The sequence below is a fragment of the Anomaloglossus baeobatrachus genome, chromosome 9, assembly GCF_048569485.1.
Source record: "Anomaloglossus baeobatrachus isolate aAnoBae1 chromosome 9, aAnoBae1.hap1, whole genome shotgun sequence".
Classification (NCBI taxonomy): Eukaryota; Metazoa; Chordata; class Amphibia; order Anura; family Aromobatidae; genus Anomaloglossus; species Anomaloglossus baeobatrachus.
The window spans coordinates 231,563,188-231,679,167 of record NC_134361.1 but is presented as its reverse complement, the minus strand read 5'-3'; the positions used below and the strand labels follow the sequence as shown (position 1 = coordinate 231,679,167).

The 115,980-nt window shown below is 49.0% G+C and overlaps 2 protein-coding genes across 8 annotated transcripts; both read right to left on the bottom strand.

Annotated features, from left to right (window-relative positions):
• Positions 1-5,165: 5,165 nt before the first annotated feature.
• On the bottom strand, positions 5,166-66,788 carry LOC142251705 (uncharacterized). Of its 6 annotated transcripts, XM_075324750.1 has the most exons (4): positions 66,048-66,788; positions 54,807-55,280; positions 45,732-45,863; positions 44,671-45,425 (listed from the first exon to the last, which is right to left on the bottom strand). In XM_075324750.1, the coding sequence occupies exons 1-4, from the start codon at positions 66,688-66,690 to the stop codon at positions 44,803-44,805; spliced, it is 1,872 nt and encodes a 623-aa protein (XP_075180865.1). In that variant the 5' UTR covers positions 66,691-66,788; the 3' UTR covers positions 44,671-44,802. The 6 variants fall into 6 exon arrangements, with proteins under 6 accessions (XP_075180868.1, XP_075180870.1, XP_075180865.1 ...); XM_075324753.1 differs by lacking the exons at positions 44,671-45,425; positions 45,732-45,863 and adding an exon at positions 5,166-6,026 and having other exon boundaries at positions 66,048-66,784; XM_075324751.1 differs by lacking the exon at positions 45,732-45,863 and having other exon boundaries at positions 66,048-66,787.
• A 31,136-nt stretch (positions 66,789-97,924) lies between these two features.
• LOC142251704 (uncharacterized) lies at positions 97,925-115,482 on the bottom strand. Of its 2 annotated transcripts, XM_075324748.1 has the most exons (3): positions 114,767-115,482; positions 106,642-106,698; positions 105,459-106,564 (listed from the first exon to the last, which is right to left on the bottom strand). In XM_075324748.1, the coding sequence occupies exons 1-3, from the start codon at positions 115,413-115,415 to the stop codon at positions 105,972-105,974; spliced, it is 1,299 nt and encodes a 432-aa protein (XP_075180863.1). In that variant the 5' UTR covers positions 115,416-115,482; the 3' UTR covers positions 105,459-105,971. The 2 variants fall into 2 exon arrangements, with proteins under 2 accessions (XP_075180864.1, XP_075180863.1); XM_075324749.1 differs by lacking the exons at positions 105,459-106,564; positions 106,642-106,698 and adding an exon at positions 97,925-98,751.
• Positions 115,483-115,980: the final 498 nt, after the last annotated feature.

Genomic DNA, 115,980 nt, shown 5'->3' with positions numbered 1-115,980 from the left:
GCCTGGGAGTTGTATCGTGCAATGATAAGGGAGGCCAGTCCGTAGATTGAATTAAATAGTCCTTACTCACTGTGGACCCTCAGATGGCTGGTTCCAGTCCCTGTATTCCCAGTGCCAGTTGATGACCTAGGTGCTTTGCCCCCGACATGCTCAGTGTAGTTGAGTCCCTGAAGCCTGGAACTTTGGGGTTCCTTCAGCTGTGATACAGCGGTCTGTCCGTTCGGCTGGCAGTGCGGACCCTGTGGGGAGGTAAGTGTCCGAACCCCGATCCTAGTTTACTGCTGCTGTAAGATCAGTGAGGCCCCTGGAGAGCCTTCACCGTGCAGGTAATTGCCAGGCTGTATGAAACTGACGCCTGGTCTAGAGCACTGTGCCCCGTGCGTGCCCAGTTTCTAGTAGTGCTCCCTTGTACTATCCCTGGGGTCTTGACTCTGGCCCAGAGGTACTCATTTGCCCTCTGCTGCCAGCATGACTGCCATGCCTCCGGGTCACCGTTACACAGACCCAGCTTGAGGCACGTCTGCTTCCTTCACTACATTTCTGCAGACTCCTCATATCCCCTCACCAGGCTGCCTAGTTCCTGGTCAGGCTCTGCCCACTGGGTGCCCCCTGGTGTGGTGTGGGAACTGGGAATTTAGATGCGGTTGCTGTTGCTGGCACTGGTGTTACAGGACCGAGGGGGTAGGTCCTGCATCCCCAGGAGGATGCAGTTCCCTGTAGTGCCCTGAGTGGCTCAGAGGTGCTACATATGTATGTGTGTATGTCCACTAAAGGAATCCGCACTGTCGCATTTACAATCATGAAATTTTGCACAAACGCCTCATGTGACTCAGGGAACTTCATAGACTATGTTTTGAGAGGAGAATTTAACCCCGTGCTTTACAGTTATTCACCAAAAAACCTGCTCACATTAAAGTCAATGGAGCTGGGAGCTACAGGTCATTAATAGGAGCTATGATTGGTTGCTATTGGCAACAAAGTACATTATTAGTATAAGAACCTTATGTGCGAGGTAATACTATGTCGGTGGAGAAAGAGACAGACAGAGAGAGAGAGAAACAGACAGGGAGAGAGACAGAGAGATGGATAGAGACAGACAGAAAGACAGAGAGGCAGACAGAGACAGGCAGAGACAAAGAGAGAGACGGATATAGGATAGAGACACAGTGAGAGGATAGAGAGAAAGACAGAGAGAGAAAGAGACAGGGAGAGAGAGGCAGACACAGATAGGGACAGACAGAGCAGACAGGGAGAGAGACAGAAAGAAAAAGAGAGGGAGAGACAGAGAGAGAGAGAGAAACAGACAGGGAGAGAGAGACAGAGATGGATAGAGACAGGAAGAGACAAAGAGAGAGACGGATATAGGATAGAGACACAGTGAGATGATAGAGAGAAAGACAGAGAGAGAAAGAGACAGGGAGAGAGAGGCAGACACAGAGAGAGACAGACACAGATAGGGACAGACAGAGCAGACAGGGAGAGAGACAGAAAGAAAAAGAGAGGGAGAGACAGACAGAGAGACAGTTACTATCCCGGGCAACACCGGGTACTAAAGCGAATATATACAGTACAGAACAAAAGTTTGGACACACCTTCTCATCTCTAGAACAACTGTTAAGAGGAGACTTTGTGCAGCAGCCTTCATGGTAAAATAGCTGCTAGGAAACCTCTGCTAAGGACAGGCAACAAGCAGAAGAGACCACAAGGAATGGACATTAGACCAGTGGAAATCTGTGCTTTGCTCTGATGAGTCCAAATGTGAGATCTTTGGATCCAACCACCGTGTCTTTGCAGAAAAGGTGAACGGATGGACTGTACATGGCTGGTTCCCACCGTGAAGCATGGAGGAGGAGATGTGATGGTGTGGGGGGGCTTTGCTGGTCCCCACCGTGAAGCATGGTGGAGGAGGTGTGATGGTGTGGGGGGGCTTTGCTGGTTCCCATCGTGAAGCATGGAGGAGGAGATGTGATGGTGTGGGGGGGCTTTGCTGGTTCCCATCGTGAAGCATGGAGGAGGAGGTGTGATGGTGTGGGGGGGCTTTGCTGGTTCCCATCGTGAAGCATGGAGGAGGAGGTGTGATGGTGTGGGGGGGGCTTTGCTGGTTCCCATCGTGAAGCATGGAGGAGGAGGTGTGATGGTGTGGGGGGCTTTGCTGCTGAGACTGTTGGGGATTTATTCAAAATTGCAGGCATACTGAACGAGCATGGCTACCACAGCATCTTGCAGCGGCATGCTATTCCATCCGGTTTGTGTTTAGTTGGACCATCATTTATTTTTCAACAGGACAATGACCCCAAACACACCTCCAGGCTGTGTAAGGGCTATTTGACTAAGAAGGAGAGTGATGGGGTGCTACGCCAGATGACCTGGCCTCCACAGTCACCAGACCTGAACCCAATCGAGATGGAGATGGAGCTGGACCGCAGAGTGAAGGCAAAAGGGCCAACAAGTGCTAAGCATCTCTGGGAACTCCTTCAAGACTGTTGGAAAACCATTTCCGGTGACTACCTCTTGTGGCTCATCAAGAGAATGCCAAGAGTGTGCAAAGCAGTAATCAAAGCAAAAGGTGGCTACTTTGAAGAACCTAGAATATAAGACATATTTTCAATTGTTTCACACTTTTTTTTATTAAAGGCCCCATCACACACACAGAGAAATCTTTGGCAGATCTGTGGTTGTAGTGAAATCATGGACATATTGTTCCATTTGTACACGGCCACAAACCTGGCACTGATTGTCCACAATTTCACTGCAACCACAGATCTACCACAGATCTACCACAGATCTATCTATGTGTGTGACAGGGCCTTAACTATATTCATTCCACATGTGTTAATTCATATTTTTGATGCCTTCAATGTGAATCTACAATTTTTAGAGTCATGAAAATAAAGAAAACTCTTTGAATGAGAAGGTGTGTCCAAACTTTGTCAGTACTGTATGTATATATATATATATATATATATATATATATATATATATATATATACACACAAACAGCTCGGAGGAAGCAACAAATAGAGGTATAGCAGTTTAGCAGTTTACTCAATGTAAATTTCGGTTTCGATTAAACAATAGATTTGTATAGATAGGAAGACAAAATGTGACCAGTATTTAGGGTGGTCTTTACATGCACAATAGATATAGTCTGCAGCCGTGCAGGGCACGTACAGAACCTGTTCTCCCAAGTTATGAATGCCTGGACAAAACTATGTACATTTGTTGAGGAGAGCCATAAGATGAAATACTTAATTACCCTCTGGACGTAGAGCACTGTGAGAAGTGTGTTCAATTAAATCAATTCTCTATATATAAGCCAGTCAGTTTTCAGAGGAACTCAAAGATGGCCCCCGATAACATCACAGACCCTACCATCAGCATGGATCCACCAGATGACATCCCTCCCATCACCATCACCATGGATTCAGCCACTGAAGTCAGACCCGCCAATCAACAGCAACACAGATCTCCCCATTGGCTAGCCCATGAACTGTCCCACTAAATGGGCATATTTGAACTTGTGTATGCCCCTAGCCTATATCAAGAGGACACATGCTTGTACTCGCTCTGTTCGGTGCCACCAAGAAGAGATTTCACATCCGACTGTGTCTGGTGTGAATTCTTTACGCATGCACTTGGTCCATACCAATTAGGCCAGGCAGTAGGCAACTAGTGATCTCTGGTTAAGAGTTCACCCCAACATTAATGGTGCCCAACGTGGGGCCAATAGACGGAGACACCTGAAATCCTGATGAATCGGCAACTGGAATGGCATGACGTGCTGGACACCCCAGGAATTTGATCACCTCCTAACGAGAGCACGGTAGATCTGCTGATTTTTCATAATCTGTAGTCTTCCCGTGGTCTCGGGGGTGGGGGGGGTGTGGCACTGATTGCCTGACCATGTCCAACTTTTTGGGGTATCTGTTGATGGGCAGACGGGTCTCATGGCTATTGGCCATATTAATCTCGGAAGAACCGTCACATATTTAGTTGCCAATCACAAGAAAAGCGCTTGACCAAAAGGCACTCGCTCCAGAATTAGATTATAATACAATTTTTATTTGTGTATCAAAAAGTTTAAAAACACACATACAAAATACAACACAGTGCAGACATATTAAAAAACACCAAGGACAATAATAATGAGACCCAATCCAGAATAAGTCCTCTCAAAGATAAATATTGTACCAGAATCACCATAGATAGTTCAAAATGTATAACAATACAGATAATGAATCAGAGATATAACCATCTTATAAATAGGTATACATTGAGACAGACATTCTATCTTTCAAGCAGCATTGTGACCAAATAGTCAGAACAGCAACTGCAATGCCTCATAGGCAGAAAATCCCTATCATGGTGATTCCCTATCTGAAAATAGAGGTGGAGAACCTGGCCCAACGCATGTCGCTATGTTAGCTTCATCAGGCCCACCCAGAGTGTATCCATACTCATGGCCCACCCAGGGTGCATCCATACTCATGGCCCACACAGGGTGTATCCATACTCATGGCCCACCCAGGTGTATCCATACTCATGGCCCACCCAGAGTGTATCCATACTCATGGCCCACACAGGGTGTATCCATACTCATGGCCCACCCAGAGTGTATGCATACTCATGGCCCACCCAGAGTGTATGCATACTCATGGCCCACCCAGGGTGTATCCATACTCATGGCCCACCCAGGGTGTATCCATACTCATGGCCCACCCAGAGTGTATGCATACTCATGGCCCACCCAGAGTGTATCCATACTCATGGCCCACCCAGAGTGTATCCATACTCATGGCCCACCCAGGGTGTATGCATACTCATGGCCCACCCAGGGTGTATCCATACTCATGGCCCACCCAGGTGTATCCATACTCATGGCCCACCCAGAGTGTATCCATACTCATGGCCCACACAGGGTGCATCCATACTCATGGCCCACCTAGGGTGTATGCATACTCATGGCCCACCCAGGGTGTATCCATACTCATGGCCCACCCAGAGTGTATCCATACTTATGGCCCACCCTGTAGTAGAGCTCTCTTTCCAATTTTTATTTTTTAAGACTAATACTTTTTAAAAAAAACTAATTAAATTCACTGAATAACGAATCATATTACCGTACAGTACTAACATAATGCAGCCATACAAAGAAAACACAAAAGTGCCATAAAATAAAAACAAATTTTATTCAGTTTGAAAAGAAATTTGACAAACTAAAAAAAAAAAAAGCAATTGAATCAAAATGAACAATAATGAAAATTGGGAAATGAAGACCCATGAGATTTCGCTGGCCAATAGTCGTGGGGACTTTGGCTCGTCAGGGACAAACCAACCTTTCTTTGGATCCAGGGATTGTTAGCTGGACATCGACCATGAATGGTAGCCGAGACAGTCAACCTTGACTATTGGCTTCCATGGCTTGGTTAGGCATTAGGGTCTGCTTTGCCAACATTGAAGAGCTTTATTGATCCCATTCGTAATGCCGGTGCACCAGAGCCTATGACCCAATGAATTAAGACAAGAACCATCTTCCTCAAAGAGAAAAGCTTTTCTCGTCAGACTCTCATATTCAACCACCTCAACCCCGTGACTTGCTAGAGATGTTTGGACTTGTTTGTTCACTCTCTTGCAGGTAATGTTAAATAATTTTCGTTTCGTTCCCTCTGGACATATAGGTCTCCTCACGATGCCTGAAAATACAATAACTACTCCAAGAAAAAGAGATTTCAACTTCAAAATATCACTTCTTATCTTTTCAACCAGAACCAAACGACAAACACCGCTATAAAGATCATCCCCCCCGGCGTGTATAACCAGAATATCGGGGGGTTGGTCCGTACGTGAGTAACGAACAACTGTAGGAATAACAGAATCCCAAGTCAGATCTTTGAATCCCAGCCATCGAATGGTGGCCTCTGAAGGTGGAAAACCCAACTGGCGTCCATCTGGAACGAGCGATACTTTTTCCAAGGCAGAAGCAACAAAAGAATTTCCAAGAATCCACACCAAGTAAGGACGGCGACCTGCAGGAACAAGAGAAGACAAAAAAATGTAAGAAAACACTCCCGAATACACAGATATCACTTCTACCCACCTGAGGAACCTTTGTGCCCACATCAATGCTAAAGATGAAAACTGCATGAGGAGCAGAGATGACCAAATTCATCCGTAACAAATTGAATTCTGATGAAATCAAAATTTTCAGTGTTCGATAAGCACAAATCCAGAAATATGGTGGCCAACCAGCTGCCATTTTACAGGATTGTTTTGAGGGCTGAGAAGGGAAATAATACTAATGTGCTTTAGGCCCTCACTTGACTCCTTACGCCACCTCCTCAGATCCCCAATACACCATGGTGGTCTTAGGTTCTTCCAGAGAAGGTGGGGCGATGCGTGTCATTCATATCAATAACACATGGTGCCCTACTTTCCCATGTGACTTCATGAAGCTTAGCGGTGGAAGCACCAATGATCTTCATGGAGGACCAGTGAGATGCAGTGGTGTCGTCATTTAAGGGTTTAGGGCAAGTGAGTAATATGTGTCTGTTTTTAATTCTGACCCTCACCTCTAGATTTTTTTTCTTGGGGTCTGGAAGGCCCTCAGAGCGTAATAAATGTATGTTCTTAATCTGGGCAATTGCAATTCAGACCAAAGTTATTCGGACTGAATTGTAACTACCTAAAAAATGTAGGGATATTCACTGATGTGATGTAGTGGGAAGACTCAAACAATTCTTCTGGACCACTGGTAGAGCATGAGGCCAACAAATATCATCGTGAAGGTATTTAGACATTACGAAGGATGAAGAACTTAAAGAAGAACCCAATTTATTGGTAACATTCACTGAGGGTTTTGTTCTCTGTCAAAAGCCGCTTCATGAGACCCTCAGATGACGGGATCTTCACTGTAATCCTGTTAGGGTAATCTTTATGGGGCTTCTGAAGAAGACTACCCTTACATTTTTGAAAAAGGTTTTTTTGTTTTTTTTTTCATATAATGAGCTGTATGATAAGAAAAAATAATGCAGTTTTCACACTGGTCCCTGAGGTTATTCTGGACTCGTCATGCTTGAACTTTGGGGAAATCCACACGTACATTATCACCAATTTGTATTGAAGCACAGGTCATTGTGAAGGGAAGGGAAGGAGGTGAGCTGTGACATCACCTACTGTGATTGGTGGATCCTGTAGTATCAGTTGTGTATAGAAGTGTTATCAGTCATTGTGACCCAGTCTGTGATAATACTGAGGCTGCTGTAAAGTCTTTGGTAAAGAACAGGAAGTACGAGTCTAAAATGGCCCAAGAGGCCACTGTGCAATTGCAGAATTTCCATCTTCTTATAATTCAGAATATAATATAGGGGAAAATATTGGTGAATTAAAATATATACAGTACAGACCAAATGTTTGGACACGCCTTCTCATTCAAAGAGTTTTCTTTATTTCCATGACTGAAAATTGTAGATTCACATTGAAGGCATCAAAACCATGAATTACCACATGTGGAATGAAATATTTAAAAAAAAAAGTGTGAAACAACTGAAAATATGTCTTATATTCTAGGTTCTTCAAAGTAGCCACTTTTTGGTTTGATTACTGCTTTGCACACTCTTGGCTTTCTCTTGATGCTTCAAGAGGTAGTCACCGGAAATGGTCTTCCAACAATCTTGAAGGAGTTCCCAGAGATGCTTAGCACTTGTTGACCCTTTTGCCTTCCCTCTGTGGTCCAGCTCACTCCAAACCATCTTGATTGGGTTCAGGTCTGGTGACTGTGGAGGCCAGGTTATTTGGCGCAGCCCCCATCACTCTCCTTCTTAGTCAAATAGCCCATACATAACCTGGAGGTGTGTTTGGGGTCATTGTCCTGTTGAAAAAAAAAATGGTGGTCCAACTAAACGCAAACCGGATGGAATAGCACGCCACTGCAAGATGCTGTGGTAGCCATGCTGGTTCTGTATGCCTTCAATTTTGAATAAATCCCCAACAGTGTCACCAGCAAAGCCCCCCCAACATCACACCTCCTCCTCCATGCTTCACGGTGGGAACCAGCCATGTAGAGTCCATCCGTTCACCTTTTCTGCATCGCACAAAGACACGGTGGTTGGATCCAAAGATCTCAAATTTGGACTCATCAAAGCAAAGCACAGATTTCCACTGGTCTAATGTCCATTCCTTGTGTTCTTTAGCCCAAACAAGTCTCTTCTGCTTGTTGCCTCTCCTTAGCAGTGGTTTCCTAGCAGCTATTTTACCATGAAGGGCTGCTGCACAAAGTCTCCTCTTAAGGCCTAAGACACGTGGCGAGAAAAACGGTGCGAGTGGAGTGTGATTAAATATCGCATTCCACTCGGACCAATATTAGCCTGTGTGTCAGTGCACAAGTGCGATTATTTTCTCAGCCCTAATCGAACCGAGAAAACAATCACAGCATGCTGCAATTGTAATGCAAGACTCTTTTCTCTCGCACCCATTCAAGTCTATGGGGCAAGAGAAAAATCGCACTGCACTCGCGGTACACCGGTGTACCGCGAGTGCAGAGCGAGAATCGCAATAGCCAGCTACGGAGGAGAGAGGGAGAGAAATCCCTCCCTCCCCTCCTCAGTGCCGGCCCACCCCCCGCAGCTGAGGTCAGATCGCACAGTCAGACCTAAGTCAAATGGACACTAGCATGACACTCGGCTCTGCTGTACTGCCAGCGTGAGCCGAGTGTCATACGAGGGGATCTCAGTAGATGTGGCCCCAGCCTAACAGTTGTTCTAGAGATGTGTCTGCTGCGAGAACTCTGTGTGGCATTGTCCTGGTCTCTAATCTGAGCTGCTGTTAACCTGCGATTTCTGAGGCTGGTGACTCAGATAAACTTATCCTCTGCAGCAGAGGTGACTCTTGGTCTTCCTTTCCTGGGGTGGTCCTCATGTGAGCCAGTTTCTTTGTAGTGTTTGATTGTTTTTGCCACTGCACTTGGGGACACTTTCAAAGTTTCCCAATTTTTCGGACTGACTGACCTTCATTTCTTAAAGTAATGATGGCCACTCGTTTTTCTTTACTTAGCTGCTTTTTTCTTGCCAAAATACAAATTTTAACAGTCTATTCAGTAGGACTATCAGCTGTGTATCCACCAGACTTCTGCACAACACTACTGATGGTCCCCACCCCATTTATAAGGCAATAAATCCCACTTATTAAACCTGACAGGGCACACCTGTGAAGTAAAAACCATTTCTGTTGACTACCTCTTGAAGCTCATCAAGAGAATGCCAAGAGTGTGCAAAGCAGTAATCAAAGCAAAAGGTGGCTACTTTGAAGAACCTAGAATATAAGACATATTTTCAGTTGTTTCATAATTTTTTGTTAAGTATTTCATTCCACATGTGTTAATTTATAGTTTTGATGCCTTCAATGTGAATCTACAATTTTCAGAGTCATGAAAATAAAGAAAACTCTTTGAATGAGAAGGTGTTTCCAAACGTTTGGTCTGTACTGTATATACAGGTGCATCTCTATCTGTTGCTGCTGAATGAGAGGTCAGTTTTCCTTGCTAGCAGCTCCTGGTTGATTTCCTCAAGTGCAGCCGTTTTGTGACCACTCCCATCTCCTTCAAATAGTCACTTTACCCATTACCTGGTGCTGGAAATAGATTTTCATCTATACTGACCAACCAGGAGGCAGCCATCTCGAGGAGCTACTGGTTATCTGCTGCTAGCATACTTTAGCTGGAGCCTTATTGTTTGTAGTTTCCAAGTCTGTGTTTTTGTCGTCGTTCCTGTCACGACGCGGACTAGGAGGAAGTCCGGTGTGAGGCTAAACACCGAACTAACAGGGGTAACACCACAACAAACAAGGGATACACCGAGGACACATTAACAACGGTGGGCCCTAGTGCAAATGTGAGGGTAGATGGATACCTCCTTCACTTACCTGCCACTGTACCCTACACTCCTAGCCATATTCAGGTTCCTCATCTGTTACCAAGCAGAAGCCAGAAGCCCTGAGTGACCCTACAATAGTCCTGGCTAAGGAGTGGGCAGCTAAGGGATGCTAGCCCCACTGCTGCACTAAAACAACACATCAGGGAAGGAAGACAGACGGTGGACACACAAAGATAAATTGCTGCAGTCAGCATCTAGACTTCAGCCACCAGAGCAACTTCAACAGAGGGTCACGGCAGCTCCCTCCACCTCTTGGCCCAGTACCAAATGGCACAGAATAACTGGCACCCTCTGCTGATATCAGCGGGTATATAAAGGGACTGGGAGTGGTCGCGGAAACACCTGACCAGGATTCAGAAGCTCCTGGAAATAAAACTGACGTTAACTCTACGACTACCAAAGGCAAGGAAATCTGTTATGATCCGGAACCATGGAAGACCACCATAAATCATTGGTAAAAGGTGACAAGAGCATTGGCACCTATTCTGGCCGCCATCCCCTTACTAACCATCAACACTAGAAGTAGCCGAGGGGTGAACTAACATCCTGTGCACCGCGAACCCAGCCGGAGAACTAACTATCCTAAAGGAAGGAAAGGAGTTATTCAACTCTCTGCCTCAGAAAATAGATAAAGAATAGCAAGCCCCCCATATTCAAAGACTGCGGTGATATAGGAATACACAATACACAGATGGATGATAGGATTAGCAAAAGGTGAGGCCCTACTGACTAAATAGGACAGGACAGGAAAGGGTCTGATGGTGGCCAGAGAAAAAGCCTGCAAAAATCCAAAAACCCGATAGTACAAAAAGCCCTCCGATCGCATGATCTGAACTCCGTCCTATACCAGGCACTCTTGTCATACCAATGAACAGAAAACAAGAATCATTACAAATTCAAAAAGCCACAAACACATGGACTTAAAGGAGCTATACTCCAAACATAACTGCAGGGAGTTTCCCAGCTAAGCAACTGCGAGGGAAGATCCCTGCATGCCAATAAACTGAAAACAACCACAGCAAATGATAAACTCAGATAAAATAACCAAACAACAAATAAAGAGCCAAGCACTTATCTGGGGTAGATGTGGTGTGGAGCAGAATGAAGCATGCTGGTGAACAAAGAACAACTGACATCCGGCATAGCCTGCTATCAGACCAGGATTTAAATAAGCAGAGAGTTAGCAATGGAAACGCCCATTGCTCAACACACCTGGTCTATGTGAAAACCATTCCTGGCCACAAGAGGGAGCCTCCCAGCAGCCAAAGCATAACTGACATTCACAACAGTACCCCCCCCCTTGAGGAGGGGTCATCGAACCCTCACCAACGCCACCGGGTCGCTCGGAATGAGCATGATGGAAGGCGCGAACCAACCTGTCCTCATGAATGTCAGAAGCCACAACCCAAGAATTATCCTCCTGCCCATAACCCTTCCATTTCACAAGGTACTGAAGCTGACGCCTACTGCGACGGAAAACAAGAATTTTTTCAACCTCATACTCCAGATCCCCTTGTACCAAAACAGGGTCAGGAGGCGCTGCTACAGGAACTGTTGGCTTCACATGTTTCTTCAACAAGGACATATGGAAGACATTGTGAATCTTAAATGACACAGGCAGAGTCAAAGGGAAAGACACAGGGTTGATAATCTCCGAAATCTTATAAGGTCCAATAAATCTGGGCTTAAATTTAGGAGATGGAACTCTCATAGGAATATTTTTAGAGGACAACCACACCATGTCCCCCACTTTAAACCGGGGACCAACAGTCCGACGCCGGTTGGCAAACTTTTGGGCAGTTTCTTGGGACTGAAACAATTTATCCACTACCTGCCCCCAAATCTGCTGCATTCTGTTGACCAACGAATCCACCCCCGGACAGTCAGACGCCTCAAGCTGCCCCGAGAGGAACCTAGGGTGATACCCAAAATTGCAGAAAAAGGGGGACACCAATGTGGTAGAGCTAGCTCTATTGTTAAGGGCAAATTCAGCCAAAGGCAAAAACAAAACCCAGTCATCCTGATCCGCAGAAACAAAACACCGTAAATAGGTCTCCAGGGTCTGGTTAGCCCTTTCAGTCTGACCGTTGGTCTGAGGATGAAACGCCGAGGAGAAAGTCAGCTAAACACCCAATTTGGAGCAAAAAATCCTCCAAAACCTGGATACAAACTGCACCCCTCTGTCAGAAACAATGTTTTCGGGAATACCATGCAAACGAACAACATGTTGGAAAAACAAAGGCACCAACTCTGATGAAGACGGCAACTTAGATAGGGGAACTAAGTGGACCATCTTGGAGAATCTATCACAGATCACCCAAATCACAGTCATTTTCTGAGAGACGGGAAGCTCTGAAATAAAATCCATAGTGATGTGCGTCCAAGGTTTCTTAGGTACCGGCAATAATAGCCCACTAGAACGTGAACAACAGGGCTTGGACCTAGAACAAACTCCACACGACTGCACAAAACTATGGACATCCCGGGACAGGGAAGGCCACCAAAAAGAGCGGCTCACAAGATCCCGAGTACCAAAAATGCCAGGATGACCCGCCAAAACAGAGCAATGAACCTCAGAGACAACTCGGTCTCTCCATTGGTCTGGGACAAACAGTTTCCCTGTAGGACATCTCTCAGGTTCATCCCCCTGAAATTCCGCCAGTGCCAACCGCAGATCAGGCGAAATAGCCGAGAAAACTACACCATCATTCAGGATAGTAGACGGTTCGACAACCTCCAAAGAGTCAGTTCAGAAACTCCTGGAAAGGGCATCGGCCTTAACATTCTTGGTGCCCGGCAAAAAAAAGAGACCACAAAAGCAAATGCAGAAAAGGAAGACAATGAGCAAATCAATGTGACAGACAAAAGAAACTTTGGTTGCAAAGAACCCACAGTAACAGAAGTAGCCAATCTCCTTTCACGTTTAGGGCAGACAGAGATGTTATGAGAAGCGTCTCCACAATAGAAGCACAGTCTATTCTTCCATCTGAACCCCCGCCGACTAGCATTAGAAAGGACCCTATCACACTCCATAGGCTCCAAAGGCTGTTCCACAGGCACAAAACCAGCAGGTATCTTCCTACGCTCATGTAACCGCCTATCAATCTGAATGGCCAAGCTCATAGAGGCATCAAGACCAGAAAGGGACGGGGAATCCCACCATTACATCCTTCACAGTATCAGCAATACCCTTCCGAAAAAGAGCCGCAAGCGCATCATCATTCCATTTGGTAAGGACCGCCCACTTTCGAAATTTCTGACAAAACGTTTCTGCAGAATCCAAACCCTGAGTTAAGGACAACAAGACCTTTTCTGCTTGGTCCACAATATTGGGTTCGTCATATAATAAACCCAAGACCTGAAAAAAGGAGTCCACATCACTGAGAATCGGATCATCAGACGCTAAAGAGAAGGCCCAGTCCTGAGGGTCACCACGCAGCAAGGAGATGACAATCTTCACCCGCTGTACGGGATTCCCTGAGGACTTAGGGCGCAGGTCAAAAAATAATTTACAATTATTCCTGAAGCTCAAAAATCTCGACCTATCTCCCGAAAAAAAATTCAGGAACAGGAATCTTAGGCTCTGCAAGTGGAGTCTGTGCAAGATAAGACTCTATACGACAAACCTTAGCATCAAGATGAGCAACACGCTCACCCAATTCATCCATGCTAGACAAAAGGAATCTTCCACAGAACCCAAAGAAGAAGAGGAAAAACACCAAAAAAAAAAAAAATTTCAGCAGACTTTTTTTTTTCCCTTCTTAAGAGTACCCTTTAAATTTGTTGGCCGGATGTACTGTTATGATCCGGAACCATGGAGACCACCATAAATCATTGGTAAAAGGTGACAAGAGCATTGGCAACTAATCTGGCCGCCATCCCCTTACTAGCCATCACAACTAGAAGTAGCCGAGGGGTGAACTAACATCCTGTGCACCGCGAACCCAGCCGGAGAACTAACTATCCTAAAGGAAGGAAAGATGAATAACTCTCTGCCTGAGAAAATAGACAAGAATAGCAAGCCCACCACATTCAAAGACTGCGGTGATATAGGAAAAACACAATACACAGGTAGATGATAGGATTAGCAAAAGGTGAGGCCCCCACTGAATAAAATAGGAAAGGACAGGAAAGGGACTGATGGTGGCCAGAGAAAAACCCTGCAAAATTCCAAATTCCTGATAGTACAAAAAATCCCTCAGATCGCACGATCTGCACTCCGTCCTATACCAGGCGCTCTTGTCATACCAATGAACAGAAAACAAGAATCATTACAAATTCAAAAAGCCACAAACACATGGACTTATAGGAGCTATACTCCAAACATAACTGCAGCGAGTTTCCCAGCTAAGCAACTGAGAGGGAAGATCCCTGCATGCAAATAAACTGAAAACAACCACAGCAAATGACAAACTCAGATAAGAGTAAAAGAACCAAACAACAAATAAAGAGCAAAGCACTTATCTGGGGTAGATGTGGTCTGGAGCAGAATGGAGCAGGCTGGTGAACGAAGAACAACTGACATCCGGCATAGCCCGCTAGCAGACCAGGGTTTAAATAAGCAGAGAGTTAGCAATGGAAATGCCCATTGCTCAACACACCTGGTCTCTGTCCAAACCATTCCTGGCCACAAGAGGGAGCCTCCCAGCAGCCAAAGCATAACTGACATTCACAACACCTCTCCCTAGAATAGGGGTCGGGAGCCAGATGTGGCTCCATCTGGCACGCAGACAAATCTATATATATATATAATTGCCTTATTCTCTCTGTCTGTCTGTCTGTCTGTCATGCTCCGAAATTGTGTCCTTATGGTGACACAAAGCTGATTGGCCGCTGGGCTCGCCATGGCCCCGCCCCCCCACACGGATTGGCCTCTCGCCCCGGCTCTCTGCAGGCCCCGCCCCCCTCACGCAATGCACGCTCGCTCTGGCCCAACTGACACGGAGCTCCGATTCCCAGGTGAGTACACACACACATCAGATCACACTCACTCTCACACTCACCTCACACATCACAACATCCTGGGATATCGCTTGCTTCTACACCGGCTCCGTCAGGATCCCAGCAGCGCCAGACATAACCTTGCGATACTGGGATCTTGACGGACCCCGTGAAAGCTGGTAACCATTATACACATCGGGTAACTAAGGTCCCTTAGTTACCCGATGTGTATCATAGTTACCAGTGTACACCGGCTCCGTCAGGATCCCAGCAGCGCCAGACATAACCTTGCGATGCTGGGATCTTGACGGAGGCCGTGAAAGCTGGTAACCATTATACACATCGGGTAACTAAGGTCCCTTAGTTACCCGATGTGTATCATAGTTACCAGTGTACACCGGCTCACACTCACTCTCATACACACCTCACACACACATCACATCGCATCCACACATCAAGGTCCTGCAGCGGCGGAAAATACACACACGCACACACATAACAGCACACACAGACACACACACAAATCAGATCACACTCACTCTCACACACACACATCACATCGCATCCACATACTCACAACATCCTGGGATATCGCTTGCTTCTCGGCGGCGATACTGTGCTGTGAGCTTCCAGGACCTGCCGGAGGATCACATGGCCAGAAGCATGTGGTATCTCCGGATGTTGTGAGTATGAGCGCGTATGTGCAATATCGTCAGTGTGTGTGTGTGTGAGTGTATGCGATCGGGTGTGTGTGAGTGTATGCGATCGGATCTGTGAGTGTCGGCAGAGGAGCATGGCGTGCTGGAGGAGGCTGGGAGGAGAGAGGCTGATCCTGGGGAAGGCTGGGATGGGGAGGCTGATGCTGGGGACAGAGAGGCTGATGCTGGGGACAGAGAGGCTGATGCTGGGGACAGAGAGGCTGATGCTGGGGACAGAGAGGCTGATGCTGGGGACAGAGAGGCTGATGCTGGGGACAGAGAGGCTGATGCTGGGGACAGAGAGGCTGATGCTGGAGACAGAGAGGCTGATGCTGGAGACAGAGAGGCTGATGCTGGAGACAGAGAGGCTGATGCTGGAGACAGAGAGGCTGATGCTGGAGACAGAGAGGCTGATGCTGGGGACAGAGAGGCTGATGCTGGGGACAGAGAGGCTGATGCTGGGGACAGAGAGGCTGATGCTGGGGACAGAGAGGCTGATGCTGGGGACAGTGAGGCTGATGCTGGCGCAGCATGGCGGATGGAGCACGTTTGGGAGTGCGCAGCATGGGGGATGCAGCACGATGGGGAGTGCGGAGTATGGCGGATGGAGCACGTTTGGGAGTGCGCAGCATGGCGGATGGACCACGTTTGGGAGTGCGCAGCATGGCGGATGGACCACGTTTGGGAGTGCGCAGCATGGCGGATGGAGCACGTTTGGGAATGCGCAGCATGGCGGATGGAGCACGTTTGGGAGTGCGCAGCATGGGGGATGCAGCACGATGGGGAGTGCGGAGTATGGCGGATGGAGCACGTTTGGGAGTGCGCAGCATGGGAGATGGAGCACGATGGGCGGTGCGCAGCATAGGGGATGGAGCACGATGGGGAGTGCGCAGCATAGGGGATGGAGCACGATGGGGAGTGCGCTGCATGGGGGATGGAGCACGATGGGGAGTGCGGAGTATGGCGGATGGAGCACGTTTGGGAGTGCGCAGCATGGCGGATGGAGCACGTTTGGGAGTGCGCAGCATGGCGGATGGAGCACGTTTGGGAGTGTGCAGCATGGCGGATGGAGCACGATGGGGAGTGCGCAGCATGGCGGATGGAGCACGTTTGGGAGTGCGCAGCATGGGGGATGGAGCACGATAGGGAGTGCGCAGCATGGCGGATGGAGCACGTTTGGGAGTGCGCAGCATGGCGGATGGAGCACGTTTGGGAGTGCGCAGCATGGGGGATGCAGCACGATGGGGAGTGCGGAGTATGGTGGATGGAGCACGTTTGGGAGTGCGCAGCATGGAGGATGGACCACGTTTGGGAGTGCGCAGCATGGCGGATGGAGCACGTTTGGGAGTGCGCAGCATGGGAGATGGAGCACGATGGGGGGTGCGCAGCATAGGGGATGGAGCACGATGGGGAGTGCGCTGCATGGGGGATGGAGCACGATGGGGAGTGCGGAGTATGGCGGATGGAGCACGTTTGGGAGTGCGCAGCATGGCGGATGGAGCACGTTTGGGAGTGCGCAGCATGGGAGATGGAGCACGATGGGGAGTGCGCAGCATGGCGGATGGAGCACGTTTGGGAGTGCGCAGCATGGGGGATGGAGCACGATAGGGAGTGCGCAGCATGGCAGATGGAGCACGTTTGGGAGTGCGCAGCATGGCGGATGGAGCACGTTTGGGAGTGCGCAGCATGGCGGATGGAGCACGTTTGGGAGTGCGCAGCATGGCGGATGGAGCACGTTTGGGAGTGCGCAGCATGGCGGATGGAGCACGTTTGGGAGTGCGCAGCATGGCGGATGGAGCACGTTTGGGAGTGCGCAGCATGGCGGATGGAGCACGTTTGGGAGTGCGCAGGATGGGAGATGGAGCACGATGGGAGGTGCGCAGCATGGGGGATGGAGCACGATGGGGAGTGCGCTGCATGGGGGATGGAGTACGATGGGAAGTGCACACCTCCCCCCAACACACACACACACACGCGCGCGCGCGCACTGCACAACACACCACACACACACACTGGGAACCACAAACAACTGCCCTACACAGACACCCACACACACAGACAACGCTGCACACACAAATATACGCACATACCGCACAACACACACATTGCACAAAACATACCTCCCCCCAAAACACACACACACACACACAAACCGCGCAACACACACACACAACGCTACAGACACACAGCGCTCCACAAACAACGCAACACACAAACAACACCGCTCTCACCCCCCGCCATACCCAGACAACACCCAGAACATGTACAGCGCCTACACAAACACTTGGTAACTACACACAACATCTATATATCTATATATATATATATATATATATATATATATATATATATATATATATATATATATATATCTATATCTATATCTATATCTATATATATATATATAACAAAAATCATACATGAACTACATAATACGTAAATTCTAGAATACCCGATGCGTAGAATCCGGCCACCTTCTAGTCTTTAATAAAAATATACTATATTTTCCGGTTTGTAAGATGCACTTTTTTCCCCCAAAGCTGGGGGAAAAAAAGGGGGTGCATTTTAAAAACCGCACACGGCTTAGGGTACTTTCATACTTGTGTTAATTACCTTCAGTCACAATCCGCCCTTTTGGAAAACAGCGGAATCCGTTAACGGATTCCGCTGTTTCCCATAGACTTGTATGGATGACGGATTGTGCCAAAAGTACCTGCGTTGATTCCGCTGGCCGACGCTGCGTTGCTTCCGCCAGGCAGAAGGAACGCAGCATGTAACGTTTGAGCAGCGGAATCCTTAGGATCCACTGTGCATGCTCTCTCTGGTTCCATGCACACGTAACCAGGGTACACATCTGGTTACTAAGCAAAACGCTTTGCTTAATAACCCGATATTTACCCTGGCTACATGTGCAAGGAGCCAGCGCTAAGCGGTGTATGCTGATAACTAAGGTAAATATCGGGTAACCAAGCAAAGTGATTTGCTTAGTTACCCGATATTTACCCTGGCTACGTGTGCAAGGAGCCCGACACTTCCCCGCTCGGCTCCGTCCCCTCCCGCACTCCACTCCGCATGTACACACACACTCACACTCACACTCACACTCACCTGTCCCCAGCCATGCAGTCCCCGCGGCACTGACGTCTTCAGGGCAATGGCCCCGCTCAGCTCCACCCACCCCGCACTCCGCCCCCCGCACACATTCTCGATGGCCGAACGATCAGCTTTTCACCTGGTGACCGGCTGCTGTGAGCGATCAGCTGATCACCTGGCGACCGGCTGCTGTGAGGGATCAGCTGATCACCTGGCAACCGGCTACTGTGAGCTCTCAGCTGATCACCCGGCGGCCGGCTCCTGTGAGCGATCAGCTGATCACCCGGCTGCTGTGAGCGATCAGCTGATCACCCGGCGACCGGCTGCTGTGAGCGATCAGCTGATCACCCGACTCCTGTGAGCGATCAGCTGATCACCCTGCGACCGGCTGCTGTGAGCGATCAGCTGATCACCCTGCGACCGGCTGCTGTGAGCGATCAGCTGATCACCCTGCGACCGGCTGCTGTGAGCGATCAGCTGATCACCCTGCGACCGGCTGCTGTGAGCGATCAGCTGATCACCCTGCGACCGGCTGCTGTGAGCGATCAGCTGATCACCCGGCGACCGGCTGCTGTGAGCGATCAGCTGATCACCCGGCGACCGGCTGCTGTGAGCGATCAGCTGATCACCCGGCGACCGGCTGCTGTGAGCGATCAGCTGATCACCCGGCGACCGGCTGCTGTGAGCGATCAGCTGATCACCCGGCGACCGGCTGCTGTGAGCGATCAGCTGAACACGCGGCGACCGGCTGCTGTGAGCGATCAGCTGATCACCCTGCGACCGGCTGCTGTGAGCGATCAGCTGATCACCCGGCGACCGGCTGCTGTGAGCGATCAGCTGATCACCCGGCGACCGGCTGCTGTGAGCGATCAGCTGAACACGCGGCGACCGGCTGCTGTGAGCGATCAGCTGAACACGCGGCGACCGGCTGCTGTGAGCGATCAGCTGATCACCCTGCGACCGGCTGCTGTGAGCGATCAGCTGATTGTTCACAATAGTCTGCCGCCGGTAAAACTGTAAAAAAAAAAAACAAAAAAAAAAAAAACAAAAGCAGATTCCGTTGTTTTGTACGATCCGTTGTGCCACTATATGCAACACATCCGTTGCATCCGTCACACAATGCAATGCAACGGATGCCGTTCAACGCAAGTGTGAAACTAGCCTTATCGGGGCAGCAGTGGTGGCACAGGGTCGGTGATACTGTGGGCTCATGGGGTGTCGCAGCGTACTGCGAGCTGCTTTGAATCTACCGCAGTTGATGAGATCGACTTCAAGAAAACAGCTGTGGAGGCGGTGCATGGGCAGATAGGACTCTACGGCCATTTTTTTGAAGTCCATTGCGTCAACCTGTGCACGCTCCGCGGCCATTTTGTTGAAGTCAATCTCGTCAACTGCGGGATATTCAAAGCAGCACGTCAGCAGATCAATGGTGCCTGCCGCCATGACACCCCACGAGCCTGCAGCAGTATCACCGACCCTTCGCACACTGACCCTCTTGAGCCGCAACACCCCATCGCCTATCCGGCCTCCTGGGACCTTCTGAGCCGCTTCGCCCCCCCCCCCCACCCCCGGTGAGTATGGCTCTCTCAGCATTACATTTTAGAATATGTTGTGTTCATGGCTCTCTCAGCCAAAAAGGTTCCCGACCCCTGCCCTAAAGCTAGGGCCCACTGTTGTACCCTGTATGTGTTGTTGCTCATTGGGGCTTATATGCCGTTATATACTGAAGTCTAGGTTGGGTTGGAGAGGACACCCCGTGACGACTTCAGGATTCCAGATGCGCGAAGGTTGATTGTCAATTTCAAACCCTTACCTTGAACAGAAGTGATCTGCGGCAGCGTTGGTTTTGAGGGTTCATCTTCCTCCTGTTGTACCTCTATTGCGGCTGAACAGCTTTGGCGTGATCTATCTATACGTAATTCAATGGCCTTCTCCGTGTTGCTGGAATGGGTTGTATCGGGACCTTTGCCATTTCTAGTATTGTCGCATGTTTCAGCCTTGCGCGTGCACTGGTTTGGTGACGGATTAGACTGCTGCTGCCCGCTGTCATCACTGGGCTTCTGGTTCTCCGCAGCACAAGGCCCCTCTGAAGCCGGGCACGGACCACCGGACACTCCTGGAGGGTCCTTGCTGCTGAGTTTGGGTCGATTTCTGGGCACCGGGGATGGACTCCTGCGCTCCAAAGCTCTTCCCCTCTTAGCACATGGAGGGGGATCTTGTGATCCTTTTCCTTCATCTGGAAGGATTTCTGCCACTTTCTCTCGCAGCCAGGCTTCTCCTCTCACCAGAGCTGCTGCACGCATCTTGCCAAGCAATTCCTCCAGGGCTGCAGACATGGCCGACCCTCTGCAGCCCAGCAATCTGCACACACGTCCTCAGCACAGGCCACACTCCTCCTCATCCTCTCTGATCTCCCAGCATGCCCCAGGAAACCAGTAACACAATACACACTGGGAGGAGGGAATCAGCAATGCAGAAACTAATACTGAGGGGGGACTGATCGCAGCGGCCTATGTATAGCAAATAAGGAATAACGTTGGGAACACCATTCTAAGTCTGAACTGGGTGCAAAAACCTAAAAAACACCACTATGGGGAGATAAGTTATGCACACCAGTGACTATGGAAGGGGAATACATGGAATAGCAGAAACTGCTGTGTGAATACTGACATGAAAAATTCAATAGCTATATGTAAGAGTGAAAATGTGAAAAATGGAATCTGCATTACTGCATATAGCTATTGGATTCTTCAAGTCAGTATTCACACAGCAGTTTCTGCTATTCCATGTATTCCCCTTACATAGTCACTGGTGTGCATACCTTATCTCCCCATAGTGATGTTTTTTAGGTTTTTGCACCCAGTTCAGACATAGAATGGAGTTCCAAACGTTATTCCTTAATGTTAGTATTTTTTCGTTTGTGAACCCTCCCCATACACACCTATTGCCAATCCATATCATACGCATATATAGCCGGGGTCTCAGCTTCCCATACACGGTAAGTTTTTTAACTGCATGAGAGGACACACACAAGCTAGGGACCCCAACGTAGAGAAATACTTTGGCGTAGTGTTGGGGTCTATTGCATTGATCAATTCAGTAGCTAAATTTCTCTGGATTCATATATTCATGGCAGTAATGCAGGTTCCATTTTTCACATTTCATTCTTGCAGATAGCTATTGGATTTTTCATGTCAGTATTCACACAGCAGTTTCTGCTATTTCATGTATTCCCCTTAGGCTAAGTTCACATTTCCGTTGTTTTGTATCAGTCACATGCGTCGCTTGAAGCATGTGACTGATGCGCTGTTCAACGCTGTACAACGGATGACAAAGAACAGAATTCTTTGTCGGATTCCGTTGTGTGCGGGGGGCGGAGTTCGGGGGGGGGAGGGGAGCCGAGCGGGGCCGTGGCACTGAGGACGTCAGTGCCGCAGGGACTGCAGGACAGGTGAGTGTGTGTGTGTATACACATGCTGAATGCGGGAGGGGGCGGAGCTGAGCGGGGGGCGGGGCCAGACGCTGAGGATGTCAGTGGCAGTGCTGCGGTCTGCATGGCTGGGGACAGGTGAGTGTATGTGTGAGTGAGTGAGTGTGTATATGTGCATGTATGTATGTATGTGTGTGCACATGCGGAGTGCGGGAGGGGGCGGAGCCGAGCGGGGGGCGGGGCCAGACGAGGGTGTCAGTGGCAGTGCTTGTCTGCATGGCTGGGGACAGGTGTGTGTGTGTGTGTGTGTGTGTACATACATGTGCGGAGTGAGGGAGGGGGCGGGGCCGAGCGGGGAAGTGTCGGCCTCCCTGCACACGTAACCAGCCTAATATCGGGTAACAGCAAAGCACCCGATGTTTACCTTGGTTACCCGATATTTACCTTGGTTACGGGCCTACACCGCTTAGCGCTGGCTCCTTGCACCGTAACCAGGGTAAATATCGGGTAACCAACCAAAGCTGGTGACGTGTGCAGGGAGCCAGAGAGCATGCGCAGCTTAATCCGACGGATCTCGCTGCTCAAAAAACGTTACATGCTACGTTCCTCCCGCCCGGCGGTCAGTCGTTCCACGACTGATCAGTCGGGCAGAGGGTGCAACGCAGCATCATCAGTCACAATCCGCTGCTCATACAAGTCTATGGGAGCAGCGGAATCCGCTAAACGGATTCCGTTGTTTACAAGAGCAGCGGATTGTGACTGATACATTTTAGCGGAAATGTGAACTTAGCCTTACATAGTCACTGGTGTGCATACCTTCTCTCCATGTATTATGGCAAATGTCCCCCGTGCCCACCCCGGCCGCTGCCCACAGCTATGATCTGCTGCACACAGGATTCTCTGCACCGATGCGATGATATGAAGAGGTTAATATATACGCATACCTCCCAACTTTTGAAGAAAGGAAAGAGGGACAAAGTCTGCGGTGCGCCGTCAAATTTTAACCACGTCCCTAGCCACACCCATTTGGCAGTAAGGGTCATTCAGCAGATGCCCCAGACAGTTCATTCATAGTCGCATAACAAGAGGACAAAAGGGTAACGTAGCCATGGTCCTATGAGTGACCAGATATATCAAAAACAAGTCAAAGAGAGACAGACTTCTTGCAAGAATATAAAAAGTGTGTATTACATAACGTGACTACAAGAAATGACAACAAAAAGATCAAAATATCAAATAACAGTTATCAGGGGTTTTTTTTAGGAGTATCACTGATGACGAATCACATAGGGCCAACAAACCACATATGACAAAGGTTTACATGCAGCGCTGGGGTCCTGGGATCTAGTCCCACCAAGGACACCATCTGCAAGGAGTTTGTATGTTCTCCCCGTGTTTACGTGGGTTTCCTCCGGGTTCTCCGGTTTCCTCCCACACTCCAAAGACATACAGATAGGGACCTTAGATTGTGAGTCCCAATGGGGACAGTGTTGCCAATGTATGTAAAGCACTGTGGAATTAATAGCGCTATATAAGTGAATAAAATTATTATTATTATTACTCAATAGTTGTGTAAAGAGACACAATATAAGTATAATTAGGTTACTAAAGTATAAAGAGGTAAAGAACCATACAATCATCTTTACCATATATTGAGGTATAACCGTAGGCCAGATCAGGGCTCCATGAGGAAGCTCCCATATAATGTTCCCTCCAGGTTATCACAATGCTAGTTTACTAAGGCCGGCGTCACAGGGTACGATCTATCGTGCGATTGCACAAGCGATCGCACCCGCCCCCGTCGTTTGTGCATCACGGGAAAATAGTTGCCCATAGCGCACAAAGTCGTTTACCCCCGTCACACGTACTTACCTCCCGGGCGACGTCGTTGAGGGCAGCGAACATCCTCTTCCTGAAGGGGGAGGGACGTTCAGCGTCACAGCGACGTCACACGGCGGCCGGCCAATAGAAGCGGAGGGGCGGAGATGAGCGGGACGAAACATCCCGCCCACCTCCTTCCTTCCACATTGCCGGGGGCCGCAGGTAAGCTGTGTTCAGCGTTCCTGGGGTTTCACACGGAGCGTCGTGTGCTGCCTTGGGAACGATGAACAATCAGCGCCCAGAAGGAGGACCGTCATTTTAAAAATGAACGACGTGTCAACAAGCAACGATAAGGTGAGTATTTTTGCTCATTCACAGTCGCTCGTAGCTGTCACACGGTACAATATGTCAAACGATGCGCGTCACTAACGACGTGACCCTGACGACATATCACCAGATATATCGTACAGTGTGACGCCGGCAGAAGCCTATGAGACAAACCAGCGCAATCATTCACTCACCCATAGTGGTTTGTGGTGCCCAAAAAAATACGTGCCCCGACGCGCACGTTTTGACTTGTTTTTTTTATATATCTGGTCACTCATAGCACGATGACTACGTTACCCTTTAGTCCTCTTGTTATGCAATTTTCATCCTAGGGTGTAGTCTAATATAATTATCTGATATGGTGTCACATTTTGCCTTAACTCATGTAATTTAATGTTCATTCATAGTCATTGCAGCCAGAATTTTCTTATATTTCTGTGTCACTATATGACATGTTGCTTATTTGTGCCTATAAAGCCGTGTTCACACGCTGCATGAATTCTGTGTCTTTTGTTTCTCCCGCTGTCTGCACCGAATGACAGAATAACAATCTTCTCTGATTTTTCCATTTTTGCTGCATTTTTTATGCCTTTTCTCCATTTATTTAATGCGTTTTTGGTTCAGATGTGAATCTGCATTGTTAAGTGTTTTTATTGTACAGAGAAGCTTTTTCTTGCGTTTTTTTAAGCTCTACATAAAAAACCCCAGAGAAAAAAAATAATCACCAAAAGCGCAGAGTTCAGCGGCGTCTTCTCATGGAATCACATCCACTTTGCTTGGACAATTAAACAAAGTAGAATAAATGTGCAAAAGAAAGCAGCAGAAAAAAAATGCAGCATTTACACTACATGTGAACATGGACTAATTATCAAAGCAAAGTGGATGAGAAGTTGTGAAATCTCCGCCCCTTTTATGTCTGAAGACGCCGCTGAACTCTGCGGTTTTGGTGTTTTTTTCTTTATAAGCTTCAGGATTCACATCTGCACCAAACATGTATCAAATAAGGGGGACAATGTATAAAAAATACCGCAAACATGCAATAATCAGAGAAGAATGTTACTACGCTCGTGGTGCGGACACCTGCAAAAAAAACAGCATTTACGCTACGTCTCAGCAATACATTTTTTTTCCATTTTTTATGGGGTTTATTAAATAAAAATAATAAATTGCGCCATTTTTTTACGTTATTTACCGATCCCCATAGGTAATCTGATCGCTGTGTTGTTCGGGTCGTTACGATTACAGGGACACCAAATATGTCCATGTTATTTGCTGATTAGTGATGTTTATTAATTTATAAAAAGTGTAATAAAATGACATTATTCTAATTTTTTTTAAATTATTTTTAGTAATTTAATTACAAGAAAAAAAAACTCTTTTCCTCTCCCTCTAGAATACAGGAGATAGAGACACTGCTGTGTACAATGGAGCTCTGTGTCCTGTGTAATCTGCTGTGTAATTAGAGGCTTCATTGTAGGTTCTTCTACATAAATCCTCCCTCTGACTTCATCATTCCTAGTGGCTCAACAGCTAGAACAGCTAGAGCAGCTAGAACAGCTAGAACAGCTAGGAGGCTGCTGGACACGTGTGAAAATTGCTGATTTGAATCCAAGGTGGTGAAAATAAAGAAAATGTTTTATAATACATTTGTATTTTTTTTCTCATTTCTTTATAGTAGTTTAGTGGGAACAAATGAATCTGACTCTTTCCTTTACCAACAAAGCGATGCAGTATTTGTCTATCTATCATGTATCTATCTATCCGTCTATCCACGTATCTATCTATCCATTATATATCTATGCCTTTGTCTATTATCTATCTATCATGTATGTATTTATCCATGTATCTATCCATCCATGTATCCATTCATCCATCCATGTATCCATTCATCCATCCATGTATCCATCCATCCATGTATCCATCCATCCATCCGTGTATCCATCCATCCATCCGTGTATCCATCCATCCATGTATCCATCCATCCATCCATGTATCCATCCATCCACCCATCTTTGTATCTGAATAATCTGCTTCTGGTTTCTCTACTGCAATACAGAGGTCAAGATTACTAAATCTTCCTATGTTTTTCATTATAGACAGTAGCTCATTGGTAGAGCTCCTGCCTATGGACAATAAGTTCACGCGTTTCGGCCGTCCGGAAACCCAGAGCAGATGAGAGCGGGACTGCTGGAGAGAGCCCTCAAATCGGGACAGTCCCGCAGAATCCGGGACGGTTGGGAGGTATGTATACGGTGTCTCGCATCATAGGCACTTATATAGATTAGTCCATTTTATGCACCCAAACAAAAATAGTGCCCCTAAAGAAGCCCCTTAGTGTTTTCACACAGTTTATTAACCCTTGTTATGACCCCATATATGATCCACTAAAGTTACCCCCAGAAACACTGATGCACCCAGTGTCTTCGCCCCCTCCACATGGTATAATGCCCCATTCACATATTATGATGCCCCATAGACCCCCGCTGCAGAAAAATGTCCCAGAGTTCTCTTCGCATAGTATTATGCCACCACAGACCCCCCCCCCCCCAAAACAGCATAGTGACCCCTAGTGTACACTGTGAGCCCTCACAGGCCGGGTTCCCTCTCCTCCTGTACCAAACTGTGCCTTGTATTGTACTACTTGTTTTTATTATGCATAAACCTTTTCACATGTAAAGCGTCATAGAATAAATGGTGCTATAATAATAAATAATAATAATAGTGGTCCACACACATAGTATGATGGCCCCATAGAAAGCCTTTAAACAATATGATGAGACATTCACAGAATGATGTCTCCACACAGTATGCTGCTCACCAGTGTCCCCCACATGGTATAATGCCGCCACAGACCCCCCTAAACAGAATGATGTCTCCACACAGTATGCTGCTCACTAGTGTCCCCCACATGGTATAATGCCGCCACAGACCCCCCTAAACAGAATGATGTCTCCACACAGTATGCTGCTCACTAGTGTCCTCCACATGGTATAATGCCGCCACAGACCCCCCTAAACAGAATGATGTCTCCACACAGTATGCTGCTCACCAGTGTCCCCCACATGGTATAATGCCGCCACAGACCCCCCTAAACAGAATGATGTCTCCACACAGTATGCTGCTCACCAGTGTCCCCCACATGGTATAATGCCGCCACAGACCCCCCTAAACAGAATGATGTCTCCACACAGTATGCTGCTCACTAGTGTCCCCCACATGGTATAATGCCGCCACAGACCCCCCTAAACAGAATGATTCCCTAGTGTCCTAGTAACGAATGTTACATCACATGAAAGCCTTATGTGTCTAATATATGTTCTAAATATTTTGTGTTTGTTGCTTACGGCAACAGTGATCTACGCACGCGGGAAAACAAAATGGCGGAGTCTAATGTGATATTCACACAACTGAGCGCAGAGGATGATAAAATTCTTATTTCTTCAAGTAAGTCCAGGAAGGATATTCCTGGTGATATGTCGCAGACATTGAGAGATCAATGCCCTTCATATTCCACAGTTAAGAACTGGGTTGCCAAATTTATAACGGGCCACTTCAGCCCCAATGATGAGGAATGTCCTGGACACCAGAGAGCTGTGCAAAACCTCATACTGGAGAATCCACGAATTTCAGCTAAAGCAATAGCAGACGACATGGGGATTTCCCGTGAACATGTTTGTGTCATTATCCATGAACATTTGGACATGAGGAAGCTTCTGCAAAGTGGATCCCCAAATGTCTGACCACAGATCAGAGAAGCAGCGCGTGACAACTTCCCGCTCCATTTGTCAGCGTTTCCAGACTGATAAGAACTTCCTGGATCAACTGGTCACTATGGTTGAGACCTGGATTTATTTGTATGACCCTGAAAACAAGAAGCAGTCAAAAGAGTGGAGGCACAGTGGTTCTCCTCGTCCAAAGAAGTTCAGGGGTCAAAAATCAGCCACTAAAGGTGATGGCGTCTATGTTCTGGGATAAGGAGGGCATGCTGCTAGTGGACTACCTTCAAAAGGGTTCCACCATCAATGCAAGGTATTACATTGAACTTTTGGACCAACTGAAGGCAGCTCTGAAGGCCAAAGGAATCTTGTACCTGCAAGACAACGCCTCCGCTCACACTGCACAAGTGACCACGGCAAAAGTGGCAGAGCTGGTCTTCCAGCTGGTTGACCACCCACCTTATTCACCAGATCTAGCTTCCTCCGACTATTATCTGTTTCCAAACCTGAAGAAACACCTCAAGGGTAAAAAATTTCACACCATTTCTGATGCCATGACTTCTACGGATGCCTGGTTTGAGGTACAACCGAAATCCTTCTTTTTGCTAGGCTTGGAATACCAATGTAAGAGGTGTGTTGTCATCAGTGGAGACAATGTGGAATAAATGGAAAGTTTCATCGTCCTATCACGTTTCTTTCTGGGTAACGCCAAAGACTTATCAGCAGCCCCTCGTACTACCATACTGATCATTAAATTCTTCACAACCAAGGGCTTAATTGTACTTTAATGCGGGCTCGCATGGCAAACCCATATTATTCCCTGCACATGTCTGCTGATTCGATCACATGTGGAGCTAACTACAGGTACAGGTAGATCTCCATTCGAGAAAAAAATATCTAATTATCTCCAGTATCCACCGTTTCCTTTTGAGCAGTGAGATTTTGGCAGAGGCGGACAAACAAGTGGAGCTCACTTTCCAATTTTTATATAGAGTAATACTGTTCAAAAAAAAACTGGTGCTAAAATAAAAAAAAATTAACTTAGTACCAAATATTACCATATAATATTAACATACAGTAATACTGCCATACACAGAATGCACAAAAGTGCCATAAAATATAACAAATTTTATTCAGTTTGAAAAGAAATTTCACAAACTAGAAAAACGCAATCAAGTCAAAATGAACATTAATAAAAATTAGGATATGAAGACCCATGATATTACGTTGCAAAACAGCCGTGGGAACTTTGGCTCGTCAGGGACCAACAAACCTTTCCTTGGATCCAGGGATTATTAGCTGGATATTGACCACGAATGGTAGAGGAGACGGTCAACCTTGAGAGTTGGCTTCCATGGCATGGTTATGCCAACGTTGAAGTGCTTCTTTGATCCCTCTCTTAAAGGGGTGGTTCACCCATATTTTTTATTGTCTAGATCGATATTATATTGAGAAACAATGTTTCTCTCAAATACCTTGTGTTGTCAATAGTGCCTGTGAGAGGCGCTATTGCAGACCGCTGCTCCCCGTCCAGTGACGTACCCGTCCAATGCTGCCTCGTCACATCCGTGCAGCCGGCTACAGTCTTCCAGACTCTGAGCTAGCGGTGTTTAACTGCTGTCACAGCCCATCTGCTCCCCGCTCCTCCTCCTCCCTCCTAGCACAGCACCGCGCGTCTCCTGCTCCCCCCTCCCTCCTCGTAGAACGCTGCAAGCAAGAGACGTGCTGTGAGGGAGGAGGGAGGAGGAGCAGGGAGCAGATGGGCTCAGAATGTAGCCGGCTGCACGGATGTGACGAGGCAGCATTAGACGGGTACGTCACTGGACGGGGAGCGGCGGTCTGCAATAGCCCCTCTCACAGGCACTATTGACAACACAAGGTATTTGAGAGAAACATTGTTTCTCAATATAATATCGATCTAGACAATAAAAAATATGGGTGAACCACCCCTTTAATGCCAAAGCACCAGATGTTATTACCTGCTAAAATAAGGAGACCATCTTTCTCAAACAAGTGAAAAACATCACCTTCCAGACCCTTATGGTGAACCTGTTACATCCTAGATGACTTTGGAGTGTATAACCAGAATATCCGGAGGCCGGTCCGAATGTGAGTAACGAACAACTGTAGGAATCACAGACTCCCAAGTCAGATCCATTAATCCTAGCCATCGAATAGTGGCCTCTGAATACGGAAAACCCAACTGGCGTCCATCTGGAACGAGTGATACTTTTTCTAAGGCAGAAGTTATAAAAGAATTTCCAAGAATCCACACCAAGCAAGGATGGAGACCTACAGGAACAAGAGAAGACAAAAAAATTCTTGCGCACACACATACTGTAGATCTGTAATTGGTGACCCAGCCCACCTCTCCATAGTTCTGTATCACTGTTACCCACCTGAGGAACCCTTGTGCCCACATCAAAGCTAAAGCTGACAACTGCGTGGGGAGAAGAGATGACCAAATTCATCCATAACAAACTGAATTCTGGTGAAAGCAAAATTTTCAGTGTTCGATCAGCACAAATCCAGAAATATGGTGGCCAACCAGCTGCCATTTTACAGGACTGTTTTGAGGGCTGAGAAGGGAAATAATACTAATGTGTTTTAGGCCCTCACCTGACTCCTTACGCCACCTCCTCAGATCCCCAATACACCAGGTGGTTTTAGGTTCTTCCAGAGTTGGTGGGGCGATGATTGTTACTGATTTCAATAACACATGGTGCCCTACTTTTCCATGTGGCTGCATGGGGCTTAGCGATAGAAGAACCAGTGACCTTCATGGAGGACCTGTAAGATACAGCGGCGGCATCATTTAAGGGTTTAGGAGAAGTGAGTAATGTGTCTTTTTGAATTCTGTCCCTCACCTCTAGATTTTTTTTCTTGGGGTCTGGAAGGCCCTCAGAGCGTAATTAATGTATTTTCTTAATCTGAACAATTCCAATTCGGACCAAATTTATTCAGATTAAATCGTAACTGCTCAAAAAGAATTTAGGGTGAGTCACTGATGGCATGATGTGGAAAAACCCAAACAATTGTTCTGGAGCACTGGTAGAGTATATCACAGATGCTGATACAATTGAAATCAATGATGATAGAGGGAGCGGAGTACTCCCTGTATTATCATTCTCCCACTGTGTCTGTCTGCGCTCCGACGTCTCAGCACAGCGGAGCGTGATGACGTCACTATTACGCCCTCTGCTGAGATGTGCAGAGCGGCAGAACAGTTTACACACGCTGATGACACCATTGCACCAGAGGAACGAGGAGAAGTATGTATTTAATTACGGTGGCCAGAGGACTATGTGGATGCATTAAACAATATGGGGGCTGTATGCTACTACAGGAGGGTGCATCATACTATATGGGGGCTGTATGCTTCTATATGAAGGTGCATCATTTTAAATGGGGGCTGTATTCTACTACATGAGGGTGCATAATACTATATGGAGGAATATGAGGCTGCATTATATTATGTGGAACAATATGGAGTGCATTCTAATATATGGAGGAATATAGGGGCTGCATAACACTATATGGAGGTATATGGGAGTGCATTATATGCAGTAATATGAGGCTGCATTATATTATGTGGAGCAATATGGGTGCATTAAATTATATGGAGGAATATGGGGGCTGGATACTAGTATATCCCCAGAGCTGTATGTCCCTTACACCCCAGTGCTGTATACCCCTCAGAGGTGTATGTCCCCTTCACAACAGTGCTGTATAACCCCCCAAGTACTGTATGCCTTTCCCACCCCAGTGCTGTATATCCCCAGGTGTATGCCCACACCCCCAGAGCTGTATGGTCCCCCACCCTAGAGCCTAATGTCCTCCTCTAGAGCTGTATGCCTCCCTCCTCAGTAATGTGTATGCGCAGTGGTGCAACTAGAGCTTGATGGGCCCTGGTGCAATGTTTGGACCTGGGCCCCCCCGACTGTACACCGACATTTGGGATATGAGATAACACCGACACTCGGGATACAGGATAGTGTCGCTGACACCTGGTTCCTTCCCTCAGCACTCGTGTTTCCCAGGATCTAAAATCCCTCTATGGCTATGTGCGCACTTTGAGGTTTTTTTCTTGCGTTTCCACAGCGTTTTGAACTGCAGCGTTTTAATGCAAAAATTGTTTTTGCCATTTTGGCAGCGTTTTGCTAACATTGGAGTCAATGAGAACTTTCAAAACACACACACACAATCAAAATCCTAGCGTTTTACATGCTATTTTGGTGCAGAATGCATGCTTTTATTGACGTAATGATGTGTCCCTTTACACACACATATAGTCAGACAATTAAATTAATGAAAAACAATATTTAAAAGTAATTTTAGCCATAAATATAAGATCACAATTATCATTTTAATAAAATTAGCTATTTTGTGTATGAATTTAATCATGATATTTTTATTCTTTTTTTAACATTTTTTTTATTAGTGTTTGAATGTTAAAACTTTATTTAGTCGTGTATTTGCAATGAAAACGCATCTGACTTTAAGCAAAGAAAAAGCATGTAAAATGCGGTCAAAACGCGGTAAAAACACGTGAATTTTCAGCGTTTCTGTGCTCCAAACCAAATTTGACAAAGACAATTTCTGCCAGAGGATGCGTTTACAACTGTAAGTACCTCGACGCAAAGTGCGCACATGCCCTATCAGCACCCAGCTTTCCTATGTTCTGATATCCATCTTGTCCTCAGCATACACCTTTCCCATGATATCAGAGCATAGGAAAGCTGGGTGTGGAGGGAAAGAGCCTCTTTCCCTCAGCAGAAAACTTTCCCATCCCATGCTTTTATCTTTGTCCCCCCTCATAAATAGCTCTACAAATGTAATAATGGCCCCCACATAGCCTTCCATATAGTATAATGGGTCCCACATAACCCTTAGTATATTATAATGCAGCCCCTATAGTCCTTCATATTGTATTATGCAGCCCATATACTGTTTAATGCAGACCCATAGGCTTCCATATACTATAATGCAGCCTCATATTCCTTCATATTTTATTATGCAGCCCCCATACCATATTAATGCACCCCATAGGTCTCTGGCCACAGTGTTCCCACTGATAAAAAAAACCCCAAACAAACAAGTCCTCACCTCTCCTCGTTCCCCCGCGCTGTACAGTCTCTGCTCAGCAGCGCGCAGTAGTGACGTCACCGCGCTCTGCTGCACTGAGACATCGAGCGCAGGCAAAGGGGGAAAATGATGAAGGATGGAGCTGTTGTCCTGAGCTGTTGTCCGGTCTCCCCTACATACAGACCCCCAGTAGGACGTTTGGTGCATATACCATATTATTCGTTTTATAAGACGCACTGGATTATAAGACACACCCCAAATTTAGAGAAAAAAAAGGTAACAAAAAATGGGGGTCCGTCTTATACTCCGGTGTTGTCTTTCCGGAGGGGGGGGAGCAGCAGTGTTGGAGTGGAGTCACAGGAGGCTGGGGTGGTGCTGGTGGGGTCTGTGCTGGCAGCGGAAGCTGCGGTGGCTGTGTGGAGTAGGCGGGTGCCCCAAATTATCTGTCGGCGGTTCGGGCTTCAAAGAAATGGCACCCAGAGCAGCGTGTGCGCAGATGGAGCTCTCAGCAGAGAGCTGGATCTGCGCATGCGCTGATTCCGCGTGCCATCATTTGAAGCCGAAGCATCTGGGACACCCGTCGCACAGCCACCGCAGCCCGCACAGCCAGCCGGCCGCCCGCACAGAGAGGCACCTAGCTGACTCTCGCCTGCACAGAGAGGCAGCCAGTCAGCCAGCCGCCCGTACAGCGAGGCAGCCAGTCGGCCAGCTGCCCGCACAGTGAGGCAGCCGGTCGCTCGGACAGAAAGATAGCCGGCCACCTGCACAGAGAGGCAACTAGCCACCCGCACAGGCAGTCCCCCGCGCCAATTCTCTACCTCCCGGTAAGCTGTATTTGGATTTTAAGACGTACCCCTCATTTTCCTCCTATATTTTTGGGATGAAAAGTGCATCTTATAATCCGAAAAATACGGTAATTAAGTACACCCCATTAGTTGTGGTGCAGCCGAAGGTACCTGGGATCTGGTAGTCCTGATGTGATCTGGGGATCTTTATCTTGTCCGTTGTCAGTATAAATGGACAGGTCTTACATGTTTTCTGGTTCCAGGGAAATGTTCCTGTTGTTGTTGATGCTTCTTATATTTGGGGGCTATTTAAAACACAGACGTGGGGGGTCTGGGAACAATAGATTTTAACCGGGCATCTTTTTGCAGTAATGGTTGTAGTTTCCGTGCAGCTCCTCTAAACACCTCCAGATGTGGATTGTGGGTGATCACAAGAGGGACCCGGTGGTTTTCATCTTTAGTTTTATAATGTAGGAGATGGTTTCTTGATATTCTGGTGGCTCTTGTCATCTGGTTTCCAATCGTTCTTGGGTGGTAGCCTTGATTCAGAAAGGTCTTTCTGAGGCCCTCAAGGTGATTGTCTCTATCTGTAGTGTTGGAACATATCTGATTGTATCTGATGGCCTAACTGTACACTACTCCACTCCACTGGAAAATATATGTATAAAAAAACCGACACACTTCTACGCAATATGATAATGCTGCTACATCCTAGTGACCCCCCATAGTTTGATGCCCCACAGTCCCCCTACATAGTATGAGGCACCCACAAACCCCTCTAACTATGATGCACCCTAGTGTCTCCTGCACACACAGAATGATGCCCCCATAGTCCTACTTACATGTTATGATGCCCCACAGTCCCTCGCACATCTAACCAATATAATGATGCTGCTGCACCCTAGTATTCCACATAGTATGATGCCCTACAGTCCCCCCATATAGTATGATGCACCCAGAAACCTCCCTAACTAGTGTCAGGCACCCTCATGCTTCCTACACACACAGTCCCCATAGTCTTACCTACATGTTATGATGCACCCACAGTCCTACCTAAACAGAATGATGCCCACTTGTGTCACCCCACACAGTGTGATACTCCACAGTGACACACTCCACTAAAAATTATATGTATAATAAAACCCCCACAAAAAAAACGACACACGTCACTTCGCCCTGTCCCCATGATGATCAGATCTCCGCTCTGTGCCTCCTGTACTGAACCTAAGATGGTGCAGGTGAATGGCGGAGCTCCACCATTACATTAAACTGGATCTATGCCCAAAACCACATATGAAAATAGAAGCAAGACGTGCTGCTGCCCACCTGAGAGAAAAGCCCCCCAAATCCAGGACTGTGCCACATGATATGGGACGATTAAGAGTCATATATAATATATTACAATACATATAGAAAAATTATACTGTACATAGATATCTCTCAAGTTTAGATAATGAATCATGAGGGGAAAAAAAATGGGTCAGATTTATCAAAACATAAAACAGGCCTCGTTGCCTATAGCAACCAATCACAGCTTTCATTTCAGAACCTGCTCTGCAGAAATAAAAGCTGAGCTCTGATTGGTTGCTATAGGCAACAAGGCCTGTTTTATGTTTAGACAGTTTGATAAGTCTCCATCCTACAGTATTTTATTCAGTGAAGCTCCAGTCCACTAGTTAATACGTTATAGATAGTGGTCCAGTGCAGTGAAGGGGTTAATGTGGATGGTCATTTGTTTTATATACTGAATAACCACGATCAGGGACGGACTGGGATTGAAATTTAGCCCTGGCAGCTGAAAGCAGATAGGCCCATGCTACCGCCGCCCCCCCGAGCCCCAGATGGGGGTCTCTACTACAAATTTCCCAGCCTGGAGAAAATCAAGATATACTACAAGACCAATATTAATAATACCTCTATACAAGACTGAATAATAATCTCTGAATGCTGGTCACGCACCGCCAATGCTTCGGGCGTTGTGACGGCCTCCGACAATGCTTCCGGCGTTGTGACGGCCTCCGACAATGCTTACGGCGTTGTGATGGCCTCCGACAATGCTTCGGGCGTTGTGACGGCCTCCGACAATGCTTCCGGCGTTGTGACGGCCTCCGACAATGCTTCCGGCGTTGTGACGGCCTCCGACAATGCTTCCGGCGTTGCCATGGCCTCCGCCAATGCTTCGGGCGTTGTCATGGCCTCCGACAATGCTTCGGGCGTTGTGAAGGCCTCCGACAATGCTTCGGGCTTTGTGACAGCCTCCGATAATGCTTCCGGCGTTGTGACAGCCTCCGACAATGCTTCAGGCGTTGTGATGGCCTCCGCCAATGCTTCGGGCGTTGTGACGGCCTCCGCCAATGTTTCAGGTGATGTGGGTAACGGCGTCCGGCAGGCCATGAACAAGTTAGAAGCCCGCAGCCTGCCTGAGTAAGTGACAGAACAGGAGCTTTTTTGCTACATCTCAACTGTTAAGAACACCGATACTGTTAACAGCGCAGCAGACCATGAGACGGGCCATCTGCCAGAATTGCCAGTCTGGCCCTGGCCTCATGGACCCTGGATTTTTGTCCAGAAAAGCATAGACCATAAACACTGCATCAACTTGAACACCTAAAAATGATAGTACTTGTTCGGGCCCTAGGGTTTTTTCATCAGAAAACAAGACACCAAAGCAATTGGCCAGGTACTGAAAGGATGATCAAATTGTGAATCTGATGGACCTATAAAGAAAGTCATCTAAAGCCGGCCATCCACATTATACAGCTGGCCACCAAACAGACATGCCACCATCATATCAATGGACAGAAAGGGGCACTGTGATCTCCATTAGAATAGAGTGTCAGTGCACATGCCCGACCACTGCTCCATTTATTCTCTATTGGACTGCTGTAAAAAGCCGAAAGCAAAGCTCAGCAGTCACATAGGGAATGAATGGAGCAGCAGCTACACCGCTTCATTCTAACTGTAATGAAAGTACCCCGCTCTGCCGATCGGTGCAAGTCCCAGAGTTCAGATCTCTAAATCCAATCTATCAATGTATAACCAATCTAATATATAAAGCTCAGTGTATATATATGTGTGTGTGTGTGTGTGTGTGTATGTCCACTAAAGGAATCCGCACCGTCGCATTTACAATCACGAAATTTTGCACAGACGCTCCATGTGACCCAGGGAACCTCATAGACTATGTTTGGCCGGCAAAATTTAATTCCGCGCTTTACAATTACTCTCCTAAAATCCTGCCGTCATTAAACTAAATGGAGGTGGCAGCTATAGTTCTTAATAGCAACTGTCAGTGGTTGCTATAGGAACAAAAAAGAGAATTTTGTTTACTTACCGTAAATTCTTTTTCTTATAGTTCCGACATGGGAGACCCAAACCATGGGTGTATAGCTTCTGCCTCCGGAGGACACACAAAGTACTACACTCAAACGTGTAGCTCCTCCCTCCGAGCATATACACCCCCTGGATGACAATCTAACCAGTTCAGTGCAAAAGCTGAAGGAGGACATCCACCCATAAGTAGAGATAGAGTAAAACTCGGAAAGACCAGAACTCTGTCTACTAACAACAGCCGGTGAAACACACGTAACAAAAAACTGCCAACAGGCAACAGGGAGGGTGCTGGGTCTCCCATGTCGGAACTATAAGAAAAAGAATTTACGGTAAGTAACAAAATTCTCTTTTTCTTCATCGTTCCTTATGGGAGAACCAAACCATGGGACGTTCCAAAGCAGTCCATGGGTGGGAAATAAACCAAACTGAGAAGTAGGCAAAACCTAACTTCACAAATGGGCGACAGCCGCCTGAAGAATGCGTCTGCCCAAGCTCGCATCTGCCGAAGCATGAGCATGTACTTGGTAGTGCTTCGAAAAAGTGTGCAGACTGGACCACGTGGCAGCCTGACAAACCTGCTGAGCCGTAGCCTGGTGCCTGAAAGCCCAGGAGGCACCGACAGCTCTGGTCGAGTGTGCCTTAATCCCTGGCGGAGGAGGCACCTGAGAACACTGGTAGGCATCGGAGATAGCCGACCTGATCCAACGAGCTAGGGTCGGTTTAGAAGCAGCGAGACCCTTGCGCTGACCAGTGGTTAGCACAAAAAGTGAGGTGCACCGCCTAAAAACGGCGGTGCGTGACACATAGATTCGGAGCGCCCGCACCAAATCTAAGGAATGCAACGCCTTCTCAAAGCGATGCACAGGGGCCGGACAAAGAGAAGGCAATGAAATGTCCTGGTTAAGGTGGAAAGGAGACACCACCTTAGGGAGAAAGTCCGGAGTCGGACGAAGAACCACCTTGTCTTGGTGAAACACCAAAAAGGGGGATTCCGAAGAGAGCGCAGCCAAATCAGAAACTCTCCTGAGAGAAGTTATGGCTACTAGAAAAACAACTTTCTGTGAAAGTCTAAACAAGGGAACCTCCCTGAGAGGCTCAAAGGGGGGTTTCTGTAAGGCCGTGAGGACCAGATTAAGGTCCCAGGGATCCAAGGGCCGCCGGTAAGGAGGAATGATGTGAGATGCGCCCTGCATGAAGGTGCGCACCTGAGCCAGTCGGGCGATACGCCGCTGGAACAATACCGACAGAGCCGACACCTGTCCCTTGAGGGAATTGAGGGACAGTCCTAGCTGTAGACCGGACTGTAGAAAAGACAGGATGGTCGGCAAGGAGAACGGCTAAGGAGCATGGTCGGAAGAGCGACACCAGGACAGGAAAATCCTCCAAGTCCTGTGGTAAATCTTGGCCGAGGAAGACTTCCGAGCCTGAGTCATGGTGGAGATGACCTCAGAGGGAATGCCTGAAGCCGTCAGGATCCAGGACTCAAGAGCCACGCCGTCAATCTGAGAGCCGCAGAATTCTGGCGGAAGAACGGACCTTGAGAGAGAAGGTCTGGGCGGTCCGGGAGATGCCACGGCACCTCTACGGACAGACGGAGCAGGTCTGGGTACCAAGCTCGCCTGGGCCAGTCCGGAGCAATGATTATGACTCGACGGCCCTCCATTCTGATCTTGCGCAGAACCCTGGGCAAGAGCGCTAGAGGGGGAAACACATAGGCCAGACGGAACTGAGACCAATCTTGAACCAGTGCGTCTGCTGCGAAGGCTTGAGGATCGTGGGAGCGAGCCACGTAAACCGGAACCTTGTTGTTGTGCCGGGATGCCATTAGATCCACTTCCGGAGTGCCCCACTTGCGGCAGATTGATCTGAGCACTGACGGATGCAGGGCCCACTCGCCGCTGTCCACGGTTTGACGGCTGAGATAATCGGCCTCCCAGTTTTCCACGCCTGGGATGTGGACTGCAGATATGGTGGACTTGGAGTCCTCCGTCCACTGGAGGATTCGTTGAACCTCCAACATCGCCAGACGGCTGTGAGTCCCGCCCTGGTGATTGATGTAGGCAACCGCTGTCGCGTTGTCCGACTGAACTCGAATGTGCCTGCCCGCCAACAGGTGGTGGAAGGCTAGGAGAGCTAGAAACACAGCTCTGATCTCCAGCACATTGATCGAGAGGGCTGATTCGGACTGAGTCCAAGTGCCCTGTGCTCGGTGATGGAGAAATACTGCTCCCCAACCGGAGAGGCTGGCATCCGTGGTGAGGATCACCCAGGACGGAGTCAGGAAGGAGCGTCCCTGTGACAGAGAGAGGGGCCGAAGCCACATTGAAGGGAGCTCCTGGTCTGTGACGACAGGGCTACCAGCCTGTGCAAGGAAGAGATCCGCTTGTCCCAACAGCGGAGAATGTCCAGCTGCAGGGGACGCAGATGGAACTGGGCAAAGGGAACCGCTTCCATTGACGCCACCATCTGACCCAGCACCTGCATGAGGTGTCTGATGGAATGACGGCGGTGCCTCAGCAGAGAGCGCACCGCCAGACGAAGGGACTGCTGTTTGACTAAGGGCAACTTGACAAGTGCCGGCAGAGTCTCGAATTGCATCCCTAGGTACATAAGCACCTGGGTCGGGGCCAGAGTGGACTTGGGCAGGTTGACAAGCCACCCGAACTGAACGAGCGTGGCGAGAGTGAGCGAGACACTCCGCTGGCAGTCTGCACTGGATGAGGCCTTGACTAGAAGGTCGTCCAGGTAAGGAATCACTGCCAACCCCTGGAGGTGCAGGAACGCAACCACTGCTGCCATGACCTTGGTGAATACTCAAGGGGCCGTGGCTAAGCCGAAGGGGAGAGCCACGAATTGGAAATGTTCCTCTCCGATTGCAAAGCATAGCCAACGCTGGTGTGAAACCGCAATAGGCACATGCAGATAGGCATCTCTGATGTCGATGGATGCCAGAAAATCTCCTTGGGTCATTGAGGCAATGACCGATCTCAGAGATTCCATGCGAAAGTGCCGCACCTGAACATGCTTGTTGAGAAGCTTGAGATCCAGGATGGGCCGGAAGGAACCGTCCTTCTTGGGGACTAGAAAGAGGTTTGAGTAGAAACCGCTGAACCGTTCCCGGGCGGGAACCGGAACAATTACACCGTTGGCTTGTAAGGATGCCACGGCCTGAGAGAAGGCGGTGGCTTTGGAGCAGGGGGGGGTGGACAGAAAAAATCTGTTTGGCGGGCTGGAAGAAAATTCTATCCTGTAGCCGTGGGAGATGATATCCCGCACCCACTGATCGGAGACGTGTTGAAACCACACGTCGCCAAAGTGGGAGAGCCTGCCACCGACCAAGGACGTTGCTGGCGCAGCCAGATAGTCAAGAGGAGGCTGCCTTAGTGGCAGCGGCTCCTCCGGTCTTTTGAGGACGCGGCTTTGCGCGCCAGTTGGATTTACGATCCTTGGCTGCGGTAGTGGACGAGGTCGAGGGCTTAGAGGATGACCAGTTAGAGGAACGAAAGGAACGAAACCTCGATTGGTTCCTGCCCTGGACAGGTTTCCTGGTTTTAGTTTGTGGCAAGGAAGTACTCTTCCCGCCAGTAGCTTCCTTAATTATGTCATCCAGCTGTTCCCCAAACAGCCAGGACCCAGCAAAGGGGAGACTCGCAAGGTACTTCTTAGAGGAAGCGTCTGCTTTCCACTCTCGAAGCCACAAGATCCTGCGGATCGCGAGGGAGTTAGCGGAGGCCACCGCTGTGCGGTGAGAAGCCTCCAGGATGGCAGACATGGCGTAGGATGCAAAAGCCGAAGCTTGAGAAGTTAAGGCATCCATCTCAGGAATAGAGTCCCTGGTGAGGGAATGGATCTCCGCCAGAGAGGCAGAGACTGCCTTAAGAGCCCACACTGCCGCAAAAGACGGGGAGAACGAGGCTCCTGCCGCCTCATATACAGACTTGGCCAGAAGGTCAACCTGGCGGTCAGTGGGATCCTTAAGAGAAGTGCCATCAGCCACAGCTACGACTGTGCGGGCTGAGATTCTGGACACCGGAGGGTCTACCTTTGGGGACTGGGCCCATTCCTTAACCACCTCTGGTGGAAAAGGAAAACGGTCATCCGAACTACGCTTCGGAAAACGTTTGTCAGGACAGGCCCTGGGCTTGGTAACAGTGGTCTGAAAGCTGGAGTGGTTAAAAAACATACTCCTAGCTCTCTTAGGTGAGGTAAACTGGTGTATCTCTACCAGAGAGGCTTGTTCCTCTGACTCTGGTGGGTTGAGGTTCAGTACGGAGTTAATGGACGCAATCAAGTCACTAACATCCGCATCACCCTCAGACAAGTCAATGGGGTACATAGAGGTAGCGTCTGAGCCCACAGTAAACGAATCCTCCTCGCCCTGCACCTCGGCACGAGAATCAGAGCCGTGGGAAGAGGAAGGAGAAGGGTCCCTGCGTCTCCGTTTAGGGGGACGGGGTCCTAGGACATGCTCTGAGAGCTCTGCAGAGCTCAGAGCAGCAGGGGCACCCTGAGAAGGGGGCTGATGCATGGTCAGCAGTGTCCGGGACAGCTGCCCCATGGAGTCGGCAAAAGACTGGGAAATAGCTTGTGAAAAGGATGCTACCCAAGCCGGGGGTTCAGCCACCGGGGTCGGAGCAGCCGGAGGGACCCCTGAGGAGGCTCCAGGCTGAGACACAACCATATTAGCACAGGCATCACAATGTGGGTATGTGCTTGGCTCTGGCAGAATGAGCTTACATGCAGTGCATATAGCGTACATGTTTGCAGCCTTGCTTCGGGTGACAGACATGCTGCTGAGGTGGCAGCTTCTGCAGCAAAGATACACTCCTGTAGAATGCCCTGAGAGTGTATATAAAAAGCCCACAACCAGAGGTTGTGGCTTACCAGACCGCTCTCTGTGTGCCCTCCGGATTCCACAGCTCAAAGCCCAAGTGAAGCGTCAGCCCTCCTAAACAGCAGCAGCTGCAGTATCCAGCGCCGTCCAGTGTAAGAACGCTGAGAAAATGGCGCTGGAAGGAGGAGGGGGGCGGGTATTAGGCCAAGAGCGGGAAAACGGAGGGCCAGGGAGAGATACAGGGGAGGGAACATCTCCCCAGAGAGGAGTGCCCTCCCCTCTGCTGGCCGGGCGGTGGGCGTCGCCACGCTATGCATCCTGTTTGCATGACATGCAGAGAAGCCGAAACCGAAACTAGGCCCAAACTGAAGCCGGGGCCTAGATTTTAACATGCGGCCGACGAGCAGGCACCTTCGGCGCGGTTCTCAGGGGAAACCCCCAGAACCGGCCGGAATTTACAGTAAAGATAAAACACATACTGTCCCCCTAATAAAAGTACCCGGGACCCCTGAAAAACGTCTCAATACTTAGCTTTTGAGACGCAGGGCCAGTCCCTGAGGGGGGGTTGAACGCTCCTTCCAGCAGGAACCAGACAGGGCTGCGGATGGAGACCGGTCTCCTGCAAGCAGAGAGGACCGTGACGGCTCCCACTTCAAACCAGAGCCTCTCAGAGGATGTGAAGGAGCGCGGCATGTGAAGACTCCAGCCTTGTAAAGTCAACCTTAACAGCACCGCCGACTGAGTGGGGTGAGAAGGGACATGCCGGGAGTCCAGACTGGACCCGCTTTTCTTCCAAATCTTTAAAATCAAAATAAAAATGAAAAAAAATATCAGCGAATGCAAGTGTGTGTATCCTCCTGAAACACAAAGCATTGAACTGGGTAGATTGTCATCCAGGGGGTGTATATAGCCTGGAGGGAGGAGCTACACGTTTGAGTGTAGTACTTTGTGTGTCCTCCGGAGGCAGAAGCTATACACCCATGGTTTGGGTCTCCCATAAGGAACGATAAAAAGTAAACTGTTAGTATAGAAAGCTTATGTGTGGGAGAGAGACAGACCGGGGAGAGAGACAGACAGACTGATACAAATACAGAGAGATAGAAACTGACAGACAGAGAGACAGACAGACACCGACACACATACAGAGACTTGGAGAGAGACAGTTACAATCCCGGGCAACGCCGGGTACTACAGCTAGTCTAATTATATAAAGTGGAGTGTGTGTGTGTGTGTGTGTGTCTGGTACAGGAATCCGCACCGTCACATTTACAATCACAAAATTTTGCACAGACGCCTCATGTGACTCAGGGAACGTCATAGCGAAGATTTAACCCTACGCTTTACAGTTATTCACCAAAAAAATCTGCTTACATTAAAGACAATGGAGCTGGGAGCTACAGGTCATTAATAGGATCTGTGATTGGTTGCTGTAGGCAACGAAGGACAGTCTTAGTATAAGAAGCTTATGTGTGAGGTAATATGATGTCGGTGGAGAAAGAGACAGAGACAGACAGGCAGGGAAAGAGACAGACAGACAGGCAGGGAAAGAGACAGAAAGACAGACAGACAGAAAGGGAAAGAGAGACAAACAGAGGAAGACAGGGAAAGAGACAGACAGATTGAGACAGACAGGGAAAGAAACAGACAGACAGGCAGGGAAAGAGACAGACAGACAGGCAGGGAAAGAGACAGAAAGACAGACAGAAAGACAGACAGAAAGAAAGACAGACAGACAGAAAGGGAAAGAGAGACAAACAGAGGCAGACAGGGAAAGAAACAGACAGATTGAGACAGACAGAGTGGGAGAGACACAAAGACACTTATTTACTATCCCAGGCAACGCCGGGTACTACAGCTAGTCCCATATGTCCTATGAAGACAGGGTAACCCCTTCAAAGACACCACCTGTCAAATGATACATAGGAGAGAGCATCCATTTCCTTATTTATGCCGACAATATGCATTATAGTCTAATGTCTCACACCCCAGAACTTCATAAACGTAGGGTAAAAGAAAATAAATATGTTATATTAACCCAGTCCTCACCTATCGTGCCGCACAGCTCCTCACTGGTTGTCTCCTTTGGAACCTCCATCATTGACTAGGCCCTGCAACATCATGATGTCGCAGGGCCTAGTAGTCAACACCGGAGCCAAAGGAGACACCGATAACCGGACTAGAACGGAACCGCGCATCAGGACAGATAAAGACTTATTGAGTGTGTATGCGTAATATATTTATATATATTATATATATATTATATATATATACATATTATTATAATATATATATATATATATATATATATATACACATGCATACATATACATACACACACACGGAAAAGTGATGCATAAGATGTAATCTGCCCATTTCAGTCTTTTTGGGGATAAACCCCAAGAAGAAGATCTAATTAAGAAAAAAGCAGAGCATCGAATGGACCAGTCATGAGAGGACTAGATATATTATAGACCCTTGAGGTCCCTTCCAGCTCTACCGTTCTATTAAACATATAGCTGGGATGATTTAGGAAAGCCTGCACTCGCAGGGGGTTGGACCCGATGGCCCATAAAGTCTCTTCCAACTCAACCATTCTTTGATTCTATGATATACTAAAAGGTATAACAAACAAAATGCCTCATTAGCAGAAATAAAGACAAGCGAAACTTGTATTTGATGGGTTCAAATCGGTCACCGCTTTATTTAAAAATATAGTTAGAACAAAGAAACATATCAATCTACGCTCGGAGGCTAGAAGGGATACACCAACACCGATCCCGGTTTGCAATTCCGCTCTCTAGCCAGATTTTCCATTATGAATGCCAAGGAAGAGCCCAAGGTCTACACTGGTCCTCAACCCCACCCAACAAAGACAGCGCCTGTTCAATGCCCTCTTGTAAGCCTGATAGGAAAATGTCCAAGCCTGCATCAGTAAGGTGGACACCATCCTGCATTATCAAGTGCCTGTTGTCACCCTCAAGCTGGCGGTGTCTAATAACAACCCCCGAGTGAAAGCGTACATATCGGGCCATACGAGTATTTAACGTTTTACGTGTACGTTCTATGGAATCTGCATTAAAGGCGACTTGCCAAGTAACCCGAGAAATTATCTCTGACCAAACTACCCTAAGTTCAGAGAAAAAGCCTGGGAAGCGGTTAAGATCAGTACGCATCAATGTAAGGAGATCTGCCAACTTTACACGACATAGGTCGTTCCCACCGACGTGTAGGACCAGAATGGTGGGACCAGCTGATTGTCTACTTATGTTTACTACTTCCCCGAAGACCTGAGTCCATTTCAGGCCCCTGATAGCCCTCCATGAGACCTCTAAACCATTAAAACCCAAATTCTTGCCTCCGGGTCGTTCTTTAGACCGCTGTGCAGCACAAAAGACATAGTAATGGCCCAGGATCCATATGTTGGGTCTGTGGAAACCTAAGAAACAGAAATTATGTTAAGTTAACAATGCAATAGATCTGGGCAGATATATCTAAAAAAAACAAACAAAAAAACCCAAGCTGAATGCCAGCAACCTATGCGTTGGATGTTGGAATCCAGAATGCCCGCCCTAGCTGCCTCTAAATGAAGGAGTCCCGAAAAACGAGTGAGAAATGAGTGCGATTGTGCGGTTGCCAGTGCAAACACATTCTCAAAGCCAGCCATTATTAATAAAAAAAAAAACACAACTTAGTAACATTGACCCACTACCTATAAATTTTCTCCCATTATTTTAGGCCTTACCATGTAATGGTCTTGCAGGAGACTCAGAAGATCTTACAAGTGCCATTAGCTGGTTCTCAATAGGTCCCACATAACTTGTGGGCACGGACAGCCTGCATGACTGATGGACTAGTGAATTGCGCTCCTGGTAACCTAATAAATAAGACACCACACACTGCGTGACATGGATTAAAATTTTGGCCACAGCAGCCCTTTATTTTTAATAAGAAAAAACATCAACAAGAAAAAACAAGATTATCGGCCCAGAGATGTGGTTGTTATAAATCCCAGCCCCATATCCCCCTCCGCCGTGTACACCTAGCTCAAGGGGGAATCTGGGTATACCCCTTGATCATTTTCCTTGTGTCCGCTGAGCTCCTCCCCAGGGACCCATCTATTCCACTGTCCACTGAGCTCCTCCCCAGGGACCCATATTCCACTGTCCGCTGAGCTCTGGCCCAGGGACCCCATTAAAAACATAATTCTCCAACCAACAAAGAGGGGGTTTAAACAACCACATCCCGCCGCCAAATGCTGCTGTAACATACAATATTAAAATTTTAATACAATATTAATATGTTGATATGACATTGTCAATTTGGATACATTACTGATAACAATTGATACAATACGATACAATACTAATAATGTTGATAAAATACCGATGATGTTGAATACCAATAACATTGTTAGAATATTGACAGTGTTGCAAAAGTCCTGATATTGATACATTTCCCTTTATTATAGGGAGGGTGGGTGGGACAACTGCTGGTTCAGTCTTTGAGTCCAGGACAAAGGAATGACACCTTAACATGGGACCTATTTCTTATATGGCCCCTGCCCCCCGTCTCTCCTCCTGCTCGCTGACCACCACCACATTCCTTAGGTAAAAACCCCATCCCTTACTCCTTAACCCTTTCCTGGATCTATCACTGCCTCAGTCATGTACGTTACGGCTATCTGCCTTCACTCTGCTTGACTGATGGACTAGTGAATTGCGCTCCTGGTAACCTAATAAATAAGACACCACACACTGCGTGACATGGATTAAAATTTTGGCCACAGCAGCCCTTTATTTTTAATAAGAAAAAACATCAACAAGAAAAAACAAGATTATCGGCCCAGAGATGTGGTTGTTATAAATCCCAGCCCCATATCCCCCTCCGCCGTGTACACCTAGCTCAAGGGGGAATCTGGGTATACCCCTTGATCATTTTCCTTGTGTCCGCTGAGCTCCTCCCCAGGGACCCATCTATTCCACTGTCCACTGAGCTCCTCCCCAGGGACCCATATTCCACTGTCCGCTGAGCTCTGGCCCAGGGACCCCATTAAAAACATAATTCTCCAACCAACAAAGAGGGGGTTTAAACAACCACATCCCGCCAAGACTCGCTCTTGTGACACCTTACAAGAGTGAGTTCCTCCACAACTTAATGGCTCGTTCTACTCCTTCTTGTATTCCCAACATCCATATATCAAGGCCAATGTCATTAAGATGTACCTTATCATCTCTCCAAAATTGTTCCTTTGTATTTTCCAGCATCTGGTGACGTATGGCCACCCCTCCGTTTTCCAACACAAATTTTGTTATTTTTTTATTAACCTTTATCCTTGTATTATTGATGCGAGCCACTGATCGCGCTGTTCTCCACATTTGTCTAGCTACTATATCCGACCAGACCACCACTGTTTCTGGGTAAGACCTCCATAAATTCAACATATCAAGCTTTATGTTCCTAACTAAATGTCTTGATGTTCTTATTGCTAAATCATTACCACCTAAATGGATAAGTAAGACGTCCGGGGGGCGGTAGAACTCCACATGATACTGGATTTCTTTTAACAGCTGATGCCACTGCATTCCCCTCTTTCCTATCCATGTCACCCGTGCCAAGGAACTGGGCAATCCCAACTGTTTGCCATTAGGCCTGACTGCTGCACGTAAGGCCCCCCAAAAAACAAATGAATGTCCCATGATCCAAACCAGGCATTGCTGTTCAGCTAAAACAAAAACAAAAACACAATTATCACACAATTGTCTAAATGAAGACACAACTACTATAAGATTACCACAATGTACACATATATATACATGTACGCCATTTATAATAAATGTAATCGAATGTAACTCTTAAATCTGCTCGATTCCCATCTCCCGATTTTTTTAACTATGTCAGGCTCTAAGCCCCATCTAGCAGCTTCTGTGGCTGCTCCTATCCTAAATGAGTGTGAAGTGAATGCATTTGGAGACTCTCCCAATATTGTCAGGCATTTTTTAAGAACTGCTGTGAATTGAAATTGTGACAATGACTTACAATCCTCATGAATTAGTAATGAACCTTGGATATTTGGCCTTCTTGAGACATAGTTTCTAAAACAGATGACCGGGCAGGCCCTGGACCCGCTTAAAGGAAACAATGTGATCCATTTTCCTCTACCCTGTTGATCAGTTTTTGACTTTGCCAGAAAACATTCCAATCTGTCTGTGTACTGATGCACGTCCTCGGCTTGTAGACCCCCACTTCTGGTGGAGCTACTCGCCACCAACTCGCTGATTCTAAAAGCGCCAAAAAAGGCCAGTGTGAATGCACAACTAAAGAGAAACACTTCAAAGGGACTGCTCCAGACTCGGCCTCGTACACTCAGCATCTGCTGCAATAACTGGAAAGAAATCGGACGCCGTTTATCTCTGGTCTTCTTACAACTTTTCCTGTAACCCTTTAGGGCCTGCTTAACTAAAAAATGCTTTGTGTAATCAGTGAAGTCGTGCAACTTAAACCAAAAAGCTAATCCAGACATTTTACTATCAATACTGGACAATGAAGTACCGTCCACAAAGGCCCTGCTAATGTAAAATAACAACAAGGAAACATTGTCATGTAACCTGGCATCATGTCCCACTAGAGCACACAAGTCTTCCCATTCCCTCCATGCTGACTGGTACCTCTGCCATGTGCTTACACCCACAGCCCGTTCTATCAGAGCGTATGCGGTGTCACTGGCAGTGACCACAGAAAATCCGGACACTTCTTGCCTTGTACCTCTGCCATGTGCTTACACCCACAGACCGTTCTATCAGAGCGTATGCAGTGTCACTGGCAGTGACCACAGAAAATCCGGACACTTCTTGCCTTGTACCTCTGCCATCGGGGCTAACGAACGGAATCTGTCCCACTGAAAACGAGACAGAGCATCAGCCACAGAATTGCAAACACCGGGGACATGCACAGCTGTAATCTGACAATGTGACTTTACACAGCGCAGCACTAGATGACGCAGCAACGTAACAACAGGCAGGGAAGACGCTGATTGTTTGTTGATGACTTCTACAACTCCCAAGTTATCACAATGAAATCTCACTTTTCGGTTTTGGAAAATATTGTACCAAATTTCACAAGCAACCACTATGGGGAACAATTCAAGGAGTACTAAGTTTCGTGTTAACCCATTGTTTCTCCAACTCTCTGGCCACCTATCTGCACACCACTGTCCCGAACAATATGCACCAAAACCAGTTGACCCCGCTGCATCAGTGTGGATGTCTAGATCAAAATTTGAAACCGGTGGTCTGATCCACAATGACCTCCCATTAAACTCTATTAAGAACTGTTCCCATACCGCCAGATCGTCCTTTAATGTTCTAGCCAGCCGCACAAAGTGATGTGGAAAGGTTATGCCTGAGGTAGCTGCAGCTAGGCGCCTACAAAAAACTCTACCCATTGGAATAATGCGACACGCAAAGTTCATTTTTCCTAACAGCGATTGTAGATCCTTTAATCTGATCTTACGGTGAGATCTAGCTTCTCTGACTGCCTCCAGCAGATCACTGACCTTGTCATCCGGTAATCTGCACTCCATTGCTTCACTGTCAATCAAAATTCCTAAAAACTTGATAAGTGTAGACGGGCCTTCTGTTTTATCTGATGCTAACGGTACTCCGAAACACTTAAAAACCGACTGAATCGCTGCCAATAATGAAGCACAAACAAATGACTTTGGTGGACCAATACATAGGAAATCATCTAGATAATGCAGGACAGAACGCACGCCGGCTTCCTTCTTTACTACCCACTCCAAAAATGTGCTAAATGATTCAAACAAGGAGCATGAGATGGAGCAGCCCATGGGTAAACACAAGTCTACATAAAACCTTCCCTGCCACTGACAACCCAAGAGATGGAAGCTTTCTGGATGGACTGGTAGAGTCTAAAGGCAGCTTCAATGTCTGTTTTTGCCATTAAAGCTCCTCTGCCGTACTTCTGAACCCATGCAATCGCTGTATCAAATGAAGTATACGAGACTGTGCAAAGTTCCTGATCGATTCCATCATTAACTGAGCTTCCATGAGGGAAGGACAGATGATGGATCAGCCTAAACTTATTGGGTTCCTTCTTTGGGACCACCCCCAATGGAGAGACCCTTAAGTTTTCTATTGGCATTTTGGGGAATGGACCTGCCATGCGGCCCAGGTCAATTTCTTTGTTTAGTTTTGTGGAGACAATGTGAGAATATGTATAAGCTGAAGCAAGGTTACGAGAACAGGTTAATGGGCCTGAAGTAGATGGGATCTTAAAACCTTCTGAGAAACCCTCCCCCAGCAATTGTGCTGCTTTTCTATCTGGGTACCTGCTTAGATAGCCCACCATCTCCCCGAGTCTAATTGGGGTTTCCCCCTTTTTGGTTAATCTCTGCTGTTGGGGTGTTATTTCGTTTAAAGCATTTTGATAGGCTATGGTTTCCACTACAGAAGCTGCATTCATGTTTGTACCTGCATGTGTTTCCGAATCTGCACTGGCTATCATTGAACTGCCAGCAGCAACCTTTTCTGTTTGCTGCCGACAATCCGATTGCTGATGATCTGCCGACATAGCCCTGAAAGGGCTGATTAACCCCACGTGGCGCTGTCATGAGACGCATCCATAAACTAATATCTTTGTGATCCCAACGAATCCCTTGGCGACCAGCCTTTCGTTGGCGAAACTGCTCATCATAGCGCAGCCATGCTAAACCTCCATACACACGGTGCGCCTCCCCGATAGAATTCATGTAACAAAATAAGGCAGAGCAATGTTCAGGAGTTTTTTGGCCTATTACACTTGCTAATATGGCAAAGGCATGGAACCAATTGCTAAATGTTTGGGGGATGAGACAATACCGTCTTTCTTGTTCCTCTCTTTTCCTCTCATCAAACCTTACTCTATCCAAGTTATATTTTTCTAAGGGCAATAATGAAAATATTTCCACATATTCGTCGGCCCAAATCTTCTCCCTAACCTCCTGTTTCAAATGAATTCCTAGAGGACCCTCAAAACATACATATAATTCTCCTTTTGCTGCATCAGATAATGGAACCCCTTGTGAAATTACTGCGTCCTCCTGTGTCTCTGGATCAGCACACGACTGACTTACCACCTCCGATGTCCGGCGACCATTCCCGCACCATGCAGCAATAGGAGACGAAGTTATGGGTAAGCTAGACTGACTCAAAGCCTCCTTAACCCCTGACACTAATTGCTGTACTACTGAATTAAGATCCCATCCTACATTGCCGGGACCTGTACCCCAAACTGCGCCCACTGGATTCATTACAGGTGTTGTTACACTAGATATAGGACAAGAAAAAGTGTTCTCACCAATACCTGGCTGCGTCCTAGGTTGACCAGCCGTCCGTGACGTATTAGTTATAGTCTCTACAGCCCCTCCATTATTGAAGTGCTGCGTGCTGCTGCCCTCTAGTGGGCAGTCGTTATCTGTGTCATAGTCATTGTCTGGAATCTCTTCTGAGTCTTGTAGCTGTAGATTTCTTGCCGGACTCACATCCTGAGCCGGCCGAAGAAGTCTTCGTCTGGTTAAAGTACTTTTGCGCAGTTGTCTTTTTGGATTCCTACCACTCCTCGTGTAATGAGAACCCGGATCCGGAAATGTTGTGTGTCCTAAGCCCATCCCCCCGTGTTGGTTTATTTCCTGGGGTGAGGCCGTATGATGTCCTCTGTAATGATGCAAAGTTTGTTGAGGAAGTTCTATGGATTCATGGTGGGCTGTCGTCACGTCAGTTGTAGCTTGTGTGGCTGCTTCTCTGGCTGGCACATCAGTAGAGCCGGACTTTCTCCTTGCACTTCTTGGAGTCTCTCTGGTTAGATGGTCGGGCTCTTTTCTCTGTCCCTTGTTATTCTTGTACTGTAGTTTCCTTCCTGGTTTGTAAGAAGGATCAGAGGCCGTGCTGCGCTTTGCTCTTTTCCTAGAAGTAACGGAAGGACTTATGATCCTATTGTGAGTCCTATTGGCCATTTCAGAAGTTAGTCTCTCAGGAGGTCTTGATCTTCTTAGAGTTTGATGTTCAGAAAGTTCAGAAGGGACAGATGCTGTATCCCGGGCACTCTTTAGCAATTCGTCTAGCTGGGCCTGAATCCATTCGGGCCTACATGTCAAAGCCGCGGCCTGAACGCTCTTCAGCAAGGCATCCATACTGCTGGTTCAGTCTTTGAGTCCAGGACAAAGGAATGACACCTTAACATGGGACCTATTTCTTATATGGCCCCTGCCCCCCGTCTCTCCTCCTGCTCGCTCGCCCACCACCACATTCCTTAGGTAAAAACCCCCATCCCTTACTCTTTAACCCTTTCCTGGATCTATCACTGCCTCAGTCATGTACGTTACGGCTATCTGCCTTCACTCTGCTGGATTGGGCAAGGGTAAAAGCGCTCTGAAATTCTGAAACAGGAGTGAGAGAGAGCATCAGCAATGACGTTAGGGACATGTGCAGAAATAGGACAGAAGACGTGTTCACTCCGTGCTGCTGCTGAAGACTTTCCAAAGCAAGATCCAGGACACACCGGTGGAAATAAATGGTTTTCATGTTTCAAAGCAATTACAAGCTTCTTCAGGAAACCACACTCCTGAAGAAGAATCTTGTAATGCATTGAATAAAAACCACTTCTCTCTACCGGTGTGTCCTGGATCTTCCTTTGGAAAGTCTTTAGCAGCAGCACGGCGTGAAGACGTCTTCTGTCCTTTTTCCGCACTGTCTCGTACACTTGTATACCTGCACCACCTCCCATGTCCCACAACTTGAAAAGGTGACCGTACCTTCTCTTTTATCATGTTTATACCAGATAAGACCCTAATTTTGTGCCTTTGTTCCTTGTTATCGACACGTGGCACATGATACGCCCTAAACGACATTTTATTTTCCAGTCAACGAAGGACTAAGTAGCTCAACAGACCTAGAACTTGGGTTGATGAAGAGGACAAGCAATTGATTTCATGAACCACAATTACATTATGACCAAAAACATTGAGAATTCTTTATAGAGGGGCTCGACTTAAGCCACATTAGAAAATAACACAAAAAAAGACCTTTTATTATACTCATCTATGAGGCAGTCTGGTCTGATGGGGGTCTCTGGTCTTGATCCGGGGCCTCTCCTCTTATAATCGCCATCCTCCTTCATATGGCTGTGACGTGCTATGTACTCAACACATTGTCCTCCATCCCTTTCCTGCGCAGGCACACTTCTCTCTGCCCTGCCAAGGGCGGACCAAAGCATTGTAGTGCGCATGCGTTTGAGCTCATTGACCTTTCACCAAAGAGAAACGTGCCTGCACAGGACCGCGATGGAGAAGACTGTATGGATAATTAAACCCCTTAACGACCTATTACGTCCTAGCGGTTATAGTGTTAATCCCCATGGGCTGCTGCAAGCAGCCTGCAGCGATCAGCGCACATGCCAGCTAATTTGTACAGCTGACATGTGTGCCTGCCAGGCACAAGTGGAATCGCGTTCCGCCTGTGCCTTTTAACCCCTTAAATATGTGACAGCGCCATTATAATCGCTAAAAACATTTCTTACAGGCCTCTACCATAAGTCACATGACGTGATCACGTGGATCCGGTGGTGGTCATCGTAGCACAGGGTCATGTGATGACTCCTGTAGCTCACATGACTAAGGTCCTGGAAGCAGCAGCCAAGTACTGCGTATTTCGAGAGATGAGCTTTTCTCCCGATCTGAGCGATGCTGCTCTGAGCAATCAGACTGCTGATCCTTATTGCTCCCTAGGGGGACTAGTAAAATAAAATTAAAAAAAAAAAAAAGTTTGAAAAATTGAAAAGAAAAAAAAGAAAAACCTAAAAGTTCAAATCACCCCCTTTTGCCCCATTGAAAAGTAAAACAAAATACACACATTTGGTATTGCCGCGTTCAGAAATACCCGATCAAAATGTAAAATCAATTAATCTGATCGGTAAACGGCATAGCAGCAAAAAATATTCTAAACTCCAAAATTATGTTTTTTGATTGCCACAAATTTTGCGCAAAGTGCAATAACAGGCGATCAAAACGTAAAATCTGCGCAAAAATGGTACCGTTAAAAACGTTTGCTCAAGGTGCAGAAAATAAGCCGTAACTGAGGCATAGATCCCGAAAAATGAGAATGTTACAGGTCGCAGAAAATGGCGCAAAACGTACGCCACTTTTTGTGGACAAACGTCTGATTTTTTTTAACCCCTTAGATAAAAGTAAACCTGTACATGTTTGGTGTCTATGAACTTCTACCTACCTCAGGCATCACAGGGACACATCACTTTTACCATATAGTGAACACAGTGAATCAAATATATCAAAAACAATTGTGCAATCGCACTTTTTTTGCTATTTTTCCGCATTTGGAATTTTTTGCCGTTTTCCAGTACACTATATGGTAAAACTCATGATTTCATTTAAAAGTACAACTCGTCCTGCTAAAAACGAGCCCTCACATGGCTATATTGATGGAAAAATGAAAAAAAGTTACGGCTCTCGGAAGAAAGGTGGCGAAACCCCACCCCCCAGAAAGTGCAAAATCAGCCGATCGTGAAGGGGTTAATAGGTATCATCCATAAGAAGCAAGAAGGGCTTTGGCAATTATAAAAAGAGGAGGCGCTGGATCAAGACCAGAGACTTCGATTAGACCGGATCGTCCCATAGGCAAGTATAATAAAGGGTCTTTCTTCGGTTATGCAGAGCCTTGCACGGTCAGATGATCTGCTAAATCCTTAAGGATTGGAATTAAAAATGAACCCACTCCCGCCACCCATTCCCTAGTGTGTTGACACTCACCCACTGGAGAAGAAGGCAACACGGAAGGAAGAGGCACCGGAACACCACCGCTAGCCGCGTGGGAAGGGCCCTGACTTGCATCCCTAGAACGATGACGACGACGCTCCCGCCTCTCAGCATGTCGTCTTGACCGACTATCAGAAGACGAACTTTCTGATGAAGTAGAGGGTCGGCGCCGTCTAGAAGACCTAGAATGGCGTCTACAACGAGAAGAGTGTGAGCATCTTTTTTTTGTGGACGCTGATGCCTTTGAAGAACGCCTAGAACACCTGTGTCTAACTCTATGACGACGGCTACGCCGCGTCGAATGGGAGGACACAGAGGGTGAAGGAGACCGTGCTCCTTGGACAACGCAAGCCGGGCTTCTAGGATCCTCAATAATACTGGAACTTGCAGGATGCTGAGGTGTCCTAGTAATATCTGGGACTGTTGGTTTCAGGTCAGGAGACCCCAGGCCGGTCTGAGCATCACCTTCTGTAGAGGAAACAAAGTTTGAGTAATATACCGCTCTCAAAGGCTACAAAGAGAAGAAGTTTACAGTCCCCTACCTGCCAAGGGCATAGAGGCTTAATGGGCAGAAAGAAGCTGACAAGCTTCCTTCAACATACAAGTCTAAGAATAAGTCTTAGGAAATCGCATTTCATGCAATTCCATAATGAAGGGAATTTTGTTTACTTACCGTAAATTCCTTTTCTTCTAGCTCCAATTGGGAGACCCAGCCAATTGGGTGTATAGCTATTGCCTCCGGAGGCCACACAAAGTATTACACTTAAAAGTGTAAGGCCCCTCCCCTTCTGGCTATACACCCCCAGTGGGATCACTGGCTCACCAGTTTTAGTGCCAAAGCAAGAAGGAGGAAAGCCAATAACTGGTTTAAAGACCAATTCAATCCGAGGAAACATCGGAGAACTGAACCATACCACATGAACAACATGTGTGAAAAAACAGAAAAACCCCGAGAAAACAGGGCGGGTGCTGGGTCTCCCAATTGGAGCTAGAAGAAAAGGAATTTACGGTAAGTAAACAAAATTCCCTTCTTCTTTTTCGCTCCTAATTGGGAGACCCAGACAATTGGGACGTCCAAAAGCAGTCCCTGGGTGGGTAAAACAATACCTCGTGATAGGGCCGTCAAACAGCCCTTTCCTACAGGTGGGCAATCGCCGCCTGAAGGACTTATCTACCTAGGCTGGCGTCTGCCGAAGCGTAGGTATGCACCTGAAAATGCTTGGTACAAGTATGCAGACTCAATCAGGTAGGTGCCTGACACACCTGCTGAGCCGTAGCCTGGTGCCGTAATGCCCAGGACGCACCCACGGCTCTGGTAGAATGGGCCTTCAGCCTTGAGAGAACCAGAAGCCCAGTAGAACTGTAGGTTTCAAGAATTGGTTCCTCGATCCCCCGAGCCAGGGTGGATTCAGAAGCTTGCGACTGTTTACGCCGACCAGCTACAAGGACAAAGAGTGCATCCGGGTGGCGCAGGAGCGCCATGCGGGAAGTAGAACCTGAGTGCTCTCACCAGAACCAACAGATGCAAATCCTTCTGAAATTGATGGACTGGACGAGGACACAAAGAAGGTGAGGTGATATCCTGATTGATATGAAAGTGGGATACCACCTTAGGGAGAAATTCCGGAATCGGACGCAGAACTACCCTGTCCTGGTGAAGGACCAGGAAGGGAGATTTGTAAGAGAGCGTTGCTAGCTCGGAAACTCTCCTAAGAGACGAGACCGTTACTAGAAGGCCACTTCCCGAGAAAAGCGGGAAGGGAGACCTCTTTCAAAGGCTCGAAAGGCGGCATCTGGAGAGCAATTAGAACCTTGTTCAGATCCCAGGGCTCTAACGGCCGCCTGTACGGAGTGCTGAGAAGACAAACTCCCCGTAGGAACGTGCGTACCTGAGGAAGTCGTTTCTGAAAAAATACAGATAGCGCTGAGACTTGTCCCTAAAGGGAACTGAGCGACAACCCTTTTTCCAACCTAGATTGCAGGAAGGAAGGAAACATAGACGATGCAACCGGCCAGGGAGAAACACCCTGCGCCGAGCACCGAGATAAGAATATCTTCCACGACCTGTGGTCAATCTTGGCGGACGTTGGTATGCTAGCCTGTCTCATGGTGGCAACCACGTCCTGAGGTAATCCTGACGACACTAGGTTCCAGGACTCAATGCCACACCATCAGGTTGAGGGCCGTAGAATTCAAATGGAAGGATGGCCCTTGAGACAGCCAGTCTGATTGGTCTGGTAGTGCCCCCGGTTAGCCTACGGTGAGGCACCACAGAACCGGGAACCACAACATTCTCGGCCAATCTGTAGCGACGAGGATGGCGCGGCCGCAGTCGGTCCTGATCTAACGCAGCACTCTGGGCAACAATGCCAGAGGTGGCACATAAGGTAGCTGGAACTGCGACCAATGCTGAACTAAGGCGTCTGCCGCCAGAGCTCGATGATTGTGAAACCGTGCCATGAAGCTGGCACATTGTTGTTGTGCCGTGACGCCATTAGATCGACGTCCGGCCTCTGTCAGCGGCGCCAGATCTCCTGAAACCCGTCCGGGTGAAGAGACCATACCCTGTCGGCCACACCCCGGCGACTTAGGAAGTCAGCTTCCTAGTTTTCCACGCCTGGGATGTGAACTGTGGATATGGTGGATGCCGTGTCTTCCACCCACATCAGAACCTGCCGGACTTCCTGGAAGGCTTGCCGGTTGCGCGTTCTTCCTTGGTGGTTGATGTATGGCACCGCTGTGGAGTTGTCCGACTGAAGTCGGATTTGCTTGCTTTCCAGCTGCTGTTGGAAGGTTTGTAGGGCAAGATACACTGCTCTGTGTTCAAGAACATTGATCTGAAGGGTGGACTCTTGCTGAGTCCACGTACCCTGAGCGCTGTGGTGGAGAAAAACTGCTCCCCACCCTGATAGACTCGCGTCTGTCGTAACTATCGCCCAGGATGGGGATAGGAAGGACCTTCTTTTTGACCATGAGGTGGGAAGAAGCCACCACCGTAGAGATTCCTTGGCCGCCTGAGAAAGAAAGACGACTCTGTTGAGGGAGGTCGACTCCCCGTCCCATTGGCGGAGAATGTCACATTGTAGTGGACGCAGATGAAAACTGCGCGAAAAGAACTGCCTCCATTGCTACCATCTTACGTAGGAAGTGCATGAGGCGTCTCAATGTGTGCGACTGGTTCTTAAAGAAGAGATTGCAGCCCGTAGTGACTGCTGTTTGTCTAGCGGAAGCTTCACTATCGCTGAGAGAGTATGAAACTCCATGCCTAGATATGTTAGCGATAGGGTCGGGGTCGGATCTGACTTTAAAAAGTTGATGATCCACCCAAAACTCTAGAGAGTCTCCAGCGCAACGTTCGGGCAGTGTCGGCATGTTTCCTAAGAGAGTGCCTTGACAAGTAGATCGTCTAAATATGGGATCACAGAGTGACCCTGAGGGTGCAGGACTGTGACTACTGCTGCCCTGACCTTGGCGAAGACCAGTGGGACTGTCGCTAGCCGGAAGGTAGAGCTACGAACAGAAGGTGTTCGACTCCTATAACGAAGCGTAGAAACGCTAGTGCTCTGGATCAATCGGCACGTGTGGATAAGCATCCTTGATGCGTAATGATGCTAGGAAATCTCCTTGGGACATTGAGGCGATGACATGGCGGAGGGATTCCATCCGGAACCGCCTGGTGTCCACGAGCTTGCTGAGCAGTTTTAGATCCAGAACGGGACGGAACGGCCCGTTCTTATAGGCACCGCAAATAATTTGGGGTAAAAACCGTGACCTTGTTCCTGAAGAGGAACGGGGGTCATCACTCTTTCTGCCTATAGAGTGCACCCTGTTTGCAGAAGAGCAGCGGCTCGGCCGGGAGGTGGAGACGTTCTGAAGAATCGAGTTGGAGGACGAGAAGTGAGCTCTATCCTGAACCCGTGAGACAGAATGTCTCACACCCAACGGTCATTGACCTATGGCAGCTAAATATCGCCAAGGCGGGAGAGCCTGCTACCGACCGAGGATGCGGAGAGAGGAGGCCGCAAGTCATGAGGAAGCCGCCTTGGAAGCGGGTTTTCAGACTGTCTCTTTTTTGGGCGTGACTGAGCCCGCCAAGAATCTGAGCTCCTCTGATCCTTTTGAGTCCACATTGGACGAGGAAAAATGGGACCTGCCCGAGCCTCGAAAAGACCGAAACCCCGACTGCCTCCTGCTCTGTTGGGGTTTGATGTGTCCGGGCTGAGGAAAGGATGAATCCTTACCCCTGGACTGTTTAAAGGTTACCTCCAAACGCTCACCAAACAGTCGGTCAGCAGAAAAAAGCAACTGGTTAAGCACCCTTTTTTGGAAGCAGAATCTGCCTTCCATTCACTTAACGAGCAGACCAGGCTCTGCTTAAAAACACGGAGTAGCGGAGGCTACTGCCGCACGGTTCGCAGAGTCTAGGGCAACCTGAATCGCGTAAGAAACAAATGCAGACATTTGAGAGGTTAAGGATGCCACCTGCGGCACAGATGTACGTGTAACCGTGTCAATCTGTGTAAGACAAGCTGAAATAGCTTGGAGTGCCCCAAGGGTGAGAATGCTGGAGCCAACGGTGCGCCGACAGCCTCATAGATGGATTTAGACCAGAGATCCATCTGTCTGTCAGTGGCATCTTTAAGTGCAGCTCCATCTCCCACTGCAACTATGGATCTAGCTACAAGCCTGGAGATTGGAGGATGCCGCTTGGGACACTGGGTCCAGTCCTTGACCACGTCAGGGGGCAGGGATAACGTGTATCCTAAGCCGTTTGGAGAAGCGCATATCTGGATAAGTGTGGTGTTCCTGGACTGCCTCTCTGAAGGCAGAGTGGTCCAGAAAAATACGTGAAGCTGACTCCTCCACTGGAGGAGCTGTGAGAAATAACCAACATTCTATTGATGGACGCTATAAGATTATTTACTATGGCGTCACCATCAGGTGTATCCAGATTGAGAGCGGTCTCAGGATCAGAATCCTGAGCCGCTACTTCCGCCTCATTACACAGAGAGTCTTTCTGAGTAGGACCCTGATGAAACCGAGGGCCGCTCATAGTGAGCCCGCTTAGGCTGTCTGGGACTGACGTCTGTGCAGAGCCGTGACTCTGGGATGCGTGTGACATTCCCGGAGCTGTTAGTTGTTCACACTGAGGGGGGCCATGGATCAATGATTCAACAGTGCCCATGTTGTGAGAGACATGTCCGGACTGCTAGGCTTCTAGTATCATAGCCATAGTCTCAGAAAATCTGTCAGTAAATACTGCAGACACCGTCCTCATCCTCTGGCCATTAGCAGAGACTCCGGCTACAATGGGGGTCTATGTAACCTGCCGGCCGTATAGCCGTACATGCTGTACCGGCTGCATAGAAAAACATGTGGTTCTGCACCTTTGTTTTACACAGAGAATATGCTGATAACTCCTCCGCACAATCCAGGAGGGTATATACAACGTGCGACCAAACAGTGCAATGTATATAGTACAAGCATATCTATAAGTGCACTTCTGCACTAGTGGGGTTAGCACCACAGGTGCTGCTTAACGCCTGTTGCAGCGATTGTGTGACTATCAGAATGCCAGGGTCTTCCACACTTGTCTCTGTTCGTACAGAAACTGACACTAATGGCTGCCGGCGTCCTGTGTAGAGAAGGAAGCCGTGGGCGTGCCTGAGAAAGTGCGGGAATCCGGATTCACAGTGCACACAGTGAGAGGGGTGGAGTATGCAAAACATACTCCAGCTCTCAGCGCTGCTGTGCTATGCAGCGTCACGCCCCTACCCTGACTGTCAGGCCTGTGGGCGGTAACGAAGGGAGACTAGGCCCAGAAGCCGGGGACTCGAGTTAATAAGCGCGGCCGGCATATCAGTGCTGGCCGGCGCGGAAGTCCCCGGCGCACCACAAATCCCAGCGGCGCCTTAAATAAAAATGGCAGCGGCGGTTAGCGCGGTAGTCACCCAATACACTAACACACCCAGCAACGCTGTGGTGTGCGATGGCACTAGTGCGGACAGCGCCGCTGTCCCTGGCGCACTAACACACCCAGCAGTGCTGCCGTGTGTCTGCGCGGTCCCCACAGGGACACAGAGTACCTCCATGTAGCAGGGCCATGTCCCTGAAGATACTCAGCTCCATGTCCAGCAGATACCAGGGGCTGTGGATGGAGCACGGCCTCAGTGCCTGGAGACCGATAGAATCCCACTTCACCCAGAGCCCTGTAAAAAGGGATGGGGAAGGAAGCAGCATGTGGGCTCCAGCCTCCGTACCCGCAATGGGTACCTCAACCTTAACAAACACCTCCGACATGAAGTGGGGTGAGAAGGGAGCATGCTGGGGGCCCTCGTATGGGCCCTCTTTTCTTCCATCCGACATAGTCAGCAGCTGCTGCTGACTAAACAGTGGAGCTATGCGTGGATGTGTTGCCTCCTTCGCACAAAGCACAAAACTGGTGAGCCAGTGATCCCACTGGGGGTGTATAGCCAGAAGGGGAGGGGCCTTACACTTTTAAGTGTAATACTTTGTGTGGCCTCCGGAGGCAATAGCTATACACCCAATTGGCTGGGTCTCCCAATTAGGAGCGAAAAAGAAATCTTAATTAAGGTAACGAGCCAATACAAATATGGAGCTGGATGGAAAAAAGGAACAGAAATTACCCACAGTTGCCCTATACGCAACTCAAAATACCTCCTGGAAGCTTGGACCCTGATTAGCGGCACTGGGAGGCCCCTGTGTGGCCGTGGTATAAAAGCCAGAAATCCGTGAAATACGGTCCAAGTAAAGACCATCATGTCCAAACCAGACATTGGTCTCCTGACCAAAACTCAACAGCTTCATATATACCTACAGTACAGACCAAAAGTTTGGACACACGTTCTCATTCAAAGAGTGACTTTATTTTCATGACTCTGAAAATTGTAGATTCACATTGAAGACAAATTAGCGATATACCACTAACTGAACAAAATACGCCTAAAATATACCTTTTAATAAGAAATGTTTAAAAACGTGATAGTGCATAGTAAAATCCAAACAACTAGCACATGCCACCGTATGGTAAGACGGGAGGATAGTACAAGGAAAAAATCCAAGGTTCTCCCTCACTCAATGTACCATACACACAGCTGTTTTTTAGATATACCATCCGTGTGCAATGCACAACATCTCACTACAGGGAAACTGATGAATCAGGATACATCAACACACCCCTAAATCACAGTTTTGCCCCTTCTATGTATATCCACAGCCTACACAAAAAACAATGACTCATATAGTATACAGCAATGATCAATCACTGTCAACCACCCACCGTCAGGGATGCCCAGATATGGAAAAAGGAACAATCTCACCACGGTGTTGGTGTTGTTATCATGGAGTCAAAACATCCTCCTACTATGGTCACTGTTTGAACATCAGGTAAGTGGGTCATTCCTGGGTCCCCCGGTTTTGTCCAGGTACTTTATAGGATCCAGTTTTCAACCACCTCTGACTCATAAAGCGCTCCACTCTCAACGCGTTTCCCTTCTCATCAGGAGAGCGGCGTATATGGATACAGATACAGATACTTTCTGTATCCATATACGCCGCTCTCCTGATGAGAAGGGAAACGCGTTGAGAGTGGAGCGCTTTATGAGTCAGAGGTGGTTGAAAACTGGATCCTATAAAGTACCTGGACAAAACCGGGGGACCCAGGAATGACCCACTTACCTGATGTTCAAACAGTGACCATAGTAGGAGGATGTTTTGACTCCATGATAACAACACCAACACCGTGGTGAGATTGTTCCTTTTTCCATATCTGGGCATCCCTGACGGTGGGTGGTTGACAGTGATTGATCATTGCTGTATACTATATGAGTCATTGTTTTTTGTGTAGGCTGTGGATATACATAGAAGGGGCAAAACTGTGATTTAGGGGTGTGTTGATGTATCCTGATTCATCAGTTTCCCTGTAGTGAGATGTTGTGCATTGCACACGGATGGTATATCTAAAAAACAGCTGTGTGTATGGTACATTGAGTGAGGGAGAACCTTGGATTTTTTCCTTGTACTATCCTCCCGTCTTACCATACGGTGGCATGTGCTAGTTGTTTGGATTTTACTATGCACTATCACGTTTTTAAACATTTCTTATTAAAAGGTATATTTTAGGCGTATTTTGTTCAGTTAGTGGTATATCGCTAATTTGTCTAATATCTCCAATACCACGTCCAGCTTGCTATTCATTTTTCACATTGAAGACATCAAAACTATGAATAAACACACGTAGAATGAAATACTCAACAAAAAAGTGTGAAACAACTGAAAATATGTCTTCTAGGTTCTTCAAAGTAGCCTCCTTTTGCTTTGATTACTGCTTTGCACACTCTTGGCATTCTCTTGATGAGCTTCAAGAGGTAGTCACCGGGAATGGTTTTCCAACAGTCTTGAAGGAGTTCCCAGGGATGCTTAGCACTTGTTGGCCCTTTTGCCTTCCCTCTGCGGTCCAGCTCACCCCCAAACCATCTCGATTGGGTTCAGGTCTGGTGACTGTGGAGGCCAGGTCATCTGGAGTAGCTCGCCATCACTCTCCTTCTTAGTCACATAGGCCTTACACAGCCTGGAAGTGTGTTTGGGGTCATTGTCCTGAAAAATAAATGATGATCCAGCTAAACGCAAACCGCATGGAATAGCACGCCGCTGCAAGATGCTGTGGTAGCCATGCTGGTTCAGTATGCCTTCAATTTTGAATAAATCCCCAACAGTGTCACCAGCAAAGCACCCCCACACCATCACACCTCCTCCTCCATGCTTCACGGTGGGAACCAGGAATGTAGAGTCCATCCATTCACCTTTTCTGCAAAGACACGGTGGTTGGATCCAAAGATCTCAAATTTTGACTCATCACCAAAGCACAGATTTCCACTGGTCTAATGTCCATTCCTTGTGTTCTCGTCTGCTTGTTGCCTGTCCTTAGCAGTGGTTTCCTAGCAGGTATTTTACCATGAAGGCTGCTGCACAAAGTCTCCTCTTAACTGTTGTTCTAGAGATGTGTTTGCTGCTAGAACTCTGTGTGGCATTGACCTGGTCTCTAATCTGAGCTGCTGTTAACCTGTGATTTCTGAGGCTGGTGACTCGGATAAACTTATCCTCCGCAGCAGAGGTGACTCTTGGTCTTCCTTTCCTGGGGCGGTCCTCATGCGAGACAGTTTCTTTGTAGCCTTTGATGGTTTTTGCCACTGCACTTGGGGACACTTTCAAAGTTTTCCCAATTTTTCGGACTGACTGACCTTCATTTCTTAAAGTAATGATGGCCACTCGTTTTTCTTTACTTAGCTGCTTTTTTCTTGCCATTATACAAATTCTAACAGTCTATTAAGTAGGACTATCAGCTGTATCCACCAGACTTCTGCACAACACAACTGATGGTCCCAACCCCATTTATAAGGCAAGAAATCCCACTTATTAAACCTGACAGGGCGCACCTGTGAAGTGAAGACCATTTCCGGTGACTACCTCTTGAAGATCATCAAGACAATGCCAAGAGTGTGCAAAGCAGTAATCAAAGCAAAAGGTGGCTGCTCTGAAGAACCTAGAATATAAGACATATTTTCAGTTGTTTCACACTTTTTTGTTAAGTATTTCACTCCACGTGTTAATTTATAGTTTTTATGCCTTCAATGTGAATCTACAATTTTCAGAGTCATGAAAATAAAGAAAACTCTTTGAATGAGAAGGTGTGTCCAAACTTTTGGTCTGTACTGTATGTGGCTGCTGATTTTGGGTCAGGACACCTGCAACCGGTCTGGACATCACAACCGGTCCGGACATCAGGCCGCTTGGTATAACGTAAAAAAGACCTTATAATACTCACCTGCGGGGCTGACTGGTCCGATGGGTGTAGCTGCTCTCGGTCCGGTGCCTCCTCCATCTTCTGAAAACGCCGTCCTCCTTCTTCTGAGGCTCCAGTGGATAATGCGTCCTACGTCATCCACACAGGCCGGCATTGCACTCCTGCGTAGGCTCTCTTTGATCTGCCCTGTTGAGGGCAGAGCAAGGTACTGTAATGCGCAGGTGCAAGTCAAGGTCAAATTCCACCCGCGCATGCGCACTACAATACTTTATCTGCCTTCAGAGGGCAGATCAAAATGCGTATGCACAGGTGTGCAATGCCGGCCTGCGTGGATGACGTAGAACTCGTTATCCACAGGGGCTTTGAAGAAGGAGGATGGTGTTCGCACAAGATGGAGGAGATGCCAGACCGGGAGCAGTAATTTCCATCGAACCGGACCACCCCCCTAGGGAAATATAATAAAGGTGCTTTTTACGTTATACAGATCGGCCTGGGCTCTTATATACAGTATTCTAGAATGTTGTATATAAGAGCTCACTTGTGGTGGGTGCAGCTTATAAGGGAAAATCCTGGTGCAGACTGGTCGGATGGGTGTCTCCGTTCTCCGGTACCTCCTCCATCTTTGTCCTCCTTCTGAAGCCTGCGTGCACGACACGTCCTACGTCATCCACACTAGCAAGCATTGAGGTCCTGCGCAGGTCAAAGTATTGTAGTGCACCTATACAGGACCTCAATGCCGGCTAGTGTGGATGACGTAGGACGTGTCATGCACCCGGGTTTCAGAAGGAGGACGAAGATGGCTGAAAGAGGAGGCGCTGGTACCGGAGACACCCATCCGACCAGTCTGCACCGCACCACCTCTTAGGTGAGTATTATAAAGTGATTTTTAGGTTCTATACAGCGGCCTGGGCTCTTATATACAGTACAGGCTCTTATAGACAGGTTCCCTTTAAATACCATTTTGACACCGCACAGTGGCCGCACTGAAAGCCCCACTGGTGGGTGAAAATCAACTGTATTCCTTATGGAACCCTTGGTCTTTCAGTCACAGGGGTGGCGCCGACACAGTTTCAGTCACCGCTCTGTGCGTAGAAAGTGGCAGCTGTAACTACGCACCCGGCAATGACTGACAGCCAGTCCTAATAATGAAGTGGCTGTCAGTCAGTGCCAGGGACACTGTTACAGCCGCCACTCACTATGCAAAGAGCGGTGACTGAAACGGTACCACCCCTGTGACTGAAAGAGCGATGCTGCCTATAGGAATAACGTAGATTTCCTCCCGGCAGTGCGGCCGCCTCACAGTGTTAGCAATTACAGGTTCCCTCTGAATACAGCAATCTGAATTCGGCCATATCAGACACCTCACACTGGCTCCATGTGCACAAAGGTGATTGTCAATTGCAAACCCTTACCTGGAGCAGAGCTGACCGGCGCCGGCGTTGGTTCAGAGGGATCGTCTTCCTCCTGTTGTAGCTCGATTGCGGCTGAACAGCTTCGGAGTAACCTTTCTATACGGAATTCAATGGACTCCTCCGTGTTGCTGGATTGGGTCGTACCGGGAACGTTCTTGGTGTAACTATTGTCGCAGGTTTCAATGTTGACCGTGCGCAGGTTTGGTGACGGGCTTGAGTCCTGCTGCCCGATCTTGGCGTCACTGGGCTTCTGGTTCTCCGCAGATACAATACCAGCGACCTCAGAAGATGGTCCGCTGTGTGATCCACACCGGGAAGCCGCATTAACCGGAATCTGAAAATATTCATCACCATCTTGTAAATTAGAGTCTAAAATTAATGGGTTTTTCGCAGAACAAGGCCCCTCTGAAGTCGGGCACGGCCCACCGGACACTTCTAGAGGGTCCTTGCGTCGATTTCTGGGCACCGGGGATGGACTCCTGTGCTCATAAGCTCTTCCCCTCTTAGCACATGGAGGGGGATCTTGTGATCCTTTTCCTTCATCTGGGAGGATTTCTGCCACTTTCTCTCGCAGCCAGGCTTCTCCTCTCACCAGAGCTGCTGCACGCATCTTGCCAAACAATTCCTCCAGAGCTGCAGACATGGCCGACCCTCTGCAGCCCAGCAATGTGCACACACGTCCTCAGCACAGGCCACACTCCTCCTCATCCTCTCTGATCTCCCAGCATGCTCTAGGAAACCAGTAACACAATACACACTGGGAGGAGGGAATCAGCAATGCAGAAACCTGCAGGAGACAGGACTGAGGAGACTGATCACAGCGGTCTATGTATGGCAAATGTCCCCGCGTGTCCCCCGTGCCCACCCCGGCGCTGCCCCCGCTATGATCCGCTGCACACAGGATTCTCAGCACCGATGAGAAATTCTATATAGAGTGAAGATTGGTAAAGTTTTTTGTTAGGTGTCTATATATACAGTATATATATATATATATTGTGTATATACTGTATATACTCCGGCCGCTGCTATTAGTGACGAATACCGGCTATGAAACAGCCTCTGCCACATGTGGAGACGGCTCCGCTCCAAACCATGCAAGGTTACATAGTGTTGGGGGAATGGTGGATCACCTCAGACCGCCACCTGAGGCAAAATGCTCATCATGCCTCATAGCAGAAGCAGGCCTAATTTTTAGGGGCACCATAGATTGTGGAGGGGCAGCGTGGGGTATCATTCTATGTGGGGGGCCAAGATGGAGGTGTGTATGTTTACAGACTTGAGGTACTTGGAAATTACTTTACATTAATACCGGCATAATATATACATACACTGTATATATAGTGTCGGTATATCTCTCTCTCGTCCTGAATGGGTTCATATAGGTTTTAATTGGAAAATAACCTTTGCCATAAAAAAATAATGGTACGGGGGGCGTGGCTGACCATGATGGAGTGAGGCTGCAATTTCTTGGAGCTCCTGCTGCACTATAAGAAAATCCACCGGCATCCTTCCAAACTATGGGTAAATCCACCAGAAAACCCAGAGCCCGTGCCTCCTCACAACCCCCGACCACCAAGGGGGACATAGCTGCACTCCTCACCCGCTCACAACCTCCCCAACGAGAGAACCAGGCCTCCCTGCCAGCAGAGCCATCATCGGAGCCGCCTCGAGGCCTGCAGACCGGCAAATCCTCGCCTCCCAGGTCCAACCACCAGACATCCCGACAACAACAGGGGATAATGAAGCAGCAGACCTCCCCTGATAAAAAGAGCACACCGCAGCGGCCCACAACACCGGAGGTCAGAGGAGACACTGCGGCGCAAGATGGCGGCACTCCTCGTGGCAGCGGTGCCCTGGACAATCCACTACCTGCGTCCCCGCTGAATGGTTCCGTCAGCGGAGGTACGAGGGGGATCCCCGGGACGCCAGGTGACACGCAGCCGAACCCAACACAGGCGCACACACTGCAGAGCATGGAGGAACTGCAGGACGCGGCGGCGCTGAGGAAGGTGAGACAGGGAGAGGGGAGGGAGGGCAGCGGTTCACCTATCCACAGTGCAGAGGACTGCGGGAGAACACCGGAGGATCTGAGATCAAAACAGGCACGGGGAACCACTCCTATGACCCCACTCAAAGAGAATCAGGTGCCCAAGACCCCCCAGAAGGGAAAGGAAAGTGCTCCTATAATTACAGGGAACTCTCCCAGGCCCAGTGTTCATTCAAAGGAGATCCAGGCAAAGGAGGGGGTGGGAGGGGGGACGCTGCTCCACTCTGACATGCACCCAGCAACAAAGCAACCTGCATTAACCCAGCATATGTCAAACAAAATAATTACTACTGCTGAGATGGCACCACAAGATTCAGAGGTGCAGGAGCTGTGGTGCGACCCCTCTCTTCCACGTCTCGCCGATCCCCCAGCCCGGTGGTCATTGGGATCATCATGGCTCTCAACCCCCCCCAGAGATGGAGGTGAGGATGAGACTGAGACACAAGTAGCTACACCCAGGAGGGAGACGCTCAGAATGACAATGGCTTCAAACCAAAGGAATGTCACTACGACTATGATAGACAGTTCCTCAACCCCAGACGGCCAGGACACACAATATCCTGAAGATAAGGAGCAATCCAAACATGCAACCATGGGAGAAAATAGACCGGCCACTCTAGCTGACCTGCGTATACTTTTACAGTCAATGCCTACCAAACAAGATATAACTAATCTAACATCTCAGATTGTCTCTGAATGCAAACAAGAATTTGCACAATTCCGTGTTGAGCTAACAGATCTTTCTTCAAAAGTGGACTCTCTAAACCAGTCTCGAGACGACTCGGCTAAAACTATACAATTACTAACAGAAACGGTCGACCGCCACTCTGCCCAATTACAGAACCTCCAATCTAACCTAGATGATCTGGAAAACAGAAATAGGAGAAATAACTTGCGGATTAGAGGTTTACCAGAATCCATCCCCAACACAGACATTCCTTCCACTCTGATGTCCATTTTTAATGGTCTGTTACGCCGCCCGCCTGGAACCTTCATTGAATTAGATAGGGCCCATAGAGCACTACGGCCTCAAGACCTAAACAACCCTCAACCAAGAGACATAATATGCCGGATCCATTTCTTCCAGCTTAAAGAATCAATTCTGCAAGCAGCGCGTAAAAAACAACCACTCTCCTACCAGGGCCAACCTATCCGAATTATGCCGGACTTGTCCCGATATACTTTGGCCCAGAGAGCGGCCCTCAAACCGCTACTCTCTCTTCTACAAGAAAAAGAGATTCCTTTCAGATGGGGGTTTCCTTTCTCCCTATCGGTTCGGAAGGGCCCCCAAACCTACACATTACGAACACCCGGAGACCTACCGGGCTTTTTGTCCAATCTGGGGCTCCCCCATATACAACTACCTGACTGGGTGGCGGTTACCGAAAACGGAGTGGGCCTGACTGGGAGACCCCCCAGATCCCTGGACCGTCCCCCAGCGGGTCTCCCCCCCAGAGACAGGCAAAAGGGAGGAGAAAAAAGAGGCCCAACCGCGGGTCGTAGAATCACGTCTTAAGGACTCAGCCGAAATGAATGCCTACACCACTTCCGTAGAACCGGACTTTGACCCCATTTGCATACCTGCTTAAATTGAACGGAAGGTTTGAAAGAAAAGAGGGAGTAGAGAATAATACTGAGCTTGACGTACGATAGTGGATGACGAGGTGGCTGGGTCTCGGTTGGACACAACAGAGTCTTTACGAGACAGTGGCAATTCTGGGTTGGTCACACACACTCATCCCCCAAGTCTAAGGGTTGAGCTGTGTGTACCTAAAGCTATAATTCTATGTTGCCCACAAACTATATTTCACCTCATTTAGCCGGTGGATGCTAAGTTATGTTTTGTTATAAATATGATTCACTTACAGTGTTGTGCAGGCTCCTGTGCGGCCTTGTTAGCTGCTTGACCAGACTTCGCCCCACATAGGGTGTGAGCCTCTGTCCTGCCGTGCAAGGTGGTACAAGCTCCTGTTAAACGCTAGTATCTTTCTAGGGTTTTTTTGCACAGAGGCTATACCTCTGATTCTAAACGTACTGTTTCTTGATTAACGCTACATACTTTAATCTTTCTGTCTTTGTTTCCCCTCACGGCATTGCACGAACCACTCCAGTTACCATATCCTAAACTCCTCCCAGTCTGAATGACAGAATTAAGAATAGCCTCTTTCAACGCCAAAGGCTTGAACACTCCGGAGAAACGGGCGCAAATCCTACAACACTTCCATCGGCAGAAGGTACAGATAATTTGTTTTCAAGAAACCCATTTTAAAGAAAATCATGCCCCCAACATCAAACATAAACACTACACTAGTTGGCACTTTGCCAATAACCCTAGTAACAAATCTAAAGGCGTGGCCATTGCTATCCACAAATCCCTACCCCACCAAATTGTCAGCTGTACGAAGGATAGAGAGGCCAGATATATTATTCTATCTTTGATAATCGAAGGCCAAGCAATAACCTTACTAAATGTATATGCCCCTAACCAAGACCAGGCCACTTTAATATCAAACTTGGTGGACATTTCATCCCCTTTGATACAGGGCACAATGATTCTGTGTACAGACCTCAACCTTACCCTGGATCCGGTTCTAGACAATTCAAAGAAAAAATCACACATTTCATATAGAGCCATTAAACACATTAAAAAGGCCCTCTTCGGGTTGCAATTACAGGATGTCTGGAGACTACAGCACCCCACGGTCAGAGATTACACCTTTTATTCCACGCCGCACAACTCATATAGTCGGATTGACTATATAATGGTCCAACATGCTGCTCTCCCATGGGTGTGCTCTACATCCATCGGTAACATTTTGTGGTCTGACCATGCCCCAATTTACTGTTCACTACAGATTCCTTCCCTTTCCAAAATGACACGCCCTTGGCGCCTAAATGAAAGTCTACTCTCTGACCCTGTGTGTTTGTCGGATATCCATGACTCCATAAAACACTTCCTTTCTGATCACTCATCCGACACGACTGCCCCTATCTTTAAATGGGAGGCCCTCAAATGTGTTCTGAGGGGGGTCCTTATTAAACATGGCTCACGACTAAAAAAGGCCAAAGCCCAAGTCCTTAGTTCCGCACTTCAAACCGTTACCAATCTGGAGCTAGCCCATAAAAATGTGCTCTCGACGGAAACGCTGAGAGATTTACTTAAAGCTAGGTTGGAAGTTAAAAAATTACTAGATGAGTCTTACAAGCGTTACCTCCAAGTAGGACGTAGTCGTTTCTATGAATTTGGTAACAAACCCGGTAGGATGTTGGTCAGAGCCCTGCGCTCACAATGCCTCCAGAGTTTCATTCCCAGTATCAAAGGGCCCAATGATGTCATGGTCCATACAACGGCGGAGATATCGAATTCTTTCCGATCATATTACTCAAAATTATACAACCTACCCACCCCGGAGGGAACAACACACAACATCACATCCCCTTTTAGCTCTTTGAGACCAGAGTTGATAACCGAACTAGAAACCCCTTTTGAACACTCAGAACTGCTGGAGGTAATAAAAAATGTACCTGGCAACAAAAGTCCAGGCCCAGACGGATTTACAGGGAAATTCTACAAAACATTAGCGGACCTTCTATCCCCATTGATGCTGATAGCATTCAATTCCATCTCTGACTCCTCCCCATTCCCCCCCAATCCACAGCTGCGAATGTCACCGTACTCCCTAAACCGGGGAAAGACCCACATGTTTGTAAGAGCTACCGCCCAATTTCTCTATTGAATATCGATTTAAAAATCTTTGCAAAGCTGATAGCAAACAGGCTAAACCCATTGTTTCCCTCTCTGATCCACCCTGACCAGGTGGGCTTTGTTCCGGGCAGGGAGGCGCGGGACAATACCCTGAAATCTATAGACATTATACATCACGCAAAGACCCATAAAATTCCAATGATGATCCTATCCCTTGATGCAGAGAAGGCCTTCGATAGAATCTCATGGTCATCTCTATCTCAAACTCTCGCACATGTTGGTATCGGCCTCACACTCCTTGCTAAAATTCTCTCATTGTACAAATCCCCAGAAGCTACTCTAAAAATTAATGGTTCACTGTCAGACCCGTTCACCATCCACAATGGTACGCGGCAAGGCTGCCCACTCTCCCCGTTACTATACATACTAATTATGGAACATCTCCTAGAACCCATCCGTAATAATCCAGAAATTCGGGGAATTAAAGTAGCCGGAAAGGAATACAAACGTTCTGCATTCGCGGACGATTTATTAATCTACATAACCAACCCATCGACCTCTCTGCCTAACTTGTTAGACCTCCTGGAGAAATTTGGTGGCTGGTCCAACTTCAAGATCAATATGGACAAATCCGAGGCCCTTAATGTATCCCTCTCTAGTGAGTTGGTAAACAACCTAAAGACACATTACCCATTCAAGTGGCCACCAGACAATGTCATTACTTACTTAGGCATTCGTCTACCCTCGGATCTCTCCAGATTGTTCTCTCTGAACTTTCAGCCATTCCTTTCAAGACTGGAGAACAACTTAGCCACATGGGAATGAACATGTTTCTCATGGTTTGGGCGCATTAATATATTGAAAATGACAATTCTTCCCAGGCTATTGTACCTTTTGCACACAATCCCTTCCTACATTCCTGCTTCGTTCTGGGTCGGACTACAACGCCAATTTAGGTGCTTTGTATGGGCCTCTAAACATCCGAGAATCCGCTGGGAAACCCTAATCCGCCCAAAAGAGGCGAGCGGGGCAGGCCTGCCGGATTGTCGTCGTTATTTCTTAGCTGTCGCACACGCCCGTGTACTGGACTTAATCCATAACCATGCGTCGAAATTATGGGTTCGCATGGCGACGGATATGTGTCCGACCCCGGTTGGAGCCCTGCCGTGGCTGCGCCCATCCCCTCCCCCAAATAGCCCAGACATATCCTACACAACAGCTAACACTCTGAAAACCCTGAGTGGCCCCTATATGAAAAAAGAGTTGCTGGATGGAAACGGCCCTATGTTCCCCATTTCAGGAAACCCGAAGTTTGGCCCGGGATGTACCGCTTCGACGTTTTTGGGCTGCCCCAAAACCCGTCCCCTACGACTATGCCACATTGCTCCTAACGGGGTACTGTTACCAATCAACACGATCCTAGGTGACATTCCTCCCAATCCACGCCACGAATTTGAATACAATCAGCTCCAACACTTTTTTGCGTCAATCCCTGAGAAAGGAACACTAATACGCCCCTTGTCAACATTTGAATCTCTCTGCCTTACAAAATCTATTATTCCACACACGACCTCGGTCATCTAGAAATTGCTCTTTGAAAAAGACCTTCTCTCTCTGCCCCCATTTGGTAAAGCTTGGGAATCAGAATTACAGAAAACCTTCACGAAAACCCAATGGGATAAATGTTTTTCCCTCTCACATAAATCAGTTATAGCATCTAAATCACAAGAGACAAGTTATAAGATCATATCAAGGTGGTATAGGGTTCCAATCACATTAAATAAATGGTTTCCAGGGGTTCCGGATATATGCTGGCGTTGCGGAGCAGAGGTGGGAACAATGTCACACATATGGTGGTCGTGCCCGACCCTGAGCGCCTTTTGGAAAGGAGTTCTCAAGACTATTCTGGAAGTAACGGGAGTCTTAGTTCCGCCATCCCCAGAAGCAATCCTGCTATACATGTTCCCCATGTCCAAATCCAAGTATAAAAAATCATTGCTCAAACACCTACTACAGGCTGCGAAAACAGTGATCTCCAGACACTGGAGATCGCTAGATCCCCCGTCCATGGAGGAGTGGTTTGCGGAGGTGGCGGCAATTTACCGTATGGAGTCGCTGATCGTGTGCTCCCAACAAGAAAGAGATATAGTTTCCAAGACTTGGTTTCACTGGGAGGCGTTCTTATCCTCTTCTCTATATCGGCAAATCCTGACATAAAGTGCAATGCTCCGTGTTTCTTCTTCTTCTCCTCATTTCCTCTTACTTTATAGTTTACTCCTCTTCTTTCCCTACTTCAAATGTTCTTCTTTTTTCTTTTAGGATTGAGAGTTCTCCATGTTGGGAGACCAAAATTGGTAACTTACCTGTATACATGCCTGAATATACAAGATATTTCTTATTATTTATATCACTCCCTGATTTGGGGATTTGCTATTACTGACAATTCAGGTGATACACCTCGTCAGAATGTTAACAGTGTACTGAATCAAATTCCTACCAAAGTGATATACTGATTCTCATTGCGCAAGTGACTAATCAAATCTCTTCAGTGTTTTTCTTTCTGTATTTTAATAATTTGAAAATCAATAAAAATCTATTGAATAGAAAAAAATAATGGTACGACGGATCGTTTTTTTTTTACAGGGTCCATCGCATCAGTTTTACCACATTCTGCAACGGATCCGTCACATCAGTCACAAAACGGATTGTGACTGATCCAAAAAAATGACGCGTGAAAGAGGCCTTGTGACTCCCCGGACTAGTCGGGTCGTCCCAGGTAGTCACACACAATACCACATTCCCTCCCCATTAGGTAACACCCAGCAAACTAAAAACCTTGTCACCACCCTCCAGGTTTGATGTCCACACCAGGGGGCGGAGCCAGGTGGTTGGCTCCACCCACCGAGGAGTTCGCGGGAAAACAGTTAGTCGAGTCAAGTTCTAGTGCAAGTGAAGAGCAGTCAAGGTCATGGGCAGTCCTGTGTCCGTGCCCTGATAAGAGACTACCAGGTGGCTGGGTCAGAGCCCAGTCGCAATTGGCAAGGAGGCAGACGGTGGTGGCCGCCTGCAGGAGACCAGGAATACGACCGGTGGAACTGTAAGGGACCGGGACAGGGTAGTAGCCCGCCGGGACCGAACCGGGGTGCCAACTGGATACCGGAGCACCAGGCAGGGTACTCAGACCCAGTACAAAGCCCTGAACCGACAGGGCTGAGTCGAATCAACTGATTGCAGACTGGACTTAAGGACCTATGCCACACAAGTCCCTTTAGAAGACAACAGCCCAACCATACAGGGTAAAGCCACCGCCAAGGCATAGAGACCCAAAGAGCCAGCGTCTGCGGGCAAACAGGCTCCTCCGGCATATACCAGTCGGGGAGCGGACTACCGGTGTCTAGGCATAGGAGTCAAACATTTATACACAGAGGTGCAGGAGAAAGGCGGAAACTACCAACCTATTCTGGGAGAAGCTGCAGCCGGCTGCGGGCCCCGTTCATCACTCTGTTTGGTTTACCAGAGACTCCAGTGTCTTGTGTCAGAGTGAGTACACCAGTGCCATCAGGCACCGCACCGCACTGCACCGCAACACTTCACCCTGCACCCCGGCCCTCACCTACCGGGCCCCGGGACCAACACCCCCTACCCACGGAGGGGTCAACACCTAGCTGCGCCATTACACCGCTCCGGGGAGCCCCCATACCTTCACTGCAGCGGTGGTGTCTACAATCACCACGACCCGTGGGTGGCGTCACGAACTAACATCCAAAACCAAACCACCGCGGCCCCGGCCGTGGAACTCATCACCCAAATCCCCACGTCTAGCGCCAACTCCCTTGCAGAGCGACGTGACCCCCGGGTCCGTGAGAGGCTCGAGTCACCACCCGCAGTACGAGCACGGATCCGAGCGGCTTGGTGGGCGCAGCCAAGCCCGCGGGGCGGTACACATCGACTCTTCTGGTGTCTGCGAACAGGATAGAACCCGCGTCCTGCTGAAAAATTGGAGAATCCGCCATCTTGGGCGTGAAAAGTTCCCGCCCGAGCCGTCTTCCCTGAACAGAAAGGGCGCGAAGATGAAGCCCCGCCCCCCGAGAGGAGCGGAGCAAAAAACAAGTGAAGTGCTCGGAAAACACCAAGGGGGGACGGAAAGAAAATGTCCACGCCTACCGGAGACGGCGAAGGGGCGTCCGCCGCAGGAGTGGCGGCGCCCAAAGACGGAAATGCGATAGCCCTTGCTCCGGTCGCACGAGCGGAGGAGGCCGCGGGTCCGGCGGTCGCCCAGGTACTGCCGATCTCCCTGCCCTACGTACCCGACGCTGCCTGGTTACCCTAGTACGGTGGGAAGCCTGACACGTTACAGGCGTTCCGAAAAAAGATATGCTCGGTTCTCGATCTGTATGCCATGACTGGCAGACAGCATGCAGTGGTAGTGCTGGGGCAGCTGACCGGTGCGGCCGAGCAGGAGACGGAGACCTGGGCTGACGCGGACCGGGCCTCGGTGACCACCATCTTTGAAAAGCTCCAGACCGCCTTTGAGACTTTGAGCCGAGCTACGGATGCAGTTCTACCACTGTCGGCAGCGACCCGCAGACAGTATCAGAGACTATGCCCTCTGCCTGCAGACGGCCCTCCGAACCCTGAAGCAGGTGGATACCATCAATGAGGCCGACAGCAATAAGATGTTGCTGGAACAGTTTCTGCGGGGACTGGGGTCCGCTGAAGACCGCAAGCAGCTGCGGTTGTGGACCCTGGAGCACCCTGAGCTGGACTTTGCGGTACTGAAAGAACGGGCCATAAAGGCCCTGCAACCCCTTGATATTGGTGCTCCTGACGTGGCCCCTTGGCCGGCCGAATCGGCTCCTGTCTCGGTGGCGCCCCCGCTCCTGGCCCTGCCGGCCCCTGCAGCACCTGCCGGGGTGAGAGACAAGCTGGTCGAAAAAGTACAGCACATGAGCGAGGACCTCGCCCGGGTGATCACCGCACTCAAGCTCCCGCCGAGAGTCAAGCCTCCAGCAATGATCCAGCTGGCCGACAGTCCAGAGGACGTCCCTTGGATGCAGCGGAGGAAGAACCCTAACCCGCGGTATGGGCCACCTGTGTGCTACAGGTGCAACAAGCCTGGCCATTACTCTAGGCGATGTCCGTTAAACGAGCAACCCCTGAGGCCAAGGGACAATCCTCAGGAGTAGACAACCATGGCCCGGCTGATTGGAGAGACCGGTTTGTACGAGGCCGCCCCATCATCTCCCTGGCGGTGGACGGCGTCCCGACCATGGCCCTGTTGGACACTGGATCACAGGTAACCACTATGCCTTATTCATTGTACCAGCGATATTGGGCCAATAGTGAACTTGCCCCTCCCGATGATAGCATGACCCAAGTGGGACTCAGGGAGGTGACCCTGACTGTGGGGCGGACCCAGCTGAAACGCCAAGGGATGATTGTGGTGCTGAATGAGTCCAGTGACCGTAACCCAAAAGTGGTCCTGGGGACCAATGTGATTGAGCACTGTATTGGAGAGGTGTTGAGCTTGCTGCAGCAACTGTCTGCCACTGCAGGAGGAGGTCGGCAGAGGGCCCTACAGCGTGAAATCCGGGCCCTCCTGCACCGGCAGCAAGCGAACCTGACAGGTGGAGAGATTGGTAGAGTGCGGGTGAGGGACGCAGCCCCTTTGGTGGTCCCGCCAAGGAGCGAGAGATGATGATTTGGTGTAGGGCAGCAGTAGGCCCCCAGGGACGAGATTACCCAGCGTTGTTGGAACCCTCACCTTCAGAGCACTGGCCCACAGTAATGGCAGCCAGGGGGGTGATTGACGTCAAGAAAGGGAGAGTGCCTGTGAGAGTGCTGAACTGCGGGGAGGAAGAGGTTAGGCTCCCCCGCTACGCCACCATAGTAAAGCTGTTTACCATAGACCCCCACGCCATCCATGACACTAACCCCACTACCACTACACACAACTTGAGCAGTGACACCCCATCTACGCCACTAGAGGAGTGGTGTCGGGAGTTACATGTCGGCACTGAGTCTACCCCGGTACACCACAAAAATGGGGTATATAGGGTGGTACAGGAGTATGAGCAAGTTTTCAGCAAGGTTCAACATTATATTCCCACATGCACATACCCACCCATTAAAGAAAGGTATAGGCCGATACCACCAGCACATTATCAATGTGCCAAAGACATGTTGAGGAACATGAAGGTGGCAGGGGTCATCCGGGATAGTTGTAGTCTCTGGGCAGCTCCATTGGTGCTGGTAAAGAAGAAAATGGTACCATGAGAATGTTTGTGGATTACCGGAAGATCAATCAGATAACGCACAAAGATGCCTACCCTCTCCCCCGCATTGAAGAGTCGCTGGCTGCACTAAAAACTGCTAATTATTTCTCTACCCTTGACCTTACCAGTGGATACTGGCAGGTGGCGGTTGCACCGGAAGACCGCGAGAAGACCGCATTTGCTACCCCCATGGGACTCTGCGAGTTCAACAGTATGCTGTTCGGGCTGTGCAACGCCCTGGCGACCTTCCAACGGCACATGGAGTGCTGCTTGGGGCATCTCAACTTCGAGACTGTGCTATTGTATCTGGATGATGTGATCGTATATTCCAAGACGTATGAGGCCCACCTGGAGCACCTGGCAGAAGTGTTCGCAGCCCTCTCCAAGTACGGGATGAAACTGAAGCCCTCTAAGTGCCATCTGCTGAAACCTAAAGTGCAATACCTCGGACATGTGGTGAGAGCAGAAGGTGTGGCCCCGGATCCGGAGAAGATCGTTGCCATCCAGAGTTGGCCACGACCAGCCACAGTGAGGGAGGTGAGGCAGTTCCTGGGCCTGGTGGGCTACTACCGCCGTTTCATCAAGGGGTACACGAAGATGGCCGCGCCCATGCAAGATCTCCTCGTGGGACAGACCAAGAATGGAAGGGCCCCCGGTCCCCTGTTTGTTTGGGTTGAGAAACATGAGGAGTCTTTCCATCAGTTGAAGTCAGCCCTGACGGGAGAAGAAATCTTGGTTTACCCGGACTACGGCCTCCCGTTCGTCCTCTACACCGACGCCAGCAATGTGGGCTTGGGTGCGGTTCTGTCCCAGGTACAGGATGGAAAGGAAAAAGTGATCGCCTTCGCTAGCAGGAAACTCCGGCCGACAGAAAGGAACCCCGAAAATTACAGCTCCTTCAAGCTTGAGTTCTTAGCCCTTGTATGGGCAATAACCGAGGTCCAAGCATTACCTCGCGGCGGCGTAGTTTACTGCCTACACGGACAACAATCCGTTGACACACTTGAATACGGCCAAGCTGGGCGCCCTGGAGCAGCGGTGGATGGCTTGACTGTCCAATTACGATTTCACTATCAAGTACAGGGCCGGCCGCAAGAACACCAATGCGGATGCACTGTCCCGAATGCCGCACCTGCCCGAAGAAGGGGTGGAAGACGACGACCTTGAGGAAATCGAGCTACCCGCATTTCATCAGCCACGAAGTGAGAGGCCCTGTGTTAACCAACAACTGGTGAACCTTGACCCGCTGCCCGGCCAGGGGTGGCAGGAAGCCCAGGATCAAGAACCTGCGGTCCAGCTGGTCAAAGCCATGATTGCGCAGGGCTCCTCCAGGATGGATCCCACAGCCCCTCAGAAGCTCAACGGCTGTGGAAAGAGAGAAACCGGCTGTACTTACATCAGGGGAAGCTGTGTACTGAAATGATCAATCCAAAAACCCATGAGAAGGTCCGCCAGGTGCTGGTTCCCCAAGCCAGTGTGCCCAGGGTCCTGCAGGCCTACCATGATCGTGCTGGACACTTCGGTTGGAAAAAGCTGGAGATGTTGCTGAGAGAGGGGTTCTATTGGAGTGGGATGCGGGAGTCTGTGGAGGCCTGGTGTCAAGAATGTGGTCCCTGCACACTGAGAAGGCGGGACAAAGCCAGCCAGAAGGCCCCCCTAGAGCCGATCGTCACTCACCAGCCACTGGAGTTGGTTGCCCTGGACCACGTCAAGCTCACGCCCAGCCGAAGCGGGTATACATATGCCCTGACCATTGTAGACCACTACTCCAGGTTCATGGTGGTTGTCCATGGTAAAGATCTGACAGGCCGTACTGCACCTAGAGCCTTCCAGGCCTACTTCTGACCACCGCACGGCTACCCGGAGAGGGTACTCACAGACCAGGGCTCAGCCTTTGAAGCAGAGGTGTTCCAAGAGTTCTGTCAATTATATGGGTGTAAGAAGATCCGGACTACGCCATATCATGCCCAGACTAACGGGATGTGTGAGAAAATGAATCACCTGGTCCTGAACCTCCTCAAGACACTACCGTTGCAGAAACGGAACTTGTGGCCGGAGAAGTTGCCTGACCTGGTGGACATGTACAATAACATCCCCTGCAGTTCCACCAAGTGTACGCCCACATATTTGATGAGAGCCCGACCGGGGCAGCTGCCCGTGGATCTAGAAATGGATATAGAGGCACCCCAAGCCCTTCCCTCCACTAACAACTGGGAAACCAAGCGGCAGATGCAGTACCGACAGATCCAGGAGTATGTGGAGAGGAATCTACGGCAGAGCCAAGAAAAGCAAGAGCAGCACTTCAACAAGCGGGCTCTGGCTGCCCCCTTTGAACCAGGGGATGTGGTACTGAAGCGTAAGAGGAGGACGCATAAGCTCGACGATCAATGGGAAAGGACCCCGTATGTCGTACAGCCCACGGGATGGGAGAACGAGAAGACCTATCTGATTAGTTGCGACCAGGGGAAGCCCACGACTACCGTTTCCAGGGACCACCTGAAGAGATGCCCGGATCCCTTGAGGCTGGTGGATGAGGCTCCGGTCCCTGTGCCGAGCGGGGAAAAGAAGAAAGAGGTGATTCATACCGTAATGAGCGACTTCCCAGCGGACTGGCCTATGCAGAATGTCGCGGTAATTGTTCCCGTGATAATGTTCCCACAACCCGTGGAAGAGAGAGAGACGGAAACGCCCGCCAGTGAGCCACCCGACCAAGCGCCCAGGGATGCACCTATACTGTACTCCCGTAGGTCTCTACCTGCCATACCTGACACACGGGAAGAGGGACTGGTAGTTCCCTCTGTCCCATTGCCTCCCACTGACAACATTGGGCCCAGAAGGTACACACGCTCTAAGCTAGGTAGGCCCCCGCTTAGGTACAGGGAGACTGCCATTTAGGGGTGCAATATGTTGATTGTGTAAATAGCTGAATGAATGAGCACTAATCACCCGAGCCTTTCACCTGATTTACAAGAAAGTTAAAGTGCGGTAGCGGTTCCCGGCTACCATGTTGAAGTCCCCGTTGGGACCCTGACTGCCCGTCCCTGTTGGGACTTTTGTTGCCCCTGTTACATAAAGACAAGGCCGAGAACTTGCAGGCCACCCCAAAAAGTTTGGGTTTGTAAATAATACCCCCCCCCTTAACCGGCCGTCCGGTTTCACCGCCTCCGGAGAGGCAGACTGGAGGATGGGCCTGCGGGAAGCTGTTGGCCAGGCCCGCCACCAGAACCGGTAGCCATCCTCCGAGTCAGGGGTCCCCTGGACGTGGGGCCTCTGAAAGGACTGTGAAACCCGCACCCGTCCCGTAAAACACCTGGGCCCGTTCCTGGACTGGGGAAAAGGGGTGCTGCCCACTTCTTAGGGGCAGCATCAAGGTCTAGGTTGTTTGGGTGGGTGACTAAGGACCCAGTTCCCGTGTTATTAAAAATGTTATCGTAACGATCAAGTATGTGCCTCCCGTATGGGAAGATCCAAAAGATAAAAATGTTGAAATGTTATTATGCTTGTATTATGTTCCGTTTTTTATCTTTCAGAAAAACAAAAATAAACCGGTGATGGACGGGCAGCCCGCGGATGGTCTGCATTAAACCAAGGGGGAATGTGACGCCCCGGACTAGTTGGGTCGTCCCAGGTAATCACACAACACCACACCCCCTCCCGATTAGGTAACACCCAGCAAACTAAAAACCTTGTCACCACCCTCCAGGTTTGATGTCCACACCAGGGGGGGTGGAGCCAGGTGGTTGGCTCCGCCCACCGAGGAGTTCACAGGCCTGGAGGTGGGAAAACAGTTAGTCGAGTCAAGTTCTAGTGCAAGTGAAGAGCAGTCAAGGTCACGGGCAGTCCTGTGTCCATGCCCTGATAAGAGACTACCAGGTGGCTGGGTCGGAGCCCAGTCGCCATTGGCAAGGAGACAGACCGTGGTGGCCGCCTGCAGGAGACCGGGAATACGACCAGTGGAACCGTAAGGGACCGTGACAGGGTAGTGGCCCGCCGGGACTGAACCGGGGAGCCAACTGGATACCGGAGCACCAGGCAGGGTACTCAGACCCAGTACAAAGCCCTGAACCGACAGGGCCGAGTCGAATCAACTGATTGCGGACTGGACTTAAGGACCTATCCCACACAAGTCCCTTTAGAAGACAACAGCCCAACCATACAGGGTAAAGCCACCGCCAAGGCATAGAGACCCAAAGGGCCAGCGTCTGCGGGCAAACGGGCTCCTCCGGCATATACCAGTTGGGGAGCGGACTACCGGTGTCTAGGCATAGGAGTCAAACATTTACACACAGAGGTGCAGGAGAAAGGCGGAAACCACCAACCTATTCTGGAAGAAGCTGCAGCCGGCTGCGGGCCCCGTTCATCACTCTGTTTGGTTTACCAGAGACTCCAGTGTCTTGTGTCAGAGTGAGTACACCAGTGCCATCAGGCACCGCACCGCACTGCACCGCAACACTTCACCCTGCACCCCGGCCCTCGCCTACCGGGCCCCGGGACCAACACCCCCTACCCACGGAGGGGTCAACACCTAGCTGCGCCATTACACCGCTCCCGGGAGCCCCCATACCTTCACCGCAGCGGTGGTGTCTACAATCACCACGACCCATGGGTGGCGTAACGAACTAACATCCAAAACCAAACCACCACGGCCCTGGCCGTGGAACTCATCACCCAAATCCCCGCGTGTAGCGCCAACTCCCTTGCAGAGCGACATGACCCCCGGGTCCGTGAGAGGATCGAGCCACCACCCGCAGTACGAGCACGGATCCGAGCGGCTCAGCGGTCGCAGCCGAGCTCGCGGGGCGGTACAGCCTTAAAAGGGAACCTGTCAGCAGATTTGGGGCCTATAAGCTGCGGCCACCACCAGTAGCCATGTTGTGTATAACATGCTGTATATAAGAGCCCAGGCCGCTGTGTAGAATGTAAAAATCACTTTGTAATACTCACCTAAACGGTCTTTGCGGTGGAGTTGGATCATATGAGCGTCTCTGTTCTCCGGTGCCTCCTCTTTCGGCCATCTTCGTCCTCCTTCTGAAGCCTGGGGGCATGATGCGTCTTACGTCATCCACATTCGCCGACATTGAGGTCCCGCACAGGTGTACTACAATACTTTGGTCTGCCCTGCTCAGGGCAGATCAAAGTGTGCCTGCACAGGACCTCAAGTGTGGATGACGTAGACGTGGTGTCATGCATTCCGGCTACAGAAGAAGGAGGACGAAGATGACTGAAATAGGAGGTGCCAGTACCGGAGAACGGAGACGCCCATATGACTCAACTCCACCACAACGACCGTTTAGGTGAGTATTATAAAGTGATTTTTACATTCTACACAGCGGCCTGGGCTCTTATATACAGCATTCTAGCATGCTGTATATAAGAGCCCACTGGTGGTGGCCGCAGCTTATAGGCCCCAAATCTGGTGACAGGTTCCCTTTAAGGTGACACCCAGATGACAAGACTCAAAATGGGGACCTGGAAAGGTTACATACATATGTAAGGGGGTTTAAGTTAAGGTTCAGCCACCCCAGACCTGCAAATCCACTTTGCGTAAAATGTAATGTTTGAAGTTAATATAATAGTGTAGTGTGTTTAAATGGTCACTAGGTGGCCACAGTGTGTAAACTGCTTCCCTGGTACTCTCGGGTTAGGGGAGGAGCTTAGGTGGTAAAAAGGATAGGAAGACAGGAAGTAGCAGGAGAGTCCCTGTGAGAGAGTAACTGTGGGAGACGTGGTGGAGGAGAACCCCCATTCACTTTATTTGGTGTGACCTTCGGGTCGAATCTGGGCACCGGACATGCGATGTCCTAGCGAGGAGAAAACTGTTCTAACTGGGTCCCAAGGTGTTTGCTGAGTCCGTGCGGTCCGGGTGGTGGTCATTCCCTGGTGAATACCTAACGAACGCCCCTCAGTCAGCGGAAGGTCAGTGGGCTCTTGAGAGAAGAGTATGTCATGACGAAACCGGGCAGAGAAGTACTGTCAAAGAATGACCCGTCAATAGCTCCCAGCTAAGTCCCTGTGGGTGGGACGAGGGGTGATCGGAAGTACTTTTTGATTCTGCCATGAACAAGGCATCTTCGTCTCTAGAAGGGATGTGCAGTCCCACCTACAGAGGGGTCACCCTGATCGCGATCTCTACATGGGGGATGTGGTAGAGTACACCAGGCATATGGGGGAGAGAGGCTGGTTTGCCTTGGATGTGGTTCAATGTCCAAGGGAAACCTTAGGGCACTCAAACTCCACCCCCACTGCTTCTACCAGGTCCCCAGAGTTGTCGCCACCAGGGGACGCTAAAGACACCACCTCCCGGGAACAGTGCACTGAAGTGCCAAGCACTGGTTCTGAGAGAAGGAAGTCCGTTTAAATTCCTTAGCAAACAGACAAAAGAATTTCAAAGAATGGTTGTTACCAGTTAAACAACGTTTAAATGTTGAAGAAAATGTGCCCACAAGACCTTTTGTGTGAACTGTTGAGTATTTATTTGTTTTAGCACCAGGTTAAGTGCACTTTCAAAAATGGACCACAGGCTATGAACTGGCTATAGCCACAAACTCTCGCATTGTAAAAAGTTACCTCATTGGTACCAACACCAGAGCACGCTTGTTTATGGGGCCTGGCTCTGCACCACAAGAGAGCACACCTGTTTATGGGGCCTGCTCTCCAACACCAAAGACGCTGGTACGTCTGTTTATGGGGCCTACCCTACGCCACCCTCCTCAGGAGAGGAAGATTGGAGGAAAGGTCTGGGATAGAGCTGGCCCAGACCTGGTCACCAAAAGGACCGGTGACCTGCCTTCTGGAGGTTTTTGGGTGGGTGCAGGACTTGTAGGTTGTGGGTGGTGAAAAATGGTACCTGGTATGATGTTTTTATGTGAATGCCTCCCCTGTGTGGGAAAAGTTGTATTAAAGAATTTTTTTTATTGTCTTTGCAGCCCGAGGACGTGCTGTTGATAACCAAGGGGGAATGTGGCGCCCCTGACCTGATCAGGTGCCACTGAGTACTGCACTCATACTGGGTGAGTGCAAACAGGTAATCCAAAAGGCTGAAATAGGGTGTGTACGCACAGACGCATAGTGACCAGGTCTCACACACCATTGAGGGGACCCCTGGGCAGACCCAGGAGGGGGCTTGCCTCCACATCTGTCACGGTCCCCAGCTCCCCTGCCACGCTCCCCGGCTCCCCTGCCACGCTCCCCGGCTCCCATGCCACGCTCCCTGGCTCCCCTGCCACGCTCCCCGACTCCTCTGCCAGGCGTCCCCCGCTCCATGGTCTCCATGCTCCCTCACCTGCGTCCTCCAGGCAACCCGGTCCCCGGTCCCGGCGCCCATCTGCGATGCTGAGCACTCCTTCCTCCTGTGCACCGCTCCCTGCTCTGGCTTCTGGCACCCGGGCCTCGCGCATGCACATTAGGGCGCGCGCGCGGTCATTGACCTCTTAAAGGGCCAGCGTCCTCCAACAGGATATTGAAGATTCAGGTGCAGGGTATATAGGGGGTTCCTTTCCAAGTGGGCGGGGCCTGTTCTTCGTGTTTGCTAAGCTAGGAGTCAGGTCTCCCTGTGCTTTGTCCCGTACTTACCTATCTCTCTTGTAGAGCCGCTTCTGTCTCGCCAACCGGTCCTGACGGTTCCAGAACTCCTAACGGTGACTGTCCGCCATCTTCTCAGTCCCTACCGTCTCCGATCACTGGATCCGTGTGGTGACCGACCTTCCCGCTCCGCTGGTTCCGGACCCTGCCTGACATCTTCTCGGCCTCCGAACCTGAGCTCCGTCACCCGGACTACCTTCTGAGACTCCGTGGTCCCAGGGACTTCTACACCCACTTCTCTGTACGGACTGTCCTGCTACCCGTAGTGCTCCGGCTACCGGGCACCTTGCCCTCGGTGGGGTGCTCAGTCCAGTGGATCCACCTCCTGGGCCTACCCATCATCCTGGTCCTAACAGAAAGAACAGGCCATGGATCCCGCCGATGCACTAGCGACCCAGCTGGCCGGATTGCAGCAGGAACTTGGACGACAACGCGAGACCCAATCCCGCATGTTAGCCTTCATGACCTCAGTGGACACCCGTCTGAATACGCTGCAAGCCACAGCTACGTCCCTGGCATCCCAGTCCACGTCCACACCTCCCGTGGCAGCCTCCTCGGAAGCCTCTAAACTCCGCTTGGCCTCTCCACCCCGGTATGCCGGAGATCCTAAGACCTGCAAAGGCTTCTTGAACCAGTGCTCCCTCCACTTTAAACTGCTTCCGCATCTGTTTGCCTCTGATCAAGCCAAGGTGGCGTTTGTGATGTCCCATCTAGAGGGTGAGGCACTGGCCTGGATGAACCCCTTGTGGGAGAAGGAGGACCCTGTAACCACTAACATCCAGGAGTTCCTGCAGGCGTTTAGAACCACCTTTGATGAACCCGGACGTGCCGCCGCGTCCGCCTCATCACTCCTCAAACTACGCCAGGGGACCTTGACGGTGGGTCAATACGCCATCCGCTTCCGCACCTTGGCCTCTGAATTAGGGTGGAACAATGAGGCCCTAACCGCCGCCTTCTGGGAAGGACTCTCCGGTCGTATTAAGGACGAGCTGGCCGGCCGCGATGTTCCTTCCACCCTGGATGCCCTGATCGCACTAGCCACCCGCGTGGACCTCAGATTTCAGGAACGATCCAAAGAGGTGTCCCGCGAGATACGGCATTCCTCTCCTCCGCAGAAGCCCGCCGTACTTCAGTCGGCGTCGTCTGGTGTCTCTGTCCACGAGCCCATGCAGATTGACCGTTTGCGGCAGTCCAAACAACGCCGAGCAGAACGGCTCGCCAAGGGCCTCTGCTTCTACTGCGGAGAGGGCACACACCTGCTACGTTCCTGTCCAGAGAGGCTGGGAAACTCCAAAGCCTAGGGTTGGTAGGAGAGGCCACCCTAGGTACTGGGACTCTCTCAGACCCGGTTACGTGGACGGTTCACGTGACAGCGGGAGAGACGCGGTTCACGGCGGAAGCGTACCTCGATTCCGGGGCAGCAGGCAATTTCATCCAGCAGGCCACGGTGGACAAGTACCAGGTGCCTGTTACTCCACTCGACAAACCCCTCGTGATTGCCTCTGTAGACGGGAGACCCCTCTCTGACACCATCTCTTGGATCACCAAGCCTGTAGTACTACGCATCGGTGCCCTGCACACCGAGAAGATCACCTTCTACGTCCTCCCGCATATGTCTCATCAAATCCTGCTGGGACTCCCCTGGTTACGGACACACGAACCGTCGGTCAGCTGGCGTGCTGGCGAAATTACCCGATGGGGCCCTTCTTGCCACGAGAACTGCTTGAGGTCCATACAGCCCATCCGACGGCCTCCGGTCCCAGAGTCCCTACCAGGTCTGCCTTCGGCCTATTGGTCCTTCGCGGACGTCTTTGATAAAAAGGAGTCAGAGGTACTGCTGCCACATCGTCCTTACGACTGTGCCATCGACCTACTCCCGGGAACCACACCACCTCGAGGACGGATATATCCTTTGTCTCCTGCTGAAACAAGGGCCATGACTGCCTACATCACTGAGAACTTGGCTAGGGGATTCATCCGGAGATCCTCCTCTCCTGCTGGAGCAGGCTTCTTCTTCGTTAAGAAGAAAGAGGGCGACCTGCGCCCCTGCATTGATTACCGGGGATTGAACCAAATCACCGTAAAGAATAAATACCCCCTGCCGCTCATCCCCGAATTGTTTGATCGGCTTAGAGGAGCTCGTTTGTTTACCAAGTTGGATCTTCGTGGTGCCTACAACCTGGTCCGCATCCGCTCTGGGGACAAATGGAAGACCGCATTTAACACTCGCGATGGGCACTACGAGTATTGTGTGATGCCTTTCGGCCTGTGTAACGCATCGGCAGTCTTTCAAGAACTAGTGAACGACGTGTTCCGGGACCTTCTCTACGTCTGTGTGGTGGTATATTTGGATGACATCCTGGTCTTCTCTCCGGACCTCCAAACCCACAGAGAGAACGTACAGCTGGTACTACAAAGGCTTAGAGAGAATCACCTGTATGCCAAGTACGAAAAGTGTGTCTTCGAGCAGTCTTCTCTTCCCTTCCTGGGTTACGTAATCTCCGATACCGGCCTGCAGATGGATCCGGAGAAGGTCTCTTCCATTCTCAACTGGCCTCCTCCTTCTGGACTGAGGGCAATTCAACGTTTTCTTGGCTTTGCGAACTATTACCGTCAGTTCATCCCTCACTTCTCTGCCCTGACTGCGCCTCTCTCTGCCTTGACCAAAAAGGGGGCTAATCCGAAGGACTGGTCACCTGCGACCGACGCCGCGTTTGGCTCCCTGAAGCGGGCATTTGCTTCCTCTCCTGTGTTCCACCGTCCTGAGTTAAACCGACAGTTCACCTTGGAGGTGGATGCCTCCTCCTCTGGGGCCGGGGCAGTGCTCATGCAGAAATCCGCCACCGGGAAGATGGTCACTTGCGGTTTCTTCTCCAAGAGCTTCTCGGCGCCTGAACGCAACTACACCATCGGTGACCGAGAGCTATTAGCAGTCAAACTGGCTCTGGAGGAATGGCGCTACCTTCTGGAGGGAGCAGTGTACCCCGTGATCATTTACACGGACCACAAGAACCTGGAATACCTGCGGTCTGCTCAGCGACTGAACCCACGACAAGCCAGGTGGTCCTTGTTCTTTGCCAGGTTTGATTTTCAGCTCCATTTTCGGCCCGCGGATAAGAATGTACGAGCAGATGCCTTGTCCAGGTCATTCGTGCCCTTGGAACAGGAGAAGGAGACATCCCAGCCCATCATCTGCCCAAGTAAAATCATTCCGGTGGCTCCTGTCACTCTGGCCCAGATACCGCCCGGGAAGACCTATGTCTCTGAAACTGACAGACAAAAAGTCTGTCGCACGCACGGTCCCTTCGCACGGACGTCGCGTCCTTTGTCTCAGCCTGCTCCTCTTGTGCCCGGAACAAGACGCCCAAACACCTGCCATATGGTCGCCTTCTGCCGCTGCCAATCCCCTCCGTTCCGTGGCAACACATTGCAATGGACTTTATTACAGACTTGCCCTTGTCCTCCGGACACACAGTCATATGGGTCGTAGTGGACCGTTTCTCCAAAATGGCTCACTTCGTCCCTATGGCTGGACTCCCCTCTGCCCAGGAACTCGCTGACGCCTACATACAGCACATCTTCCAGTTGCATGGCTTTCCCTCACACATTGTGTCCGACAGAGGAACTCAGTTTACCTCCCGCTTCTGGAGGGCTCTCTGCAAACATCTGGGAGTGGCTCTGGACTTTTCTTCAGCCTACCATCCCCAGTCGAATGGCCAAGTGGAACGAGTCAATCAGATCCTGACCTCCTTCTTACGTCACTACGTTAACGCCCATCACGACGACTGGTCAACGCTCCTTCCTTGGGCTGAATTCTCCCATAACCATCACATCAGTGAGTCCTCCTCCAGCTCTCCCTTCCATGTAGTTTACGGACTTCAGCCTTCCGTCCCATTACCTGTATCTTCTTTCTCGGATGTCCCTGCTGCTGATACCGTAGTCCGTGACTTTTCAACAATTTGGGACTCTGTCAAGACGTCCCTTGGACGTGCTTCCCTGCGGATGAAGAGACACGCAGACAAGAGGCGTCTGGATCCCCCGTGTTTCTCTCCAGGAGATCTGGTCTGGCTTGCTTCCAAATATGTCCGATTGAAGCTACCATTATACAAGCTGGGTCCTCGCTACATCGGGCCGTTTAAAGTCATCGGCAAAATAAATGAGGTCTCCTACAAGCTGCAGCTCCCGGCCACGATGAGGATACCCAACTCCTTCCACGTCTCCCTGCTCAAGCCGGTTGTCCTTGGTCCCTTCTCCGCTGCTGCTAGTTCTGCTCCTCCTCCTATTGCTGACGATGACATCTATTCGGTAAGGGATATCGTTTCCATGAAAACCGTGCGGGGCCGACAGTTCTTCCTGGTGGACTGGGCTGGGTATGGTCCTGAGGATAGGTCCTGGGAACCCCGGGAGAATGTGGGTACTCCCCTGATACGTGCCTTCCTGTCCCGATTGCGGGGAGGGGGGCGTGAGGGAGGGGGTACTGTCACGCTCCCCAGCTCCCCTGCCACGCTCCCCGGCTCCCCTGCCACGCTCCCCGGCTCCCATGCCACGCTCCCCGGCTCCCCTGCCACGCTCCCCGGCTCCTCTGCCAGGCGTTCCCCGCTCCACGGTCTCCATGCTCCCTCACCTGCGTCCTCCAGGCAACCCGGTCCCCGGTCCCGGCGCCCATCTGCGATGCTGAGCACTCCTGCCTCCTGTGCACCACTCGTTGCTCTGGCTTCTGGCACCCGGGCCTCGCGCATGCGCATTAGGGCGCGCGCGCGGTCATTGACCTTCTCTTAAAGGGCCAGCGTCCTCCAACAGGATATTGAAGATTCAGGTGCAGGGTATATAGGGGGTTCCTTTCCAAGTAGGCGGGGCCTGTTCTTCGTGTTTGCTAAGCTAGGAGTCAGGTCTCCCTGTGCTTTGTCCCGTACTTACCTATCTCTCTTGTAGAGCCGCTCCTGTCTCGCCAACCGGTCCTGACGGTTCCAGAACTCCTAACGGTGACTGTCCGCCATCTTCTCAGTCCCTACCGTCTCCGATCCCTGGATCCGTGTGGTGACCGACCTTCCCACTCCGCTGGTTCCGGACCCTGCCTGACATCTTCTCAGCCTCCGAACCTTAGCTCCGTCACCCGGGCTACCTTCTGAGACTCCGTGGTCCCAGGGACTTCTACACCCACTCCTCTGTACGGACTGTCCTGCTACCCGTAGTGCTCCGGCTACCGGGCACCTTGCCCTCGGTGGGGTGCTCAGTCCAATGGATCCACCTCCTGGGCCTACCCGTCATCCTGGTCCTAACAACATCCAATCAAGGGGTGCGGTAGAGAGTCTGGAAGCTAGTTGTTGCAGTGGCAGTCAGGGAAAAAGGAGCTGGAGGTAACCAGTCTGAAGTGGAGACGCAGGAGAGTGTACACGCTAGTCAGACCCTGCACGCGTAGTGGCCGCTGGCGGGGGAGAACGTTACCACACAGTCAGCCTGAAAGACACCTGAAGAGAGAGGACAGGCAGTTGAGTACGGGGACTCCTGGTAACAAAGCACGCACGGGGACAGGTCCCTAGAGCCAGACATCCATTTAGTGGTCTGCTAAAACCTGCAGGCGCAGGGGCTAGAGGTCCCTCACCATGGTTGGTTATAGAGTCCGAGCATCAGCAGCAACCAGGGGGCCCATAAGGAGGATCGAGCCTGGAGTCATCTTTCTTGGTCCACACTGCCAGTAAACGGGCCAGAAATGGGAGAAAAGGCAGTTGAGACTTCCCTGGATGAATCCCACGGTACTTTAAGTCAGGGGTTGTCCGAAACAAGAAGTGCTAGGAAGGCGAGTTGGCGGTTACCCTTATGACAGCCTGAAGGATACCTGGTTCTCACTTATTTGAAAGTGAGTAAAAACCAGTTGCAAGACACTTTGGACTGAGACTGAATCATTCTGCGACCTGTAGTTCTACACACATACACCCGAGCCCCTGGGGCCTGCCTCACTCACAGGAGGCCACACCATCCAGCTGCAGATCACATAAGCCCCAGACGCTCGTTAAAGCTGCAGTGGCGGTCACCCATACACTGACCGCAAACTGTGAGTGGCATCTCGACTCCTATGCAAGTAAACCTGACAAACCTGTGACCAGAGAAGATCCCAAAGAGAAGTCCCTGCGGTGTCCCTGGAGGTGGAGCGGTGTCCCTAAGGCGACCGCCGTGGTTTGGCGCGACTCACATACACCTGTCATGGTTGTCATGCCCTGATGGTGGCCCTGCTTCCAAACATGATCTTACAACCTCAAAGGCATAGGGGACTCTAAGGTTGGGTTAGGAGATGCATAATCAGTCCGGACCATATGCAGATCGTGAAGTGCAGCAGTCTGAATTAGGCTGTACCAGACACCCCAAGCTGCCTCCAGGATTCCAGGTGCACAATAGCGATTGTTAATTACAAACCCTTACTTGGAACAGAAGAGCTGACCGGCGCCGGCGTTGGTTCAGGGGGTTCATCTTCCTCCTGCTGTAGCTCTATTGCGGCTGTACAGCTTTGGAGTAACCTTTCTATACGCAATTCAATGGTCTCCTCCTCTCTGTTGCTGGATTGGGTCGTATCGGGAACTTTCCCGTTAGTATTCTCGCAGGTTTCAGCCTTGACCTTGCGCAAGTATGGTTTAAAGTTGTCACTGGACTTCTGGTCCTCCGCAGGTACAATACCTGCGACCTCATAAGACGGTCCGTTATCTGATCTGCGCTGGGAAGCCGCATTAATCAGAATCTGCAAACCTTTATCACCATCTTGTGAATCAGAGCCTCAACTGAATGGGTTTTCCGCAGGACAAGGCCCCTCTGAAGCCGGGCACGACCCACCGGACACTCCTGGAGGGTCCTTGCTGTTGACTTTGCATCGATTTCTGGGCACCGGGGATGGACTCCTGCGCTCCAAAGCTCTTCCCCTCTTAGCACATGGAGGGGGATCTTGTGATCCTTCTTCTTCTTCTGCAATGATTTCTGCCACTTTCTCTCGCAGCCAGGCTTCTCCTCTCACCAGAGCTGCTGTATGAATCTTCTCAAGCAATTCCTCCAGAGCTGCAGACATGGCCGACCCTCTGCAGCCCAGCAATGTGCACACACGTCCTATAGATATCAGTGCAGGCCTGTCTCCTCTAGTGATCCGACACAAAGATCCGGCTCCCTGCAGTGAACGACAGGAGCCGGATCACCAAAGTGAGCCACTAAAATCGCTAAACGGCTCTTTCGCCGCTGAAACCCCGCCCACCCGCGTTTAAACCCCACCCACTCCGCGATCTAATTTGTCCCTTGTAGGTGGGCAGGGTTTAGCTGCGGGTGGGCGTGGTTTCAGCAGCGTCACTATAATCTTAAATATGTGTTCACCTGGGGTGAACACAAATTTAATAAGGAGCCGAGAACGATCTTTTTGGTGAACGGAGCCATGGGAACCGGATCACCAAAAAGAGCCGGACTGCCCATCACTAGTCTCCTCCTCATCCTCTCTGATCTCCCAGCATGCTCCAGGAAACCAGTAACACACTACACACTGGGAGGAGGGAATCAGCAATGCAGAAACCTGCAGGAGACAGGACTGAGGGGACTGATCGCAGCGGTCTATGTATAGCAAATGTCCCCGCGTGTCCCCCGTGCCCACCCCGGCCGCTGCCCCCGCTATGATCGGCTGCACACAGTGTAAGAAATTCTTTAGAAAGTGATGATATGAAATGTTTATTATTAGGTGTCGCATCAGAGCTAAAGCAGGCTTAGGTGTCTATACACACAGTATATCACAAAAGTCAGTACACCCCTAGGTGTCAGTGCGCAGCTTGTAGAACAGTAAATTTAGTGTCCTCTAAATAACTCAACACACAGCCATTAATGTCTAAATTGCTGGCAACAAAAGTGAGTACACCCTTAAGTGACAATGGCCAAATTGTGCCCAATTAGTCATTTCCCCCTCCCCGGTGTCATGTGACTCATTAGTGTTACAAGATCTCCGGTGTGAATGGGTGCAGGGGTGTTACATTTGGTGTTATCCCTCACACACTCTCTCATACTGGTCACTGGACGTTCAGCATGGCTCCTCATGGCAAAGAATTCTCTGAGGAGCTGAAAAAAAATAATTGTTCTGCTACATAAAGATGGCCGAGGCTATAAGAAGATTTATCAGCACCCTGACACTGAGCTGCAGCATGGTGGCCAAGACTATACAGCGGTATAACAAGACCGGATCCACTCAGCACAGACCTTGCCATAGCTGACCACAGAAGCTGAGTGCATATGCTCAGCGTCATAGCCAGAGGTCGCCTGTTCACATAGACGTATGAGTGCCGCCAGCATTGCTGCAGAGGTTGCAAGGGTGGGGGTCCGCCTGTCAGTGCTCAGACCATATGTCGCACACTGCAGAGGTTACAGGGGTGGGGGGACCGCCTGTCAGTGCTCAGACCATACACCGCACACTGCAGAGGTTACAGGGGTGGGGGGACCGCCTGTCAGTGCTCAGACCATATGCCGCACACTGCAGAGGTTACAGGGGTGGGGGGTCTTCCTGTCAGTGCTTAGACCATACACCACACACTGCAGAGGTTACAGGGGTGGGGGCCCGCCTGTCAGTGCTCAGACCATACACCACACACTGCAGAGGTTACAGGGGTGGGGGGACCGCCTGTCAGTGCTCAGACCATACACTGCACACTGCAGAGGTTACAGGGGTGGGGGGACCGCCTGTCAGTGCTCAGACCATATGCCGCACACTGCAGAGGTTACAGGGGTGGGGGGGGTCATCCTGTCAGTGCTTAGACCATATGCCGCACACTGCATCACATTGCCCTGCATAGCTGTTGTCCAAGATCGAAGCTTCTTCTAAAGATGATGCTCAAGAAAGCCAGTTTCCTGAAGCCAAGCAGACTAAGGACATGGATTACTGGAACCGTCCTGTGTCTGATGAGACCAAGATAAACCTATTGGGCTCAGATGGTGTCAAGCGTGTGTGGCAGCAATCATGTGAGGAGTGCAAAGTGTGTGCTGCCTACAGTCAGGCATGGTGGTGGAGGGTCATGAGCGCTGCCAGCTGTGGTGGCTACAGTTCATTGAGGGAACCATGAATTCCCACATGTCCTGTGACATACTGAAGTAGAGCAGGTTCCCTCCCTTCATATTCCAACATAAAAACCCCAAAAACCTCAAACACCACCACTGCCTTGCTAAAGAAACTTAGGGTAAAGGTGCTGGACCGGCCGAGCGTCTCCAGACCTAAATCCTATGGAGCATCTATGGAGCCACCTCAAATGGAAGGTGGAGGAGCGCACGGTCTGTAACATCCACCAGCTCCGTGATGTTGTCATGGAGGATGGAAGAGGATCCAGCGGCTCCTGTGAAGGTCCAGTGACCTCCAGGCCCAAGAGAGTTAAGGCCGTGCTGGAAAATAATGGTGGCCACACAAAATATTCACAGAGCACAAGTTGTCCATTGTCACTTAGGGGTGTACTAACTTTTGTTGCCAGTGGTTTAGACATTAATGTTTGTGTGTTGAGCTTTATAGAGGACACCAAATTTACCCTGTTATACAAGCTGCGCACTGACACTGTACATTGTATCACAGAGTCAGATCTTCAGTGTTGTGCAATGAAAGACATGAAAAAAATGTGAGGGGTGTACTCACTTTTCTGATATACTGTATATGTCTATTTATATATTCTCCGGCCGCTGCTGTTAATGATGGACGCAGCTTGTGTAACAGCATATACCGCTTGTGGAACAGGCTTAGCTATTGACCCCCTCCATGCAGCATTACCAAGTTTTTGGGGGAATGGGTGACCACCTCAGACCGCCACCTTAGGTGAGATGCTCATCTTGCCTCATGGCAGAAGCAGCTCTAATTTTCAGGGGTACCGTACTTTGTGGAAGGGCAATATAGGGGTATCATAATGTGTGGGGGCCAAGAAGGAGTTGTGTGTGACCTTTTACAATTCGCAGTGCAAGATTTCTCGATGGTTCCCTGTGTGTGATGCTGAGATGTTTCATCTTCAGGGGGCGCAACTCAAATTTAGGGGGCTTGAAAGTATGCCTATATAAATACACACTATACACATACTACCCTCATATATAGAAACCATACATATTACAACACACCTACCTTTAAGGCCGCCTTTACAGCATTCTATTAAGCTGTGTGCATGTTCCCAATTCCCTCTGAATAGATAATAAAAGGTATTTTTTTAGGGCCAAACGGGGTGGTCCGGTCTGATGGGCTTCTGTGGTCTTCATCAGGAGCCTCCTCTCTGCTTACGATCATTGTCCTTCTTCATGTGGATGATGTTTCCTACACAGTGTCTCATAATCACGATCCTGCGCAGGCGTACCTCACTCTTTTCTGCTCAGGGCAGAGCAAAGTACTGTAATGCGCATGCGCTAAGAAAGGCCAAGGAGCGCGATGACCCGGAAGTAAAGCCGGCGCATGCGCATTACAGGGCAGAGCAAAGTACATCTTTTTGGGAGACAGACACTGTATGGATGATGTAGAACAGGGGGTCCAACTCTAAATTTCAATGCTCAGGCTAGGGTCACACTTGTGTTGAAGTATTTTTTAGGAGGCTCATTCGTAACTTCCATCTTATTCACTGGAAGAACAGTGAGGACACCGAGTTCACAGACCTGCATATCCTGGCAGAAAACCGCGTTCTTTTTGCAAAGAGATGCAGATTTGGTACTTAACGTTTTACACCATATTCCTGCCCAATCTACACCTCCTGGCAAAAAAATTGCATCAATACCGTATCATAACGCATGTGGTTTTGATGTGATTTTTTTGGCAGAAGGTGTAGATTAGGTGCAGGAATATGGTGTAAAAATTTCAGCACCAAATCTGCAATCTTGGCAAAAAGACGGTTTTCTGCCAGGAGATGCAGGTCTGTGAACTCAATGATCTCACCTGAGGTGAGGTCACTGAGTTTAATGAGGTTACCTGAGGTCAGTTTACCTGTGGTCACAGTTGGAGGACTGTGGGAACCTCCAGCTATGACCGCAAATAACTGGAGTGATGTCACCGCTCATCACACGGCTCAGTCTCTGCCTGAAGCACGCAGCAGGCGGTCATGTTCTATGGTTGCGTTCTCTGGCTTCAGTAATGTAGCAGAGCTGGAATCGTCATAGGACCTCGTGTAGATTATGTCAGACCTGGATGTTTTGGGGGTTAATAAAAGAGTGAAAGGGTTTTTTTTGCATTTTATTTCAAATAAAGGATTTTTTCCAATATTTGAGTTTAGTTCTTTTCACTTATAGCTCATTAATGGGGGTCTTATAGACGCCTTCCATTACTAATCTAGGCCTTAGTGACAGCTGTGAGCTGTGATTAACCCCTTATTACCCTGATTGCCACCACACTAGGCCAATTAGGATGAGCTGGGTAAAGTTCCGAGATTGTCGTATCTAATGGATGTGACAATCCTGGGCGGCTGCTATTATTAGGCTGGGAGGACCAAAAAGCATGAATCTCCCCAGCCTGAGAATACCAGCTCACAGCTGTCGGCTTTATCATGGCTGGGTATCAAAATTGGAGGGGACCGCACATCGACCACAAATCATACATTTTTTATAACTATTTATTTAAGTAATTAGAAAGAAAAAAAAAAAAGCTGCATGGGGTCTCTCTTATTTTGAATTATAGCCAATATAAGCACACGGCTGGGGGCTGGAGCCTGTAGCCATACGCTTTATCTGTGCTGGGTATCACAATATGGGGGTACCCTTCGCCATTTTTTAAATTTATTTTTACACCAATAGAGACGCACACACAGCACCTCCTGATTGAAAGCATTCAGACACAATGTGACACAGGGTGGGGGTGCTTCTGACTGCAGCCAGAGATACGGGGACTGCCGGTGGGTGGGGAATGCAGTGCATATGTATGAGGTTAATGAGCAGCCCTGGAAGTAATATGAGCAGACCCGGAAGCAGTATAGAGCCACGCAAGAGACTGTAAGTATAATGCGCCTGCTTTCCCCTTTTTATCTTTATATGTCCTTTATTTTTTTAATTTCCTGAGTTGCCAGACCTGGATCGTTACCCGGAGTCAGAGCTTGGGTCCGACCATCATTACCCAAGACATATCCAATTCGCTTTTTTTGTACAATGAGATTTTGCCAGGGCTAAACAAAGGGAGCTCTCTTTCCATTTCTTTTTATAAAAGACAGTAATATTGCCTTAACAGTCGAATGCCGAAATAAAAACTTCATATATTACCAAATAATATGACCATACAGTGCTCACGTAATGAAAGAGTGCACAAAAGGGCCATATAGTACCAATATTTGAATATTTTTATTTAACAGAACTCTTTAAACCAGAAAAAGTAGTCAGGTCAAAATAAACACGGAATTTGGAAATGAAGAACCGTAAAATTTTGTTGGCCATCAGCCATGAGGACTTTGGCTCGTCAGGGACAAACAAACCTTTGCTTGGATCCAAGGTTTATTAGCTGGACATCGAACACGAATGGTTGGCGAGACTGTCAACTTTAATATTAAAGATCCATGTCATACGTCTATGAATGCCAAAGTTTAAGCGCTTTGTCGATCCCTTCCTTAATGTCGGTGCACCAGACCTCATTGCCTTCTGAACTGAGGCAAACACCATTTTTCTCAAACAAGTGGGCTTCTTCACCTTCCAGACCTCTATGGTGAACCACCACTGCCCTCTGATGTTCTAGATATCTTGAGAGTGTTAGGTTCACCATAAAGCAGTTACTGTGAACTAAGTTTCGGTCCATTCCCTGTGGGCATCTGCGTCTGCACACAATCTGTGACCATACAATAACTACAGCTGGAAAGAGACGCATAAACCTTGACAGATCGAACTGTATGTTTCTAATCAGATTCGATATCGGCTCATCATAATAAATATCATCACCCCCGGCGTGTATAACCAAAATATCAGGTAATTTTTCTGAACATGAGTAACGAGTAAGGGTAGGTGTAACACAATCCCAAGTTAGACTGTCGTGTCCTAGCCATCGAATAATGGCCTTTGAAAGTGGAAAACCCAACTGGCGTCCATCTGGAATGAGTGATACTTTTGCCAACGCCTTAGCAACAAAGGAATTTCCAACAATCCACACCATGCGAGGTCGGTGATCTGTGAAAGCAAAATTAGACAAAAAAAGAAGTAAAAATTTGCACACACATAGATCTGTAACTGACGACCTAGCCTACCGCTTCATAGTCCTTTATCACTCCTAGTCACAAGAGACAGCTTTGTACCCACATCAATCTTAAAGCTGAAAACTATGACGGGTAGTGATAAACTCATTGGTAACTAAATTCTGGTAAAATTACAAATTTCAGGATTCGATAAGCACAAATCCAAAAAAATGATGGCCAACCAGGATTGTTTTGAGGGCTTGGAAGGGATCAAAATAGAAAGGAAACCTGTCCTAGGCTGTCACCTGACTCCTTTAGCCAACTCCATGGATCCTAGATACACCATGGTGGTCTTAAGTCCTTCCAGAGCTAAGGACTATGAGGTGAGGTGAGATTTGCCATCAATATGAACAACTTGAGTTGCCCTCATTCTCTATTTAACTGCATTGGGTCTACTGCCGGAAGAACCAATGACCTTCACAGAGAACCGGTCAGTTGCAGAAGTGGCCTTTCATAAGGGTCTAGGACAGGCAAATATAATGTGCGTTTGCTTTTTTATTCTGTCCCTCCCCTACGTATAATTTTCTTCTTGAGGTCTGGAATGACCATAGAGCATAATAAACTTATTTTCTGAGCAATCTATTCACATTTCGATTTATGCGGGCTTTACACGAGACGATCTATCGTGCGATGCATCGTCGGGGTCACAGTTTTCGTGACGCACGTCCGGCATCGTTCATGACATCGTCTCGTGTGACACCTCCGAGTGACACAGTATCGCTCACAAATCGTGAGTCGTGTACTTGTCGCTCAGTTTTAAAAAATTGTTTAAATTAAAATGGCGCCGGTTGTTCATCGTACCCGGGGTAGTACACATTTCTCCATGTGACACCCCGGGAACGATGAACACAGCTTACCTGCGTCCCGCGGCTCCCGGAAGGAAGGAGGTGGGCGGGATGTTTACGTTTATGATAACAACGACTGATTAATGCAAAGTACAAGCCCCATGTTGTTAGACCAAAACATCACCAATTTATTTTTCATCAGTTCACTCTAGACCTCTATCGCCACAAATCTCCGCATCAGCATGTGAGTCAAATGGCCCCAAAGCTCTTAAAACCTGAAGGATCAGTAAAGAGTTTAAGGTCAGGACTACTGAAATCTCCCCACAGGACAAGAGGTCTGCCCATTTTATGCCTTCAATAAGGATTCCCAAGCACAAAGGTCATTTTTAATGCTTAAGTCATACGGATGAGAGGTTGGACAACTCGTATGGTAGCCAGAGACAAATGTCTTTGGAAAGCCCATGAGAATTATATGGCATGCAAAAAGAAGTAAACGCTTGCATTGTAGAGTGACTGCAAAAATAAGTCCGTGGCCTTGTGGTGCCTGGATTATATTTCTGTAGGAAGGTGAAAGACCATAGCCTAAAGTTGAGAGCTCTTGAACCACCCTAGGGTTTCTTCAGCAGATAGCAAGAAGCCAAACTAACTGGCCGGAAACTGAAAGGAAGATGAAACAGCGAGACCTACAAAGAGTCATCTAATATATAGATGTTCACCAAACGTTCACCCAATGCCCCCATTGTCTCTCGACTCCCCCATAAACTCAAGTTATCGGCTCAGCAGAATGTTCACGTGTTTTCCATGGGGTGAAAGGAGAAAGCCTCTGCCACCACACTCCTCCAGGAGCTGCTTATCTTCCCTGAAAACATCGCGATTGGCTGTCGAAATCTCCGGTTTGAGACAACTTTCTTCTAATAAGTATAGGAACCCTAAATAATGTGGGAGTGAAGAATCACATCCCATTTGGAAAGGGAATGAAAGCTTAATAAAAACAAGAAATTAGGCACCAGATGGACAAATATTTGTCGTAAAAGCAAAAATCGTCCAGCTGACTACCAAGGAGGTGGAGATAGTCCTCACGTAGTGGTAACAAACCAGACAGGAGACCGACCACATATCAGACATGGCCCTGAGTGTCCCATGCTTACTACTTAAAAAGGGGTTGTAGAGTGAAGAATATCACCTATCCACAATGCAAGCGATATCTGTAGATCAGTGGTGGAATAACCGCCGAGGCAGGGATATCTGTAGATCAGTGGTGGAATAACCGCCGAGGCAGGGATATCTGTAGATCAGTGGTGGAATAACCGCCGAGGCAGGGATATCTGTAGATCAGTGGTGGAATAATCGCCGAGGCAGGGATATCTGTAGATCAGTGGTGGAATAACCGCCGAGGCAGGGATATCTGTAGATCAGTGGTGGAATAATCGCCGAGGCAGGGATATCTGTAGATCAGTGGTGGAATAATCGCCGAGGCAGGGATATCTGTAGATCAGTGGTGGAATAATCGCCGAGGCAGGGATATCTGTAGATCAGTGGGGGAATAACTGCCAAAGCCCCTGTAAGGGATATCTGTAGATCAGTGGTGGAATAACCGCCGAGGCCCACATCGATAAGATCAGCAGACTGGAGAACTTTGATCTCTATTAGAACGGGGTGGCAGTGTGCCGGCCCGACCACTGCTGGAAAAAGCCAAATGCAGCGCTCAGCAGACCCAAAGGGAATGAATGGAGCGGCGGTTGAACATGGGCACCGCCACTCTATTCTAACGGGGATAAAAGTGCCCCGTTCTGCAAATTGGTGAAAATCCCAGAAGACGGACCTCCACCGATCTGATTATCACCAGATGGATAGATGGAAGCTTGGCTTTACTGGAGAACCCCTTTATATCACCTGGCAAATGAGACATAGGAAAGAGCAGCTATTTCCTTATTTCTTTCACCATAAACTAATTAAGGATGAGCGCCATCTCCCAAAATTCAACTTCAGCATCACATTTATTTCTGTGCATCATGATGCTCTGATGTCTCTCCAGACCCCAAAACATGTGGCTAGGCCTGGCTGCAACGTCACGATAACACAGAAGCCATTCATCCACTCACCAAATGAGACTGACACTGGACACGAGTATTGTTTGGTAAAATTGGCCGTGCTGATTTTATTAAGAGTATCCTGAATCATATAACAAGTAATTAAACATTTTATTTTAAATTTCCAAACATAAATAATTCCATAAACAATAAACAGAATCCACCCAGACGACTGAGCGATTTTCCCCCTCGAATAAACCAGCACGTCGAAAACAAAATAAAATAACAAAAGAACGGTAACAACCAACCATAAGGGAGGGAGGGAGGGAAAATTCCTCTTCTTCATCCGCCGTCACTGACCCAGCTGATGAAGACCAGGGTATTTATAGCAAAAACACCAACCCCAGCTGTCAAAATTGGCGCGCAGCAAACTGATTGGCCCACAACCAGCTGCTCGCGTTACTAGGCAGAAAAAGCTTATGTCAGAGAAATTTAACCCATTATAACATTCTAATCACGCAAATTAGGCTTTGTGACATCATGTAATCGCTAAACTAAGTGCTACCGGAATTAATCATGATAACACAAAAGCCATTCATCCACTTACCAATAAGGCTGCTTTCACACTACTTTTTTTTAACATGCGTCCTGATCCTTACTAAATAGCATGCAAACGCATATGAACGGTGGCACGCTGATAGACAGGATCCTGTTTGGTGTACTGAGCATGCCCAGAAACCACAGAGCGCGAGTTTGTTTCTCTCTCTCTCCCGCTCTCTCTTTCTCTCTTCTCCCTCTTTCTCTCTCTCTTCTCCCTCTTTCTCTTCTCCCTCTCTCTCTTCTCCCTCTCTCTCTTCTCCCTCTCTCTCTTCTCCCTCTCCTCCCTCTTTCTCTCTTCTCCCTCTCCTCTCTCATTCTCTCTCTCTTCTCCCTCTCTCTTTCTCTCTCTTCTCCCTCTCTCTTTCTCTCTCTCTTCTCCCTCTCTCTTTCTCTCTCTCTTCTCCCTCTCTCTTTCTCTCTCTCTTCTCCCTCTTTCTCTCTTCTCCCTCTCCTCCCTCTTTCTCTCTCTTTCTCTCTCTCTCTCTCTTCTCCCTCTCCTCCCTCTTTCTCTCTCTTTTTCGTTCTCTCTCCTCTCTCTTTCTCTCTCTATCCTCTCTTTCACTCTTTCGTTCTCTCTCTCTCTGCTTGTCTCTCTCTCCTCTTTCATTCTCTCTCTCCTCTTTCATTCTCTCTTTTGTTCTCTCTCTCTTTTTCTCTCTCTCCGTCTTTCTCTCTCTCTTTCCTCTTTTTTTCCCCAGCGGCATCTGAATTTCCAGTCTGTCACGTTCAGTTCCCCTCACTCCAGATCACATGACTCCAATGCCCACCCATAAACTTCAAGTGGCAGCATCCTGTAAAATAACACTTGCGTTTGCATGCGTTTTTCTTTGCAGCAAAAAAATGTTCATAACGCATGTTAAAAAAAATGTAGTGTGAAACCAGCCACACGAGTATTGTTTGGTAAAATTGGCCGTGCTGATTTTATTAAGAGTATCCTGAATCATATAACAAGTAATTAAACATTTTATTTCAAATTTGCAAACATAAATAATTCCATAAACAATAAACAGAATCCACCCAGACGACTGAGCGATTTTCCCCCTCGAATAAACCAGCACGTCGAAAACAAAATAAAATAACAAAAGAACGGTAACAACCAACCATAAGGGAGGGAGGGAAAATTCCTCTTCTTCATCCGCCGTCACTGACCCAGCTGATGAAGACCAGGGTATTTATAGCAAAAACACCAACCCCAGCTGTCAAAAATGGCGCGCAGCAAACTGATTGGACCACAACCAGCTGCTCGCGTTACTAGGCAGAAAAAGCTTACGTCAGAGAAATTTAACCCATTATAACATTCTAATCATGCAAATTAGGCTTTGTGACATCATGTAATCCCTAAGCTAAGTGCTACCGGGATTAATCATAGCACAAAAGCCATTCACCCACTTACCAATAAAGGCCATGTCTCACTAAGCGACATCGCTGCTGAGTCACGGTTTTTGTGATGTAGCAGCGATCTTGCTAGTGATGTCGCTGTGTGTGACATCCAGCAACAACCTGGCCCCTGCTGTGAGGTCGCCGGTCGTTGCTGAATGTCCTGGACCATTTTTTGGTCGTTGCTGGAGGGAGGTGTTAACCTCCAGCTGACATCACATCTCCCCGGGCCTCCCATAACAGCAGCGGTGGTGCTACATCTCACCATACACCGTGGGTGGCGTCACAGACATTCTACAACCAATCCCGTATAAATACGTCCCTATTTTGTTCGGAGTGTCTGCGCGACCCCCGGGTCCGGAGAACCCCTCGAGCCGTACCGTAGATCCGGATCCGAGCAGCGGCGACTGCTGGCACATTTGCTTGGTTACCCGATATTTACCTTGGTTACCAGCGTCCGCAGCTTCTAGAAGCCGGCTCCCTGCACATGTAGCCAAGGTACACATTGGGTAACTATAAGCAAAGCGCTTTGCTTAGTAACCCAATGTGTACCATGGTTACGAAGCACAGCGTCGTTGCACGGGTCGCTGATCTCTGTGGAGATCTGTCTGATTGACAGCTCACAAGCGACCATGTAGTGACGCTCCAGCAATCCCTGCCAGGTCAGATCGCTGGTGGGATCGCTGGAGCGTCGCTAAGTGTGATGGTACCTTAAGGGGCACTTTGCAAACTACGACATCGTATGCCGATGTAGCGATGCCGAGCGCGATAGTCCCCGCCCCGTCGCACATGCGATATCTTGTGATAGCTGCTGTAGCGAACATTATCGCTACGGCAGCTTCACATGCACTTACCTGCCCTGAGACATCGCTCTGGCCGGCAACCCGCCTCCTTCCTAAGGGGGCGGGTCGTGCGGCGTCACACAGCAGTTGGCCAATAGAAGCGGAGGGGCGGAGATGAGCGGGACGTAAACATCCCGCCCACCTCCTTCCTTCCGCATAGCCGGCGTGAGCCGCGGTGGCACAGGTAGGAGATGTTCCTCGCTCCTGCGGCTTCATACACAGTGATGTGTGCTGCCGCAGGAACGAGGAACAACATCGTACCGTCGCTGCAGCGAAATAATGAAAATGCCCGACACTACACCGATGATACGATTATGACGCTTTTGCGCTCATTAATCGTATTAAAAACGATTTACACACTACGATATCGCCTGATATGCGTCACTTTCGATTTGACCCAACCGACATCGCACCTGCGATATCGTAGTGTGCAAAGTACCCCTAAGCCTGACACTGGACACAAGTATTGTTTGGTAAAATTGGCTGTGCTGATTTTATTAAGGGGTACTTTGCACGTTGCAACATCGCTACTGCGATATCGTTGGGGTCAAATCAAAAGTGCCGCACATCCGGCGCCGGTAACGGCGTCGCAACGTGTAAAGCCTAGATGCACTGATAAACAATCGCAAAAGCGTCGTAAATCGGTGATCTGTGTAGTGTCGGTCATTTTCAGAATTATGCTGCAGAGACAGGTACGATGTTGTTCCTCGTTCCTGCGGCAGCGCACATCGCTGTGTATGAAGCCGCAGGAACGAGGAACATCCCCTTACCTCCCTCCACTGGCTATGTGGAAGGAAGGAGGTGGGCGGGATGTTTACGTCCTGCTCATCTCCGCCCCTCCACTTCTATTGGCCGGCCAAGTAGTGACGTTGCTGTGACGCCGAATGCATCTCCCCCTTGAAGGAGGGATTGTTCGGCGGTCACAGCGACGTCGCCAACCGGGTAAGTGCGTGTGAAGCTGCCGTAGCGATAATGTTCGCTACGGCAGCTATCACCAGATATCGCATGTGCGACGGGGGCGGGTGCTATTGTGCCCGGCATTGCTAGCATCAGCTAGCGATGTCGCAGCGTGCAAAGTACCCCTAAGGCTATGTGCCCACGGGACTCTGTATCTGCGGATTTTTCTGCATCAAAATCCGCAGCTTTCCCCCGGAATCCGCAACTTTTCATAGGTGCTGATTTTGTGCGGATTTGATGCGGATTTTGCGATTTTTTTTTTTTTTTTAATTGAATAAGCAAAATTTGCACGAAAATCCGCAACAAAACTTGACATGCTGCAGATTTTTCCCAAATGCCATAGAAATGGCTGGGGAGTAGCTGTGCTGCAGATTTCTGGAAAATCCGCGGCTTTTCTGCGAGAAATCCGCGCGTTTTCTGCAGCGTGGGCACATAGCCTATGAGTATCCTGAATCATATAACAAATAATTAAACATTTTATTTAATATTTCCAAACATAAATAATTCCATAAACAATAAACAGAATCCACCCAGACGACTGAGCGATTTTCCCCCACAAGGACACTAATCGCTATTAGTCTCCCCCAAACCACAGCACAGCCATTTCTCCACAATACTCTGTAAACCCAAATTAAAAATATCAACACCTATATCCGAAAGGTGTACTCCATCACTTCTATACAGTCCAAACAAAAACCCCTCCAAATCAGTATGTCGAAATGAAAAATCACCCGTAGCCCTACAGAATTTCTCCATGGTACGATTCACCCTTTTCCTAATTTTTTCAAAAAACAAAAAACCATCCGAATTCCACAATAATCTAGGAATAATTTCTGAAAATACTAAACTTGTATTGGGAAAAAGTTTTTTAATAAAAGTAATATCCCGCTGCATCTGGGAAATGAACTCGAGCGTCTTTACCTTACCTATATCATTGCCACCTAAATGTATAATAATCAAATCCGGAAGCGGGGCAGAACACACTTTCCTCTTCAGCTCATCGACCAACTGAGCCCACTTCATTCCGCTGGAACCAAACCAATAAATGTTAACATGTTCAATGGAAAATGTTAGGTTCTCAGTATATGAACGAATTGCGGCCCTCTTCTGAGCCCAATATACGTACGAGTGCCCAACAATCCAAACAATCGTGGGTTCTGAAATTTAAACATTATTTCATTAGGTAACAAATTGGGACGAACATAAATTTTATAGCGACCAGAATTCCACCTACCCAACTTCATAACTTTCTGTCTTCCCAAACCCAGCGAAGCCGCAACAGTCGCCGCGCCTATACGGAAGGAATGAGAAGAAGTCTTATAATGTCCCAAACCCAAATGGAGCAAACACCGCTTTAACAAAGCACCAAACTGAAATTTAGTAGCTGGCAAGCCAGACAAATGGAGAAAAAGTGGACCTTGCAAAGGGGGGCGCAGAGAGAGCCAAAGTTGTGGGTACCGGACCGGACATACAGGAGAATCCCTCACACGAAATTATTTGATCCAATGACCCCTACCCTCTTGATCAGTCTTAGAAACAGAAATAAAAATTAAACAATGCGACTCAAACACCTTAACATCCTGCACCATTAAACCGACAAATTTTAACTTACTAGTAGACATCAGCCCCCAACTCTGAGAGCCGCAAAAAAGGCCGAAACATAAGGGGATCTGAATTAATTTGCTTCAAGGAAATCCGCGCAAATAAAGCCGGCGTCACACGGTACGATATATCGGGCGATAGGTCGTAAGTGACGCACATCCGGCATCGTGTGATATATCGTAGCGTGTGACAGCTACGAGCGACGGTGAACGAGCAAAAATACTCACCTTATTGTTGCTCGTTGACATGTCGTTCATTTTCATAAAGTCGTTCCTCCTTCTGCGCGCCGGTTGTTCGTCGTTCCCGAGGAAGCACACATCGCTCCGTGTGACACTCCAGGAACCATGAACTGCAGCTTACCTGCATCCCGCGGGCAATGTGGAAGGAAGGAGGTGGGCGGGATGTTATGTCCCGCTCATCTCCGCCCCTCCGCTTCTATTGGGCGGCCGCTGTGTGACGTCGAACGTCCCTCCACCTTTTAGGAAGAGGATGTTCGCCATCCACAGTGACGTCGCGCAGGAGGTAAGTACGTGTGATGGGGGTAAACGGCTTTGTGCGCCATGGGCAACAAATTGCCCGTGACGCACAAACAACGGGGGCGGGTGTGATCACTCATGCGATCGCACGACATATCGACGCGTGTGATGGGGCCTTTATGCCTTCCTCTTGTAAATCCGAGTTCCTTGACTCCAGCCGCTGCAAAAAAAGATAAACAAGAAGATTCGGAGCAATCACTCACTAAAAACACCTTCAACCAAATGTTACATTTAAAACACAGAAAAACCATCTGCCTCAAAACCTTAGACGACAAAGTGTTAATACAGAACACTACCCCTTTATTTGCTGATTGAAATGCAATGCGCCTGTTTGCTAAACACTTACCCCATAAAAACAGTACGACGAAAATACAGAAAAGCTCAACCGCTACACCCCTGGAATGCAAACCAAGCTGACACCATTTTGTTGGCCAAGATTCAGCACACCAACTCTCTTCATAGCAAACCAAAAGCCGCGAGACAAGATCAGCATGCACGCCAACCCGCAACTCGTCAGAAGAACAAAAAACTTCTTGAAAACAACTGATACCATTAAATTCAATCAAAAACTTCCGCCAAACAAGCAAATCAGACCTCATGTCCGCCGTTCCTCTAATATGGGAATTACCCGACGTCAGACCAATAGTGCTGTCGCACAACCTCCTACAAAATACACCACCCATAGGAATGACTCTTAATGCAAAGTTCAAAGATCCCAACAGGCACTGCATCTCCTGTAGGGTGACCTTTCCTTTATGCACCATGGAATCAATTAAACCCTGTAATTTGTGTAATTTAATTTCCGATAAACTACACTGCATAGCATCGGTATCGATAGAAATGCCCAAAAATTCAAATTTGTGACAAGGGTACACAGTCTTCTCACCCGCTATTGAAACTCCGAAATAGTTCATCAATAACAAACATCTTTCTAACCCCAAACACATATCAGAACTTCCTGAACCAACAAAAAATCATCAAGATAGCGCAAGAGTCCACCATTAGGCACAGACTCCGGCACTACCCATTCTAGAAAAGAAGAAAAACGTTCAAAATAAAAACAAGATAAAAGGAAAACCCACAGGCAGGCATCTATCAAAATAAAATTCATCATTAAAACAAAAACCTAAAGAATTAAAACCCACGGGATGAACCGGTAATAATCGAAATGCAGACTTTATGTCCGATTTGGCTAACGAAGCTCCTTGACCAAATTGCCTCATAAGATCAACTGCCATGTCAAATGCAGCGTAATGAACTGACGCCACATCTTTGTCAACTTCATCATTCAGAGATTGACCTTTAGGGTAACACAAGTGATGAATCACCCTAAAGGATCCAGCCTCTTTTTTAGGCACAATACCTAATGGAGAAATTCGAAAATTTGTAAACGGGGGATTAGAAGACGGAGCCGCCAACCTACCCATCCGAACCTCTTCCATAATATGTTCCAAAAGAAGATCTTCATGAAACCTCACAGAAAAAAGGTTAGGCACATGAAGACAACCTATCCCTTTAAAATTCGGCACAGTAAAACCGAACTCAAAGCCATTAAGTACTATGCTGGCCTTCTCCCTGTTGGGGTAACGCTTTAACCATGGGACCATTCTTTCCCATTTCACCGGGGTCCGAGCCTTTAAGAAAAAACTCCCGGGAATTGTTGCCGGACTGGTGACCAACCTGTGAACCCCCACATCCAGAACACTCATGCCTAAATCTGCAATTGACCATCCATTTGCCTGCCGATTCATTAAAGGCAAAACAAAAGCCTTTCTTAACTTGCAATGGAGCATTTTGTCTGGCCAATCCAGATCTTTGGGGTAACATAAGGTTCAGTCATAGCCCAACATCCTTGTTACCCCATCTCATATTACAATGCACGGCCATCTTCTGATGAAATGATTCGTCATAAGACAGCCAAGCTACCCCCCAAAGTTGTGGTAGGCTTCCAGTACTGAATCACCAGAATCACCAGAATAGCCAGACCTGAGCAGGACAGATAAAGGCGTACTGAGTGTATTTTTTACTTTACCCTCTTGTCAGCTAGCATTCTGCTGGATTCACCGAAGCAAATTGTGAAAAAAATTGAGGCAAATTCAATTTACCTAGTTGATATTATTTTCCTTAAAGTGATGGATAAGACGCAACCTGCCCATCTTCTCATGGATATACCCCAAGGGGGAGAAGCGCCATTCAAGAAAAAAAGCAGAGTATCAAATCGACCAGTCCTAAGAACAGAGAGAATCAAGGACTAGCATTCTGAAGATCCAAAGACAAAAACTTGTCCTAAAGGCCGCTTTACACGCTACGACATCGCTCAAGTGATCTCGTTGGGGTCACGGATTTTGTGACGCACATCCGGCCGCTTTAGCGATGCCGTTGCGTGTGACAACTATGAGCGATTTTGCATCGTCGCAAAAACGTGCAAAATCACTCATCGGTGACATGGGGGTCCATTCTCAAATATCATTACTGCAGCAGTAACGAAGTTATTCCTCGTCGCTCCGTGTGACACCACAGGAACGAGGAACCTCTCCTTACCTGCGTCCCGGCCACAATGCGGAAGGAAGGAGGTGAGCGGGATGTTACGTCCCGCTCATCTCCACCCCTCCGCTTCTATTGGGCGGCGGTTCAGTGACGCTGCTGTGACACTGAACGAACCCCCTTAGAAAGGAGGCGGTTCGCAGGTCACAGCGACGTCGCAGGGAAGGCAAGTACGTGTGATGGGTCTGGGTGATGTTGTGCGACACGGGCAGCGATTGGCCCGTGTCGCACAACCGATGGGGGCGGGTACCCACGCTGGCGATATCGGTACCGATATCGCAGTGTGTAAAGCGGCCTTAAGCCTGGTGGATACCTCTTTCTTGCTTTCTTGAGATACAAGTCAGCATCTCTAAGACATGCACACATATATAATAGATAGAAATAACAGAATAGCTTGATACAAGAATACCTAGCTTGGCCAGTTGTTTTTTAATTTTTTTTTGTGAAAAAAATGACGTGGGGAGCCCCCCATTTTTCATATTCAGCACAGGAACAGCAGCAGCTGCAGGCTGCAACCCTCAGCTGTCTGCTGTACCTTGGCTGGTTAAGAAAACTTGAGGAGATCCCACGCTTTTTTTTTTAAAATTAATTGATTAAAAAAAAAAATAATTGGGGGGATCCCCCATTTTTTTTTTTTTGTAAAACCAGCAAAGGTACAGCAGACAACGGGGGCTGATATTATTAGGGTGCGAAGGGCCATCGTTATTTGGCCCTTTCCAGCCTAACAATAGCAGCCCACAGCCACCCCAGAAGTGGCGCATCCATAAGATGTTTGGGGGTTAATAAAGTGGTGAAACAGGGTGCTCTTTATTTTATTTCAAATAAAGGATTTTTTGGCTGTTTGTGACTATTGACTTTCACTTACAGATTAGTAATGTGGGGTGTCTCAGACACCTGACATCACAAACCTAGAGCTTAGTAGCAGCTATGGGCTGCCATTAACCCCTTATTACCAAAGCACCAGGGTAATCGGGAAGAGTTGGATAAAATCCCAGGACTGTCGTATTTAATGGATGCAACAATTCCGGGAAGCTGCAGGCTCATATTTTTTGGCTGGGGGCTCCGAATAATGTGGGTCTCCCCAGCCTGAGAATACCAGCCCTCAGCTGTGCGGCTTTATCTTGGCTGGTATCATAATTGGGGGGACCGCATGTCGTTTTTTTAAAATTATGTATTTTCCTGTACGACATAGACCCACCCACCGGCGGCTGTGATTGGTTGTAGTCAGACAGCTGTCACTCTACATGGGGGCGCGTCTGATGGCAACCAATCACAGACAGGGCAAGCAGTGAATATGTATGAGCCTATTGAGTGGGTGCAGTGAATATGTAATGAGGCTAATGAGCGGGTTGGGAAGAAGGATGAGAGGCTGCGGGAGCATTGAGACAGTCGCGCCGGTGATCGGTGAGTATGAAGCGGAGACAGAGAGATTTTCACTCCTGCAATGTTTTTTTTTATCCTGGAACAAAGTGGGTGACCAGCATTTTGTGTGACAAGCACGCAGGTACATCGCATACAAAACGCAACCCATTTGTTACCATGCGTTTTGCCACCCATTTTTCATCCCCTCATTGAGTTTTATGGGTGATAAAACGTGACAAAAAAACGCAAAATGAATTGACACGATGCTTTTTTTTGTAAAAGATTTTGACAAATATTTGACAAATCAAACGCTGACAAATAAAACTGCAAGGTGCGGATGGAAATTCTATTTCTCATAGATTTTCCTGGGGAAGCTAAAGCATGCAGTTTGTCATTGACACAGTGCAGTTTAAAACACGACAAAAATGCAAAAAAACCCCTGCAACGTGCGCACATAGCCATAGGGAACTCGAAGGTCGCGTTAGGAGGCACACGATCATTCTGGACCATATGCAGAGCGTGAAGTGTGACGCCCTGGACTATTCGGTCGTAACAGGGTTCTGCACAATCTGCCCTCCCCGTGCAGGACTTAAACCCCCATGGTTCTGGGTCTCCATTCTGCAGTACTACCTCCACCAGCATTCACAAATCCTAGTTACACTTTGCACTTTGGGACCGAAGGCACGCCGGGGTACACGGACCCTAGGTCGGGGAGAAGCTTCAGGCGATCCGGCAATTAACCTGCGGAGGACAGGGCTTTTATGGACTTTTCCCACCAAGCTCAGAGATCGTGGGCACTTGCACAACGAGGGGGATAGGGATTTCCAAACAAGTGGCCCACTGAAATCCCAAGCGTGAGCTCCTGAGAGCAGGCTCCTTCACTTTGGCCTAAAAAACACTTCCGAATAAAAAACGTACGTGTCTCCCGTTCCGTATTTCGAGTCCGTGTTTTGTTTTTTATGGGCGTTTCTACGGTACGTGTGTGCGTGTGGAATGGCTGTGTATGCGTACATGTAATGTCCGTGTGAAATGTTCCGTGTGTGATGCTCAATGTCGTTGATACATGTCGTCTGACAGCAGACAGAGTCGCGCGATGAGAATGAACTCTGGTGAACTTCACCCGACTTCATCCTCATACCGCGGCTCTGTCTGTGTCGCGTACTGATTAGCAGTCACCCGTGAAGGACTCACCGGTGACCGCTAATCCCCTGAGTGACAGAAGTGAGCAGCGCGATTAGCGTGGCCGTCACGAGTCCTCCCCCCGAGACCACAACTCACCTGTGACTTCATCGCTGTCACTCGGGCAACTTGCTGTCACAGGTGGAGGATCCAGCGGTAGCTGCGAGTTACCTGAGTGACGTCATCGCTGATCGCGCTAATCACCTCAGTTGCTGCGTGGAGCTGGCAGGAGCGGCGGTGTTCTTCTGCAGCTCCCGTCACCTTCATGTAGCAGAGCTGGAAGCGACGCGGGACCTCCGTGGATTACGCCGGACATGGATGGGTTTTTGGGGCTTAATAAAGTGGTGAACGAGGGAATTAGTTAGTGTTTATTATTGAAAATAAAGGATTTTTACAGGTGTATGTGTTTATTTACTTTAACTTACAGATTACTCATTGAAGGTATCTCGGGGAGACGCCTGCCATGATTAATCTTGGACTTAGTGGCAGCTATGGGTTGTTGCCATTAACTCCTTATTACCCCGATTGCCAACGCACCAGGGCAATTCGGGATGAGCCGGGTACAGTTCCGGAACTGTTGCATGTAATGGATGCGGCAATTCTGGGCGGCTGCTGGCTGATATTTTATTTTTTTTTATAACGTGGAGCTCCCCATCCTGAGAATACCAGCCTTCAGCCATATGGCTTTACCCTGGCTGGTATCAAAATTGGGGGGGCCGCACGTCGGTTTTTTTAATTAATTAATTATTTATTTAACTGCACAGTATATACCCGCCCACTGGCGGCTGTGATTGGTTGCAGTGAGACAGCTGTCACTCAGCATGTGGGCGTGTCTAACTGCAACCAATCATAGGCACCTGTGGGCGGGGGAAGCATGGAATAAGTGATTAATGAGCGGCCGGCATTTTCAAATTAATTGAAGCCGCGTATCTTTGGCACAGCTGTTCTTCACCGCACTGATGATCGGGGATCGGTGAGTATGTGACAGGGGAAGATACAGACCGAGCGCCAAAGGGATGATGACTGAGAACAGCAGAAAATAAGGTAAGTAGACTGACATTTAACAAAAAAAACCCAAAAACCGACATCGCTCGTTTAAAAACACACACGGACGGTACGTGTAGCACACAGACATGCTACGTGTGCCGTCCGTGCAGGCACGGACCCATTGACTTTAGCGGGTCTGTGCCTGCGTGCTGACGGCTACAAACGGACATGTTGGCCTTGTGGAAAAACGCACACACGTACTAACCACACGGACACATGTTCCATATGGTTTTACGTGTGTGTGCCTTCTACCATATGGTAACATTTGTCAACGTGTCTCCGTGCCGCCGGTACGTGCAAAAACGAACCAAACACGTACCGGGGGCACGGATGTGTGTCGCAGGCCTTAGCCATAGTGGGAAGCGGGGCCCGGAAAGCGTCTGCTTCATTACTGAGTGAGTACCCGACTGACCCCTGCAGTGTGTCCCCCGCATCACCATCCAGAGTCCCGGGGCCTACACCTACCCGTGGAGGGTACCGTCATCTCGCTGCCGCACTCCATCACCCCGGGTACTCCCAATGGCAGCGGCGGTACTCCCAATTACTGTACACCACGGGTGGCGTCACAAACTATACCAATCCCTGTAAATACTTTCCTTTTCCATTTGAGTGTGGCCCCTAGCCCCCGGGTCCGGAGACCCTCGAGCCACGAGTAATCACCACCCCCGGATCCGAGCGGATCGGTCCGCTGCAGGAGCGGCACAGAAGTACAGCAGTCTGAATTGGCCATACCGGACGCCCCCCAGGATTCCAGGTGCACAAAGGAGATTGTCAATTACTAAGGCCCCTTTCACATTACGTTTTTCTCTACGACCACAGGTCCCGTCGGGGCATCCGTCCGGACCGCCCCTCCCCCACTCTGCAAAGCGTGCTCCGGACGCATGCGCCCGACAGGGCCATTCACTGTTATGGAGCGCACTGCGTTAGCGTGTGCTCTCTTTTGTGCCATTTTTTGCACATATACGTTTCTGCAGACGGACACACGAACGTAGAGGAGTACAGAGTGGGGGAGGGGCGGTCCAGACGGATGCCCCGACGGGACCTGTGGACGTAGAGAAAAACCCAATGTGAAAGGAGCCTAACCCTTACCTGTAACAGAAGAGCTGACCGGTGCCGGCGTTGGTTCAGGGGGTTCATCTTCCTCCTGTTGTATCTCTGAGCAGCGTTGGAGTAACCTTTCTATACGTAATTCAATAGACTCCACTTCGGTGTTGCTGGAATGGGACGTAGCGGAAACTTTCCTGTTGTTACTTTTGTCGCAGGATTCAGCCTTAACTGTGCGCCGGTTTAGTGACGAACTAAAGTCGCTACTGGACTTCTGGTTCTCCGCAGATACAGCACCAGCGACCTCAGAAGACGGTCTGTTGCCTGATCCATGCTGGGAAGCCGCCTTCACCGGAATTCGCAAGCCTTTATTGCCATACTTGTGTGAAGCATCTCGTGAATCAGAGCCTAAACTGAATGGGTTTTCTGCAGGACAAGGCCCCTCTGAAGCCGGGCGCGGCCCACCAGACACTTCTGGAGGGTCCTTGCTGCTGAGTTTGGGTCGATTTCTGGGCACCGGGGATGGACTCCTGCGCTCCAAAGCTCTTCCCCTCTTAGCACATGGAGGGGGATCTTGTGATTCTTGTCCTTCATCTGGAAGGATTTCTGCCACTTTCTCTCGCAGCCAGGCTTCTCCTCTCACCACTGCTATTGCACGAATCTTGCCAATCAATTCCTCCAGAGCTGCAGACATGGCCGACCCTCTGCAGCCCAGCAATGTGCACACACGTCCTCAGCACAGGCCACACTCCTCCTCATTCTCTCTGATCTCCCAGCATGCCCCAGGAAACCAGTAACACAATACACACTGGGAGGAGGGAATCAGCAATGCAGAAACCTGCAGAATAAGACTGAGGAGACTGATCGCAGCGGCCTATGTATGGCAAATGTCCCCGCGTGTCCCCCGTGCCCACCCCGGCCGCTGCCCCCAGGATTCTCTGCACTGGTGTGTAATGCAGCGGTGGACGTATCATTGGTGCAATCTGTGCAGCTGCGAAAAGCTCAGGGGCCATTTACTACCTACAAAGCAGGTGAAATTGTGCGTTTTTATGAACTTTTGGCTGAAAAAGGACTATATATTTAGTTGTTTTCAGTCTGTATCCGCCAGTGGTGACATTATATATAAAATTATGATTTGAAAAGTTTGAGCCAAAGCCTCGAGTCTATTCTCCGGCCATTGCTGTTAGTGACGGATGATGGCCGACTAAGGCCTCGAGTCTATTCTCCGGCCATTGCTGTTAGTGACGGATGATGGCCGG

What these genes read in the sequence shown, in the direction of transcription:
- LOC142251704 (XM_075324748.1), bottom strand. Translation starts at nt 115,415, where the DNA reads ATGTCTGCAGCTCTGGAGGAATTGATTGGCAAGATTCGTGCAATAGCA. An exon ending in GGTCAGCTCTTCTGTTACAG is followed by an intron (nt 106,699 to 114,766) that starts GTAAGGGTTAGG and finishes CCTTCCGTATAG; the next exon opens with GCGCGGCGACTGTTGCGGCT. An exon ending in ACAGAAAGTTATGAAGTTGG is followed by an intron (nt 106,565 to 106,641) that starts GTAGGTGGAATT and finishes TTTAAATTTCAG; the next exon opens with AACCCACGATTGTTTGGATT.
- LOC142251705 (XM_075324750.1), bottom strand. Translation starts at nt 66,690, where the DNA reads ATGTCTGCAGCTCTGGAGGAATTGTTTGGCAAGATGCGTGCAGCAGCT. An exon ending in GCCGGTCAGCTCTGCTCCAG is followed by an intron (nt 55,281 to 66,047) that starts GTAAGGGTTTGC and finishes TTTCCTCTACAG; the next exon opens with AAGGTGATGCTCAGACCGGC. An exon ending in TCCTGCAAGACCATTACATG is followed by an intron (nt 45,426 to 45,731) that starts GTAAGGCCTAAA and finishes TCTGTTTCTTAG; the next exon opens with GTTTCCACAGACCCAACATA.